Below are 120,183 nucleotides of genomic sequence, written 5' to 3'. Positions count from 1 at the left end.
AATAAAGAACATGACATCGTCAACCAAACATCTGTCAACATCAATCAATCTCCTAATAACATCAGTCAAACATCTTAATGATCAAGATCAAGGATAGCCACACAACCCAACCATGACTAAGGATCTAAGAGCAAAGGAGAAATATGCCCTAGTGTGGATATCTGATGCACAACAAAATGATGAATCCAATATCATCAATGGATTGTCTCCAACTCAAAAATCCAGCAAACATTGATATACCAAGCAGGAGAGAGAAACCAAATGCTTCTAAAAGTATCTCCCATAAGAGAAAGCATAGTAATGACTATACTTTAACCAATCTACAAAAGTCTATTCAAGTGAAGACTGTCAAAGATAACATTTGATCTCATGGTCTCAGGGTGATATTAAGACACGGGACATAACATAGGTGATTACTACTCAAAAAGTGTTATTTGATAGCTTGTAATTAACTCTTTTAAACACTTTTGAGTAGTAGTTATTGCCTTTTAACCCAATTAACATGTTAAGGACCCTTGCAATCAATTCTAATCAAATTGTGTTAAGTTTTGGTGTTTTGATAGCTTTTTGATCACCAAAGCAATCCAAGAATGAGGGAGAGCTGTATATAGTTCATGGAAAAGGAATGGAAAGCTCAAATTCATGAAGAACAAGCTTTGGAGCCTCATAGTCCTTTGCCTTAGTCGTTCAAAGTATGCAAGGAAAGAGCACTGGAGAGAGGAAAACAGAGTGAAGAAAACAGAGGACAGCAGCTGCAGTCTTCTTGCACACTTTTGGAGCACTTCCCGAAGTCCTTTTTGTACATGCTATATACCATTTTAAAGCTCAGGAAGTCAACAATCCAATGCTTCAAACCGTGTGCAATTTGGAGTTGAAACAAAGAAGTTACAGCCACTGCAAGTCAATCACTCTAAGCTGAAGAAAGCATTTTGCAAAAGTGTTGCGGAATCACCCTTTTGTTGCGAAATGATTTCGCAGCCTTTTTGTACAGTGTTGTGGATTCCCTCCCGAAGTTTCCCGATATATTCCGCAAGTTGGAAGCCGAACACCACAAGATGAAAGACCACTTCGCAGCAATGTGAAATCAGCCGTTTGCTGCGAAGTCATTTCGCAGCCCTTTTTGTGCATCTGCAAAATCTCGCAGACCTCGTTTTCACCTGCGAAATGGTCCTTAGTGCTTCTCGATATTTGTGCACCGAATCTTTTAGATCTTTTCTTCAGATATTTTTGTATAAATTTCCATTCTTCTCCTTGTAATCCACCAACCATAAGATTTCTTAGTTAGGAAGGTTGGAAAAACATCTCTATATATATTCCCTTGCATCCAATGTAATATCGATCAATAGATAGATATATCATATATAGAATCAACGAACAGAGCACTTGCTTTGTTTTTCATATATATTCTTGTTTTCTTGTTAGTTTTCTTGCTAGCCAAACAAACTCTGAGGATTTTTCCTCAGAGGATGAGAGGCTAAGCTTTTTGTCTCTTGGAGTAAGGAAAGCCGGGTAAGTTTCCACATACATAAATTGGAAGTTTTGTTGTTTTAGTTTTTAATGAAGAGAAAGTGTGACCCGTTAATGGTTTTTATCTTTTTAGTTAACTTAAAACGCCTTTAAATCACCTGGGCCAACACTTGGTAAGACAAGTGATCTCCGTCCATGGAGATTCACTAGTTTATCTCTTGCGAGCCTTTGGGAGGTGGTTTGAAGGTAGGATTTTCTAGAATAGCCAACACTTGGTAAGCTTTTGGACTCCAAGGAGACATCCATTAGTTATCTCTTGCGAGCTTTTGATGGGTAATCCAAGGTTAAAGATCACCTTGAATGGCAAGTGCTAGGTGAGAGGTATGAGCCATTGCAAGGTGCATCAGTGAGAGGGATTTAGTGTTTGAACCCATTAATGGGAAGCATCTGTACAACACCGGTTGGAGAAGGAACTATATGTTAATTCTATAATGCGAGGAAAAGAAACAAGTGACCGGAACTCCCTTTTTGTATGAGGAATCTGAGCCTAGTGATCTGAACTCCAAGAAACACTTTTCTTTGTAAGTAAAATCAGTTAGTATTTTTGGTTAGTTTAAATCTAAACCTTTTTCATTCAAACATCTTTATGTTTTATTTTAAAGCTAACCTTGAAATGAAAAGGCACCAATTCAACTTTGAATTAATATCATTTGTGAAGTGAAAACCCATCCCAGTGAACGATCCTAGAGCCACTATGCTATAATAGCTTTGTCTTTGCTACCCTAGTATATGGTGTAATAGGTTATAAATTTTGTTGATTACTCCCTCAATCAAGGAGCACCAGCTGGACACGAATCAGCTGAGACACCAATTAGGCATGAATCAAATGGCGCCGTTGCCGGGGCTCGAACCCCGAATCAAATGGTGCCATTGCCACTGCCGCTGCTAGGGACGAATCAAATGGCGCTGTTGCCGGGGATCGAACCCCGAATCAAATGGTGCCATTGCCACTACCGCTGCTAGGGACGAATCAAATGGCGCCGTTACCGGGGATGGTGCCACTTTATAGTGATATCACCTTTCTAGAGTACTTGTGATCTTCATCACAAGTTTGGTGACTTTTCTTTTCCTTTTACTAACTCTTTTTATTTGTTTATTTTTCTTTGTTCATGTTTTAGTATATCTTTTATTTAGTTTTTAGTTTACCTTAATTTTTTCCTTAGAATCATTTTTCTTTTGTTTTCTTTTGTGTTCTCTGTTTTTAATTCACAATTTGCTAGTTGTGCATGCCATATTGAATACCATAGCAGAGGAAGCCATGAACTTCATGAGTTATGTGGCTGAAGTTTCAAGAGGATGGGATGAACCAAATGCTAGAGATATGGAAAGAATGACGTCTCAACCTAATGCTAAGGGTGAGATGTATATTTTGAATGACGACATAGACATGAAGGCAAAGATTGCAGCTATGGAAAGGAGATTGGAAGAGCTTGATTCGACTCATGGTAGCTTAGCTTTAAAGGCGTATCAACAAAATTTATACCTTGAATACTATTACTAAAGTAGCCAAGCTACTATAGCATAGTGGTTCTAGGATCGTTCACTGGGAAGGGTTTTCACAAACACAAGTGATATTTAAATTAGGAAAATAGGTGATTTTCTTATGGATGTTAGCTTTAAAAGAAGATGTAAATATTTCAGAAAGATTTAAACTAATCTAAGCTAACATTAAAGACTAAAATGAAAGGGTGTAAAAACAAGTTTCTCAAAGATAGGATAGCTACGCTCTGGCTCTTATGCAAATTGGAAATCTCAGGATAGTCTCCTCGCGTTGGGGTTGCAACTATGGTGATGCTTGCTTCCCGAACCGGTATGGATTTAGCAAATCAAGTTTTAATCCTTTAAAATGACAAAACAGATGGTAGTGAATTTCATCAATGGTTATTCACCTTTGACTTCCTTTGAATGGCTCGTAAGAGATAACTAATGGTCTAAAGCCAAAAGCTTACCAAATATTGGCAACTCAAAGTCATTCCAAGTGATAAACTCACCTTTCAATGGCCATTTGAAATTGGTTCTAATGGATTAATGCAAAACTTGGAATTGAAAACCTCACCTTCCAATAGCTCGTAGGGGATAACTAATGGATAGAAATCCAAAAGCTTATCAAGTATTGGCCATTGGAAGTTGTCCAAAGAAAATAAAAACCAAACTTTGCCTTAATGAACCTTTAATGAAAAACGTCTACCTTACCTTCCGAGTGCAAGAAATTTCCATGGGATTGCATCCAAGCCATCACATAACATCCATACTTTGAGAAACTAAAAGTTTTAGCCAATCATCCTCTAAGGAAAAGCCCTTAGATGCTGTTTGGCTACTAAGAAAATAGAAACGGGAGAGCTGGAGAAGAGAGAAAAACAGAGCAAGGCTCCGTCTGTATATATGCATCTATATTCTATATCATCTCTATTCCAAGAGGTGATTTCCACCCCTTATATAGTCTTTACAAAAGCCAAAGCTTATGATTGGTTAGTTACAAGGATAATAAAGGAAATTACATCACAAAATACAAAGGAAAATATCTAAAGTGGAGTCGGCAAAGGGCAGAGCAAAATTCGCAACACGCATGGGTTATGCGAACCAAATGCGAACCAAATGCGAATTTCGCATATGCTCTTGTGGAATGCGAAATTTTCGCATATGCTGGAGCAGTTGGCTTCCGAAGGCCATATCTTCCTCATTTCAACTCCAAATCGTGCACGGTTTGAAGCGTTGGATTCTTGACTTCCAGAGCTTTGAAATGGTATATAGAATGTAAAAAATGGACTTCGGGAAGTGCTCCAAAAGTGCGAAAGAAGACTGCAGCTGCTGTCCTCTGTTTTCCTCTTCTCCATTGTTTGCTTTTCCACTTTGCTTCTCTTTGCTTGTGCTCGTGTTTCCACTTGAAATTCAAGCCTGTAAATGTCCAAAATCCTTGATTTAACTTGTCCAAGTAGCTCCTCCATCATTTGGCATGCTTGAATCGATTCATAAGCTGATAAAAACATGTAAACTTGCCACAAAAATGGTTAAAACCAATTACTAAGGACCTTAATGAATTAATTGGGTTAAATGAATATGATTACTACTTAAAGGTGCTTAAAACCATTATAATTAGGTCTACAAAATAGCACTTTTTGGTAGTAATCAGAGCTAGAAATGAACCAGATGCAAGAAGTGCAAGCCATCTCTCAAACACCATTGCAAGCTATGCCTTGTGCCATTTGTCGATCATATGAGCACTGGGTGGATGAGTAAAGAAGACACTGATTTGGAGACCTTAGTGAAAGGTTACTCAACTCTCATACCTATAAAGTGCAACAACTCTGATCCTGGAAACAAGGGATCTCACAAAACTCAAAAATAAAATAAAATAAAATAAAATATCTCACGAAAAACTCTCATCCCTCAAATTGCATAATGAAAGTGACTCAAGGAGTGAAAAATTCCTCATGGAAAACTCGCACAAAGCCTTAATGATAAATCCAGTAAACAACCCTTAAATAACAACACATGCTCGATGGAGTAGGATATTAAGTACAAACACATCATTGTGTTTTTTTTTTTTGTTTGTGCATATCCTGGTCATCAATAAATCATACTCCAATGAGAAACTAAAAGGAATGAATAAACTCTCTCAAATCACTGATGAACACACAAAACCTTATCCCATGAGGCAACCTCTCAAGCAAGAGTCTCCGAATCAATGCCAAATCATGGAATAAAGAGAGTGATATGACTACCCTATATGCATCAATATGTGAAGAATCAACATTCCTAGTGAAGAGAATATGAAGTGTAACGACCAATAATGAAGGCCAAGATAGAGATGAAAATGTGAAAATAGTGGAACGTAACAAACGGGGTGGTGAGGTGATAATAGAAAAAGGTGATAAAGATAAGCCTATAAATCCAAAACTCATGAGACTTTCCTTGCAAAGCATGACTATACATCAAAGAGCCCCAACTTGGGTGTAGAAATAATAAGCAAGGCTATAGAAAAGAAAAAGGCTATAACATACCACATGAGGCTCGATGGGCTAGCAACGGTCTAATTGTGGACCCTCACCCGATCTATCGACCAATGTGACTCGCTTTTAAAAGAGAAAAGAAAAGTTGGTTTTTCGAGTTTTGAAAATTCTGCCCCCGATGAGGAATGGTGTTGTTTGGAGTCGCCACTTACTTTTTATTTTTGTTTTTAGAATGGGGAAAATCAAGTAAGAGCAAAAACCCCTAATGACCCCAATATGGAAAAAACGGTCTACGAAAACTAGATTCTGGGTCCGGGGACCAAGTTACCCATTGGGAAGATACCTCATGCGAGGTAGCACCCCTCTAGGCCTGTAACTCGGTCTCTACTAATGAATTGAGTATGTGGGAGCATATGGGTTAAAGATCAAATGGAACCCTAGGCTAAATAGATATCATGAATCACACAATCCTAATTGATATTTGGCATGCATATGAATTCATCAACCAAAACCAATGATGCGTACCTGAGGTCCCTAGCCATGCGCTACAAAAGAGATTAGTCAAGCACACATAAACACATAACAAGCATTCAAGATTAAGCACCATGCATGCATATGAACTCAATAACCAAACATCAATGATGCGAACCTATGGTCCCTAGCCATGTACTACAGCAAAGGGTGAGTCAACCATGCAATTCAAAATCAAGCATTAAAGTTTGTGCCAAAGAGGAGGAAAGCTGGTTGAAATGAGGTAAGGGACCCCCAAATGTCATACAAATCAAACTAGACTTACCTAGACCACACCGCCCATAACTTCAAAATGGGCTCACACTAACTGAACCAAACATTGACTTAAACCTTCAAGATGGCCCACAAGTGCCCCATAGCAAATGGGTTTGAGCCCCAATGGATACGGGCTCGAAAAATGCCAAAATTGAGGGTTGCCCATAATTCTCTTGCAGAACAGGTTGAACCAATTCCCAACTGGTACAACCTGTTGAGAAAAATTCCCAAATTTTGTTAGAAAATTCCTAAATGAATAAGGAATCAAACAAAAGTAGTGGCGCTTAATTCTGAGCCCAGACAAGTGAGAACCAAACTAAGCAAGGTCAAGTGTTCCTCATAGCTGACAGAGTCAACGAGCCGTGGTGCTAAACCGGTTGAATCGGGTACCAACTGGTTCAGCCGGTTGAGAAAAATTCCCAAATTTTTTCAAAAAATTTCTAAATGAATAAGGAATCAAACAAAAGCAATGTTGCTCAATTCCAAGCCCGGATGGGTGAGAACCAAACAAAGCAAGGTCAGGTGTTCCTCATAGCTGACAGAGTCAGCGAGCCGTGGTGCTGAATCGATTGAACCGGTTCCCAACCGGTCTAGCCGGTTGAGTAAAATTCCCAAATTTTGTCAAAAAATTCCTAAATGAATAAGGAATCAAACAAAAGTAGTGGCACTCAATTCTAAGCTCGGACGAGTGAGAACCAAAGAAAGCAAGGTCAGTTATTCCTCATAGCTGATAGAGTCAGCAAGCCATGGTGCTGAACTGGTTGAGAAAAATTCCCAAATTTTGTCAGAAAATTTCTAAATGAATAAGGAATCAAACAAAAGCAACGGTACTCAATTCCAAGCCTAGACGGGTGAGAACCAAACAAACCAAGGTCAAGTGTTCCTCATAGCTGATAGAGTCAACGAGCTGTGGTGCTGAAAATTAAAGTTACTTATGCACTGCAATTTGAACTATAGTGTATGATGAAAGTGAACTAGTGTGTGTTCTTAAAGTAAACTAACAATCATTACAGGTTGCAATTAATCAAATTAGAATCAAAATAGAGAAACCAAATGGTGGTAAGCCTCATCTCATGTATGTATCGAAGGGTTTGAATCAAATGAGGCAAAATTGAAAACAAAAAGTGAATTAAACTTGAGCCTAAACGTGATTCTAACACATCAAGACAACAATCATCCTCAACTGTAATCCTCAACAATTCATAACTAATCAACAACAATCATGTGTGGCCTTTATTATCCACACCCAAACAAAACAATCTTCATATCAAAGGAAATAGAAGAGGAAGAGGAAGAAGAAAAAGCATATGAAGACGATGAAGATAACCTGTAGGTAAAAAAATTCAACTTACTTACCTCAAAATCTCCACCAAATATGATCTGTGTATGCCGATGATGACTTCCAAAAACCGAGATGTTGTAGCTCTCCTCTTAAAAAAACCATAGTGCTGAAGCTTTCTTCTTCAAATTGTGATGCTGATGGTGCTTCTGTTCTGCCTCAAGCCCTCTTTGCACTCAACTCACTATCTGTCTTTTTTTTCTTCTCTCTCTGTTCACTCTCCTTATTTATCCTTTCACATGAAGAACTCTCTGAGATGCATAGAATTTTCCCCCATGCTCTCAACTCAGAAGATGCTCCCCACCCTCTGTTTTTTTTCACCAGCAAAATATTCCCTCTCTCCAAAATGCCAAAAGGTTCCCTACTCTCCTTTTTTCTCACCTTTTATACTCCTAACCCCTCTCAGCATTTGAGCCTCCTGGGTTCCTTCCCCTTCAGCACCGAATTCCCCTCCATCAGCATGGGAACCACAACCCCCCATTATCTCTCTTGCACTCACAAGGCCAGTTCACTCTCTTCAGATTTCAACTTGCTTCACCACCAAGAATCCATATGGATTCGTGGTGGGCTACAAGGAACCCAAACCAAGGCCCAAAATGGACCCACAACATTGCCCAAAACCGATCTAGAGCTTATGGGCCCGAGCCATGTAGGATTGGGGCCCTAAAATTACCAAAATCAGTGTTCTACACCAGCTGACTCGGTGAACCAAATGCCAACCTATCGAACCGGTTGCAAAAAATTTTGAAAATTTGACAGAATGTTTCTGGAAGAATAAGGAATTCATGAAAAAAAATGATGCACAATTCCGAGTTCAGCTGAGGGAGATATGATCAAAACAAGCCCGAGTGCTCTGAACCTCAACATGCCCCTATAAACTCCAACTAAGCTAAAACATCGGGATGACCCCACTTCCTTCTTATAACGTGATGTGAACGACTAGGAAAATGGCCATGATGACCCTCTAAAATGAACTACATATGCACCATAATGGACCACAGACAAGCCCACACGAAGCTCGAACACCGACTAAGCCTAAAAGGGGCCCTAGTGGTGCTATATGAGAACGATGGGTGAATGTGACACCCAAAGGATAAATGCCAGTGTCGAGGGACAAAATTGAAGGTCTACAATAATATATAGATGGGGGTGATAAAGTGTAAGGCTAACCAAAATGATGGTCACCCATTCTATGACCATGGTCTCAAACGTAATAATTCTTCAACTGATCCACATTGGTAGGCTCCAAAAACTGGTTCCCATTTAATTCGGTCAACCATGCAGCCCCTTCTAGAGTCAACTCTCGAATAACATAAGACTCACTCCAACTAGGTTTGAACTTCCCTTTGGGATCTCTAAATAAGCCTTTGAGAATCCTCAAAACCAAATATCCTTTTTGTAATAGTCTAGGCTTAACCCATTTTCTGAAAGCACGAGCCATCTTTCTCTAATAGGCCTAAACATGATCTATAGCTCTCAATCTCTTCTCATCTAAAATGTTAAGCTGATCAAATCTAGTTTGAGCCCATTTTGTCTTATAAATCTACTGCTCGAGAGCTACTCTCAGTGAACCTTCTTTATCTCTATTGGCAAAATAGCCTCCATACCATATAGTAGAGAATAAGGTGTAGCTCCTATAGAGGTGCGAAAAGAGGTACGGTATGCCCACAATACAAAAGAGATTTTCTCTGACCAATCTCAAGAGGTTTCAACAATCTTCCTCAAAATCTTCTTAATGTTCTTATTTGCTGCCTCTACTACCCCATTAGTTTGTGGCCTATATGCAGAAGATCTATTATGTCGGATGCCATATTTTTGCAACAAAGTGTCAACCTCAGCTTGAAAGTGTACCCCTCTATTTAAAATCAACTCATGCGGCACCCTATAATGAAATGTGATGTGTGATATGATGAAATTGGTGACTCTAGCAGATGTCAACCTCGCATATGATGCAACTTCCACCCACTTGGTGAAATAATCTATGGCAACTAGGATAAACTCATGACCACTAGAAGATTTCGGTGAAATCTTCCCAATAATATCAATACCCTATACTGAAAACGACCATGGTGAGGTCAAAGCGTGTAACTCGGATGGTGGTGCATGAATGAGATCACCATGACTCTGGCACTTTGGACATCTCTGAACAAACTGACAACAATTTGTCTCCATAGTTAACCAAAAGTAACTTGTCTTGTTAATCTTATAGGCCAGCATGTGCCCTCCCATGTATGGACCACAAACTCTCGTATGAACCTCTCTCATCACTCGATCTGCAGAGGCTCGATCTAAACATAATAAAAGCATACCATCAATTGATCGCCTATATAGAGTCTCTCCACAAATCATAAATCTAGTGGCCAACTGCCTCAATGCTTGATCCTTAACTGTGACAGCCTCTGGGTATGTGCCAAATCTAAGAAGCTAATAAATGTCATGATACCAAGGTAGATCATCTTAGGCCTCTGTTTTTCCAATCAGACAATAGTAAGCGGTGCAAACCTCGACTCAATCAACAATGGACATATAACCACATTAGTTGGAATGTCTACAAAAGAAGCTAAGGTAGCTAAGGCATTAACGAATTGGTTTTGTGCTTGAGGTAGACGAGTGTATCTCAAGTCATCAAATTTCCCAACTAGTAACTCTAAATAAGCATGATATGGCCTAAAGCTTTACATCCCTAGTCTTCTAATCTCCCTGAATCTATTTGAGTACCAGATTAGAGTCACCAAATACCTCATACTCAATTATGTTGTTCGTGGCAGGATGTTGATCTGAAAACGCTAAGTGAACTAACCTCGGAATATGATCACCTTGGGGGGATATCAATAAAACACCTATCCCAAACCCTGAGTGGTTGGTTGCACCATCAAAGTACATGTGCCAACCTAATAAGCTAGTCATAGCAATGAACTACTCAACCGAAAAATCATCGTCAACTGGTTTACCCTTAGATATCGGTAATGAGGTTAAGTGATCGACGACAATACTTCCCTTAATAGACTTCTAAGAAACATATTGAATATCAAACTCTATCAAAAGTATGAGCCATCTCATCAATCTGCCAGTCAATGCGGGTTTGTCAAATAAATACCTCAACGGATCTAGCCGAGAAATCAAACGTATTGAACACTTAGTCATGTAATTCCTCAATCTCCTAGTAGCCCAAACTAATGCTAAGTAGAGGCACTCAATCATAGCATATCTCATCTCATACTCTAACATCCTCTTACTCAAATAGTAAATAACTCATTCTTTCCCTGAGTCATCAAGTTGAGCTAGCATACATCCCAAGGCCATGTTTGAAACTAAAAAAATATAGAAGTAGTGGGTGTCTCAGCATAGGAGGCACTAAAATAGGAGGAGAAAGCAAGTACTGCTTGATCTTCTCACATGCAAACTGACAATCATCATTCCAAACTGTCGATTGGTTCTTCCTCAAAAGACAAAAAAAGGGCTCTCACATGTTTGTCAATCTGGCTATGAAACGACTGATGTACCATAACCTGCCCAGAAAACCCCTGATGTATTTCTCATTCCTTAACATAGGCATGTCAAGTATGGCTTTGATTTTATCTGGGTCGACCTCTATGCCCTGCTCACTAACCATATGCCTTAATAATTTCCCAAAAGTCACTCCAAAGGTGCATTTCTTGGGGTTTAGCCTCAATCTAAATTTCTGAATCCTCTCAAAGAATCTCTCTAGAGCCGCTAGGTGATCTGCTCTACCTCGGGATTTCACAATCATATCACCCACATAAACTTCCACATCCCTATGCATCATGTCATGAAATAAAGTAGTAGCAACCCTCTAATAAGTAGCTCTTGCATTCTTCAACCCAAATGACATAACTCTATAACAGTAGGTACCCCACTCGGTAATGAAGGTTGTCTTCTCCATATCCTTTGGAGCCATCAAAATCTGATTATAAACCAAAAATCCATCCATGAAAGACAACATTGAATGGTCTGCAGTGCTATCGACCAGCAAATCAATATGTGGGAGAGAAAAATCATTCTTAGGGCTGACTTTATTTAGGTCTCTGAAATCGACACAAACTTTAACCTTGCCATCATTTTTGGGAATTGGGACAACATTAGCCAACCATTCTGGATACTAAACCACTTATATAAATCCAACACTGAGCTGTTTTTGAATCTCCTTTTTCACTTGTAGACTCCAACGTGGGTGTAATCGCCTCAACTTCTACTTAACTGGTTTGACATGTGGTAAGATAGGTAAATGGTGCTGGACTATAGAGGGATCGAGACCCGACATCTTCATAAGACCATACAAAGACATCTAAATATGATCTGAGTAAATGAATAAGTCTATCCCTTTCATCTATAGACAAGGGTGAGCCAATCTTCAGCTCTCTAGGTTGATTCTCTGTGCCAAAATCAATAGTCTTAACATCCCCTATAGTAGGTGAAACTCTCTCATCTATGGGGTTTGAGTCATGATCAAAAGAGTCTCTATCTGAATTAGGCTGTGCGATCTCATCATCTATATCAAATATCTGTAGAGTAGGTGAGTGGGGTGCAGATATACAAATATTATCATAAGAGACAGGCAAATACTCAAAAATACTCAAATCCATAGATACGGAATCATAAACATCGTCAGGATAGGAAATAAATCCCAGTAATAGAGCTAAAAGTGTCCTAAAACAAATCATCACCAACTACAACATCCTCCATAAGCTAGAGCAAGGATTGTTTGGATCTTCTTGGCAACCTCGATAGTAGACACCCCGAATAGGTTGAATGGTGAAACAGACTCAGGCTGAACCCTCTCAACGATATGATTCATACTCATCATATCCATCTCATCCCGATACTCATCACGAGGAACAACTCCATCAATCACCCCAATAGGCTCAACACTTACTCCACAATCAGTAGTCTTCTCTAGAAAGCACAAAGATAAGAAATTGGCTCGATCTAGTGATGAATGAGTAATCATTAATGAAACTAGTGTGCTAGAAGTCTCATCTCCTAACTATAAATGGAGAAACTAATGCTGAAGCTCATCCACTCCCTCTATATCAGTCACAACGCCAAAATCCCCCATATACGGATGAACCTCTAATCCTTTGATGAAGTAGTCTGCCAAACTCATCCTATAAGAACGAACAGGATAATCGAATGGTGTGCAAGCATTACAAGGAAAAAGGTATATGGTGACATTTATAACGAGTCACCATAAACATAGGGTGTCACTACAACATAACGTCACCTTCTCCACTGACACCATAGAGAGTACCAATTGGTGACGTATTTGGAAGTGACAATAAAGTAGATAAATAGTGACCTATTCGGAAGTGACACCATATACTTCTAGTGATGATAGGGTGCCACATTAAATACATCATCTTTGAGTTATGATGTCACATTAAATGCATCACCTTTGAGTTATGGTGTCACATCATTGTAAATTATTGTGGAAGATATGATTGGTTTTAGTTATTGATTTTTGTAATGCTTATGAATTGATAAGATTAACCTGTTTATAGTTTGTCCATAAATATAACAATCATATTATATTTAACTCATTTTTCTGTAATGTTTCTAGAATAACTCATAATACATTGATCATCTAATAATATTTGTATATCAAATGTTCACAAAAGGATAGTACGTCCAACATATCAAACCCATCAAAACTAAAAAAGAAGAGTGAATACATACCAAAACATGATTTAGAAATGTTAAAGATCCTAAGATTCATGTATACCTCTATTTAGCATAAAATCGGCTAACTATAAAATGACATAAGAGTTGCATTTAAAAGCCCAAAATCTTGTTGCCTTCTTCTTTCTTTTTATTCTCCATTTCACCCTCCCAAGAGTGTATACCTGCATTTCATAATTTAATGAGTTTTAGATATTTTTATTGAAGAAAATAAACATGGATCGATTTTATCATAAATGAACAAATCTAAGAACTATTTTTTTTTTCAAATAAAAACAATATTCTAAGAATAAGCAATACTATACAAGATCTATGGAAAAATTCATGTAGTAGCTAAGGGACTCACCATGCATGGTGATCATGATGCATCAACATGATTCATGATTAGTTGTAGCACAAAAGTAGCCCATTCTCCTCTAATTTCATCGAATTCTACTTGAGAATATGTTTTTTTATCACCAAACTAAAATCAAATAAGAAAATAACATTAAAATGCATAACATTTGGAAGCCTAAAACTATGTACAATTCATTAAATAAGTAATACCTTTGAAGCAATAATTGTAGGATAAAAAATTATCTCTTTAATGAATCTCATAACGAAGTAGCCACATTCGAACCCTCCTTCTTATCTTGGACACTAATCGATCAATTATAAAATAACATTAGTACTCACATATATAAATGGTGTAAATGCATAAGCTAATGTGTAAAGAAATTTTTTTGGATGTTACCTACACTAGTTGCCAAGATGGTTCCCTCTTAGATGTTTTCTTTGTAGATATTCGAAGAGCCCTATGTAAATAAGTTCAATGGGTACGTTTTTAAAAGAGGAAAATATTATATGTTTTAATATATATAAATAATAACAAAATGTGTTTGAGGTGAATGTATTTTTTATTTATTTAAAAATAATACTATGAAAAATAATAGGAAGAACTTACATGTTTACGATATCCTTTAAGTCTTCACATGGTTTGTGATGCATAAGGTCAAGATAGTGGACTATCATTTTCCTTGGCTCAAGCACTACCAAGACCCAATGAAAGCTAAAACATTAAAAACAAAAGTAGCATCTAATTAGAAATATAAATCAATAATAAAACCTCAAATTAAAGTATAATATTCGTCACTTACTCGGGATTGTAGGGTATGAAAACATATTTAGCATCTTGGCACTCTATTAAGCGTTTTGACAACAATTGTGCTTTTTTCCCTGTTTGAGGAGTACTAAAGCCTGCTCATGATATTGTAAAAGGATTAACAAATATAAATTGTGATTCCTTTTGATTCGTGCCCAATTGGTGTCTTAGCTGATTCATGTCTAGCTGGTGCTCCTTGATTGAGGGAGTAATCAACAAAATTTATAACCTATTACACCATGAACTAGGGTAGCAAAGACAAAGCTACTATAGCATAGTGGCTCTAGGATCATTCACTGGGATGAGTTTTCACTTCACAATTGATATCAATTCAAAGATGAATTGGTGCCTTTTCATTTCAAGGTTAGCTTGAAAAGAAAACATAAAGATGTTTGAAAAAGGATTGGTTTTAAGCTAACCAAAAATAGTAGTAACTGATTTTAATTACAAAGAAAAGTGTTTCTTGGAGTTTCAGATCACTAGGCTCAGGTTTCTCATACAAAAAGGAGAGTTCCGGTCACTTGTTTCTTTTCCTCGCATTGGGGATTTAACATATAGTTATTTCCCGAACTGGTGTGGTGCAGATGCTTCCCTTTAATGGGTTCAAACACTAAATCCCTCTCACTGATGCATCTTGCAATGGCTCGTGCCTCTCACCTAACATTTACCATTCAAGGTGATCTTTAACCTTGGATTACCCGTCAAAAGCTCGCAAGAGATAACTAATGGATGTCTCCTTAGAGTCCAAAAGCTTACCAAGTGTTGGCTATTCTAGAAAATCCTACCTTCAAACCACCTCCCAAAGGCTCGCAAGAGATAAACTAGTGCATCTCAATGGATGGAGATCACTTGCCTTATCAAGTGTTGGCCCAGGTGATTTAAAGGCGTTTTAAGTTAACTAAAAAGATAAAAACCATTAACGGGTCACACTTTCTCTTCATTAAAAACTAAAACAACAAAACTTCCAATTTATGCATTTGGAAACTTACCTGGCTTTCTTCACTCCAAGAGACGAAGAGTTTAATCTCTCAACCTCTGAGGAAAAATCCTCAGAGTTTGATTGGCTAGAAAGAAAAATAACGAGAGAACAAAAATATATATGAAAACCAGAGCAAGTGCTTTGTAGATATATTTCTTACTTATACAAAAGGTTGTCTCTGAGAACAAGCTCCCGAGATTTGATTATATCTTTCCTTCTATATCCCTTTGTAAAGGAAATTACAAACTATATATAAGAGGTTATTCACCATTTGTTCTTACTTAAAGACTAAGGAATCCTATGATAGGTGGGTTACAAAGAGAGTTTGGGAATTTAGACGTAAAATGTTTAAAGCAAAATATCTCAAAATGTCGGTCGCACATATCGGGAAGCTTCAAGAGAACACCGCGGCACTGTGCAAAATGGCTGCGAAATTCTCCGGGTAAACACTATCAGAGGATCCGGATATGTCTGACCGGGGAAGTTGAAATGCCTTCCTCTCCCATCCAACGTCAGGCGCCGGATGTGAAATATTCGGATAAGGTGCCGGATGTGAAATATCCGGATGGAATGTCGGCGGAGAAGAATTCCGGATGTGAGACATCCGGGTGGAATGTCGGTGGAGCAACTCCATCCGGATTCCCCAAGAGGACAAGTGGCGCGCTCCCCTATCCGGACTCCCTCAGGGAGAAGCACATGGCACTCGCGATCATCACACCCCGGACGATAGCATATCCTATCTGGACATGGATTCCAAAGAACTCTCCTCAATCTCTGATTGCTTTGGTGATAAAAAAGCTATCAAAACACCAAAACTTAACACAATTTGATTAGAATTGATTGCAAGAGTCCTTAATATGTTAATTGGGTTAAAATGTGATAACTACTACTCAAAAGTGTTTAAAAGAGTTAATTACAAGCTATAAAATAGCACTTTTTGAGTAGTAATCACTCTCCCCAACCGACATATTGCTAGTCCCTTAGCAATGAAGGAGAGAAAAATAAAAATAAACAGTACTATAATTTACAACATCATGCTGATCAAAAAACAATTTCCAAGTGGCATGATGATCTAACTCTCACATGGAACATTAAAGAAATAAAACTCAAACTTCAACAAGAGTTATCAAATAACTTGTCTAATCACACTTCTTAAATAGAAGGCATTATGCAAATTTTAAGCTTTAAAAGAGTTTCCACTCCCAAAGGGTCAAACTTTACTCTTCCACAAAAATCTAAGTGTTATTTATTAGTTTCCGAATATAGTATGTTGAACTAATCTCTCCCCCAAACCTAGTTCTTTTTCAAAGCTTAGCAAGTTGATCAACCTCCAATAGGCTAGGAACGTACCTCTTGGTTCACAATTTTTTTCTTGTAGGAGTACAAGGCTTAAAGGTATTTTTTTCTAAATTGTTCATGTAACGGGGATCCATCGATGACTCCCAACCAATCAAGGCTTAGGGCATCAAGCTTTAAGGATCTTTCAACCACTAGTTCCTCGGATTTTAGCCCGGACTTTTGAGAATGAATTTTTAATACCCAAGCACCTACAGTATGTTAAACTCCACCTATCCACCCTTTTAACAAGCATTGAGGTCGGTGACTCCCAACCAATGAAGGCTTAGGGCACCAGGTTTTAAATATTTTCACCATATACCCCTCAGACATTGCTCGGGTTTCAAGGCAAGCAAACATTTTTCTTTCTTTCTTCTTTTTTTCAAAGACTCATTGGCCTTTTATAAGGTGTCCTAACACTATTAAATGAGGTTAAAGGTACCAAGTCTAAAATTTTCCTAAGTCAAGAGGGAAATAGTTTTTCATCTTATAATCGGAACCTATTGTGCACAGTGTGTGAACAGCTTAAAGTGGAAGAACTGAGGTTGAATTCAATAGACGTTTCAACAATTCATCAACTTTAATAAGTATAATACAAAATCTAAGTCAAGTAAAAAGACAAAAATTCAATTTCTCTCTTTTCATTTTGAAATTTTTTCCTTAATAACCATGGAGAGTAGAATAAAAACTTTTAAAAATTTTAAAAATTAAGCAAAAAGCAACTAAATTACCAAAATAACTTAGCATTAATAACAAAACTTCCTTTCTCAACTCTCCCCCCAACCAAGCTGAACATTGTCCTCAATGTGACAAAAGCGATTGAAAAATAGAGAGGAAGTGGTACCTCCTGAGTGACATGGAGTTTGAGTCGTATAGGAGAAACCACATGTTTAAAAAAAAAACAAAAGAGTTGGTGAGTAGAGGAAATAGAAAAATGTCAAGTTTAAACAAAAATGATGTCTATATATGATGTATCATCAGTAACACATCCAATCCCAGAATATAAGACATCAAAATATGAAATTATTCATACTAATATGATATGTAAAGACAAAAAATGAAGAGATGATCAAGTAATGGTAGGGTCCTGTGGAGGTGATGCATCTGTGGTGGCCTTCTAAGTGGGTTGGATAAAGACTTTGACCTCTTCTATGGTAGTCTCCTTAGATGACATAGTCTCCTCTCCTCTTGATTTTGATCATCCAAAAATCTATGTTACATCAAAACAAATTAAAATTAAAGCATTGAAATCAAAATTAAAACAAGTAATAAAATAAAACAAAAAGATATGGACTAGCTAGTATTTTAGAAAGACTAAGTCCATCAAAAAATTTGATCTTGATTTAGCTTGCCCGGATCCCATATGAAGTTTGCATCCCTCACTTGAGATTTGCTTTGTATGATTTTGCCATTCAAAGCTTGGGGGAAAGGAGGATGCATGTGTTTCTTCATTTCTTCCTTGATGACTATCCTCTGTGGTTCTTTATCTACATAGTCATCTTTCTCTGTACCTTTCTCTTTTTTCTTTCCTTTGATTTCCTCCCTTTTTTCTTTCTCTGTTTCACTCTCTTCATCATGCTCTAGTTTGCATGTGGGCAGATCAACCTCTTTACCACTCCTCAAAGTGATAACCGTTTTAACTTCCTTCACTATTGAAGATTCTCCCTTTTGAGCCTCCACTTCATGGATACCCTTGGAATTTTGATAAGGTTGAGAAGGAAAGTTTTCTTTCTCTTGCATTGTGTTGAGGTTGGCAAACCTTGAGATTGAATATTGGAGATTATCTATCTTTTGAGATAGATTATGTTGCACTTCATCCATCTTTTTGTTCAATGAACTCTCTACATTGTCAATTCTTTGACTGAGATGAGCATTGATGGATTTTTGAGCTCCAACAAAGTCTCCCACGACCTTGCTAAGATTCACCATAGCTTGTTTAAGGTTTGAGGCTTGCGGAAGTGCTTGAACAAGTTACTGGTACTGAGGTGGTTGTGGTTTCCAAGAGAAATTTTGATGGTCCCTCCAATTGGAATTGTAGGTGTTGCAATCACCAAACATTTCTCTCACCGTTGGAATGGTAGGACACTCTTCCACCAAGTTCTCATAAGATAGACAAATGGAACAGGGCATAGGTTGCAATGGTGTTTGAGAGATGGCTTGCACTTCTTGTATCTTCTTCATTTCTAGCTCTTCCAATCTCCTTGCCATAGTTGCAATCTTTGCCTTCATGTCTATGCCGTCATTCAAAATATATGCCTTACCCTTAGCATCAGGTTGAGACTTCATTCTCCCCATATTTTGAGCATTTGGTTCATCCCATCCTCTTGAAACTTCAGCCACATAACTCATGAAGTTCATGGCTTCCTCTGCTATCTCGTATTCAATATGGCATGCACAACTAGCAATTTGTGAATTAAAAACAGAGAAACAAAAGAAAATAAAAGAAAATAAAATTCTAAAGAAAATTATTAAGATTAATTAAAAACTAAATAAAAGATATACTAAAATATGAACAAAGAAAAATAAAGAAATAAAAAGAGTTAGTAAAAGGAAAAGAAAAGTCACCAAACTTGTGATGAAGATCACAAGTACTCTAGAAAGGTGTTATCACTGAAAAATGGCACCATCCCCGGCAACGACGCCATTTGATTCATGCATATTCTGATCACAGTCCCCGGCAACGACGCCATTTGATTCATGCCCAATTGGTGTCTTAGCTGATTCATGTCTAGCTGGTGCTCCTTGATTGAGGCAGTAATCAACAAAATTTATAACCTATTACACCATGAACTAGGGTAGCAAAGACAAAGCTATTATAGCATAGTGGCTCTAGGATAGTTCACTGGGATGGGTTTTCACTTCACAATTGATATCAATTCAAAGATGAATTGGTGCCTTTTCATTTCAAGGTTAGCTTGAAAAGAAAACATAAAGATGTTTGAAAAAGGATTGGTTTTAAGCTAACCAAAAATAGTAGTAACTGATTTTAATTACAAAGAAAAGTGTTTCTTGGAGTTTCAGATCACTAGGCTCAGGTTCCTTATACAAAAAGGAGAGTTCCGGTCACTTGTTTCTTTTCCTCGCATTGGGGATTTAACATATAGTTATTTCCCGAACAGGTGTGGTGCAGATGCTTCCCTTTAATGGGTTCAAACACTAAATCCCTCTCACTGATGCATCTTGCAATGGCTCGTGCCTCTCACCTAGCATTTGCCATTCAAGGTGATCTTTAACCTTGGATTACCCGTCAAAAGCTCGTAAGAGATAACTAATGGATGTCTCCTTAGAGTCCAAAAGCTTACCAAGTGTTGGTTATTCTAGAAAATCCTACCTTCAAACCACCTCCCAAAGGCTCGCAAGAGATAAACTAGTGCATCTCAATGGATGGAGATCACTTGCCTTATCAAGTGTTGGCCCAGGTGATTTAAAGGTGTTTTAAGTTAACTAAAAAGATAAAAACCATTAACGGGTCACACTTTCTCTTCATTAAAAACTAAAACAACAAAACTTCCAATTTATGCATTTGGAAACTTACTTGGCTTTCTTCACTCCAAGAGACGAAGAGTCTAGCCTCTCATCCTCTGAGGAAAAATCCTCAGAGTTTGATTGGCTAGAAAGAAAAATAACGAGAGAACAAAAATATATATGAAAAGTAGAGCAAGTGCTCTGTAGATATGTTTCTTACTTATACAAAAGGTTGTCTCTGAGAACAAGCTCCCGAGATTTGATTATATCTTTCCTTCTATATCCCTCTGTAAAGGAAATTACAAACTATATATAAGAGGTTATTCACCCTTTGTTCTTACTTAAAGAGTAAGGAATCCTATGATAGGTGGGTTACAAGGAGAGTTTGGGAATTTAGACATAAAATATCTAAAGCAAAATATCTCAAAATGTCGGTCGCACATATCGGGAAGCTTCAGGACAACACCGCGGTACTATGCAAAATGGCTGCGAAATTCTCTGGGTAAGTGCTATCAGAGGATCCGGATAATTCTGACCGGGGAAGTTGAAACGCCTTCCTTTCCCATCTGGCGTCAGGCGCCGGATGTGAAATATTCGGATAAGGTGCCGGATGTGAAATATTCGGATGGAATGTCGGCGAAGAAGAATTTCGGATGTGAGACATCCGGGTGGAATGTCGGCGGAGCAACTCCATCAGGATTCCCTAAGAGGACACGTGACACGCTCCCCTATCCGGACTCCCTCAGGGAGAAGCACACGACACTCGCGATCATCACACCCCGGACGATAGCATATCCTATCTGGACATGGATTCCAAAGAACTCTCCTCAATCTTTGATTGCTTTGGTGATAAAAATGCTATCAAAATACCAAAACTTAACACAATTTGATTAGAATTGATTGCAAGGGTCCTTAATATGTTAATTGGGTTAAAAGGTGATAACTACTACTCAAAAGTGTTTAAAAGAGTTAATTACAAGCTATAAAATAGCACTTTTTGAGTAATAATCACCTTTTTGGCAATATGTAGTTGATCATGCATGTGTCTATTATTGTATCAAAACACCAAAAGAAAATTATCATTATTCATATCCAATCTCATTCAACATGGGCAACTCATATTAAAAAAATAAAAACAAATGAAAATAAAAGGTGCACACCATAAATAGAAGAAGATGCAGTTTGATGGCACCTTTGAAGATGAAATAATGTATTCACAATCCTCTCTAGATATATATGTTTGAAATTTGACACCAAATAGTGAAACAGAGAGTTGTATTGGGTATGTCTTGTCATTACCAAGACAACCATCCACAAATTTCTGAAAATTTTTAATGACTGAATGATTTTGAGGCTTAGATTTTCGAATAATTGGTGCCTTCACTATCTTCTTCTTTCCTTTATCCAACACCTATGAAAAGAGAAGGATTGTTAGTAATATATACTCCTAAATAATAAAATACCAAGTTACAATCAAATTTACTATAGACATAAAATGACATACCTGAGGATGTTTAGTTTCAAGTATGACAAGGCTTGTTGGCCAGTCAAGCTCAAAGCCAATAGCATCCCCAACATTGATAATCTCATATGGATTTGGAAATGGGAGTCTAGCATCTGGCTTGTGTGCAACATTTATTACAACCAACCTATTTGATCATTTTTCTTCTATTAGTGTACCAGTTGCAACAACATTTCCTTTTCTTTCCACTGCTAAGTTACATTTAATTACCTTCAATACAACAAATAATATCATTTACATAGACTTTATATCACTTATATTAATCTTGTATTATTAGTAAGTAAATGCATACCTTGTGTTTCAGTGGTGGTTGTGGTGGTTAGGGCTCTTCCATCATTTTAAACATTGGTTTTTCTGCTACAATTGGTTGTAAAACAAGTTGTTGTCTCATGTTATTACCACCCATATTAGAATGGGGTGTGGGAGGAGACATAACTTGTCTTGCTGCAACATCTTCCATATCTTTTCGTACCATTTCCCATATTTCTTCTTTGATTTTTTTCATGTCATCAGATGGTTGATGAAAGTATGAGCTGGGCCTAACCAAACGGTCTTAACCTACCACACGTCTTGGATGACCAGGCTTACCCAATGCTTGACATAATATGTCATTTGGACCAGGTGGAGATAGTCCAGTCTCCTTGGCCTTTTCTAGTAATTCATCCTACAACAAAACATATATTAGTAATAATTTGATGAAGATGATTTACATATCAATCAAAGACAACCAATTCAAGGTAGCTAGAAAATGAATTGTTTTAATATAAAGGATAATAGAAAGTTTGATGTATAACATAACTACCCATAAAAATGATAGCATTAAGCCTCTTGCCTATTAACACCTAACGATATCATCACAAACCATAGTCACATAGACATACTAACACTATAGGCTCTAAAAGGCATAAATATGGTAACTTACTATCATGTTAATCACTGGCTCTGTAATCTCATTAAACTTTCCTTTCTTCTCACGTGTTTTCTTCCATAAAACACTTCTATCAACCCTACCAATACCCCCTTCTGCTTGTAGTTATAAAAATTTTAACAATAAAACTCATTAGTTCAATATGATCAAGTTAATAAATGATATTTAAAAATTGGAATCATTTTCCTATAAACAAAATATATACTCCATTTTTTTACCGATATTGATAACTTACTATATCCTGCTCAAAACGTGCATATCCTTTTCTTCCAAGATAATGATTGTAAATGTGTTTATCTCTTCTCAATTTATAAACCTTGTGATATTCCTACAAAATATAGACACAAAATTAGTACATGGTGAAACTATGTAAATGTAAAAATTGAAGATGTATTAAAAATAATGCTTAACATTAAAATGTTCAGAAAGTCTATCTTTAACAAACTGTCTCCAATGATCCTCTTATATGAATAGGTAGATAGGAGGTGGATTTTTCAGCTTTTTTTGGGTCATTCTTGAAAGGCAATATATATTTTTTTGTCAACTTGTACTTAAAGGTTCGAAACCTGATGCCCATTAGTAGGAAACAATTCCGCTTGGATTTTTGATTCACATTAAAGCTTGTCTACAAAATAGCAGCCCATGTTAGCTCATGTTAATGAATGTATACAATAATTATATATGAAAGCTATAGATAGACTTACCGTGATCAAATCCCATAACTTCTCCTTAGTCTCTTTAGGGATTTTTCTCCAAATCTCAATAATTATTGGCACATGGGTTCTAGTTATTGTACCAAGATAACTACTTAGTTCAATTGAATTTTCTCCAATATGACTACCAAGGCTATTGTATTCAATCTTGAGCTTTATCCCTTTACTTTGATTTTTTGCAATCTCTGGTTTCAATGTACTACCTCTATGCTTTACTTTTGGCATTTCCTCTTCTTCTGGATTCATATTTGTGTGGAAGATATCAAGTAAATGTGCAAACTAGTACTTCACCAACAAACCTGTAAAATGACTAAAAAACAAGATTAGTATAGCCTTGCATATATTTTCTATAATTAAATTATTCATTAACAAATATATTTTTTGAAATTTTCTTTCAAAGTTTGTCTTGTTTTTTGATTTCTTATCAATAATGAAGAATTTATTTGTGAGGATAATAAAAAAATAAATTAGTGCATAGTTTCAATTATGATTTATAGTTTTAACGAATGAGAGTTTCAAGTTATGTGAGCATAAAATCAAAACATGATAATAAAAAATAATATAAGTCTAGTTCCATGGACAACAAAAAAGATAGTTAAATGAAGATTGAAGTGGTACCTTTGAATAACATATGTTTATGATGCATGAAAGAAATTTGGGATGATCAATATATATATATCATGAGCAATATATAGAAGCTAAGCTAATGTGCAACTCATGAAAGCTAATGAGTGAAATGCCTTATTATATCTCATGTCAAGGGTACAATATATTATTTAATTATTTTCAATCCATATGCCCTCACAGTCTTCTCTCATGTATATTGCCTCTGATTCATCCATAGTATCAAATGATTGAACTTCTGGCATTGAACTTATAAAGGGGTGATGTTCCATGCAATTATCGGTGAAGTCATCCAGTCCTTCCATGTTGTTGAAATCTTTTGGAGGAATTGAGAGAACATTGGACCATTTGGGATCAAGTTGGTCTTCAACATAGAAGACTTGCTTGGCTTGTGATGCTAAAATAAATGGAACCGATTTGTGACTTATTTTGGAGAAGTCAACTAATGTGAACCCTAGTTCATCAATTTTTATACCATTCTTGTTGTCAACCCAATCACACTTGAAAATTAGAATTCTGAACATGTTGTAATCAAGATCCCATATCTCATTAATGACCCTATAAAAGCAAAGTTCACCAAAAACTGGGTTCTTATCCTTAGAACTGGCAATTTGGATAGTCCCTGCTAAAATGCTAACACCACTATTTGGTTGACGCATGTCATGTCGCGTTCCTTAGTGTGGTAACAACACCCATTAAAGATATATCCAGGATATTTGACCCCCTGGTGAGTAGGGCCATGTGCTAACCACCTAAGCATGTTGGGAATATCTTGCCCATTATGGATAACCTCTTCAACCTGTGTGTAATCAAAACATAATTTGAAACTTATGGTGTTTTCAGGTTTTCAACATATTAAAATAATTTCTAAAAACTAAGAGATTACCTTTCCTTTAAGCCAATATGTAAAACAACGCATATGTTCTTCTTGCAACCAAATTTGTCTCTTAGATTGTCAAGGGTATTGAGACTTCAACCAATTCATGTGTTCCCTATAAAGTTATAGACAAGGAATGCAAACTTAGGATTTCATCATTATGTTATGAAATTATAAAAAAAATAAAGGTATATTTTTCTTACTCAATGTATGGCTGGACAATAATTGTATTCTCTAACACATAATGATATGCTTGTAACCACGATTTGTGATCAATGTTGGTAGAACGACCACCAGTTATAGGTCTACCAAATTTGTTGTCATAATTGTTACTTTTTGGAATTCCAATTGCATGAGTCCCTGATAAATATTCAGTACAAAATTCGACAACTTCCTCTGCTAAATAGCACTCAGCACTGCATCCCTTAAGCCGATTATGATTGCGAACATATCCTTTAAGAGCTTTCATATACCTCTCAAATGTACATCCACCTAAAGTAAACTAGACAACATAGTCGCACCTCCCTTATCAAATGCACTGTTAGATGAAGCATAATATCGAAAATGAAGGTGGAAAATACTTTTCAAGTAAGCACAACGTGACCACTAACTCATTCTATACTTCATTCAATTTTGGCACATCAACCACTTTTGTACATAATTTATTGAAGAAGATACACAATCTTGATATAGTATATCTCACATGCTTTGGAAAAATAGAACGTAATGCCATTGGCAACAGTTGTTGCATAAGTGCATGGTAGTCATGAGATTTTAGACCAAACAACTTCAATTCCTCTAAAGAGACAAGATTTCTAAAATTTGAGCAATACCCTTTAAGGACCTTCAAATTAGACAACCTTTGACAAACTAATTTTTTCTCATTTCTGGATAGTGAATAACATGCAAGGGGAAGGTAGGTCCGTTTCAAGTCAACTCTTGGGAAAAGTTCAGACCTTAAACCCATTTCAACTAGGTCCAGTCGAGCATTAAGTCCATCATTTGTTTTCCTTGGGATGTTAAACAAAGTAACAATAATACTCTCACAGACATTCTTTTCAATGTGCATAACATCCAAGTTGTGACGGACATGAAGATATTTCCAATATTCGAACTAAAAAAATATGGACTTTTTTTTCCAACAATTTGTGTTCACATCAGATTCAAGAGATTTTATCTTCATTTTTCCCCAATAAATAGGAATGAGATCAACTTTTTCAAGTATTTCTTCCCCACTCAAAATTTTAGGAGGAATCCTAAAATCTTGTTCACCATTGAATGCCTTATTTTGTCTCCGATAGGAATGGTTACGTGGAAGAAATCGTCGATGACCCATATACGAGTTTTTCCTACCATGCTTTAATCTTTTGGAACATGTTCCTTCTCCACATATTGGACATGCATAATATCCTTTCATAGTGCAACCAACTACGTTTCCATATGCAGGGAAATCATTGATTGTCCATAAAAGGATGGCCTTTAAAGTAAAAACCTCACACAAGTGTGCATCATAAGTCTCAACTCCTCTTTCCTACAAAGTTTTAAGGTCATCCACCAATTGACTCAAGTAAACATCTATATTTTTACCAGGTTGTTGTGGTCCTGAGATCAATAATGATAGCATCATAAACTTCCTTTTCATGCACAACCAAGGAGGAAGGTTGTATATGATCAATATAATAGGCCAACAACTATGTCTACTGCTCATAGACTTATGAGGATTTATACCGTCTGCTGAGAGTGCTAGTCTAAGGTTTTGCGGTTCAAAAGCAAAATTAGGCCACATATGGTCAACTAGTTTCCACGATGAGGAGTCTAATGGGTGGCGTAGTTTACCATCATATTATTTATCCTTGGCATGCCACATAAGATGTTTAACAGTTTATGAGGATTGGAACATCCTTTTGAATCTAGGGATTGGTGGGAAATACCACAAAACCTTTGCAGGAACCCCTGATTACTACTCAAAAAGTGCTATTTCATAGCTTGTAATTAACTCTTTTAAACACTTTTGAGTAGTAGTTATCACCTTTTAACCCAATTAACATATTAAGGACCCTTGCAATCAATTCTAATCAAATTGTGTTAAGTTTTGGTGTTTTGATAGCTTTTTGATAACCAAAGCAATCAGAGATTGAGGAGAGTTCTTTGGAATCCATGTCCGGATAGGATATGCTATTGTCCGGGGTGTGATGATCGCAAGTGCCCTGTGCTTCTCCCTGAGGGAGTCCGGATAGAGGAGCGCGCCACATGACCTCTTGGGGAATCCGGATGGAGTTGCTCTGCCGACATTCCACTCGGATATCTCACATCCGGAATTCTGCTTCGCCGACATTCCACCCGGATGTCTCACATCCGGAATTCTGCTCCGTCGACATTCCACCCGGATATCTCACATCCGGAATTATTCTCCGCTGACATTCCATCCGGATATTTCACATCCGACACCTCATCTGGATATTTTGCATCCGACGCCTGATGCCGGATGGGAGAGGAGGGCGTTTCAACTTCCCTGGTCAGACATATCCGGATCCTCTGAAAGCGCTTACCTGGAGAGTTTCGCAGCCACTTTGCACAGTGCCACGGTGTTCTCCTGAAGCTTCCCGATATGTGCGACCGACATTTTGAGATATTTTTCTTTATATATTTGATGTCTAAGTTCTCCTGAAGCTTCCCGATATTTGCGACCGACATTTTGAGATATTTTGCTTTAGATATTTTATGTCTAAATCCTCAAACTCTCCTTGTAACCCACCTATCATAGGATTCCTTAGTTATTAAGTTTGGAAAAAGGGGTGAATAACCTCTTATATATAGTTTGTAATTTCCTTTACACAGGATATCAAACATATATCGATCATAGATCGAACATATATCGATCATAGATCGAACATATATCGATCATAGATCGAACATATATCGATCATAGATCGAACATATATCGATCATATATCAATATGTAGTCTCTCGGGAGCTTGTTCTCAGAGACGCATCCTTTGTACAGTTTTGCAAAGAAGTAAAATACAGAGCACTTGCTTTGCTTTTCATATATATTTTTGTTTTCTCGTTCTTTTTATTTCTAGCAAATCAAACTCTGAGGATTCTTCCTCAAAGGATGAGAGGCTAGGCTCTTCGTTTCTTGGAGTAAAGAAAGACGGGTAAATTTCCACATGCATAAATTGGAAGTTTTGTTGTTTTAGTTTTTAATGAAGAGAAAGTGTGACCCGTTAATGGTTTTTATCTTTTTAGTTAACTTAAAACGCCTTTAAATCACCCGGGCCAACACTTGGTAAGGCAAGTGATCTCCATCCATTGAGATGCACTAGTTTATCTCTTGCGAGCCTTTGAGAGGTGGTTTGAAGGTAGGATTTTCTAGAATAGCCAACACTTGGTAAGCTTTTGGACTCTTAGGAGACATCCATTAGTTATCTTTTGCGAGCTTTTGACGGGTAATCCAAGGTTAAAGATCACCTTGAATGGCAAGTGCTAGGTGAGAGGTATGTGCCATTGCAAGATGCATCAGTGAGAGGGATTTAGTGTTTGAACCCATTAAAGGGAAGCATCTGTACCACACCGGTTCGGGAAATAACTATATGTTAAATCCCCAATGCGAGGAAAAGAAACAAGTGATCGGAACTCTCCTTTTTGTATGAGGAACCTGAGCCTAGTAATCTGAAATTCCAAGAAACACTTTTCTTTGTAAGTAAAATCAGTTATTATTTTTGGTTAGCTTAAAACCAACCTTTTCCACCAAAGATTATGTTTTCTTTTAAAGCTAACCTTGAAATGAAAAGGCTCCAATTCAGCTTTGAATTGATATCAATTGTGGAGTGAAAACCCATCCTAATGAACGATCCTAGAGCCACTATGCTATAGTAGCTTTGTCTTTGCTACCCTAGTTCATGGTGTAATAGGTTATAAATTTTGTTGATTACTTCCTCAATCAAGGAGCACCAGCTGGACATGAATCAGCTGATACACCAAGTGGGCACGAATCAACCCCCTTCTTAATCTTTCTCCCCTCATTGTTTATCTTCCACCTTGACTTTCCACAAGTTGGGCATGCAATAGCATCCTTATACTGGTTTCTATACAAAATACAATCATTAGGACATGCATGAATTTTTTGATATTCCATGCCAATAGCACTGAAAGTCTTTTTAGCTTTATACATGGATAACGACATCTCATTATTCAATGACAACACATCTCCAAGCAACTGGAGCAATTCTGAGAATCCTTTGTCAGACTAACCATAACGTGCTTTTAAGTTGTAAAGTTTTACCAATGCAGACAACTTTGTGTATTTCATGCATCCAAGATATAAAGGTTTTTTTTGCATCTTCAAGTAACCTTCCAAACACTTGGGGATCATTCATACAATTAACTTGTGTAACATTAACCATATCTATTATGTCAGCAACATCATTATACTCGCATTTGTCATAACGTTGTTGTGAGACATTTGAAAATCCTCCACTAGGACTCTTTTCTCTATGCCAATACCATACTCGATAACTGAGATCTATTCCATTAAAGAACAAATGCTCTCTAATGACTTGAGGAGTTTGACATAACAGATTTCCATAACGTAAGCATGGGCATTTTATAGAGGTATGGTTGGTTGAATGTGCTAATGCAAAATTGATAAAGTCTTCAACTCCTTCATCATACTTAATTGACCTTCTATCTTTTGACATCCAATCTCGATTTTCCATTTCAATTAAAATAATGTAATATATATCCTAGACAAGAGAACTGCAAAACTGTTAATATTAAGAACAAAAAAAGTTAAGTACATCTTTCTTCAACATAATATTGGATATATTTAAATAACTAAATGTAGCTTATATATACAAGAACAAAAATTAATATGCATTAGTACACAAAATAGTTGTAAAAAGTTTGTGAAAAAATATGCATAAAACTTTGCAACAAAATAAAACACATAAGTATACAAAACATTTGTGAAAAGTTTGTCAAATAACTAATATGTTTAATTTAACACGCTTCAAAAGCATAATATATAGAAAAAAAATTTAATATATATAAATATTTAATTACCTTTACAAGGTAATTTTATCTTCCTTACAATTGATACTATATAAGAGCAAGCAATAAATAAACGTACACTTACACTTTTGGTAACTTCTTTGATAATGAATTGCTTACTATTTGAACCTATTACAAAAATAATATATTATCAATATAAAATGTTACAGATTAAATTTTATTTTATTTTTTTACTAAAAATGACACATATCCGTAATCAACTATGAAGCAATAAATAAACGTACACTTACACTTTTGGTAACTTCTTTGATAATGAATTGCTTACTATTTGAACCTGTTACAAAAATAATATATTATCAATATAAAATGTTACAGATTAAATTTTATTTTATTTTTTTACTAAAAATGACACATATCCGTAATCAACTATGAAGTCATATTGTCAATAATACATTGTAACTTTTCAACTAAATATTCATCTCCATTAAGTTAAACTAATAATAAAAAAAATGCAATATTTCAAGTATGAACATGTGTATTTATATATATTACATGCTGAAAGTCATTCATATAATTTACAAATATTAAATTTAAGTACTAAAATTTTAATTTATAAATACTAAATGTCAACTAGCTACAACCATAAATTTGATAAATATTAAATTTATCAAAAGTACTAGTCTTTTTGTTTGCATTAATAGACCTATCCGTAGTTGAAGCCGCATGGGACCATAAATTCATAATTTAGTCCAAAATATTTATAAAAATTATTATATCAAACTATATATTGAATTGATAGCTTTTGAGTCATTTTTTTTTTACTGTGAAAACCACCATTCATGGGATTTGGGTAGTTGGGTTATGCACCTCATGGTGAGAGGAACGACCCCACTTTGAAATAAATATTTCTAGCTTGTCCTTTCCAAAGAGTTCATTAATAAGTATGTAATTGGCTGACATCATAATCATGTTAGGATAAAGTAAAAGGTTGATGAACACGATCATCTAAGACCTCTACTTGCCATGTTATTTGTGTTAGTATAAATACCCTTTCAGACACACAATTACAAGAGGGACAGACCTGTATGCAATATGATCTTCATATTAATCAACATTTCCACTTGAAAAGAAATCACTAAATCACCAAATCACCAAATCACAAAATCAAGAAATCAAGAAATCATGAAATCAAGATCCATTCAATTTTATACCCACTGATCCATTCCAATTTTCCCATCACATTTAGACCCATTTGGAACTTCTACCACCGGTGATCGAATTGCGGAGAGAAGGACCTTAAACACAGCGAGGTCGATCACGTCCTTGCCGCTGCTGGCTGATTTCCACACCGCCTCTATCATCCTCTTCCCATCAATCACGTTGTGGATCAGCCTCAGCGAATACAACTTCAACAACCACTCCAATGCCGGCTCCATGACCTTCACGGAGGCTGAATCAAGATCCAACAGAAGAGGCTACAGAACGAACCCACATTGGATGCTGATAATCCTAACATTGGCGAGTTCGAATTTGGATCCGACGAATCTAAGAGGGTTTCAATCTTTTCAAGCATAGATTTACAATCTCAACCAAACAACACCCACTCTCCGATAATGCATGCCCGGACGAGGATCTCCAGCCACGGGCAGAGACGGGAATCACCAAATAGATGATGGAATCAGTGAATGACCCAACATTCTTCAGGCTAGTGATATTGGACGAAAAGGTTCACATGGAGAAATACAATGGGGATTTCATATTTCAGATTTCATACAATGGGACGTGTTCACCATATGAGGCATTCTGTACCTATCATTCTCACACAATTACTTATTAAAAATCATTCATTTTTCTCTTGTTTTTCACTTTTTTTTTAAGGACTTGATCATGTGTTTGGTTTAGATTAGAAAATCAATTAATCTACAGTTTTTTCTTCTATGCTAGAAAATTAAACCTAAGTTTTTCTTCTCTACAACTCAAGAAAACGCAATTCACAAAAACCATAATACAAAGATGTTGAAACAATTAATATAATGACATTAATAAAAAAAAATGATAGATCTAAGAGATTTTGGGTTACCTGGGAGTCCACAAAGTGAAGAATGTTGGTTGTGAGCGTGTTGACTATGGGTGAGAGAAAAGGTAGAAGAAGATCATGATTTTATGTATAGGGTTTATATATTGAGATTTTTTGGATTGTGGGTGAGATATGGAAACAATGGGCTTTTTTTATATATTATCCATCATTATTAATTCTAAAAGTGGGCTCATTAAGTTATAATACTTAAAAGAATTTATTTTATATGATGTCACTTCCCAAAAAATGGCACTATAAATATAAAACTAATACCATCTAACTATCTCAATTGAAGATTTTTTATATGATGTGTCACCTTTATTAATTATAAACCCTATGGTGTCATTATTTTAAAAGTGACACCATAAATAGTGACACCATAAACTATTTTTGTAGCAGTGAAGTTAGACGGGCTCTCACTCTCTCTCTCGGTACAGACGCGCCATATACCTATAGTTAGCCTATGCAGGAACAAACTCAAGCCCAAATGGTGTATCATGATTGACAGTAGCCACAAACTCCATGAGTCCATGCTGACATCGTCTTAGTCCCAAATCAAACATAAAAGACATACCCCTCATCATGTCGAGTACCACCATACTGTTATGCTAATCAAATGACATAGCTATGAGATCTCTATAGAAGTCCCCAACCTCGAGAGTCTGCACCTCATCAAATGTAAACCCAATCAAAAATAGGTTGTCCTCACTATGACTGATCCGAAGCACTAGCTCGGAGGAGGCAAACATATCTCTAGGAGACTATATTGTGATGACCTGCCTGTCATGTATAAACTTCACCTTCTGATGAAGAGAAGATGGAATAACCCTGACCCTATGAACCCAAGGTCAGCTAAGAAGTAGGTTAAAGGATGTAGGAATCCTCAAAACCTAAAATAGGATGGGGAATGTAGTTGAACCAATCAACAACTTTATTATCAAAGTACCTATGACCTCCCTTTTAGTACTATCATATGCTTTGACCATCTATGTAAAGGGACTGAAGTCTGAAGGTGCATAACCAAGGGAAATAGCAGTAGCCAATGGACAGACGTTCAAGGCCGAGCCATTGTCCAATAGGACGGATGGAACTTTGTGGCCTGAACAACCAACTGTAATATATAGAGGACATGTATGGTTTGAACCCTTGGGTGGCAAGTCATCATCTGAAAACACAATACATGTGGCCTTGTCGGTTGTCATCATACAAACCAACCCCTCCGGAGCATTGGTGGTCTCCACACGGATCTGGCTCAAAGCCCAAATCAATGCATCTCTATGAGTACTAGAAGATGCTAGCAAACTCTAAATAGATATGCGGGCCTGTGTACTCTGTAACTGCCTCAGTATCTCATCATCCTCTCTCCTGACCTCCTCATGAGAGACTGCACCATCAAATGGCCTAGCTACTAGAGGTGGAGACTGAGCCACTCTCCCACTACGGGTCATAATCTGTACATTTCTCCTCTCTAAATCATCATCATTTGATCATAGGATAAATGGGACGGATGAGCCCTGACATGTCATAGCCGACGATGCAGTAGGAGTCAACTCAAATGGTATCCAATCTAAAATCAAACTAAACAGAGTAAAAGTCTGAGAACCTATTGTGTCAACCTCATAACCATCATCCAAAAAAATCGGCTCAAGCAATCCATCATCCCAACTCATCATGTGTATGTTGTCATCCTCTACAAAATCTATGTGATGGATATTGCTCGAGGGGTGGTGGCACTGCATGCGTAGAGTGAGCGGGTAAAGGATTTGTGGTTACACTTGGCTACCCCAAGTTAACCAAACCCTGATCTATCAAGTCCTATATAGCATGTCTCAAGGCGGCGCAATGATTCATGTCATGCCTTGGACCCTGATGGTAGGAATAATGTTGATCCATCCTTAAGCGTAGTGGCACAGGCTGGGGTACAACCCTAGGTGCCAACTGAGTCAAAAAACCACCCTCCATGAGCTTCTAGAAAGCTCAACTCAAAGGTATACCTAGATGGGAGAACTATCGTGTCGGCCTCTGTACAAAAGGAATAGTAGTCTATGGGGCTCGGGGCCGAGGGTATAAAGTAGGAGGCCTCTCTGAGACCTGTGTAGCAAAAATAGGCTCTGGGGTCTAGTGTAAGTATGTAAGAGCCATGAGATTGGGTGGTCTATATGGAACATAATGCTATGGGTAATAGGCTCCTGAAGTCTGCCCAAATGTCTGATAGCGCCTGAGATATCTCAATCCTGCTGAACGGATAGTACCCACATCTCCTGGTCTTTGTCCTCTTGAGGGCTTCTTCCCCTTTGTCCTCTAGCAATGCCCTCCTCTATACCATATAGAGCCTGTACCAAGGATCCAAAATCTGTATGAGGAAATCCCATCAAATGTTTGGCAAATTTGGGTTGTAAGCTCCTCAAAATCATACTAATCTGGTCCTTCTCCGAATGACGATCAACAATCTGGGCGATCTTCTCTCTCTATCAAGAGATAAATGAAGTCAATAACTCCTCTAGTCTCTATCTCAAGGTCTCTAACTCTCTCCTTGAGACATCAATGATAGTATTAAACGCGAATTGTTTCAAAAACTCTTAGGCCAAATCATCCTAAGTCCTACGACGTGAAACATCCAAAGAAGTAAACCAACATTGTGTTGTATAGCTCAAGGACATAGGAAAAAACATAATTAAGTGGGCCTCATCCAACCAATGGGCCCTCATCACACTACTAGATAGCCTCAAATGAATCTTAGGGCAACCTATGCCCATATACCTCTCAATCTCTGGCATTCTGAACTGGGCTGGTAAACTAGCCACCAGTGCTCCGTCAAAATCATCTTAACTGATAGCTCCATCTGAAACCCTCATATGTCTCATATTTTGCTTGAGTCTATCCATACAAGCATGTGCATCCTCTGAGGCCTGAATGGGTACTACGATAGGAAGTGGGGTAGCATCAGTCTAACTATGTAAAACATATGGTGTAGGGTGTGGAACCGATTGATTGAGTAGAGGGGGTGGTGGTGCCACAGAGTCATACTGTGCACTATCCTGAAGTGGGGCCTACTACCCATCTATCATCCGGTCGAGGTCAAATATAACCTCTTGAATCAAAGCCATGGCCACGGCAAACTGGTCAACAGTGACTACTTGAGAGTCCATATCTCTTTGATCTACTCTCTAGTCTGGCTTATCTAATGCTCTAGTCAACCTGTCCCTAACTCTAGTCCACGAAGGCGAATCCAGATTGGGCACAAAATACTCCTATAAACACGAAAACACTAGATGAGGTGTTGTACAGGGCTACCTCTGTAAGAACCAACTAAAAGGTAATCAAGCATACAACCCATGTATACTTAAACTAATACTCGTATCTGATCATACCAAAATGAGAATATGGAGAGGGTAACCAAACCCAACTGTAACCAAGGCAGCTCTAAAGGTCCACATATGTACCCACGTGTAGGAATGAAATCCTAATTGGGTCTAAGCTAACCTACAAGGTTGATGTGGCTCTATAAAATAAAATGGGTGGGTTAAAGGATCCCTAGCAGAAGCGATCGTACCCTCCGGTGGTACGCAACCCTCTGCATGTCTCCAAGGAGATGGGGTGTTTCCATGCAAGGTGGTCATCACCTCCACACATGCACTTCCTCGTATTCCTATGGGGTTTCTAAATGGCGAAGATTCTCTCATATCTCAACACTCAAGGATAATTTAAAGTGCACAGTGAAGGATGTGGGTGCATCCAAAAAATCCTAAATCTAAAGTGAGATAGTGAACAGAGACATGCAATCATACAATCATGCAAGAGATAGGGTTTTCATGCAACAAGCAATCATACCAAGCAAATAAGTATCATACAAACAAAGTCTTATCTATCATATATGAGAGTGAATCATGCCAAAGTGAACAAAGCAGTTAAGTGATCATTCAAGGCAATCAAACATGTTAAGATAGCAAACAAATAAAGTAAACAAGCCAAATCACCTTGCCTAACAAAAATTAAGGTACCCTCCAGTCGACCAATTAAACGCTACATTTTCCTCAATTAGTATTCAAGCTTAATTCTCGAGATCCCTAGTGGAGTCACCAATTTGTGGACCCGCATTTCTCACATGCGCCCCCACTCGATCGACAAGACTCACTTTTATTTGGTTAAAAATTAGTTTTGGAAAAGTCAAAGTCGCCACTTATTTTATTTTATTTTAAAGTGAAAATAAAATAAGAAATAAAACCCTAAAAAATGACTCCATAGTTTTTGGAAAAACGTGTCTTTGAAAAACCTAAGTCTAGGTCAGGGGATCAAGTTACTTATTGGGAATGTACCTCTAAGAGGTAGCACCCCTCTAAGCCCTATAAAGGTCTCTATTAACTAAATTGAGGGAAATGCGGTAATTAATTGGTTAATTATAGATACCTAAGCAGGCTAGGTGATTTAAAAAATAGCTCGCCTAACAAGAAAGCCAAGCACAATCATAAAGAAGATTTAGGGTGCATACTTGGACCGCATCTTAAGCGCTGTCACAAGACATCAGAGTTAGTTCAAATTATATATCTTCCAGCATGCGCTTTGTTAGAAATAATAGAACAATGAAAAATATATATATCAAGACACTCAAGCACTATCAAGTATAGATGCAGTTCATAATGACAAGCATATTTACGGAATTTAGAAGATGGGTGGTAGAGGACATACCAGGACAACATAAATAACTTATAATGTGTTTCTGTAGGACATGAGGGGTTAGATAATAATAAAATAAAGAAATCCTAGCATGCTTGTTATCTAATTAGCATAACAAAAATAATCAAAGTATACGAAATCATTAATTATCACACACATCTTATATATAATTACTAAAAAATAGATAGATATGATTTCAATAAATGGCAAGGGTGACAACAAATATGAGTTTTGAAAAGATGATTTTATGTAGGGGTTTCACCAATTCCCTAATTAATATACACAAATCTAGCCTGGAATTATCCCATTTATTTGGGACCACAAGCTTGGATTCGTGTCTTACTAAAAATCGTAGTTTTTATTGAAAACTAAGTAGGATGCGAACAGAAAAAAAAAATGGTTGTATATTATTTAAAAAAAATGAGATTTTGATTCTAAGGACTTTAAATGAATTATTTTTAACACAAAATTTTCAAAGGTATCTTTTGAGAAAAACATTTGATTTAAAAATAAAGGGAATTAATATGAAAACAACAAAACATAAGAAATAAAATACCGAGCAAAGCAGAGGAAAACGAATCCACAAAATGAAATTTTTGACAACCCGAGCAAACTAAAGTGGTGAGAATGGAGGCCAATTTTCACTATTTTTCGATGACCTCTAAAAATTAAAGATAAAGTTATTATAGCAACTAACCAGGGATTTTTAGATCATGTAAACTTTCATTTTGCCACCAAGAATTACAAGCTAACATTTTAAAAAATCTAACTTTCATTCTATTACTAAGAACTATGGAAAACAAGGGTCTAAAAAAATTCTATCTTTTAGATGATCATCAAGAATAAGAAAAAAAAAAAACAATTAAAGACTTCAAGAAAATCTTAAACTAGCATAGATAATCAAGAACTAATCATTGGAATTTTAAATGCATCTAAACTTAAGATAAATCAATCAAGCGCTTATAAATGAGTTTTAAAATGAAACTAATAATACGAGATTATCACAATTATCAACTTAGTTTCAAAGAAATAATAAATGTCATCAGGCATCAGGATCAACAAAACAACATCTAATAATTTAAAGAACAAGGCATAGATCATAAAAAAATCAGTAACTTATTGCTTAGAAACGAATATAAATTAACATGGGTTTTTAAAATTTACTACTAAGGATTCTGGTAAAAATAAAAGTCAACATGGATCAATATAGAAAAGAATTCATAAGTATGCACTAAGGTGATCAAATTATTAAATTGACTAAAAAAAGGTAGTTTGATTTCCACAATATGATACATTTTCGAAAGATTTCATGAGTGTTGATTTATAAAGAAAACAGTTAATTTCCAATTCGATAGTTTTAATGAATTTTATTTATAAAAGAAAGTTTGGATTTAGACAAAATGCTTTAACTTCATTTAAAGAAAATGCTTTTAAAAAATTTATTTACAAGAAAATAAATGTTATTACTTTTGTAAAAGAAATATTTCATGAGTATTAAAAAAATAGTTGATTTCCAATTCGATAGTTTTAATGAATTTTATTTAGAAAAGAAAGTTTTGATTTAAAAAATGCTTTCAAAAAAAATTATTTACAAAAAAAAAAAAAAAAAAAAAAAAAAAAACCATGATTCCCACGTGAAACAGTTTAGTGTTAAAACCTCATAAAAAAATAAACCATGAATGATTCTACTTCATTTACAAAGGAAGGAATTTCCTAGGAAGAAAATACAAAAAAAAAAAAAAAAAGTTAATAATAATAATAAATTTTATTAATAATAATAATAATAAAACCCCATATATAAAAAAACATATTCCACCATTTAAAAATATTTTATAAATGTAAAAATATCTTTTATAATTTTATTTGAATTTTTATTTAATAATTTTTTTAGACTTTATTTTATTTACAAAAGGATGATTTCCACAACTTTTTATTTAGAAAGCAAAGAAATTATTATTATTATTAAGAATAATCAATTTTATAAATAAGATAAACAATTATTTTATATTTTAATCCAAGAAAAAAAATGTTTAAAATAATTTAAATATTACGATTTTTTTTTATTTGAACAAAGCTATCATAAAAAATCATCCAAATATTACAAGAAATAGGATTTTTGGTGACGGTTCCCAACCGTCACCAAATCTTATATATCCGTGACCAAAACCTATTGTCACGGTCTTATGAAATCGTGACCAAGCGTCACAGTATGAGGCGTAGCTAAAAGTATTGGTCACGGTTTCCTAAGTGATCGTGACCATATGATTTCTTTTTTTGTGACGGCCATACAAAAACTGTGACCAAAAAAGTTAAGAATACTTTGCTACTTATTAAGTTGATTTAGTCACGGTCAGGTAATAAATCGTGACCAAATGTAATCTTATGGTCATGGTCAATGTCTCTGACCGTGACTAAATGTAAGCTTATGGTCACGGTCAATGCCCCTTACCGTGACTAAATGTAATCTTATGGTCACAGTCAATGCCCCTGACCGTGACTAAATGTAATCTTATGGTCACCCATGACCGTGACTAAATGTAAGCTTATGGTCACGGTCAATGCCCCTTACCGTGACTAAATGTAATCTTATGGTCACGGTCAATGCCCCTAACCGTGACTAATGTAATCTTATGGTCACGGGCAATGTCCCTGACCGTGACTAAATGTAATCTTATGGTCACAGTCAATGCCCCTGACCGTGACTAAATGTAATCTTATGGTCACGGTAATTAATTGACCGTGACTAATTGTTAGGTCTATTATGACAAAATATACACTTATGGTCACGACTACTAATGACCGTGACTGAAATTAATCATGGATGGCCGCCTTATCCCCAAATTTTGGTGACGGTTCATTACTGATCGTGACTAAAATACGCTTATAGTCACAAATTTTTAGTGGCCGTGACTAAAATTTGTTATATTTGGAAATTGGTTTTTTATAAATTCAAATTTCCCAAACCTGTTATAAACCCAAACAAACCCATTTTAGACCTGTATATGCAATTAAAACAATTTCAATATATTACAATCAATTATCCCAAGCTAGTTAAAAACTTATATATCAATATAAGTCATTAAATAAATAAAAACATAATATAACAAAAAAGAAAAAACCAAACAAACAAATAATAAAGAGATTCAAATTTAGTTTCATATTCTAACATAATATAACAAATCAACCAACCAAACATCACACAATAGTCATAGAAAGCAAAAAAAGTTAGGAGAATCTATCATATAAATAAGTAGCATAATCTTCAAAAAAGTTAAGAGAATCTATCATATAAAGATGTAGCAAAATCTTCAAATTTCTACTTCTTTTGCTGAAATTGTTGCATCATTTGCATCATCTGTTCTTGAATTTGTGCTTGCATTTTTCTTTGCATTTCCATCATTTTTTCTTCAAACTCTTCTTTCACTTCTTCTCGTGTCTTCCTTTGAACTTCTATCAACCTCTCTTCAAATGTTTCTTTCACATGTGAGAGTTCCTCTTTCACATTTGAGAGTTCTTTAGTTGCAGTTGTAAACTTTTGTTCTGCAGCTATTAGCATCTCTTGGGCATTTTCAATTTGTGTTGAAAGAATAACTCCTGATCGCCTTCTACTAGTAGAACCAAAGATTGAGCTAAGAGTAGGACCAAATCCATACCCTCGAACACGACCATGTCTCTCTGGACCCATGACTTGAGTATATATCTCATCTACATATGTAGATGCTACAGATGTAGATCCTACAGATGTAGATGATACAGATGTAGATGCTCCAGATGATGCAAAAGTATAAGAAGATGTCCCCTCAGGTTGGGATAGTAATTGCTGAAATTGATCCTGGAATTATAAAAAAAATAAAAAATTGTTAAACTTTTAAAATAATTTAGTATGTGGCTATGATTGAAATACAAGTATATAAAATTTATTTACTTCATTACCATAATCTCCTTAGAATGATCATCAACAGGCGTCCCATCTTTTCTTGTGTGTGTCAGGGCAAACATCTCAATTCTATTGGGCTCACTTCGATCCTCTTTCTTTTGTGCCTATTCTTACAAGTAAAACAATTGAGTTATTTATGATAAATTATTTATGTACAAACAAATCATATTAATAATAAATTTTCAACCTGTTCATATCGAATTTGAGCATAACTTTTTGATCCCGATGTATGCTTTATCACTTGCTTTGCCCTATTTGCCTTGTTTTTTTCTAAGATATCCTACATCAATTAAAAAATAGCAAGTCACCTATATAGGTAATAGAAACATAATAAAAGTTATATACATGAAGTATTAGGTTAGATATAACTAATAAATATAATTTTATGTGAATATGAGTATCATAAGATACATTATCAAGAAAATATCATTATCTTTACCTTGGCTTCAAGTGTACCCCAAAAGTGGATGAGCCACCTCCAATCATCATCTGATAAGTGTGGAGGTCGATGACACAATCTCTCCTCATCTGTATTATAAGGGTTATAATACTTGGCCTTCATTTTATTTCTATAGCTTCTAAAAAAATTTCCACAACATTGAAGAATGTAGCTCTTACATGTTTCTTCTAGTTCATATTTTTCCTGTATTGCATTAAAATGTCATGTATAAATAAGAGGTATCATTTTTAAACAATAACATTACAATTTAGATTGAATAGTAACTAGCATATACCAATACTAAGGCCCAAATCTTTTCCTTCACATCTTCACTAACATGATTCCAATCTTGAACTTGGATGGGCACATTGTGTTGAGATCGCACCAATGTTCCCATATAGCTTGACAATCTTTCCCCTTTTCCATCATAAACAACTTGCCCTCTGGTATTGAATCTTGTAGGTTTTTTTCCCCGGGTTTCATACTAAGTAAATCTAAGTTACGTGTTGGGCCACGTGTCCTCTTTTTGCTAGAGGATGAACCTATTAAGAGTAATAATGAAATTAAAAGAGACATAATTTACTTATCTTATATAAAATTAAACATTAACAACCTATCATTCAAGAAATTAAACATATGTAAACTTATCATATGTAAAGTTAAACATAATTTTCTTAATCATACCAACAACTGAAGGATCTGAAGAATCGGAAGGATTAGAACTACTAGGAGTAGTAGTTGCAGCAGGTTGTATGTCTAAGAGTTGTAGATTGTCCAACTCATCTTCTGGAGACACTATTTGTACTCTTCCTCTTCGATGTGACATTTCCTACATAATAAAGTAAATTAGAAAAAGTAATACAAAATAAGTTACAGAAATAATATGAAATAAATTACAATTTGTATATTTTGTAAGTATATATTTATGTACTTACCAATATTATTAGCTACACATCATCCTGAATAAATTCATTATGTCTTTCAACAATGTTTTCTTGTCGTGATAGTAGAACATCTGTTTGGATAGTTTCTCCTGCAATATCATTTCTATCCCAATTGATTAAATCATTCTCGGCCAACTCATGCACATCACATTGACTATGAGGTGTTATAAACTGTTGATATGGCTCTGGATCATTAGTAGATACTTTCTTATTCATATCATAAACCCCTCGAGTTTGTATCTCTACAACGGTGTGCCAATTTTCCTCATTTGAATTTTGAACATAGAAGACTTGTTTTGCTTGAGATGCAAGCACAAATGGCTCATCTATGCATATGGTACGTTCAAAATTCAAACACGTGAACCCATATTCATCCTTTTTTATTCCCCTTCCACTATTGATTACATCCCACCAGTCACACTTGAATAAAATAACTCTATTTCCACCAAGGTAATGTAACTCAATTACATCAGTTAGCACACCATAGTAAGAAACATGACCAGGAATTGGGTTCTTATCTCTTGCACTTGCAAAGCTTGATACCTCTACGGTCACAACAACTCCACTATTTTGAGTTTTTTTTCCTCTTTTCTCGTTCTCTTGTGTGAAATCTGAACCCATTAATGATGTATCCTTTATAACATGTAACTAATGTACTTGGTCCACAAGACAATGATAGTATGTGTTCAGAAATTGAACCTTCATGTCGCATTTGTATAATCTATAGATTCAAATATAAGATGTTAATACATACATGTGTATTAGATAATAGAACAATTTATGTAGTGAATGAACTTACACGTTCTTCAAACCAACTAATGAATTCTCTTGTGTGAATCAAATCTACATCTCGTGCACCAATACGAGGCTTAACCCTTATAGATTGCTTATGCTCTCTGATAAAAAAGAAAAAATTAATTATAATGCTCACAAAGACCAAAATTAAATTTTTGTATGAGAATTAGTATAAAGTTTTATTCAAATAAGTGTCTTACTCAATAAATGACGTCACTTCCTCACAATTAGTCAACACATATAAATGTGCTTGGGACCATTCTTCTGTGCTAAGAACACGAGATGTTGACTTCCCTATTGTACGTCCCATGCATTTGAAAATGGTTAACCCTCCACCATTTGTTATGTTATTTTCAATGACATAATTTCTTTCTTCACGGTCATGCTTTGTTTCAACATCATGCAAATATCTTGAGCAAAAGGTTGTACATTCTTCTGCTATGTACCCCTCTGCAATAGAACCTTCTAGACGACTCTTATTACGGACATAAGACTTTAATGTACGTAAATACCTATCATTTCACAACATGATAGATTTGTTTCATGAACTATATGAAACCTAATATCCATAAGATTAATTGAATGAGAACATACCGCTCGATAGGATACATCCATCGATATTGCACTGGTCCAACAACCTTTGCCTCACTTGCAAGATGAATAGGTAAATGCACCATAACATCAAAGAATGATGGAGGAAATATTCTTTCTAATTTGCAAAGTGTGACTATTATGTCATTCTCAAGGTGCTCCAATTGATCAGTCTTTAACACTTTAGAACACAACTGTTTGAAGAAACTACATAGTTCAACTATAACAGCACAAACATTCTTATGTAGAACTCCTTGAATTGCAAGTGGAAGGAGTTGTTGCATGAGAACATGACAATCATGAGACTTCAATCCAAATATCTTTCTTTCATTCACTTGTACACACCGAGAGATGTTAGAAGCATAACCATCTGGAACCTTTGCTTCTTTCAAAAATTTACAGAATTCCTTTTTTTCATTTGAAGTTAGTGAATAGCATGCAGCAGGCAATATAACCCTATTCCCTCTTTGTATGGGGTGAAGTTGATCTCTGATACCCATAGCTTGCAAGTCAAGACGACTATTGAAGTTATCTTTCGATTTACCATCAATACTCAACAAAGTGCCAACTATACTATCACATATATTCTTTTCAATATGCATTGTTCCAAATTGTGATGTAAAATGAGGGTTTTCCAATATGGCAATTAGAAAAATATGCTTTTTTTTTCCAATTATGCTCAAGTTCAACATGTTCTTTTTTTCTTTTTGCTGACATCTTATTTTTTGATGTTTTCCCTAAAGTAATATGTTCCATTCCATCTAATTGATGTAGGACATCTTCCCCATACAATTGTTTAGGTGCTGCTCTATGCTCTTCATTTCCATCAAAGGACTTTTTATCACGTCGAAATCTATGATCAATTGGCAAAAATCGACGATGACCCATGTAACACCATTTCCGTCCGTTTTGTAATCGAAATGAAGAACAATCCTTATTACAAATAGGACAAGCAAATTTCCCTTTAGTACTCCAACCTGAAAGATTTGCATATGCAGGAAAATCATTGATGGTCCATAATATAGCTACACGCATACAAAAATTTTGTTTTGTTGAAGCATCATATGTTTCAACTCCAACGTCCCATAAGTCATTCAACTCATCTATCAATGGTTGTAAGTATATGTCAATGTCATTCCCAGGTGCAGTTGGACTAGGAATAAGTAGTGACAACATGAAGAATGTTTGTTTCATACACATCCAAGGTGGTAAGTTATATGGAATAAGAACTACAGGCCACATGCTGTATGAAATTGACATATTCCCAAAAGGATTGAACCCATCACTTGCTAAACTGAGCCTAACATTTCGAGGTTCTAGTGCAAATGAAGGGTGTACGTTATCGAAGTTTTTCCAAGCCAAAGAGTCCACTGGATGCCTCATCATCTCACCTTCCATGCGACCATCAACATGCCATTTCATGTGAGAAGCTGTCTTAGATGACATATATAACCTTTGAAGTCTTGGTTTTAAAGGAAAATAACGCAAGACCTTAGCAGGAATTTTCTTTTTCTTTGCTGAATTAGTGAACTCATCTGTAGAATGCTCATCACTTGATTTCCATCTAGAGACACCACAAACGACACACTCATTTGCATTTGCATACTCTTTTGAATACAACATGCAATCTGAGGGGCATGCATCAATCTTGATATAATGAAGGCCAAGGTCACAAAGTATTTTTTTTGCTTCATAATAGTTGCTTGGCAATGTCTCACCCTCAGGAAATGCATCCTTCATCAATTCAAGCAACATTGTAAAGGACTTATTGCTCCATCCATTAAGACACTTCATATGAAATAATCTTATGATAAAAGACAACTTTGTGAATTTTTTACACCCTGGATATAGTTCTTGCTCTGCTTAACAAATTATAAAATTTGTTTGCATCCTCATTTGGTTTTTCAAACTCCTCATACACATGTCGACTTCTTTCAGATTCCTCATTTGGCATTGGCATTCCAAATGCATCATTTAACATTTCTTGCATCTCATCATGCATATCAGACTCATTAGTGCTAGTATTTGTAGGTTCGCAAAACTCATATTCCCCATGCATCAACCATCGCACATAATTTCTAGCTATCCCATTGTCCAACAAATGGTCATACATGATTTCTCGCTTCTGCATAAAACAATTATTGCAACGAATGCAAGGACATGGGAGCATTTCTTTTCCAAGTGCATTGCTAAAGGCAAAGTCTAAGAACTCCAAAACTCCTTTATAGTATTCACTACTTACTCTTGACTTCTGCATCCAACTCTTATCTATTGGCATTTTTCTCGTACTTCCGCAAATTAAACCCTTCAATCACATAACAATGAATCTTCATATCAACTTATAATGAATGTGATGTTTTTTATCATCTCAAATTCCTATATTTGGTAGTGGTTCCTATCCCATTTAGAAATACATAATCCCTATGAATCAATCACTAACATGCTTAGTTTCAGATAAAATTTCGGCAACATTTCCCCATAGTTCTCCAAGTACACGAATTAGCTAAGGTATAAACATACCTTCTCCAAATATGCACCCAGAGAACAAAGGGAATCACTGTCAAAACTTATCAATATGCTAAAGCATAGGCGTGTGATTTCATAGATATTATGTATTTCCAAACTGTCCAAACGGACAATTCAAGCATCATTTGCAGACAATTCTACCAATCATATACAAAACACATAGGTTGAAAACTTGAATATGACCACAATAAATAATCATATCCAAAATTCTACAACTTATCTGTTTTTAGTATATGATAAAAGAGACATTTGTCAAGCAAGGATACTTGAACGGGATTTCTAGGGTTTTCTAAAATGAAAATGAGTAAATGATAAAATTAATGACAAATAATATTAGAAAAGAAATAGATAAAAACACACAATGAGACTAACACATTCGATAATTTATAGAAATGAATAACTAATATTTCTATTGCATAAAATCAACAATAGATGCAACTTTATACAAGTGCCAAGGATTAAAGATTGAGTGATAGGGTGGAAGATTATAAGGTTTATGAGATTCTTACATCAATTGGAATAAGATCTAGGAGATGTTTTTACTTTCATTATTGATAGATTTAGTATTCTTGGGATCTAGAGAACATGCACCCTTGATCCTATTCCTAATACCATGGACAAGGTGTGAACAAGTTAAGGAAGAGTTTGAATTAGAAAAATATCAATCTAAGAAGATTAGGGTTGGCGTGTGTTGAAAGTACGAGCAACTTGTTGAAACTTGAACTTGTATATTATTATTATTATTATTATTTTATTTAAAATGTAAAAAATATGAACAGGATAATAAAGGAATTTTAACCTTTTCTTTTTATAATTGTACTATGCTAATAAATTTATCATTCTTTATAATTATTAAAATATTTTAGAATATTTAAACTTGAGGTTAGAGTTGTCATTTATATTAAACTAGTAACGAATAATATAATTGATAGTTTTGAGACATTTAACTTTAAAATTTTTATTCTATAATATGACTTATATTTTATTAATTTGAAATAAATATTTTATTCATCAAAAGTTCTATTATATACATTTTGTTTGATAACCCTTGAAAACTAACAAGTACTTATTGGAGCCCCTATTGCCCATTAGCTTAACACGGGTTGAAACTTCTCGATTCAACTTCATATTAGGTTTAGAATAGATTGGACCTTTTCGATTCGACCTTATATTAGGTTTAGAATAGGTTGGACATATGAATCAATAGATTTGACACGGATTAACCTTCAGACCCATTCAACCCATCCGAGTTATAACCATAGCTAAAAAAAAAAAGAAAGAAAGAAAAAAAAAAAGAGGAATTGATTTGAGTGGCCTATTTTTCGAAAGCTTTTATTTTTTGTTGATGGGCATGGGCCCACCAAGATTTTCTAAACAAAAAGTTTATTTGCAACGTTCCACTTTAAGTTAATAAGTTAACATTGAAATTAAGATATATAATTTCTTCTCATATAGATGTAGTTACATTTAATATAATTTTATATATATCCAATTTTTCATTTCTTAAGAAAAATAATAGGACTATTTTGGAATATTTTTTAAAACAATTCTAAAAAAAAAATTAGAATAATTTAAAAAAAATATATATTTTAAATAAAAATTTATTTTTTATATTTATTAAAAATAACTTTTATCTATAATATTTTATCTTCAATAATAATTTTTAAAAATAAATTCAAATATATTATTAGAAACAAAGTTTTAAAAAATTTGTTTTTCTTAATTAAAAAAAGCGATTTAAGATACTTTTTCGATAAATCTAATGACATAAAAGATAATTTGTACGTACCCCAAAAGCACTTCCCCGAGCTTAGGAGAAGATAAGGATAAGAAAAGAGGAGTAAGCATGTTATTATTGAAAGTGTTTTTTTAAAATAAATTTTTAGTATTATCTAAGAGTAAAACTAATGGTGATTAGAAAATAAAAATAAAAAATAAAAAAGAAAGAAAGAAAGAATCATAACAATGGATGCAATCAATTGAGAATCTAAGACAATTCATAATTCATACTTTTTACGGCTGTACTTAGGAGAAGAATCACAAGATTAACTATTGCAATATTATAACTCTAATATCAAGTTGCACTCCAAGAGAGAATTTAATATCAAGGCTTCTCATTTATAATTTCCCACAACATAACAAAATTCCCCTATTTTTACTGGAAGATAAATAAGGATTTCACATAATTCGACATTATCTCTAAATAAATAAAAATAATGGCTAAAACAACGTAAATGATTAATTAAATCACAATATATGCAATATTATATTTGAAAAAGGAGATTAAGATTTTTTTAAAAAAAATTATAGGCTTTATTTTAAATAATTGTCTTTTACAAAATTAAGATAAATAGTAATAATAATAAGAGATATTGATAAGTTTTTAAAAAAATTAACAAATAAGGATTAAAAAATAAAGAACTTGTTATAGTACAAACCTATCACATTTTAAGATACATATTGGAAATATAAATTATATTATATAATTATTATTTTCAATATGAAAAATATCTTAGTTACTATGATTTATCATAATAGGAAAGTGAAATATTATTGAAGGTAAAGATACCCGAAAAATCCTATCTCATTATCAACCCTATTCCCAATATTCTCCATCTATTCATTGTATTTTTAATTATTTCTTAAAATACCATAAAAAAATATTTTAGACACTTTAAATTTATTTTTAAAATTTTATTTTGTTTTAGATATATATATATATATATATATATATATATTATAATATGTTGATTCTTGGGATAAAAAAACACTAGTTTCAGCACAAAATTCTTCCAATGTGATTTTAAAAATTGAAGAACTTTTTTTCTTTTTGAAGAATAAAAACTGTTTTTAACCCCCTTCCAAAATGAAAGCTTATGGTAGGCAATTGCAATAATCACACAAGTTCACAACGTTCCTTAATTGATGCCCATAAATTGCACTTTCAGATGAAAATTGGATTAGATTTTTAACCTCAATTCTGTTCTGGAAAAACAATTCCTCAACAAGAAACCCTAGTTGAAGAAAAAAAAAAGCTCAATTTACCAACCATTTAACCGAACCCTCAAAGATAACGACAGAGCAGGAATTCCTCGAGAGGTAAGTGAAATACCTGGAGTTTCCTAACAGCAACGTCCTCGGAATTTCGCTATTTGAGTGTGTTTGGGGAAGTATCTGGGACCTTCTAATATAATTTGAGAATTTAAAAGAAAAAACAAACAAATAATTTGAGAGAACCCTTGAAACAGGAAACAACCTTTTCATGAATTGAAAATAGAAAAGATTAATAAAGTATAAATTTCATGGGAAGATGGCTCCAGTTCACGCTAAAACTGAACAGACACAAGTAATTTCTAGATCTAAAAAACTCAGAGACATAAAATAAGGAAATATCGAGATCTTACCCAAAAATCAAATCAAGCAAATAATCGATCCCCAAACTTCTGTCGTTAACAGATCAGTAGCTTCAGTGAGTGATACTTAGTCGTAGAACCCTACCGGAGAAAGAAAAAAGGCGTGGTTGGGACTGTGCCAGAGATTCTGTGACGGTGAAATGGCGATTAGATGGTGAGAAAAACACGTGATATTTTTACTGGAGTGTTTCTATTCAAAATCTTTTTACTGGAGGTGCTTTTCGAGTAAAAGCATTTTTTTTTAAAAAAACATTATAAGTGATTTTTTAATATTATATTTTAAAATTTTTTAATATTATATTTTAATTTAATTAGAGCACGTTCCGGAGTGTTTCTATTCAAAATCTTTTTATTGGAGGTGTTTTTCGAGTAAAAGCATTTAAAAAAAAAATATTACAAGTGATTTTTTAATATTATATTTTAAAATTTTTTAAAATTTTATCAAATACTTTTTAAATTAAAAATGCTTTTTAAAACCATTGTAAAATAAATTTTTAGTCTTATTTTATTTTTTAAAAGATATTAAATCATTATCATATAAGTGAAATGAGTTTAAAAAAAAGTGTAAAATAATTTATCAAATTAAAAAAAAATTTATTCACTTTTTTTTTTCTCTATGTTCTTTTTTCTCATTTTTCTTCCAATTTTTCTAAATCAAACATAGTACTAATATTTTATAAAAAATATTTTTTAAATTAAAAATGTTCCATAAAATCACCATGAAACAAAATCTTCTTCTAACAAGAGAATTGAGCTTAAAGAGGGTAATTGATGGATTTTTTATAAGAGTACGACAGTTTTTAATAAATACGTTATATATTCTCTGGATTGTTGTAAATCTTCCTCAAGTGAATTCTTTTAATAAAGCTATTGTTTTTCTACCTTTTGAATGAATGATTACTTTTGTAGGGGCAAGATGTGATTTTCTATGGCTTTTAAATCCCAAGCTTCTGTGGCTTATCAACGTGATTTCCCACAGAGTTTAGAAATACCTTTTGAGATATGATTCATTGGAGATAAATTTAGATGGCTGCTTGAAAGTGCAAATGATGATTTATAAATGATGTGATTAATTAGGGGAGTGGTATCCTTGAGGCAGTTGCTCTGCACTTGTACATCTTGTCTATTGAAATAATGTTTCAATTTTATGGCCTATGGTTTTTTGTTTGGCCTATAAGTTGGTTGATGTAATTTGTTATTTAGCAAAAAAACTTTGTATCGGGGATTATTATCCGATTATCCAATTTGGATATGTATATAAATATGTTTTATATATTTTTGGAATATATAGTTTGAATATATGTATTATTAGAGATTAAAATTTTGTTGCTTCAAATAAAGTTTTATATATAATAGAAAATATATGCTAGAAAATTCAGCAACATCTCTTCATGCAATGAGAATTTTAATTAAAATATTAAAATAAAATAAAATAAAATAAAACTCAAGACCTTAATTGTGGCCAAGCAATGTCCACTCATAGATTAAGTAGTAGCCAAGGAAAAGTGGCATCAAAAGGAATTAAAAAAATTTCTCAAGATCTTAAATTGTGGCCAAGCCCACATCATAGATTAAAAACGTCTTTTAATAAAGCTATATATATATATATATATATATATATATATATATATATATATATATATATATATATATATATATATATATAGTTTTTAATAATACAATTATTAAAAATATATATTATAAAATTAATTAATTTTATTTATTAAATTTAATTTGTAAATAATATACTAAATTTAATATAAGATAAACATTATTTTTTAAATAACACTAGAAAATATAGATATCAAGAAAGGTAAATTTTATACAATAATTCGATTATTATAAATATATATTATGAAATTAATTAATTTTATTTACTAAATTTAATTTATAAATAATATACTAAATTTAATATAAGATAAATAATATTTATATATTATTTTTTTTCTTTCACTTTGGAATTAAAAAAAAAACTATTATCAATTTTATATGAAAATTGAGTTTAAATTTTAAAGTTAAAAATATAAAAATAAAACATTAACTTTTGGCTAAATAACACTAGAAAATATAGATATCAAGAAAGAGTTGGAAATACAATAAAAGTCAATATTTTATTTTTTAAAGTTTTTTGTCTTATTTATATTTAATTTTTTTTAATTGTATTTAACTTTTAAAATTTCTCATTTTATTGTTGATGTTTTTATTCAATTTTATTAAAGGAAAGATGAATGTATTTATATAAAACACTATATAAAATCATTATTAATTAAAAAAATTTTAAATTAGTATTTATGACTTGAGCATCTTAATGATTTTTTTTCAAAATGATTTATATATAATATTATATAAGGAAAAATTTGTAATATATTGATTTATAAAATACTTTTATCAAATTAAAATAATAAATTAATTTTTTGATAATTTTATTTAATATTATCAAGTAAAATGATATTTTAAAAAAATGTATATATTTTAAAATATTTTTAAATAGATAAGGATAAAACTGATTTATAAGATTTTTTATTTTTTATTTTTTCAAATTAGTGAATCAAAATCCCCTTGTTTTTTTCGGATATAAATCATATTTAAAAAAGAATCACGTTCTTCAAAGTAATTAATGGGCACTGGAACCTAATCGCCAACATAATTAGAATTTGGCTTTCCACTGCCTCGTCATTCCCAAGATTCGCTTTCACATGATGGGAAAAAAAAATCATTAAATCTATTTATTACAAAAATAATGTGAGTTGGGCGGCCACATGACATTGAAAAATGCGACAAAAAAGAAAGTTGACCAACGTATCATATGGAAAAAACAAAGAAATATATATAGATATATATTTTTAACTTTAAAAAAAAATTTAAACTCAATTTTCATATAAAATTGATAATAGTTTTTTTTTTTAATTCCAAAGTGAAAGAAAAAAATAATATATAAATATTATTTATCTTATATTAAATTTAGTATATTATTTATAAATTAAATTTAGTAAATAAAATTAATTAATTTTATAATATATATTTATAATAATCGAATTATTGTATAAATAGAATAAAGAATGAAAAAAAAAATTTTAAGGTTTGTTTTTTTTTTTTAAGTGAGAATTTCTCACTTTTTTTTTTGTTGTAAAAATCGTCTGTTGAAGAGACGATTTCTCACTTACAAATTTATTCTCTCTCCTCGTTGGACAAAACTACATAGATTTGGAATTATTTTTTTTACCACGATAATTTAGGCATTATTTTTAAAAACTGTCATACTCTTATAAAAAATCTGGTAATTGATGAAGGGTCGGAGTTAAGGGCTATGCTACAATTTGCTTGAAGGGATTAAAGTTAGAGGGTAGGTGAGGTGGCCGAAGTTTACCTAGATTGGAAAATGAACCAAATAATAATAATAATAATAATAATAATAATAATAATAATAATAATAATAATAATAATAATAATAATAATATTTATTTTGGCATTGGGTCGTTCGGTTCACCAAAACATGGCAATTTTATTTAATGGGAAAGAAATGGGCCACGGGGGGATTCACTCAATAAACAATATTATCCTCTACATTTCCAATCAAAAAGTTAGGTCAAATGCAGCTAAGTAGAGATTAGGCCCCTCCTCCTCCCCCACCTTCTCAGACTAAGTTAATATTTTGGCTTTGGTTTTTTAAAGCTAAACTCATAGACTTGTGGAGTAAATGTCACTTGCATTTAAATTTTTTACCAAATAATATCAAATTGAACCATCATATTTTTAAACTAATATATTAAACTTTATTTTACTTCTCATTAAAGCATTAATCATAACAAGGAAATTAAATAATTTTAACTAAGGAAAAATTAATAAGAACTATTATTATTACTATTAATAATAATTTTTATGATATATCTATATATCTATATATCTATATATATATATATATATATATATATATATATATATATATATATATTATCTAAAAAATTATAATAGGTAACCCAAAAATGGTTTAAAATAAATAATAGACTTTGGTCACGATTGTGTGAACCCCGTGACCATAGGTTCAAAATATTTCTTTATGTATTTGGTCACGGTCAATGTGAAATTTGTGACTATAAGTTCCCATACAGTCACGGTCAATCAATAGCGTGACTAAAATTCACAAAAATATATATATAGTGACGGTTTCACAAAAAAACGTGACTAAAACATCATTTGTTACACTTTTGGTCAAGAATGATAAAATTACCGTGACTAAAAGTATTGACGCCAAAATTTCCCTCCCTAAATTTACAAATAGTCACGGATTCAAATAAATCTGTCACTAAAATACCCTCTCATCAATCCTTTTGGTGACGGTTCATAAAATCTCCGTGACTAAACATGTTTTTTTTTTCACCATCCTTGATTAACACATATAGTCACAATTTTACTCTGGCCGTGACAAAATAATATCTTTGGTCACGAAATTTGTGGCCGTGACTAAAGATTCGTCACAAAATAATAACTTTTCATTAATATCCAAATTATTGAAAACTAAAAACTTACAAAATATTCTAACTTTTCATTAACATCACAAAATTATCCAAAACGAATAAAACATCTAATTTTTAAACTATCATCCTAAATTATCCAAGACAAATTCTTACAAAAATTAACATGAGATTAGCAATAATAATAATGATAACTAAGATAAAAAAAATAAAAAATATATATTCAAAAACTAACAACTAAAAATCCTAACTTGATTTATATTTTATTCAAACAATCATTAACATATCTCATATAAATCCATTAGATATTTTTTTTTTACAAAACAAACAACATGCCACTCACATATGCTACACACATTCATTGGATTTTTTTCTTTTTTAACAATCTCATGCTACTAACATATTCTATAACTAGCTACATTCTCAAATGGAATTTTCAAATCAACCTTTCAATTTCTTATTATTGTTTCCTTCAAAGGCAACACGTCACCAACATACCTTCATGGATTCAATTTTTTTTTTATTCACAAATCGACATCCCACAAACATCCTGCAATCTGCCACATTTCACACCTTTTAAAATTCATACCATTAGTTCTTAGAGTTAAAAAATATATCCATTAACATCCATCTATGTTAGACACATTCATTTTGTTCATACATAAATAAATAAACAAATCAATTAAAGCCATTACCTTGTATTTTACAAATATGTTGATCGTGTATTTATTCCACTCATTTAGTTTTTTGAATTGCAGACAAACATCACCCATTGATGTCTCTCACTGCCAACCATATTGTTTTAAATTCATTTGATTATATTTTTTTTTAGTTCAAGAAAAGCCATTAACTCCATCATACCCTACCATAATCTCATTCTACACTCACTTGATCTTTAAAGTTCAACAAACAAAAATATCAAGATTACTAACCTGTGAGTTGTGAAAAATTGATGACTTGACTTGGAGCATGTTCAAAAGCCACAATTGATGGTGCGTGGATGTATCATTTTTCCTTTTCTCTACGGTGCAATTGCACCTCTCTACTTGTCAGAATTGTGTGGTTGTTCCAGAAATTTTCCAATAGTGCTCTCTCACTCTCGAAATTGTGTGGCTGCTCCAAAAATTTTCCAATGGTGCTCTCTCATTCTCGGAATCATGTGGTTGCTCCAAAAATTTTTCAATGGTGCTCTCTCACTTCCGGAATCGTGTGGCTACTCAGAAAATTTTCCAATGGTGCTCTCTCACTCCCAGAATTGTGTGGCTGCTCCCGTGTTCCAAACTGTTCCTCTTTTCCCTCGGTGCAATTGCCCCTACTTTCTTTCTCTTTCTAATGGTGCCTTATTTGTTTTAGATGAATAGGGTGCTTCTTCTAATAGCAAAAAATGTCCAACAGAGAGGATCACTCGCTCTTTCTCTAGAACGGTGTAGCCAACTTTCTCCCTAAGACGTGGTTGAATCTATCTTCAAGGTCTCGCTAAAAAAAAAATTAAAAAATCCTCCACCAACTTGCTCAGAATCGTCTTGCTCCTCCCCTCCTGGAATGGTAAGTCTTCTTTTCATGTAACGCTCACTATTTCTTTCAACCATACGCGTGATGTTCTCCCAACTGTCCTTTGTATTTTTCCATAAAACCGACTTCATTCATTCACCAGAACGTTGGAGATCCATCTTGCACATACTACTAAATCACCCTTTAGCCCCATGGTGAATATGTGTTGTCCATTTTTAAGTCCCCCGCATTACTTTCTAATGGTGGTTGTGTGTGGACATTCCTTGCAGATTTCCCCTAGCTATTCTAAATCCATAGATGGCTTTAAAAGACACTCTTCTTCCCATCCTGATTTTTCATTCCAAAAAATACATAGCCCATTGACCTTTTTTTTTCCTTAAAAAAAATCTGACCTTGATTCCCCATTCCCAAATAAGTAATCATTTCCTCATGCAAAACAAAACAAAATAAACTTTAAAAAGTAAAAAAAAAAAAAAAAAAAAAAAAAACTAATGAAAATCGTGAGATTGATAAATAAAATAAAAAAAGACTAAATTATGTGATTCTATGATTTAATAATGCAACCACATGCATATTTAAAGTCAAAGCAATTCAAGCAATTTTCTATTAAATAAGCAAATAAATAAATAAAAAGTAAACAGAATAAATATAATTATTAAATGCATGCAATAATAAACAAAAGATTAAAAAATAATAATAATAAAAAAAAATAAAAAAATAAAGCACGTGTTAGTCATACAAGCCATGCAACCCTACTTGCCATGTAAACCATGCATCAATGCAAATAAAAAAATAAAAAAATGATCTAAATTGGCTTAAGGTGCCTAAGTGGACCTAGAGTAGTGCCAAATGGGCTTAGGGTGCCTAAATGGGCCTAGGGTGCCTAAGTGGGCCTAGGGTTCCTAAGTGGGCCTAGGGTGCCTAAATGTGCCTAGGGTGCCTAAGTGGGCCTAGGGTGCCTAAGTGGGCCTAGGGTGCCTAAGTGGACCTAGGGTGCCTAAGTGGGCCTAGGGTTCCTAAGTGGGCCTAGGGTGCCTAAATGTGCCTAGGGTGCCTAAGTGGGCCTAGGGTGCCTAAGTGGGCATAGGGTGCTTAATTGGGCCTAGGGTGCCTAAATGGGCCTAAGGTGCCTAAGTGAGTCTGAGGTGCCTAAGTGAGCCTGAGGTGCCTAAGTGATCCTAAGTCTAAATAGGGATGCCAAGAGTCATAATGGGGTTAGGTAAATCCCTCAACCAAAATTTCCAAGGTGGCTTAGAAAATATAGGTTACACGAGTAGCAATGAGCCACCAAGAAATTGCTGTAAAGTATCGAAAAAATACCTAATAGGACAAGTGCTAGGAAAACAAAATAGAGGGTCTATAGAAGGATCATTGGTCAAGGCAACATTGGTAATGACACATCCTCTCTTATTGAAAGTGTTTTATTAGTAGATGGTTTAAAACATAACCTTTTAAGCATTAGTCAACTTTGTGACAAAGGTTTTAAAGTAATTTTTGAAGCATCTCATTGCATCATCAAGGATATTCAAAATGATAAAACCATTTTCATGGGCCATATATGTGATAATGTTTAAGCTATAAATATTTCAAAATATGATGACAATGATAGATGCTTTTCAAGCATGCATGATCAAAGTTGGTTGTGGCATAAGAGGTTGGGACGTGCTAACATGGACCTCATTTCCCAACTCAACAAAGATGAACTTGTTAGAGGCCTTCCCAAAATAAATTTTCAAATGATAAAGTTTATGAAGCTTGTCAAGTAGGAAAGCAAATCAAAAACTCTTTCAAAAACAAAAACTTCATTTCCATATTTAGGCCACTTAAGTTGTTGCATATGGATTTATTTGGTCCCTCTATGATACCAAGTTTTGGAGGAAAGTCTTTTACATATGTTATGGTGGATGACTTCTCTAGATACACATGGGTCTTGTTTTTAAGTCAAAAGAATGAAGTCTTTTATGAATTTCAAAGTTTTGTAATAAGGTTCAAAAATGAAAAACGTGTTTTAATTACTTGTATAAGAAGTGATCATGGGAGAGAATTTGAAAATATTGATTTTGAAGAGTATTGCAATGAACATGGAATTAACCACAATTTTTTGGCTCCTAGAACTCCTCAACAAAATGGGGTAGTTGAAAGGAAAAATAGAACTCTTCAAAAAATGGCTAGAACCATATGAAATGAAAACAATTTACGAAAATATTTTGGGCCAAAGCGGTTAACACTTCTTGTTATATTTTAAATAGAATATTGTTAAGGCCCATTCTTAAGAAAACTCCCTATGAGCTTTGGAAAAACAAGAAATCCAACATTAGTTATTTCAAAGTCTTTGGGTGCAAATGTTTTATATTAAACACCAAAGACAATCTTGAAAAATTTAATGCAAAATCGGATGTTAGAATTTTCCTTGGTTACTCAACTTCAAGTAAAGCTTTTAGAGGTTTTAACAAAAGAACCATGGTTGTAGATGAGTCAATCCATGTTATTTTTTATGAATCTAACAATTCTCTCCAAGAAAGAGAGAGTTTTGATGATGATTTAGGTTTAGAGACCTTTATGGGAAGATTGAAAATTCACGATAGAAGGCAACATGAAGTAAGTGGAGAGGATCCCAAGAAAGAAGAATCACTATTAGCACTACCCCCTTCTCAATAAGTGCAAGGTGAATCAAGCTAAGACCTTCCTAAAGATTGGAAGTTTGTCATCAATCACCCACAAGGTCAAATTATAGGTAATCCATTTAGTGGGGTAAGAACTAGATCATTTCTTAGAAACATTTGCAATAATCTAGATTTTATCTCTCAAATTGAGCCTAAAAATATAAATGATGCTTCAGATGATGAAAATCGGATGATTGCTATGCAAGAAGAGTTAAATCAATTTGAAAGAAGTGAATTATGGGAATTAGTACCAAGACCTTCAAATCAAAGTGTTATTGGAACTAGATGGGCCTTTAGAAATAAAATGGATGAAAATGGCATAATTGTTAGAAATAAAGCAAGATTGGTAGCTCAAGGTTTTAATCAAGAAGAAAGGATAGATTATGAAGAAACCTTTGCCCTTGTAGCTAGGTCGGAAGCCATTAGGATACTACTTGCCTTTGCATGTTTTAAAAACTTTGTTTTATATCAAATGGATGTGAAAAGTGCTTTATAAATGAAGAAGTATATGTTGAACAACCACTCAGTTTTCAAAGTTTTAACTTTTCTAACCATGTTTTTAAACTTAATAAGGCACTTTATGGTTTGAAACAAACACCTAGAGCATGGTATGAAAGATTGAGTAAATTTCTTTGGAAAAAGGGTTTTAAAATGGGAAAAATTGACACAACTCTTTTCATAAAAACCAAAGAAAATGATATGCTCTTAGTTCAAATATATGTTGATGATATTATTTTTTGTGCTACTAATGTCTCTCTTTGTGAAGAATTTTCTAAGTGCATGCATAGTGAGTTTGAAATGAGCATGATAAGAGAACTCAACTTCTTCCTTGGACTTCAAATCAAGCAACAAAAGGAAGGAACCTTCATCAATCAAGCAAAGTATATAAGAGATCTTTTCAAAAGGTTCAACATGGAAGAAGCCAAAACAATGAAGACTCCAATGAGCTCATCCATCAAGCTTGATAAGGATGAGAAAGGTAAATCCATTGACTCTACTATGTATAGAGGCATGATAGGTTCTTTGCTATATTTGACTGCTAGTAGACCCAACATTATGTATAGTGTATGCTTGTGTGCTAGATTTCAATCTTGTCCTAAAGTCTCACTTAAGTGTCGTAAAAAAAATTCTCAGATATTTGAAAAGGACAATGGACATAGGCTTATGGTATCCTAAGAGTGATAACTTTGAATTAATTGGTTTTTCAGATGCCGATTTTTCCTATTGTAGGGTTGAAAGAAAAAACACTAGTGGCACTTGTCATTTCCTAGAAAACTCACTTGTTTCATGTAAGAAGCAAAATTTGGTAGCTTTGTTAACGGTGGAAGCCGAATACATGGCAGCAGGTTTATGTTGTGCACAAATTCTTTGGATGAAATAAACACTTACTGATTTTGATTTATCTTTTGAGCATGTTCCTATTAAATGTGATAATACTAGTGCCATAAGTATATCAAAAAAATCCCGTGCAACACTCTAGGACTAAGCATATAGAGATTAGACATCATTTTCTTCGACACCATGCACAAAAGGGTGACATAACACTTGAATTTGTAAGCACAAAAGATCAACTTGCCGATATCTTTAAAAAATCCTCTAAGTGAAGAACAATTTGTTGATATTAGAAGACAACTAGGGGTGATTTCCTTATGATCAAATGATTTCTTGGTAAATTCTTGATAAATATGCCTTCTGATTGCATGGATTTCATGTCATATGCATCATATAGACATATACTTAGATAATGGTCAATTTTCGACCAAAAATCAAAATTCCCTTGGCAATGGGCATAAAAATTTGGGGATTTCAACTGAAAAGGGTAGGATGACAAGAAAATGAGAAAATGCTCAAAAGGTGAAAAGTCAAATCGTTGACCACATTGACCAAGCAGTCGACCGGACCAGGACCGGTCGACCAGTTCGTCGGGATTAGGGTTTTAAATAGCCTCTCGTGCTTCATTTTCTCCACTATTCTCCTCAATTCTTCAAGGCTTTTCATATTTCGGCTTCCAAATACTAGTTTGAGCAAGGCTTGGACTGATTAAAGGCTTTGGATTAGATTTTTGGGAGGATTGGAAGCTAGGGTTTTGGTTTTGGACTACATTTTCTTTCTCCCGTGCATCATAGCCAGGTTCTTCTTATTTTTCGCGCGCCTAGGGTTTTGGTTTTGCTCGTTTCTCTCTCTACCAGTCCCTTCTCTAGTGTTTCACTTTTTCTCATGGCTCCTACGAGAGAGTCAATTGCCTCTAGGGCATAGGGCAAGTGTCCAGTTGAGCCATCTTAGCCTTATTAGCCAAAGGCTCGCTGCAAGGCGAGGTTTGACACCGTCTTATTCAGCTCCGTGGAGGATTATTAGCAGTACAAGCAAAAATTTGCTTAGAGAAAGGTAGTTTCAGGGAGAAATATCAATTTCTCTTAACTCCAACATTTCAGGTTTGAGGGGCTTTTCAGTAGGATAGGTTGGCTGCCCGTGGTGATGGTTTCAGAGCTGATTTTCCCGACTCTAGTGCGAGTATTTTATTCGAGGGCTACTTATGGCATTGGTGACCCAATTATTTCCACCGTTAGAGGAGTTCAGATCCGTCTGGACCCTGAGACCATCTGTCACATTTTTGATATTGTTCCAGTTGGACTCAGGGTGTACCAGTCTAAGATTAGGCCCACTGTGCCGGGATTCGAGCCTATAGAGGCCATTCAAAGGATTTGCGAACTTGCAGATGCCCAGGGGATGGGCAAACCATCGGCCCACAACTTGACCATGATCAGTAGAGTACTACATTACATGATTTGCTCTATCATACTACCATAGGGTGGACATTGAGACGAGGTCTCCTATTATGAGGCATTCCTGATGGACTCTATTTTGATGGGGAGACGAATCCATTTAGGGTACTTGATGGTGATGCACATGATCTCATGTTGCGAGAACACGACCCACATACTCTCTTATGGCTGTTTCCTCACCAGAGTGTTCAAGGATGCCAAGGTTGATTTGAGCAGAGAGACAAATTTTGAGGCCTCCAACATTTATGACGCATATGATGATTAGTCGATGGGGTGGATGAAATTTGAGAAGACTCCCAATGGTTCTTGGGTTAAGCGAGCAGAGAGACCACCAGCACAGGCTCGGAAACAGGGACAAACACATCCCAGAGTAGAAGAGGAGACCAAGATACGAGAGATGAATGATGGAGTAGACCCTTAGAGTGGATATCAGCATAGAGAGCCCGGGCTTGACATTCCTCCACTCCAGTCAGAGGGTGTTCAGTTTAAGGCCACATTTTCTGAGCTAATGATTTCTGAGCCGACTTATACAATGGGACCATCTTCTTAGCCATCATTCACTGAGCCTCCTCACATAAAGATACCACATCATTAGGCACCCCACACTCCTGATCATGCACCTTGGATGGATCTATCTGCTCAGATTGGCTCTCTAGGCACTCACATGGAGGAGCTTGATGTAGTCAATGATACTCAGTTCTACTCCATGAAGGATCACATGGATCAGTATTAGGTTGACTTTACCTCTTGATTTGAGCGTATTGAGGATTGCATGGATCAAAAGTAGGCTGGCTTCACCCCTCAGTTTTAGTATATGCAATAGAGGATTGAGCACATTGAGGATCTCCTGGAGAGTCAGCATCAGGAGATGATGGCTTACCTACGCTCCGTGTTTCAACCTCCACCTCTTCAGCCTTGATTTCATAAAGACCCCCTTTATTCCTTTTTGATGTTGCCAAAATGGGGAGATATTTAGGATCTAGGAGACTTATACATTCATATCATTGTCATATCATTTGTTTGGATTATATATATGATAGGCTTATATGTTTCATGTACATTTGACTTATATATGATATGTCTATATGTTTCATGACTTGCACTATTTCTTATTGAAAATTCATTCTCTCTAGCATGTCTTGATTATCTTGGTTTTAACTTCATAAATTTTGATTGATTGATCCATGATTAGTTTAAGGGGGAGATTTTTCTTCTCCTTGATAACCAAGGTTTGTCATCATAAAAAAGGGGGAGATTGTTAGCCCATGGTGTAGACCCTCAATTTTGTCCCTTTAGCACATGACTTTAAGTTCGTTTTCAGTGCTTCAAAATAGTTCCTTGGTGGCCCATTACTACTCATACTACTTACCTTTTTTTTGAGCCACCTCGGAGACTTTGGTTGAGGGATTATCTGACCCCTTATTGTGACCCTTGGCAGCCCTAATTTAGACTTAGGCTTTTCATTCATTTTTAGGATAGCTTTTAGATACACTTGACCCATTAGGCACCAACCTTGACCCGCTTAGATTCACCGAGACACCTTTTAACTTACACGCATGTCACTTAGGTCAAACGATGAGAATGTTAAATAATTTCCACTTATAAACTTATATTCATTTATGAGCCAAAAATCATTTTCAAGACATTCTTCCTACCTAGAGAAATTCAAGATAATGTTCCAAGAAGTCAATTTGCACCCGTCTTGGCCGGATTTCTGTTTAACATGGCTTAATCACATCTCTTTAACAAAATTCATACACTATTTGCTTTTTCACATTTAGCATTGAAAGGAATACAAAGATATAGGCTTACCCTTAAGATCAATTTTTGACCTGAGGATCTTTAAGAATGCCTTTACAACATAACAACATAAGGGATGTCCTACTCTTAACATGAAGGCTTTTTAACTCTTGAAACAATGCCAAAGAGTCATAACCATTTTAGGAAAATTCATATTTTTCTTTCTTTTTCATTTTAAAAAAATTTAATTTCAAAGAAAGAGCAAACAATCAAGGACGAATCATTTCAACCTCTCAAGGATATTCCGGATGCCTTTACTCGCTCTTTAAAGCTCATTAAATGGGTATAAGTTTACATTTAGACTTAAAAGAACATCATTCACCATTTATGCAAACACAAGGTCCAACAATGAGCTTTTACTCACTTAATAGAAGTGAAACTAATCTTTTGAAGTTTATCTAACCAAATCAAAATAGCAAGGATTCAATATCATGTTTATCAATCAAGCCATGGAGATAAAGACATTTTGAAGCTTTTAAGATCATTATGAGTCAATCTAACTTTAAAAGAAAAATGAATAAGCATGTCACTCTCATGAACTCAGCAATTGTTCAAAATTTATGAAAAATGGAGAAAAGATTGAACCAAAACAAAAAGAACATCAACTTGATTACATTTAGGAACTTAGGAAGACAACTATGACTCAAGCATATGCAAAAGAATGTCCTAGACAACTTCTAGAGAAAGTCAACTGAGTGTGCATAAACTTATGGATCTTCTAAGTGATTCAAACCTAGATACATCCAAAGGTTTAGTAAGAATATCGACAATTTGACCCTCTATTAGAACATATTCCAAGGACACAACTTTGTCTTCAACTAAGTCATGAATGCAGTGATGCCTCATGCCAATGTGTTTTGTCCTATAGTGAAGAATAGGATTTTTATAGATGTTGATAGCACTGGTGTTGTCACAAAATACAACCATGGTTCCTTGATCAATTCCATAGTCTTTCAACATTTTCTTGATCCATAGAAGTTGAGAACAATAACTACCTACAACAATGTATTTCACTTCAACTGTGGAGAGTAAAACAAAATTTGTTTCATACTCATCCAAGCAACCAAGCAATTTCCAATATAGAAACAACCACTTGAAGAGTTTTTCCTATCATCCATATTTCCAGCCCAATCAACATTAGTGTAGCAAGCTACATCAGAATGAGTGTCAAAAAGATACCCAAGGCCTAGCTCTAAAGTACCAACAATGTACCTAATGATTCACTTAAGAGCTATAAGATGAGATTCCTTAGGACATGCTTGACACCTAACACACACTCCAACACTAAAAGTTTTGCCCGACCTACTAGCAGTGAGGTACAAGAGGCTACCAATCATGCTCTTATACAATGTTTCCTCTACCCCTATTTTGGATTCATCCTTGCTTAGCTTTAGGTTGGTAAGCATTGGTGTCCTAAAATGTTTAGTTGACTCAAGCCCAAACTTTTTGACAAGTTCCCTTGCATACTTGGATTGGGATAAAAAAATCCCATCCTTGAGTTGTTTCACTTGGAAACCAAGAAAGTAGGTCAATTCCCCTACCATGCTCATTTCAAACTCACTTTTCATCTCTTTGGCAAAATCTAAAGCACACTCACTAGATGTAGAGCCAAACACTATGTCATCTACATAGTTTTGTGCTACCAAGAACACTTCATCATTTTTTCTAATGAACAATATTCAATATGCTTCCCTCTCATGAATCCTTTCTTAAGAAGATAGGATGTGAGTCTTTCATGTCAAGCTCTAGGAGCTTGCTTTAAGCCATAAAAAGTTTTTATAAGTCTGTAGATATGATTAGGATACCTAGGGTCATGAGAACCTTTGGGTTGCTCCACATACACTTCTTCATTAAGGATCCCATTAAGGAAGACACTCTTGACATCTATTTGAAACAATTTAAATTTCCATAGACAAGCTACAACTAAGAGTATTTAAATTGATTCAAGTCTTGCAACTAGAGCAAAGGTTTCATCAAAATCAATTCCCTCAATTTGCTTAAACCCTTGAGCAACCAACCTAGTTTTATTTCTCACAATCACTCCATTTTCATCCATCTTATTTTTGAAAATCCATTTTGTTCCAATGGCATTCACATCTTTTGGTCTAGGAACTAAAAACCAAACTTCACTTCTAGAAAATTGATTTAGCTTTTCATGAAGAGCCTTTAACCAAGCTTCATCATTCAAGGCTTCTTTAACATTTTTTGGTTCAATTTGGGAGATATAACAAGCATAACTAATCTCATTTAGCTGGGTTTGTCTCTTTGTTACCATGTTATTCTCATAGTTCCCAATCACATTGCTCAATGGATGGCTCTTAGGTACCCTTGACTTATTTTTCTTTGATGGCCCAATTCTCCCCCAATCACTTTTCTTTCCTTGCTCTTCTTTCTTTTCTTCCTATTTACTTAACTTTTCATCTTCATATTTTTCATCAATCAATTAAATATCTTTTGACATATCAGTTCTACCCTCATCACACTCTCTTGACCTTGATCCTAGATCATCCACAATCACACTGATTGATTCCACCATACATTTTGAACTCAAATTGTACACTCTATATGCCCAAATTTTGGTGGAATATCCTAAGAATATCCCTTCCTCACTCTTAGACTCAAATTTACCAGGATTTTCATGATATTTCAAGACATAGCATCTACTTCCAAACACCATAAAGCACTTCACACTAGGTTTCTTTCATTTCCATAGCTCAGAACAAGTCTTCCTAGTGTGAGGACGTAAGTGAATTATATTGGAAGTATAACAAGCTGTGTTGATGACTTCAGCCCAAAAATGTGTAGGAAGTTCATGTTGATTTAGCATTGTTTAGGCAATTTCTTGAAGGACATGATTCTTTCTCTTAACTACCCCATTTTGTTGAGGTGTTCTAGGAGCGGAAAACTCATGTGTGATTCCTAGAGAATGAAAAAATTCTAGAAAATCATAATTATCAAGTTTTCTCCCCCTACCACTCTTAATTCTTTCATTGGGTTACCATTTTTCATTTTGAATTTTCAAACCAATGTCTTTAAAATTTATGAATGCCTCATTTTTATCTCTTAGGAATGCAACCCATGCATACCTAGAATAGTCATCAACCATCACCAAAATGTATTTCTTGCCTCCTAAACTCTTAGTTCTCATTGGTCACATGAGGTCCATGTGTAAGAGTCCTAAAGGTTTAGAGGTCAAAATTTCATCAACTCTCCTATGTGTACTCCTAGTTTGTTTTCCCTTTTGACAAGTACCACAAATAGGATTAAAGGGTTTTCCAAGCTTAGGAATCCCTTTGATGACTTCATTATTAGCAACCTTCATCAAGTCACGATAGTTTAAATGACCCAACCTATGGTGCCACAAATCAATTGATTTAACTTTTAAACTACCACACACAAGGGAGAAGATGAAAAGTTAGAAGGATTTTGACAAACAACATAGCAATTATTTGAAGTTCTCAATCCAATCATCACATAATTTCCATTCAAATCAAACACTTTACATAAATTTTGTGAGAATTGAACATTGAACTTCTTGTTACATATTTGACTAATTCTAATCAAGTTAGCTTTCAATCCTTCCACATACAAGACTTCTTCAAGAATAGGGATGCTGGGAGCACAAAATTGTGCCTTTTTCTTTCACACTAGCAACATTACCATCACCAAAAGTCACATTTCCTCCATCAAATTCAATTAAATTAGTGAAGAATGATCTATTACCTGTCATATGATGTAAACAACCACTATCAAAGTACCATGAGTGTGACTCACTAGCCCTAAGCATAGTGTGAACAACAAGGAAATTAAGTTCATTCTTTTTAACCCACATTTGTTTGACACTTGTGACTTTGGTCATTCCATTGGAAGTGCTTCCTTGGAAACCACTATGATGAGGGGCATTTGAATCCCTCTTGAACATTTTCTTGCCTCCTTGTAACAACTTATTTCTCAAAGTGAATGATTCATTCATTAGGTTGGTCAACTTTCTTTGGAAACTCTCAAACATCCATGCATAATATCCATCAATGGCATATCCCATTTTAGTGCAATGAGTGCAATGAAGTTTCAGTATAGGAGGAATTTTCTTAGGGACCACTCTTTCACAAGGCTTGACAAACATTTTTTACCACTACTTAGAGTGGTAGTTTCATCAACAAAACCTAAGCCTCTTTTATCAAATGATTTCCTCCCTGAATTGATCAAATCACTAAGTTTTTTAGAGCTAGGATGTAACTCTTATTTCCTAAAACTCAACTCATTCTTAAACACTTGATTTTTCACTCTTCAATTCATCACATATTTTCTTCATTTCAAAGTGTTCACTCTCAAGAAAGGCGACATTATCTAGCAAGGACTTCTTTTCTCCCTTTAGAGTTTTAACCTCATTGATTAAACTCCGTTTAGAAGCCTTCCACTCAACTTGTTCCTATTTGAGACTTAAGCACTCTTTGTACAAAGTCTCATATACAGAGTTAAAACTCATCTCATCACCATCGGAGTCACTTAACTCACAAGACTCACTAAGAACCTCTTTCTTAGGTGGTTTGTCAATGACACTTGTCATAAAGGCTATGAAATTAGTGCATTCATCACTTACATTGGATTCTTTTTCACTTGATTGACATGATTCCATGTCACTCCAAGTGACTTGCATGGTTTTTTTTTTCCTTTTTTCTTTGAGACACATTCAGTGGCATAGTGCCCCTTTCCCCCACACTTGAAGCACTCAACCTCAAGGTCCTTTTTGACACTCTTGTCTTTCTTTTTGTCTTTTAAATTTGATTTTCCCATTGAATTGTTCCATTTTTTAGCATCTTCCTCGGACTTCTTCTTATATTTCCTAAACTTCATGTATTTTTTGAATTTTCTAGCAAATCTAGCAACTTCTCTATCTGACATTTTCTCATCACCCTTGCTTTCAAAACCTAAGGACTCCTTTTTACTGGCATTCAAGGCAATGCCCTTTGATTTCCTAGGTGATCCAAGAGTCATTTCAAAGGTTTGGAGTGAACCTAAGAGTTCATCTACTTTCAAGGAATCCACATCCTTGGACTCTTCAATGGCGGTGACTTTTGCTATAGATCTCTCTGGAAGAGATCTTAGAATTTTTCTAACCACTTTGGAGTTAGGGATGGGTTCACCTAGATTAAAGCTAGAATTCACAATGTTCATAAGTTTTGCATGAAACTCTCCAAATTTCTCATGATTTTCCATCCTAATTGTCTCAAACCTAGAGGTTAACATTTGAAGTTTGGACACTTTCACAACATTAGTTCCTTCATGAGTCACTTAGAGGATTTCCCAAGCCTCCTTAGTCAAAGTACATGTAGTTGTCCTATAGAATTCATCTGTGCTAATGGCATTAAAGATGGAATACATGGCTTTAGCATTGTTCTCACTAGCTTCATTGTCACCTCTATCCCATTACAACTTAAGCTTGATAACATTTATTGGTCTACCTTCTCTATCCAACACCTTAGGTGGAGACTAACCAAATTCAATGACATTCCAAAAATTTTCACTTTGCATTTTGAGAAAATATTGCATTCTCACTTTCCAATAAAAATAATTTTCACCAGTTAAGAATGGTGGTCTCCCAATGGAAGCTCTCTCTTGATGAGGTTCCATAATTGAGATTCAAGGATCGAAAATGATTTTTGCTTTAAAAAAACCCACTTTGATACTGATTAAAAGGTGAATCTCAATAATGGACTACACTTAGAGGGTGGGGGATGGCGTGAATAGATATTGTTGAACTATAAAAAAAATTTCCCAACAAAGATTACCTAACCTTAGAATTTCTCAATGTCAGTAAACTTCTTTTCCAAAAATTTTTCAACAAAGTATAACATCCACAAGCAAGTATGTATGCACCAACACTCTCCTAACAATTTATAAATGCAATTCACATGCAAATGCTTCAACACTCCTCAAAATTTATTCAATTTTCTACAAGAAATCATAACCAAAATGAACAAAAAAAGATAATTGAAGATATTTCCATGGATATTCACACTTATTTCAGCTCATATATATTCCATTCAACATATATGCCCATGTATCTAATGATATCAAAAACTGAAAATAAATCCAAGAGGTGAGTGAAGAAAAGAGACAATTGACACTGGATTTTTAATGTGGAAAAACTCTGAAGAGATAAAAACCCATGGGCTTACTACCGATTGAAAACATTCACTATGAATAATAAAAACTGAATACAAGGTTTTACCTAGTTTAAGACAACCAATCCTTCTTGAACCACTTGACTAGTACTTTCACTGTCAACTTCTCACCTTCTTCTTCCAGAGCACACTTGGAGTTCGCATCAAGCTTGATCTCGACCTCTTCTTGGATTCACACAAGAAGAAAATAGGTTTTTGCACAAATCCAAGAGAATGAGATATGAATGTTTCAAAAATCAACCCAAGTTCATTTTCAGAAAATCCATTAAAAAAAATTTATTAGAAAACTTGGATAGGATTTTCTAGGTAGGCAAACACCCTCAAAATGGTGAGGAAATAAAAACTCTTTCTCGGGCTGCTGCAATCACCACACCTAGAAATGAGAGAAAATTGATCTTAAAAACAGGTTAGTTGGATCGATCTACCCCTACAAGTAGATCAATCCAAAAATAGGAGAACAAAAGCCTTTCAGTATAAATATTTCTCCAGCTTAACTCTTTTAAAGATGAAAAACATGGTTGACTCACATTCAATCACCACACAATCAACTACATACCTCGGCCTCTTAGCAAAGTCTTAATCTTTAAAGGTCAAATAGTCTAAAGAGGAATTAGAAAATCGAGTTAGGGGACACTTAGGAATTTTGTCTGAAATTGTCAACCTAACTAAACACTCACAATGAGCTAGTTGTAGGAGTAGTTATTGGGCACACCTTGACCACAAGGAAACATGAATGGTTTGTGAAAACGTTTGGCAAGAGGTAGAAAAAGGGGAATAGGAGAGGACATTGAAAGTAGATGTAATAGTGTATTGTCGTGGTTTCCTTTTTGTCTTTATCAAGTGTGGGGTAAGCAATGACGCAGAATTAATACATGGTATGTAGAGAGCTTTGATGATTTGCTTATAAGCAGTAAATGTGAGTTGCTTGTCTTTGTTATGTAATAATTTGTGTGTTTCTTCTTCAACTCTTTGCTTTAGAACAATTCAGGATTTGGTTGTATGCAGCAGTCAATACAAAACTATTTGCTTCATTTGGGTAGAAAGCAAATTCTAAAACACATCTCACTTCTAGTCTCTGTTCTTCTACACAGGTAAAACAATTTCAGAGGGAGACAATTATAGTAATTACTGGAAGAATAGTCTGATTATGTATATTGAGCTGCATAGGTAAAAAGTAATAAAATAATTTCACAAAACAATGCCTTCTAAGTTTTAGTTCAATGACAATTTTTTAATAGATGTTAAATTTAAATTATTGCCAAACCATTTTAGCATAGGATAAAACCTCAAAAATAAGGGATCAAGTTTTAAATAGATGTTAAAAAGAAACTCAGGAGCAAGTACAAATCAATTTTATGATCAAGAATATATCATATTTTCAAGTTATCAAAAGACTAATCTTCCATTTGTCCAAAATATTCCACAAGAACAACTATTAATTCTGTTTTCACTCTTTGCTGATCTTTGCTAATTAATCTTTCATTTGAATTAATCTAACACATGCGATTTATTTTTTGTCAGTGAAGTATTAATACTTCTTTTCGATTTATATGATCTTTTCTTTTATACTATTCACAAAGAAATTATTGTTTTCAATCCAATTATAAGATAATTTTCATGCAGTTATCTTTTATCAAAGATATTATAAGGAATGGAAGTAAAAAAAAAAAAAAAAAACATTTGTGACAAGTGTATGGGTTGCATTTCTTTCTATAATAGCATAGATCCCTCTCCATATGTGAACATAGTTGCGCCACCCTTCTGCAAAAGTCATTTGTGTTTGTCTTGGCATTTGGCACTAAGGTTAATTTATAATGAGGTCTAGTGTTTGAAAGGGGATTTTTCTTAGCTCACTACTTGAAAAAAAGTACTACTTCAATTGTATATATGAAGCCTGCTAGATGATTTGGTATATCACTTCATTCATCTTTTCTTTTTTGTGATCCATTATCAAATCTGTTCCTCACAGTTTCCTATGGTGTGTGTTTGGTACATATCTGAAAGGAAGTAGAATCCTCATGGTACGCAGTTGAATGTCTTGTATTTGAAGATCATAATTATGCTTGAGAGCACCCACAGCGTATAATGGATTAACAGTTGAATAAATGACTCCAAACAAGATTTTCTCTTTCTCCAGTAGAACTTCAAGCACGGTTCTCCTGTCCATTCCAACAAGTCTTTGGCCAGTCTCCTCATGTTTGCCACCGTAGCTAGGAAAAACGTGAGCTTGACTGAAATGAAGACAGGTTCTATTGGGAGTTTTTCATACCGGACCACAAGTTTGGAGGGCGCTGGGGGACATTCTAAAATGAGTTTTGGACCCATTACGTGAAGTGTTGGTTTTCAGCTTGTAGAGACTACATGAAATGTTGGTGACTTGATAAGGGGCCTATTATGGAACCATGTAAAATTATGGCATTCTAAATATAACTTGCTTCTCTCTGTTATGTAATATTGTTTCTGATCTCCCCAATTCAAGAATAAATGAGCATTATGGACTGACTCTATGGGCATGCAGAAACTCCATACAGGGAAATATCCCTTTCTATGTTAGACCTGCAATAGAATATGAACTCTGATGCGACTCATGGTAGCTTAGCTTTAAAGGCGTATCAACAAAATTTATACCTTGAATACTATTACTAAAGTAGCCAAGCTACTATAGCATAGTGGTTCTAGGATCGTTCACTGGGAAGGGTTTTCGCAAACACTAGTGACATTCGAATTAGGAAAATAGGTGATTTTCTTATGGATGTTAGCTTTAAAAGAAAATGCAAATGTTTTAGAAAGATTTAAACTAATCTAAGCTAACATTAAAGACTAAAATGAAAGGGTGTAAAAACAAGTTTCTCAAAATAGGATAGCTATGCTCTGGCTCTTATGCAAATTGGAAATCTCAGGATAGGCTCCTCGCGTTGGGGTTGCAACTATGGTGATGCTTGCTTCCTGAACCGGTATGGATTTAGCAAATCAAGTTTTAATCCTTTAAAATGGCAAAACAGATGGTAGTGAATTTCATCAATGGTTAGTCACCTTAGACTTCCTTTGAATGGCTCGTAAGAGATAACTAATGGTCTAAAGCCAAAAGCTTACCAAATATTAGCAACTCAAAGTCATTCCAAGTGATAAACTCACCTTTCAATGGCCATTGAAATTGGTTCTAACGGATTAATGCAAAACTTGGAATTGAAAACCTCACCTTCCAATAGCTCGTAGGAGATAACTAATGGATAGAAATCCAAAAGCTTATCAAGTATTGGCCGTTGGAAGTTGTCCAAAGGAAATAAAAACCAAACTTTGCATTAATGAACCATTAATGAAAAACGACTACCTTACCTTCCGGGTGCGAGAAATTTCCATGGGATTGCATCCAAGCCATCACATAACATCCATACTTTGAGAAACTAAAAGTTTTAGCCAATCATCCTCTGAGGAAAAGCCCTCAGAGGCTGTTTGGCTTCCAAGAAAATAGAAATGGGGAAGAGAAAAGAGAAATGAGAGAGCTCCGTGTAAAACGTAACATCTATTCTATATTCTATATATTCCAAGAGGTGATTTCCACCCCTTATATAGTCTTTACAAAAGCAAAAGCTTGTGATTGGTTAGTTACAAGGATAAGAAAGGAAATTACATCACAAAATACAAAGGAAAATATCTAAAGTGGAGTCGGCAAAGGCAGAGGAAAATTCGCAACACGCATGGGTTATGCGAATTTTGAAGGTGTTATGCGAATTTCGCATAACACCTTGTGGAATGCGAAATTTTCGCATAACCTGGAGCAGTTGGCTTACGAAGGCCATATCTTCCTCATTTCAGCTCCAAATCGTGCACGGTTGGAAGCGTTGGATTCTTGACTTCCATAGCTTTGAAATGGTATATAGTATGTAAAAAGTAGACTTCGGGAAGTGCTCCAAAAGTGCGAAATAAGACTGCAGCTGCTGTCCTCTGTTTTCCTCTTCTCCATTGTTCTTTCCTTGCATACTTTGAACGACTTTGGCAAAGGGCTATGAAGCTCCAAAGCTTGGTTCTTCATGAATTTGAGCTTCCAAAAGCTTTGCCATAACTTGTCCAAGTAGCTCCTCCATCATTTGGCATGCTTGAATTGATTCATAAGCTGATAAAAACATGTAAACTTGCCACAAAATGGTTAAAACCAATTACTAAGGACCTTAATGAATTAATTGGGTTAAATGAATATGATTACTACTCAAAGGTGCTTAAAACCATTATAATTAGGTCTACAAAATAGCACTATTTGGTAGTAATCAAACTCGTTTACTTTGCTCATCTGCTGTTGTTTTTGCCACTACTACAAAAATAGTTTATGGTGTCATTATTTACGGTGTCACTTTTAAAATAATGACACCATAGGGTTTATAATTAATAAAGGTGACACATTATATAAAAAATCTTCAATTGAGGTAGTTAGATGATATTAATTTTATATTTATAGTGTCATTTTTTGGGAAGTGACATCATATAAAATAATTTTTTTTAAGTATTATAACTTAATGAGCCCACTTTTAGAATTAATAATGATGGATACTATATAAAAATCCCATTGTTTCCATATCTCACTCACAATCCAAAAAATCTCAATATATAAATCCTATATATAAAATCATGATCTTCTTCAACCTTTTCTGTCACCCATCCATAGTCAACACGCTCAAAACCGACATTCTTCACTTTGTGGACTCCCAGGTAACCCAAAATCTCTTGGATCTATCATTTTTTTTTTCTTTTATTAATGTCATTATATTAATTGTTTCAACATCTTTGTATTATGGTTTTTGTGAATTGTGTTTTCATGAGTTGTACGGAAGAAAAATTTAGGTTTAATCTTCTAGCATGGAAGAAAAAACTATAGATTAATTGATTTTTTTAATCTAAACCAAACACATGATCAAGTCCTTTAAAAAAAGTGAAAAACAGGAAAAAATGAATGATTTTTAATATGTATTTGTGTGAGAATGACAGGTATAGAATTTTTTTAAGATATACTATCACATAATCTTCATCCTTTCTAAAAAACGAGAGGAAAAAAAAAAAGAATGGTTTTTCTGTTTGTATCTAAGTGGGAATGAGATATAGAATTTCGTTGAGAGTATCCAACCCCAAAAGGACCAATTCGAGAAGGCATGTGTGGTATTGACGGGAGATGATAAGATGAAATCATAACCATAGTCATGTTCTCTTTGTGTCTTTCTATCCTCTTCAATTAATTCATGGGCATAGATATTTTATTTAGTTTTTATATTTAGTTTATTTATAGTTTATTTAGTTTCTAAAATCCAATTAGTTAGATATTTTATTTGATTTTGTTTTTATATTTAAGTATTTGAGTTTTGGAAAGTTTTTATATTTTGTTAATAGAAATAGAAATTTTTATATTTTTTATTATTAGGAATTTCTATTTTGTTAAATTGTAAGTATCTATCTCAATAAGAGATTATTAATATTCAAATGAAAGTGATGAAAGAGAGTAAATATTTTAATGCTCAATTATATTTTAATGTTATTTTTTTTTTTTTTTTTACATAAGGGTTTATTTATGTTTTCAATTTTGAAGTTCCCTTTCCAAGTCCAACAACAAAAGTAGTGTCCAACCTTAAAATGGGCATGTGTGGTATTGACGGGAGATGATAAGATGGAAATCATAACCATAGCCATGTTCTCTCTATGTCTTTCTATCATTTTCAATTAATTCATGGGCATAGATATTTTATTTAGTTTTTATATTTAGTTTATTTATAGTTTATTTAGTTTCTAAAATCGAATTAGCTAGATAGTTTATTTGATTTTATTTTTATATTTAAGTAGTTGAGTTTTGGAAAGTTTTTATATTTTGTTAATAGAAATAGAAATAGAAATTTTATATTTTTTATTATTAGGAATTTCTATTTTGTTAAATTGTAAGTATCTATCTCAATAAGAGATTATTAATATTCAAATGAAAGTGATGAAAGAGAGTAAATATTTTAATGCTCAATTATATTTTAATGTTATTTTTTTTTTTTACATAAGGGTTTATTTATGTTTTCAATTTTGAAGTTCCCTTTCCAAGTCCAACAACAAAAGTAGTGTCCAACCTTAAAATGGGCATGTGTGGTATTGACGGGAGATGATAAGATGGAAATCATAACCATAGCCATGTTCTCTCTATGTCTTTCTATCATTTTCAATTAATTCATGGGCATAGATATTTTATTTAGTTTTTATATTTAGTTTATTTATAGTTTATTTAGTTTCTAAAATCGAATTAGCTAGATATTTTATTTGATTTTATTTTTATATTTAAGTAGTTGAGTTTTGGAAAGCTTTTATATTTTGTTAATAGAAATAGAAATAGAAATTTTATATTTTTTATTATTAGGAATTTCTATTTTGTTAAATTGTAAGTATCTATCTCAATAAGAGATTATTAATATTCAAATGAAAGTGATGAAAGAGAGTAAATATTTTAATGCTCAATTATATTTTAATGTTATTTTTTTTTTTTTTTTTTACATAAGGGTTTATTTATGTTTTCAATTTTGAAGTTCCCTTTCCAAGTCCAACAACAAAAGTAGTGTCCAACCTTAAAATGGGCATGTGTGGTATTGACGGGAGATGATAAGATGGAAATCATAACCATAGCCATGTTCTCTCTATGTCTTTCTATCATTTTCAATTAATTCATGGGCATAGATATTTTATTTAGTTTTTATATTTAGTTTATTTATAGTTTATTTAGTTTCTAAAATCGAATTAGCTAGATAGTTTATTTGATTTTATTTTTATATTTAAGTAGTTGAGTTTTGGAAAGTTTTTATATTTTGTTAATAGAAATAGAAATAGAAATTTTATATTTTTTATTATTAGGAATTTCTATTTTGTTAAATTGTAAGTATCTATCTCAATAAGAGATTATTAATATTCAAATGAAAGTGATGAAAGAGAGTAAATATTTTAATACTCAATTATATTTTAATGTTATTTTTTTTTTTTACATAAGGGTTTATTTATGTTTTCAATTTTGAAGTTCCCTTTCCAAGTCCAACAACAAAAGTAGTGTCCAACCTTAAAATGGGCATGTGTGGTATTGACGGGAGATGATAAGATGGAAATCATAACCATAGCCATGTTCTCTCTATGTCTTTCTATCATTTTCAATTAATTCATGGGCATAGATATTTTATTTAGTTTTTATATTTAGTTTATTTATAGTTTATTTAGTTTCTAAAATCGAATTAGCTAGATATTTTATTTGATTTTATTTTTATATTTAAGTAGTTGAGTTTTGGAAAGTTTTTATATTTTGTTAATAGAAATAGAAATAGAAATTTTATATTTTTTATTATTAGGAATTTCTATTTTGTTAAATTGTAAGTATCTATCTCAATAAGAGATTATTAATATTCAAATGAAAGTGATGAAAGTGAGTAAATATTTTAATGCTCAATTATATTTTAATGTTATTATTTTTTTTTTTTTTACATAAGGGTTTATTTATGTTTTCAATTTTGAAGTTCCCTTTCCAAGTCCAACAACAAAAGTAGTGTCCAACCTTAAAATGGGCATGTGTGGTATTGACGGGAGATGATAAGATGGAAATCATAACCATAGCCATGTTCTCTCTATGTCTTTCTATCATTTTCAATTAATTCATGGGCATAGATATTTTATTTAGTTTTTATATTTAGTTTATTTATAGTTTATTTAGTTTCTAAAATCGAATTAGCTAGATAGTTTATTTGATTTTATTTTTATATTTAAGTAGTTGAGTTTTGGAAAGTTTTTATATTTTGTTAATAGAAATAGAAATAGAAATTTTATATTTTTTATTATTAGGAATTTCTATTTTGTTAAATTGTAAGTATCTATCTCAATAAGAGATTATTAATATTCAAATGAAAGTGATGAAAGAGAGTAAATATTTTAATGCTCAATTATATTTTAATGTTATTTTTTTTTTTTACATAAGGGTTTATTTATGTTTTCAATTTTGAAGTTCCCTTTCCAAGTCCAACAACAAAAGTAGTGTCCAACCTTAAAATGGGCATGTGTGGTATTGACGGGAGATGATAAGATGGAAATCATAACCATAGCCATGTTCTCTCTATGTCTTTCTATCATTTTCAATTAATTCATGGGCATAGATATTTTATTTAGTTTTTATATTTAGTTTATTTATAGTTTATTTAGTTTCTAAAATCGAATTAGCTAGATATTTTATTTGATTTTATTTTTATATTTAAGTAGTTGAGTTTTGGAAAGTTTTTATATTTTGTTAATAGAAATAGAAATAGAAATTTTATATTTTTTATTATTAGGAATTTCTATTTTGTTAAATTGTAAGTATCTATCTCAATAAGAGATTATTAATATTCAAATGAAAGTGATGAAAGAGAGTAAATATTTTAATGCTCAATTATATTTTAATGTTATTTTTTTTTTTACATAAGGGTTTATTTATGTTTTCAATTTTGAAGTTCCCTTTCCAAGTCCAACAACAAAAGTAGTGTCCAACCTTAAAATGGGCATGTGTGGTATTGACGGGAGATGATAAGATGGAAATCATAACCATAGCCATGTTCTCTCTATGTCTTTCTATCATTTTCAATTAATTCATGGGCATAGATATTTTATTTAGTTTTTATATTTAGTTTATTTATAGTTTATTTAGTTTCTAAAATCGAATTAGCTAGATATTTTATTTGATTTTATTTTTATATTTAAGTAGTTGAGTTTTGGAAAGTTTTTATATTTTGTTAATAGAAATAGAAATAGAAATTTTATATTTTTTATTATTAGGAATTTCTATTTTGTTAAATTGTAAGTATCTATCTCAATAAGAGATTATTAATATTCAAATGAAAGTGATGAAAGAGAGTAAATATTTTAATGCTCAATTATATTTTAATGTTATTTTTTTTTACATAAGGGTTTATTTATGTTTTCAATTTTGAAGTTCCCTTTCCAAGTCCAGCAACAAAAGTATTGTCCAACCTTAAAATGAGCATGTGTGGTATTGACAAGAAATGATAAGATGGAAATCATAACCATAGCCATGTTCTCTCTGTGTCTTTTTATCCTCTTCAATTAATTCATGGGCATAGATATTTTATTTAGTTTTTATATTTAGTTTATTTATAGTTTATTTAGTTTCTAAAATCCAATTAGCTAGATATTTTATTTGATTTTATTTTTATATTTAAGTAGTTGAGTTTTGGAAAATTTTTATATTTTGTTAATAGAAATAGTTATGAGGACTTAAAGGGTTTATATTTAGGTAGTGCTTGAGCCAAGGAAAATGATAGTCCACTATCTTGGCCCTATGCATTACAAACCATGTGAGGACTTAAAGGATATCGTAAACATGTAAGTTCTTCCTATTATTTTTCATAGTATTATTTTTAAATAAAAAAAAATACATTCACCTCAAACACATTTTTTTTATTATTTATATATATTAAAACATATAACATTTACCTATTTTAAAAATGTACCCATTGAACTTATTTACATAGGGCTCTTCGAATATCTGCAAAGAAAACATCTAAGAGGAAGCCATCTTAGCAACTAGTGCAAGTGACATCCAAAAATTTTTCTTTACACATTAGCTTATGCATTTGCACCATTTATATATGTGAGTACTAATGTTATTTTATAATTGATCGATTAGTGTCCAAGACAAGAAGGAGGGTTCGAATGTGGCTACTTTGTTATGAGATTCATTAAAAAGATAATTTTTTATCCTACAATTATTGCTTCAAAGGTATTACTTTATTTAATGAATTGTACATAGTTTTAGGCTTCCAAATGTTATGCATTTTAATGTTATTTTCTTATTTGATTTCAGTTTGGTAATAAAAAAAACATATTCTCAAGTAGATTTCGATGAAATTAGAGGAGAATGAGCTACTTTTGTGCTACAACTAATCATGAATCATGTTGATGCATCATGATCACCATGCATGGTGAGTCCCTTAGCTACTACATGAATTTTTCCATAGGTATTGTATAGTAATGCTTATTCTTTGAATAATGTTTCTATTTGAAAAAAAAAAATTAATTCTTAGATTTGTTCATTTATGATAACATAGATCCATGTTTATTTTCTTCAATAAAAATCTCTAAAACTCATTAAATTTTGAAATGCAGGTATACACTCTTGGGAAAGTGAAATGGAGAATAAAAAGAAAGAAGAAGGCAACAAGATTTTGGGTTTTTAAATGCAACTCTTATGTTATACGTTGTAGGACATAAACGTTACTTTAATTGCAAATGAGAAATTTAGATTTTTAGATGGGACTTCTATGTCATTTTATGGTTAGCCGGTTTTATGCTTATGAAATGGAGGTATACATGAATCTTGGGATCTTTAACATTTCTAAATCATGTTTTGGTATGTATTCACTCTTCTTTTTTAGTTTTGATGGGTTTGATATGTTGGACGTACTATCCTTTTGTGAACATTTGATATACAAATATTATTAGATGATCAATGTATTATGAGTTATTCCAGAAACATTACAGAAAAATGAGTTAAATATAATATGATTGTTATATTTATGGACAAAATATAAACAGGTTAATCTTATTAATTCATAAGCATTACAAAAATCAACAACTAAAACCAATCATATATTCCACAATAATTTACAATGATGTGATACCATAACTCAAAGGTGATGCATTTAATGTGACATCATAACTCAAAGATGATGTATTTAATGTGACACCCTATCATCACTAGAAATATATGGTGTCACTTTTGAATGGGTCACCATTTATCTACTTTGGTGTCACTTCCAAATACGTCACCAATTGGTACCCTCTATGGTGTCAGTGGACAAGGTGACGCTATGTTGTAGTGACACCTTATGTTTATGGTGACTCGTTATAAATGTCGTCATATACCTTTTTCCTTGTAGTGTGCTCTCTGGGTGGAAATCAATTGCAAATAGACATATTCACATCTCTTCTTGCACCACTAAAGACTTTGAGATGTGTAAATGGTAATCGACTGCAATAGTTTGCTTTAAGACTTTGAAATTTTCCTTCCAGCTCCACTAAAGACTTTGAGATGTGCACATGGAAATCAACTGCAATAAATTGCTTTAAGACCTTGAAATTTTCCTTCCAGCTCCTCTAACGACTTGAGGGACAGGTCTATTATTGCATAACAAGGCCGCCTTAATCACTTCCAGAGACCTCACGTTATTAAAAATTTTAAAATTTGCTATAATAAAGTTTTTTTTTTTTAATATCTTAAATTTTTAAGCACTTTTAAAAGCCATTATCCCTTTAAGCCTCAAAGAATTGTGAAGTTAGTATAATTTTTTATTTTTTTTAAATAAAAAATAAAAAGTGTATCAAACAATATCTTGATTGCAAACAATTTTTAAAGACAAAAATAATTTCTTTTATTCTGTAAAAAGATTTGTAACTTCAATTTTATATTAATATTAAATTAAATACCATTTAAATTTTGTGAAAAAATTTACAAATAATAATTAGTAAAATATGAATGGTATTTTTTGTGTTAAGAAAATGATGATAAATATGGATATTAATATTTCAATAAGGTATGAATTATATTTTTATTGAAAATGAACTTGGTTAAAATATTTTATTTAAAATGAATTAAATTAATAAGGACAATTGAATATTTAAATAATCTGAGCTTTTTATTTTATTAAAACTATGTTTGGTTTCATAAAGTACTAAAAAAAGAAAAAAAAAAACGTTAATAAAAATGATATTTTTTTTATGTTTGACTTTTTCAATGAAAGTATGAAAGAAAATAAAATATAAATAAAATTAGTTAGAAATTCATACATTTTTATATGTGAATAATTTATTGATTTTAAGTCTTTTTTTTTTTTTTTTTTTTTGCTTTTTCTTTCCTAAAACTTTTTCTCATTATTTTTTTTTCATTACATTTTCCCTTAATTTTTCCAGAGAATTAAACATAACCTAAATTTCATTTTTAAAAGTGGAAGCCTAGAAAATTCACCTCTTATCCTTGTGTCATAATTCTTTGTGAGTATATAGATCTAATAACCTTATCCCATAAAGTGATGAAAACAAACAAATTTATATTATTAGAATAAAGACCCTAAAAAATTTTCCCTTATATCTTTCCATGAATAAGATGTATGTTTCTATAAGGGAGTTGGCCGATGGAAAATTCTTTCTTTTAGTCACTCGGAAAGAGAGAAAATTGATAGGGTGAGTTTTTTCTCATAATTAATGGCCTACTTAAGTCACATGTTTAAATTTATTACAAAATTACAAAATTTTAAAATCAAGTGCTTAAAAATAAGAATTGGATGCATGTGTTAGAGACATGTCCTAGACTTGTTGAGCAATTGTTTTTAAAACCAGATTGATATTCTTCAGAAGGAAAAAAAAAAATTAAAAAGTTTGACCATAAAAAAATAGAAAACAAGTTTTTGTTCTTAAAAATAGAAACAAGAGAATTTTAAAAACAAAAAACACTTTTTACTTGTTTTCAATTGTTTTATGATGATTATTTTTAAAAAATAGTTATACAAATATAGATAATAATTAAAAATAAAAAATTATAAATAAAATTTATTTTTAAAATGTATTTAAAAATACAAAAAATATATTAAGAATATTTTTCCAAGTCTTAGAGAGACTTTTGTTATAGAGAACAACAATTTTCATAAACCGTTCTTTAAAATTGTTTTCAAAAACGCTTTTTGCATAAAGCCTAACTTGAAGAATTGTAGAATTGTTTTCATTCTCTATATCAATATCTCATAATTTTAATTTACATCGATATCTCATCATGTTAATCTTATCTTCCAACTTTTCATTTCTTTGATAATCTAGTTAATGTTCTTGATTCATTGTGAAATGATCTATTCTATGCAGCTGCCCATCAATTTCTTCAAATTATCCTAAATATAATAGGAAAAAGAGATGAAATTGTTAAGAAAAATACTATGAAAAGTAAAGAGTTGCTTTGCTTTCAATAGTATAATAGACCAGATATAGACAATAGACTAAGACATGGAACCAAAAACTCCAAACAAGTATACCTTCATTTCAATGTTAGAATTCCAAAGGGATGTGTGGCCATTAGATTGGTCTTTTGCATGTGTCTTGACCTTTGGCCCTCCCTTAGAGCTTGACAATGGCATGGTGTGGAAAAATGGATACATTATTACATCTCTCATTAAAGACAAAAAAAAAAGAGACAATTTCACTCAAAAGGGAAAAAAAATGTATGAGCATACACATGAAATATCATGGATTAACAGTTGGATCAATTACTCTATACATAATTATTTCTTTGTCCCTTAAACCTTCAAACAAGGTGCTTCTGTTGTCTCTTCATATTTTCTACTTGAGCTTGGAAAAATAGTGACCATGACTCCAAATGAAGACAGGTTCATTTTTTTGGACCCAACATTCTAAAACAATGTGGTGTGAAGTGTTGCTTAAAGTTCCTCTCCTTACGAAGACTACTTGGACATGTTAGTCGGATTTTTACTGGTGACCAAGACTAGGTAAGGGGTTTTTTCTAGATAGCTCTCACTATCACTGCAACTTCTGGGTGCCTTTTCACTCTTCTGAATTAACTTTACCTGATCTCATCACTATGGGGGCCTTATCCCATGTGTCCGCCCACGAGTACATCCACACGTCTATCCACGTGCCATTATCCCAATTGGGCCATGTGACAGTTCTTCATCACTACTCACACAACCTTCAAGGCACCCGAATGAACATTCTATCTAGACCATTAGAGCCACTGAGCGGCTCACATCCCCCTGATAGCCTCAAATATTCTCTGACATGCAAGGCCCTAGTTAGCTGACACTTGATTAACTGATGGAACCCTTCCCATCCTCACGTCTACTTTAGTAGATAGGCATGTCAAGTCTCAGGTCACCAGCAAAATTGAAAGGATGACAAGCTATGTCATGATGCGCTGTCTGACACAACCCCTAGCCGTCCTATAAATATGATGATTGCCTTGTCACTATTGCACAATCATCACTACAATGGTCAACTTAGCACTATTGAGCCCCTCTCCACCTTCGAACATTATAAAAACCCTATTGTAATAGAACAAGGACGAGGACACAGTGAGTTCCATGATCGTTCTCTCTTTCTAAGGGTTTCCATTCTTCCTAATGTCTGACTTGAGCTTTGGAGGGTGTGTTCGGACAACCTGTTTGGACATCTTTGTGTAGGGAAGCTGAAAACCTAGACTCCGGTACCGGAGCGGGAGCTTTCACTACCACGCCTAAGGGAGGAATTCATCCTCAATTGACCAGGTTTCAACATTGGCGCCATTTGTGGGAACGAAATACAAATGTCAACACCTTCCAAAAGTCAATCGTCGACTATGGGTAGCAAGGACTACTTCAATTGGCACAAGAGTATGAAGAGACGTTAGTGTAAGAGCGAGAGATAGATGTAAGCCCTGCTCCACTCAGGGAAGAGAACGAAGTGTTACGTATCCAAGTGTCCTCATCGGGCCCTCCTCGTGGTCGACAACATAGAAGTCAATGCACGAACTCCAAGCAAAATGAGGAGGCTACATACCCTAGGAATGCAGAAATCCCCTGTAATGAATAGGAAATGCAACCCGAACTAAGATCCTCATCAGCCTGCCACGCACAGCAGGATGAGAGCTCATACTCCACTCGGGTTTCAGCAAAAAAAAAGACGCGATAGGAAATCCTAGCTATCGGACGTAATGGGCGCAAGGTTGGGGCCTCAAATGCCTAGCATGAGGGGGAAACCGCATGTAGTGATGGCCCAAGAGGCATGTCCTATTTCCTTAGCTGCACCAGCCATAATCGACTAGCTCCCTCATCCACCAATACAACAACCACTGGGGGATCTAATCAGTAGGGGTCCCCCCGGCTTTGTCAGTAGGCAATTGGATGACATGCTCTCCATGCCTTTCAACCCTCATATCATCAACTACGAACCTCAAAGAGGGTTCATGTGCGGACCTGTATTTTTCACATGCACCCCTACTCAATCGGCAAGACTCACTTTTATATAATGAAAAATTATTTTTGGAAAAGTCAAATTCGCCACTTATTTAATTTATTTTTTTAAGAGAAAACGAAATAAGAAAGAAAACCTTAAAGAAGTGAGTCCATAGTTTTTGTAAAAGTGTGTCTTTGAAAAACCTGAGTCTAGGTCCGGGAATCAGGTTACCTATTGGGAAGGTACCTCTAAGAGGTAGCACCCCTCTAAGCCCTAAAGAGGTCTCTACTGACTAAGTTGAGGGGAATGTGACAATTAATTGCTTGATTGAGGATACCTAAGTAGGCTAGGTGATTTCAAAAATTGCATGCCAAACAAGAAAAACCAATCATAATCATAAAGAAGATTTAGGGGGTGTACGTGAGTAGTTTCTCAAGTGTTATCATAAAACATCAAAGTTAGTATAGAAATATAGCACACAACATTTGTTTTAATAAGGGCAAATCAAACGATCGAACATATATTAAGGCAATCCAGCATACATCTAAGCACCTAAGGATCACATCAAGCATAAATAAGGCTCATAACAACATGCATGTTCATGGAATTCTGAAAAGTTAGTGATAGAGAGCGTACGTGGATTGCATGCATAATTTATAAGATTCCTCAAAAAAGGCTAGAGTGGTTAGGACAAGTATATATTATATAACATCTTTATTATGTCTAATATACAGTACCAAAGCCAAAATTGAGCTAAGATAAATCAAATGACTCTAAAGATAATGACAATTTCAAGTAAAGTATAAAACCATCAGCATGAAGTTAGAAAAGGAAGCTTCACAAAACAATTCCTAAAAAATGGCTTAGAGTGGAATTTAATTATGAAAAATTTCAGGAAACAACTCCTACACATCTAGATCAACATACCGAAAGCCAAACACTAATTCAAAGGACAGATTGCAGCAAAGACACCTAAAGGTTCCAAAAGGTTCAAGTTAAGTAAAAAGAAATGGTGACATGCATAAACGAATTTTTTTAAAAAATAATAAGACATCACATAAATTCATACAAAAAAATTACATACATCGTTAAAGGTGTCTATATCACAAGAAAAATAAATTCAGGGTTGGGTATTACACAAAAATTTTTTTTAAATGCTCTAAATTATCAGATGTTCAGATTCCATCATGCATAGTAGGTATGAATTTGAAAAATCATATCTCCCTCAAAAAGGCACATTTTTTAATATATTATGTGTCTAATTTCAATTTCAAGAAGCCTAGAATTGAGAAAAAAAATATTGAATCAAATTTAAAAAGTCGTCTGGTATTTTATTTTTTCAAAAATATCTCGGATGTCCAGAATTGGGTGAAAATGGAGTCTCCCTAAAGACTCGTTTATATCTTCTATTTCATAATTGCTTTCTAACTCAAAAAGAAATCTTAAATTCAAGTTCAAGAAGTGAGGAAAATCATACAAGTTTTGGAATTTCTTTTTTTTTTTTAAATATTCTAAAGTAGTAAAATGGAATTTTAAAACTAAAGGGTCAGTGGTTGAGTGAAAACTGGCAGCAAGGAAGAGTTTTGAAAAAATTTCTTATGTAGGGGTTCCATCAAGTCCCCATTCAATTTCCATAAGTTTTACCTGTATATCTCCATTAGTTTGAGAGCACAAGTCCAAACCTTTGTGAATAAAAACCAAATTTTTAAAAAACCAACAAAGGAGAAATGCAACTTAAGTGAAATGAGTTGCATAATTTTAATAGAAAGTGTGTTCTTTGCCTAAAGCTAGAATGAACGTTTTCTAAAACCTTTTATTGGTGATTTAAATGCTTTTGAAAATGACTTTAAGGGGAGTGAAAAAAAAGGGACCCAATGATTTGTTAAATCCCAATAATTAGACACAACATAGAGATTTTTTTTTTTCTAACTTAAGAGAGTTTTGAAAATAAGAGAAAAGCTAAATTGGATCCCCTTTTTGGCTACCTTTTATTTGGGATCAAGGAACCAAACTTATGATGGAAAAAATCATTTTTGAAAAAAAAGGAAAGTTTGACTCAACTCAAAATATCAAATTAACAAAAAAACTTTTTCTAAAAAAAAGTTCAAACTCAAGAATTCCATAAGGTGTCTATAAAATAAGTATCAAAGATAAAGAGAACTAACAATTCAGTCACATATAACATCCCATATAACGCTCAATGAATTTTTCAAGAGGTATCTACCGTGTGAATTTAAACAAATGGATATTCAATAAATTTTTAAAAGGCATCAAACATGCAAACCTAAAGAAACTAATACTCAATGAAAATTTTAAAACTCAAACTCAAACTAACCTCATTATCTATCAAAAACTAAAATCCAAATTACCATCAACAGTTATTTGAAGACCAAAGTCCATTATTCATCAAAACCAATACAACAAGCTATATTCGTACTTATCAAAACTAAAATCCAATCGTCAGAGCTGATATAGTGAATATATCCATACTAATCAAAACTAAAATCCAAACTAATTAAAATGGATGAAAATGGGTTTTTTAAATAAAAAAAAATATAGGACAGAAGCAATTTTACCAATGGATTGAAATAACAAGAAATAAAAAATCTAAACCAAATGGATAAATTTAAACTAAAATAAAACAAGTTTAAGAATGTGAACTTACCTTTCATATCAATGCATGAGGGTTGTTTCAAAGTCCAAATCTGCAGGTTGTTTTCTTTTATGTGGGTTGTGCGTGTTCCTTAAAGAGAATCCAAAGTGGTGCAGCCCTGTGTGCCTTTATGCTCCCAAAGTGGCCATCGATCCCATGTGTGGTGAAGAAAGAAGATCTCACAACTGTGTGTCTTGCCATGGCAGCCTGCTGCGACTTCCAAATACGCAGTTGTGTGCTCTCCAAAATTGCAGCCCACAAAGTCTTAAAAAAAATATGGTGGCTCCTAAGTGATCAGCTTTGATGCCTCATCAATTGATGCCTCTCATGATGCATGGTGGATCCTCAAAGTGGCAGCATGTTCCTCTTAATGGGAGTGCGTCTTGTAGAGTTTTTTTAGTGGCCCCTTTTCTAATGGCCATTCCTCTTTATATGGTAGTCCACCATATTATAACTTGCTGCCTGAAAGTGGTTTTTTTTTTTTTTTAGTTGGGGTCTTCTTGGCCAAGTTGGATAAAAAGGATAGAGAAAAAAAAAATTGCTCTTCCAACCAAAACCAAACCTATTAGTATCAAACTCACAACAACTGATGTTCCAGGAGTATTGGTCATAAATCTCCATTTCTCAATGTCCAAGACATCCATACCAACATAAAGGAAGATGAAAATCTCAGCTATAATTCACAAGGTAGTAAAAGCATGCTTGGTAGTGACTCTTGAATTCTCTGTAACATTGTGCCAAGTGTAATGGGACATTACAATCCCACCGAAAAATACCGTGAGATTGGCACTCAAAAAGAATAGTTCAGCAAGTATGTAGGAAAGGTATTTCATAAGCATCATAAGGGCAACCTCTCAATCAGTAGAGTGCCTGATGTTATTATGCCACAATATATTAGTGTTCCAATCGCACCAAACAGCATGATAGTGATAAAGTTCTGAAAAAATTTGTTTTTTTTTCACCTGAAACCCAACATTAAATATAATGAGCGGAAATTTGTTATGATTACATAAGCTACTGATGGAGTAACCAATAAGAACATAACAATGCCATGTTACATTCTGTAATGCAATGAACTAATTAGGTCTTAAGTCACAGAAGAGCAACATTTCTGGAATATGCATTAAGGTAGTACCTGAGGTACATTAAGGTAGTACCTCAGGGACATTTAGGTAGTACCTGAGGTGCATTAAGGTAGTACCTTAAATTTGTGATGATTACATAAGCTACCGAATGAGTAAACGATAAGAACAGAACAATGCCATGCTCCAATCTATAATGCAATTAAATAATTGTGTTTTCAGTGACATAAGAGCAACATTACTCGAAGCTGCATTAAAGTAGTACCTGAGGTGCATTAAGGTAGTACCTCAGGTTCATTAAGGTAGTACTTAAGGTACATTAAGGTAGTACCTTCATCCTATTATGATTACATAAGCTACACATTGAGTAACCAATAACAACAGAATAAGGTCATGCTCCAATCTATAATGCAATGAAAGAATTGTGTCTTCAGTGACGAAAGATGTACACTTAAAATCCAACAAACATTACAAATTCACAAACACTACCAACAATTTCTACTAACCAACACATAATTTATGCATTTTAATTCTTATTCTTATTATTATTTTTATTCTCAACAAATATGATTGAATTATCAAGTTTTTCGCCAAAAGATGATCTTACCTAATTATAGTCATCAATAATTACCATCAGTCTAAAAATGACAAAAAATACACAAGTATTCCACCTAATTTCTATATATCTCCACAACATTCTTTTCACAATAAAAAATAAATCACCACTTTCATTTTTTCATTTTATGAGTCTCCAATCCACAAAAAGGCTGAGATTGAAGTCCGATCATGTGCTCCAAAATCCATATGCATCTCAAGATATGGCCTCACCAATGCACAAAAAATTTGGAATACAACAACCACTAGAAAATCGCTCTAGTGATCCATTTAAAAAAAAAATAGAACGACCCTAAATAAAAATCAATTACCTTCAAATTTTATGTGGGGGTTAGAGCAAAATGCCATCCAATGAGATGAAGAGGAGATTTTTTTCTTCATGAAGCCAATATATCACAATTGTCGTTTCCATTCAGGTTCACTCTCTTAAACTAGAATTTCAATCAAAACGTACCCTCCTCAAGTCGTCTTCTTAACTGGACATTGTTTCAATGCAGTGCTCCATTTGGTTCTTCACAATTTGCACAAGCAACAAAAATTTAGATTGAGGTTTTCGATTAAAGGTTTACAATTTCAAATGTGTGAAATTTTGCAAATTTTGACTTCTTTTGTCCGAAGGGGTGAGGAAATTGGGACAATCAAGTTCAAATGGTTAGGACTTTGAGAGGAGAAGGGATTGAAGATAGAAAACTATAGATTGGAGTTTGGGATTAAAGGCTTTTGAAATGAAATGAGACAAATTGTTGAAAAATATATAGGGTTCTTTGCTTCCCCTCGATGACGGAGTGAATAATAATGAAAGAAACGGGTATCAAATGAGAGACAAGGAAAGTCCTAGATGTAGGACATTACAAGTGTTGTTATGTTTTTCATCGGTTCAATTTCGACCCTGCTGACATGGTCTGCGAATGCTTGTATTCTTGAAGTTTAAAGAAGTGAAAAATTTGGAGGGTGTGAAGAATACGAGGAATCCTTGTATTCTTTATACCCTCCCCAATTTATTAATCTTTTAAGTTTTCAATTATTTTTTGGACATAATTTCCATCAATTCTAAGTGTAATTAGTCTTTTTAAACTATATCATAACCTTTTGAAATGGAAAAAAAATTCTTAAAATTCTAAGTGAAATTTTTGAAGGGCACGAAGAATATGAGGAATCCTTACATTCTTCGTACCCTCCCCAATTTTTTTGTATTTTAAGTTTTCATTTTTTTTGGACATAATTTTCATCAATTCTAAGTGTAATTAATATTTTTAAACAATATCATAGCTATTTAAAGTGTTTTTTTTTTTTAATTCAGAGAAGCGAAAATTTCGGAAGATACGAATAATGTGAGGAATCTGCACATTCTTCATAACCTCTCCAATTTTTAGTATTTAAAGTTTTCAATTTTTTTCATCAATTTTAAGAGTAATTAGTTTTTTAAAACAATATTTTAGTTATTTGAAGTGGAAAAAAATTCTTAAACTTCAAAGAAGTAAAAATTTTTGGAGGTTTGTGCCCTTCCCAAATTTTTAGTATTTTAGATTTAAAATTTTTTTTGCATATAATTCTCATCAATTCTAAGTATAATTAGTATTTTTAACCAATATCATAACCATTTCAAGTGGATAAAAAAAAAATCTTAAAATTAAAATAAATGTAAATTTGAAGGGTACGAAGAATATGAAGATGAAACCCTCACATTTTTCAGATCCTTCATACATTTTTCATAACCTCCAAATTTCTAATTTGTTTTAGTTTTAAGAATTTCTTTTCTCCACTTCAAATAAAAGTAATAGTGTTTATTCATACTTTAAAATTTATGGAAATTATGAACTAAAATTTTTTTTAAAGTAATAACTTCAAAATTAGAGAGATTATGAAGAATATGAGGAATGGTACGAAAAATGTGAAATATTTTTGTACATGTATTTTTTTAGGTTTCTAAATATACTTTTGTTCAACAAAACATCAATTTCAAATTTGTTCTTCAAAAATATTTTTGAAAATACTTCCTACACAAAGTTTAACTTGAAGAATTGAATAACTATTATCATTCTTTATCTCCATGTCTCATAACTTTAATTTTATATTGTAACTTTTTATTTCTTTAATAATCTCGTTACTATTTTTAATTCATGTCAAATAATATATATTCCACCCGATGTCCTATCAATGGAAAAAAAAAAGATGAAATTATTAAGAGACAGGATTGCCTTGCTTTCTACGCTAGAATAGACCGATATATAATGGGTTGGCGTGAAAAATGGATACATTATTACCTCACTGATTAAAGTACTCTTACCTCATCATTTTATAAATCTTTTCTCCAGAAACTTTAGAATAAGGATATGACACACACAAACCTTTTGGATATCGGGTAAATGGGAATTTTTATTTGAGTTAATAATAATAATAATAATAAAACAAAAAAATTGAGAGAATGCTGAAGTCCTTTGTCATAGAACACAGATGAGCACATCCTTGACATATCATGGATTAACAGTAGAATCATTTACTCGAAACCGAATTTTCTCCTTCTCTCTCCCAAATAGACTTTCATACACAGTCCTACTTCTGTCCATTTGCTGAAGTCTTTTGCCGTTCTCTTCATGTTTAGTTTGTGCTTGAACTTGGAAAAAGAGTGAGCATGACTCCAAATGGAGACAGCTTCATTTGGATTTTTTCATATAAGGCCCAGCATTCTTAAATGAATTTTGGCCACTAATTGATCAACTCCAAAGAGATCAAGGACGACCACCATTTTTGTGGTTAACTGGCTTTCTGCTGTCTCATCGCGTGGAATTTGGGCTCCGCGAGAGCTTCTATCAAGTCACCAATCGAAGACAGAGGCGGTTCATCAGCTTAAGCCAATGCAGGTTATTTAATGAATAGAGATTTTTATTAGTAACAAGGAGTCATGGAGGGGTAAATTTTTAAAATTTGATGTAATAAAGTTCTTTTTAATATCTCTTTAAGCGTCAAAAGAATTGTTATATTTTATATAGAAGTTAGTATCATTTTTAAAATAAAAAATAAAAAATTGATTGCAAACATTTTTTAAAGACAAAAAAAGTAAAATAAGTATGTCATTTATGAAAGTAATTTCTTTTAGTTTGTAAAAAGATTTATAATTTCAATTTTATATTAATATTAAATTAAATTCCATTTAAATTTTGTGAAAAATGAAGAAAACAATTTTATAAATAATATTTAGTAAAATATGAATGGTGTTTTTTGTGTTAAGGAATAATGATAAAATATGGATATTAATATTTCAATAAAGTATAAATTATATTTTTATTGAAAATCAATTTGGTTAAAATATTTTATTTAAAATGAATTAAAAAAACAAGGACAATTCACTCTTTTTAACAAATGTAAATAAATTAAATTTTTTATTTTATGTACACAAGTACTCTCTTAATTGCTAATACATATTACTTGTCCAAAAATATAATTGTATTTTCCCTTGAACTCTTCATGACCCAAATAGAGTATAAACTCTAAGCATTTTCCAAGCTCGTATTGATGTTTAACATTGCTTTATGAAGAATCTATGTTCATTTCAATTAAGTTTTACCAATGTTTTAAAAACCGGACCGGTCATTGAATCGGAAAAGTTACCGATTCACGGTTCACTGGTCGGACCGTCGGTTGAACCGCTATCGAACCGGTGACGTCATAAATATATATTTTATTATTTTATATAATATAAAAAATTAACAAATTAATAAATTCTATGTAAATTTTGACAGCATCTACTTTGTTTATTGAGTAACTTGAGTTTTGTCACAAAATTTTTTACCTGTAGAAGTCATCAATTATCATATATGATATTTATAACACAATATAAGATGTTATACATTCATAATGTCAATAAACTCAATATTCATCAAATAATAAAACCATTACTATCCTATAATAACCAAATTATCAAAGAGTTGTTAACTTAACACATTGTCCATAACAAATAATACAAATGTCAACCATAGGTCCACAACACTTAAATAATTACTCAAAATAAAAACATAACATGTCAATGTTTGAATATTCATGAAGATTTTTGCATACTAATAAATATAAAGTTCATGTCTTCATTCATTTGGGAAATTGGAATATGGAGATTGAAAATGAGCATTTGGAAAACCAAAATTCTCCACATCAAGCCCTTCCCTAGCCATGTCACCACCATCCTCATCATCTACAAAAATATTGAATATATATCAACAAGAAATCATTTTTGAAGAAAAAATATAATTATTGAACTTTTATAAGTTTAAATATTTTACTAACCAATGTGAGAACTTGAACCTTCCACTTCATTTATTGGAATTGACCCTTCTTCATATAGAAGATTTTCCAATTCTTCAACATCTAGCTCTGCTGGCTAATCGTCATCAACTACCCAAAAATCGGTCTCATCAATGCATGCATAGTCAATGGGATCATAGATTCTTTTCTTGTTATAAAACCTAAAAAAGAAAAGCATATAATTATTCATAATTGTGAATAGAAGAATTTGAATTCAAAACAACTAAGAAAGCATTTATACTGATTTTTTAGCCGCAAATTGTAATGAACGTATACAAGATCATTAAGCCTTTGATGTTCCAATCTATTCCTTCTTTTGGTATGTATACGTTCAAAGACACTCCAATTCCTCTCACATCTAGAAGACGATGCGGTTTGGCTCAATATTTGAATGGCCAATTTTTGTAAATGTGGTGCACTGTATCCATGTAGCCTCCACCATTCATCTAGTTACCATTTCACATTAAAAATAAGAAAAAAATCAAACACATTAGCAAGTTTAAAATATTAAATAGTAAGTAGGTAACTAATAAAAAAGAACAAACACACTAATAAATGAAAATAATATTTCACCAGGTTGAAGTACTTCACATGAAGAATAAGCAAGGTCTCTTCCAAAACTTCCCAATCGATCACGAAATAACCTCATTTCATTCATTGTTTCAATCTTGCCTTTCAGAACTTTTTGATCAATAACATCCATAACACCTCCAATAACATTTGGCTTATTACAAAAGTTTTCCTGATCATATTGGAAACATGGATTCAACCAATAAGCTGCTGAATGAATGCTTTTCTTTAGTTGTTGATCCCAACGTTGCTTTATGATCTCTGTATAAGGCTCGTATAGTCTTTCGTTGTAGTTAAACAATTTCTTGATGCCCAAACGAACCCTATACATGCCTTCATACACATATTCCATCGAAGGCCTCTCATCACAATCAACAATACGCAATAAACGCATTAGTGGAGACATAAGATTCACAACAATCAAACAATCATTCCAAAATCTATTATCCAAGATGATGGAAACTGCAACTTGGCTTTTATAATCCTTTGAATATCTAGAGTCCACAAAGAACTTACTAGTCACCAAAGCTTGCAAGTCATGTTTATGATCATGAAGACTCTTGAGTGCAATGAAAGTAGTAGCAAAGCGAGTTGCACTAGGTCGCAGAATCTCTGTCCATCCTTCCCTTTTTCTCAACCAACTTAACAAAGCAACATGATTATACACAAAAATTGTCACCTTTGATGCACGTCTTACAAGTTCAGCAACATGGTCTATCTTACCAATATCCTTAAAGATCAAATTAAGACAATGAGCTGCACAAGGTGACCAATTAATGTGTTTATGCTTCTGAGAAATCAATCTCCCCGCGGCCACATAATTTGCTGTATTATCAGTCACTACATGAACTACATTGAGTGGACCCACCCATTCAATCACCTCATCAAATAACTGAAACAAATTAGTTGCATCCTAGACAATGTCCAAAGCATCAACAGATTTCACAAACGATATTCCTTCAGGACAATACACAAGGAAGTTGATGAGTGTTCTTTGTTTGTTATATGTCCAACCATCACCCATTATTGTACACCCAACTTTTGCCCAAATTGCACGATAAGAGTCCACAAGTAACTGAACTTCCTTCTTAGCATCCTTTAAAAGATTAATCCGCAACTGATAGTAATTTGGACCCTTATATCCAGGACCAATTGCAGATATAGCATCAACATTGGCTTGAAGTAGAAGGAATTCATAGCATTAGTAGGAATGCATGCATCATAAAAGAATCTCCCAACCGCCATATCCGCTCTCCAAGTAGCTTCTTTCCCAGCTAGCACACTCCTCATGGAAGGTTGAGCTCCTTGTGTATTTCTTGGTGCAAAATACTTATCCACTGTTGATTTTTTCCTTTTTCCACTACTAGCTGCCATAGGACTTTGCATTTCTTGAACCTCTTCTTCACCTTCTGCCATATCCCCTTCAAATTGTGACACATTAGGACCATAAGGATTTCTATATTCATCTGCTTCTTTGGTTGCTTTCTTAGCATTCACAAACTCTTGCAAAGAATTTTCCATGCGAAATCTGACATTAGGTGGAACCGATTTACATGGACCAATATCTCCTTTCACTCCAGCAAGATGTAGTTTCATTCTATGAATACCTCCACCTTTTGTAATCTTTTTACAATACAAACAAATAAGAGCTCTCCTTCCATTTCCATATCTTTCTTCAGAAACATGCTCCCGTGCAGGATCGGTCTTACTTCTACTTGATTGAGAATGGGTAGTTGAATCTTGACCAGAGGATGGAGTCAAGTTTGATGCCATTTTTTATTTCCCTATCAAATTAAAAACAAAAATCCCATATCAATCTAGAGAATGAAGGTCATCAACAATTTAATGATTTATAATCAAGTCATCAACAATTTACAATCACATATCACATATTAATCATAGTAAAAAATACACTTTTTCACCTATGATTCCTTAGATAATCAAACATCAAATCATTATCATATTTTAGGCACATGAATCTATGGTTGAGTTGCAATCTAATATCATAATGCACAAATTGTTGTATAATGGAAACAAACCGAGAATTCTTGAACTACATGTGCATGTGTGTATTTTTTATTTTTTTATTAATTGGGGAAAGAATTCAAAGCTGGTGGGCTTGTGGTGATTTTGAATCTTGATAGATGCATTTTTTTAACTTGTGTGTTTTTATTAGTATCATTTTTTGTAAAATAAAAATAAAATTTTGATAAATAAAAAATGAATATTTAGATATAAATTAGAAAAATATTTTTGATAATACTAAATAATAAAAAATTCTTTTAGAAGAAATTGTCAAAATTCATTAACAGCATGTCAAAATTCATAAGGTGGTCTAGAAATTGTTTAATTTTAATATCCATCATTCCATCAATATAATTAATAATTTGAATTTCTCAAAGTTCTCTAACTAAATAATAAAAAATTCCTCAAAGTCCTCTGATTATCAGAAAATAGAAATCAATCCAAAGATTCCAAACCATTATAAAATATTAAAAATTTAAAATCCCTTAAAGTTGTATAATGGAAAGTGGACTGTTGGAACTTGGAAACAAACCGAGAATGACGAGGAGCAGGCGGGCTGCCGGCGGGCTGCTGTGGGCGTCGCGAGCTGCCGGCGGTGCTGCTGTGGGTATCGCGAGGCTCCGGCGGTGTTGCTGTGGCCCTGTGGGCGTCGTGAGCTGCAGCGGGGCTGCTATGGGGGTCGCGGCTGCCGTCGTGGTTGCCGTGGGTGTTGCGGCTACCGGGGAACCTATTGTCTTGTGGGGGTCGCAGCTGACAGCGGCCCGAGGAGGAAGGGTTGGAGGCTGCTGGGTTTAATTTTGCTTATATAAGCAACAAAAAATGACGTCGTTTGATGCTTTAAAAAAAAAAAATTAAATTCATTTAACCGACTGGTTCCCTCATAACCGGGCGATTCGTCCGGTTCACTGGTTGGACCGCCGGTTCAAGCGATCTAATCCCGGTTTGGTCTCCATCCGGTCTAGTGACTAGACCGAACCGGAACCATGACCGACCGGCTGTCCAACCGGTCGAACCGACCGGTCCGATCCGGTTTTTAAAACCACGAGTTTTACACTTCAATGAAGTTTATGTTATACATGTGGGTATTAATTAAATAGATATTTCAAAGTGCTGATTTTTTTCTTTATTAAAACCATATTTGATTCTCGAAAAGTACTAAAAAATGAAAAAAAAAATATTAATGAAATTTTTTTTTTTTATGTTTGATTTTTTTAATTGAAAATATAAAAGAAAATAAAATATAATTAAAATTAGTTAAAAATTTATACATTTAAAAATTTTTTTAATCTTTATATAAAATAAATAAATAAAATGATATATAAAAATAATTTATTGATTTTAAATCTATATTTTTTTTTCTTTCACTTTTTTTTTTTTTGTTATTTTCTTTTCTTCCTATTTTCCCTCAATTTTTTTGGAAAACCAAACATAACCTAAATTTTTCTAAAAATGTGGAAGCCTAGAAAATTTACCTCTTATCCCAATATCACAATTCTTTGTGAATCTACATAATAACCTTAACCCATAAAGTGATGAAGCACACAAATTTATATAATTAGACTAAAGACAATTTTTATTTTTATTTTTTTACATTATATCTTTCTCATGAATAAAAATGTATACTCCTATAAGGGAGTTGGTTGATGGACAATTCTATCTTTCTATCACTAGGAGAGAGATCAAAATGACAATGAGAGTTATTTCTATAATTAATAGCCCACTTAAGTCACCCAACATGATTAAATTTATTTCACAATCACAAAATTTTGAAATCAAGTGCTTAAAAACAAGGATTGGGTCATGTGCTAGAGATATGTCTTAGACTTGTTTACTAAGTATTTTTTTAAAACAGTTTAACGTTGAGGAAAAAAAAATTATTTGACCACAAAAAAATGGTAAATGGTTTTCTATTCTTAAAAATAGAAATAGAGTATTTTTAGAAAACATCTTTTACTTACTTTCCGTTGTACTTTTTTTATGATTGTTTTAAAAATAATTATACTAATATAGAGAATAATGGAAATAAAAAATTACAAATAAAGTTATTTTTACAATATATTTAAAAATATAAAAAATATATTAAAAACATTTTTTCAAGTCCTAGACATACTTTTGTTCTAGAGAACAACAATTTTCACAAATCGTTTTTTAAAATTGTTTTCAGAAACACTTTTCACATGGAACCTAACTTGAATTATAGAACAATGTGGTGTGAAGTGTTGCTTGAAGATCCCAGCTTACGGAGACTACTTGGACATGTTAGTGGGAGTTTTTTGGTGGTGACCAAGACATGGCAAGGGGCTCTTTGTGGAACCATATATCCATGTAGAATTATGCCCATATTGGGTAGCTGTCAGTATCACTGCAGCTTGTAGGTGCCTTTTCACTCTTCCAAATAAACTTGGAAAAATTGTGTTTTGGGCCCAGCTGGGCCCAAAAATTAACATTTGGTCCTCCAACCACCCATATTTAACCTCAAGATCCAAACAAAGTATGAAAATTAAGATGAAGGATATTGTCTTTCATTAATTCCTAAAATACCCTTATCCCTTATATGCCTACAAGCGAGTATGAATTGTAATTTTTTTTGTGTTTTTTTTCTTTTTCTATTCCCTATTAAATATTACTCAATTCTAACTTTTTTTTTCCTTTTTATTCCAATATATATTTCTATTTTATGTCAAATAAAAAACAATAATATTTTTTTATTTTTCATTTTTAAAGATATTAAATCTTTTTGCTCTTATTAAAAGCAATGATAAAAATTTTGGGATTTTTCATCCAAATATTTTTTATCTTTTTGTATTTATCTTTTAGTTTAATTTTCATTTTTTATTTTAAATTTATATTACCCTTTCATCTACATTTTTCTCTTATTTTTAATTATTTTTTATATTTTCTACATTAACCATATTTTAAAAAATTTTAAAATTAACTATCACTTCACTTTATCTTTTATATATATATATATATATATATATATATATATATATATATATATATATATATATATATATATCTTTTTAGCTTTTTAATTTTTAATGTTTTTATTTTAAAATTTTTAAAAAGATAAATTTGTTGAAAAAAAATAATTAAGATATGAAGTTCTAATATTATATTAATAATTTTTCTTATCTAGATAGACTAATGCAAAGTATTTTGACCCACAATAAGAAAATTGTCAATACAATTTTTTAGTTAAACTTTAAAAATTAAGTTTCAAATAAAATATATTATATAAAATTTTATCTAAAAATTATTGAAAGTGGTATTTAATTTTTTTATTTATTGACTTTGAAACTTATCTAATTTTTTACTTGAAAGGTAATAGAACATGTTTACAAAAAAAAAAATTAGTTTTTCATTTTTTAAATAAATGAGTATAAATATATTAAAAGAATTAAAGATAATCTTAGTAAAAATTTTGATAAATATGATTATAATTTTAAATATAGATTCATTTGGATAAAATTTCACAAAAAAATATATATATAGTGAAAAGAAATAACATTGCTAAAACTACAAAAACAAAATATGCAATTACAAATTTTTTATGATGAAATTTAAAAATAAAATTCGAAACAATTCTTGAGTGAGAGAATTTGGGTGGGGGGAAAATCTTTGAGTGAAAAAAAATAGGAAAATTTTTCAAAATCACTTGAAATCCTTAAAAAAAAAAAGTAGTCTTGTACACCCTTGTACAATTAGTAAATTTGTTTTGTACAGTTAGTGTAATACCTTGTACAATAACTCAAATAACTCAAAATTTTATTTCTTATGTGTTAATTTTTGTAGGGAAAGTCTTAATGAAATAGTTTGATAAAAAAAAGAAAAAAAAATTATCACTAATCGTCTTAATATCAAATTCAAGTTGCTATTAGGAGCCTTGTACACCCTTGTACACTTAGCACATTTCCCTTGTACAATTAGTATAATACCCTTGTACAATGACATAAATTTCATATTTGTCATAACTTAAACGTATTTTCAAAAAGAGGCAATATAGAAAATAAAAATAAAAACTAGAAAAATATTTTAAAACCAAACTCAAATATAATCTATATAATTTTTAGTTACTTGTTTTCATCTAAAACAAGTAAATATACCTTTCAACCCTTTTATATATATAAAAAAATCAATCTCTACTATGTATTGATATAATTCACTTCTAAAATTAGGTCATATAAAAACATTTTAATTGAGTACTTAAAATAAAAACTCTCCATCCATCCTCATTTTAATCGAGTACTTAAAATAAAAACTCTCAATCCATCCCCTTTCTTTATTTTTCTTTTTCTTATTTTAATAAATTTTTAATTAATTCAAATCATTAAAAAAAATCCTTAATAAACAAATTTGTAGCATTTCATATAACTTATTACTAAAAGTCATGTTCAAAAAGTTGTTAAAATAAGGAAGGAAGAAGATTAAAAAAAAAAATTGAACTTTTTATTTTATAATAGTAAAAAAAAACTTTAAAATACTTTTTAGTATAAAAAAAATAAAATAGTGAATATATTTATTTTAAATGGTATTTTAATCATTAAATTATTTACTTCTAAAATGTAAACGATAAAAATAAATATAAAAGATAATTTTCATTTATTTAAATTAATATTTTTTTTAAAGTATTTTCTAAAATAGTCTTTGAATCATTAATATAATTTTTTTATTTATATTTAAAAATAAAAAATAATGCAATTTTTCAATTATTTATAAAAGAGTTTTAAAAAAATGAAAAATCTAAAAATGGTTAAATAAGAAAGAAGAGTGGCAAGTAGTAGAATAAAGACAAAAATGAGTCAAGTGGATATTTTTGTCAATTACTATCTCATATCATTGGACTTAAATATGGGTGGTTGGAGGACCAAATGTTAATTTTTGGGCCCAGGGCCCAAAACACAATTCTCCCAATAAACTTTACCCGGTCTCATCACTAATGGAAATTTGGGCTCCACCAAAGCTTCTATCAAGTCACCAATTGAAGAGAGAGGCTATTCATCAGCTTAAGTCAATGCAAGTCATTTAATAAATAGAGATTTTGCATAATGCCACCCCTAAGCCTACGGAGACAACTTGACTTGTGAGTGTGATTTTTAATATTAGTAATAGGGATTCATTGAGGGGCAAATTCTGAAACTGTTTAAAATTTATGGGCAGACTAGTCTGCTGGGTTGCAGTCAATGCACAGTACTCATTACTATATAAGACTATGGATCCTGGCTGTGAACCCTCATCATTCCCATTTGCTTTCTTATTATCCATAGAAAATATGGGCTCAACTTTGTGTCTCTTCATGTTCATGCCCTGTCTCCTTTTACTCTCATCTTTTTATCTAATGGTGGCTAACTCTTCCTCTTCCATGCAGCAGCCACATGATAGTAAGAGCTCCGCCTTGCTTTAGTTCACGCAAAGCTTTTCGATTGATGAGCATGTTTCTTATGATCCTTCTGCTTATCCAAAAGTGGCATTGTGGAAATCCCATAAAGAAGGAGAAGGAAGTGACTGTTGCTCATGGGATGGTGTTGAGTGTGACAGGGAGACTGGTCATGTGATCGGCCTTCACCTTGCCAGCAGTTGCCTATCTGATTCTATCAACTCCAGTAGCAACCTCTTCCGTCTTGTTCATCTTCAAAGTCTTGACCTCTCTGACAATTATTTTCATCATTCTGAGATCCCATTTGGAATTGAACAGCTTTCGAGGCTGAGAAGTCTCAACCTCTCTTTTTCTGGATTCTTGATTCGTCCCTAGCAGTGGCAGTGGCAATGGCACCATCTGATTCGGGGTTCGGTCCCCGACAACAGCGCCATTTGATTCGTGCCCAATTGGTGTCTCAGCTGATTCGTGTCCAGCTGGTGCTCCTTGATTGAGGGAGTAATCAACAAAATTTATAACCTATTACACCATATACTAGGGTAGCAAAGACAAAGCTACAATAGCATAGTGGCTCTAGGATCGTTCACTGGGATGGGTTTTCACTTCACAAATGATGTTAATTCAAAGTTGAATTGGTGCCTTTTCATTTCAAGGTTAGCTTTAAAAGAAAACATAAAGATGTTTGAATGAAAAAGGATTGGTTTTAAGCTAACCAAAAATAGTAACTGATTTTACTTACAAAGAAAGATGTTTCTTGGAGTTCAGATCACTAGGCTCAGATTCCTCATACAAAAAGGGAGTTCCGGTCACTTGTTTCTTTTCCTCGCATTAGAGAATTAACATATAGTTAATTCTCTAACCGGTGTTGTACAGATGCTTCCCATTAATGGGTTCAAACACTAAATCCCTCTCACTGATGCACCTTGCAATGGCTCATACCTCTCACCTAGCACTTGCCATTCAAGATGATCTTTAACCTTGGACTTCCCTTCAAAAGCTCGCAAGAGATAACTAATGGATGTCTCCTTGGAGTCGAAAAGCTTACCAAGTGTTGGCTATTCTAGAAAATCCTACCTTCAAGTCACCTCCCAAAGGCTCGCAAGAGATAAACTAGTGAATCTCCATGGACGGAGATCACTTGCCTTACCAAGTGTTGGCCCAGGTGACTCTAAGGTGTTTTAAGTTAACTAAAAACATAGAAATCACTAACGGGTTACACTTTCTCTTCATTAAAAACTAAAACAACAAAACTTCCAATTTATGCATGTGGAAACTTACCCGGCTTTCCTCACTCCAAGAGACAAAAAACTTAGCCTCTCATCCTCTAAGGAAAAATCCTCAAAGTTTGGTTGGCTAGAAATAAAAAGAAATGAAAAATGAAAGAGAAGGAAAAACAGAGCAAGGCTCTGTATATTCTATATATTGATCGATATTACATATATGATTACATGATTTTCTTACAGTGGATGCAAGGGAGTTTATATAGGAAGGTAATTTACCCTTCCTTAGATACTTCCTAGCTAAGGAATTACATGAGTGGTTGAATACAAGGAGAAAATGGAAATTTAGACACAAAAATCTGAAGAAAAATATCTCAATGTGTCGGTCACAAATATCGGGAAGCTCCAGGAACATTTCGCAGGTGAAAAATGGTGTCTGCGAGATTTCGCAGACACTCAAGAGGGCTGCGAAATATTTTCGCAACAACATGCTATCCTCCCAGGGCTGCGAAGTTGGCTTCCACCTTGGTGTTCTCAGCTTCCAGCTTGCGGCATATATCGGGTAACTTCAGGAGGAATTTCAAAACACTGTACAAAAAGGCTGCGAAATTCTCGCAACAAAAGGCTGATTCCGCAACACTTTGCAAAATGCTTCCTTCAGCTTGGAGTGATCGGCTTGAAATGGCTGTAACTCCTTCATTTCAACTCCGAATTGCGCACCGTTTGAAGCATTGGATTCTTGACTTCCTGGGCTTTGAAATGGTATATAGCATGTAGAAAATGGACTTCGGGAAGTACTCCAAAAGTGCGCAAGAAGACTGCATCTGATGTCCTCTGTTTTCTTCACTCTATTTTTCCTCTTCTCCATTGTTCTTTTCTTGCATAATTTGAACGACTTTGGCAAAGGGCTATGGAGCTCCAAAGCTTGGTTCTTCATGAATTTGAGCTTCCAAAAGCTTTGCCATAACTTGTCCAAGTAGCTCCTCCATCATTTGGCATGCTTGAATTGATTCATAAGTTGATAAAAACATGTAAACTTGCCACAAAATGGTTAAAACCAATTACTAAGGACCTTAATGAATTAATTGGGTTAAATGAATATGATTACTACTCAAAGGTTCTTAAAACCATTATAATTAGGTCTACAAAATAGCACTTTTTGGTAGTAATCAATTCTCTGGCCAAATCCCATCAGAACTCTTAGCACTGTCCAAATTGGTTTTCCTTGATCTCTCGGAAACCCAATGTTGCAGCTTGAAAAGCCTGGCTTGGGAAATCTGGTTCAGAACTTAACCCACTTAAAGGAACTTCGTCTATCTCAGGTGAACATTTGTTCAACGATACCTCATGAGTTGGCAAGTTTATCTTCACTGACATCTCTCTTTCTCAGAGAATGTGGATTGCACGGTGAATTCCCAATGGAAAATTTTCAGTTACCATGCATATAGTATCTTAGTGTGAGGTACAATACGGATCTGATTGGTTATTTGCCTGAATTTCAGGAAACCAGTCCCCTTCAAAATGTTGTATCTTTCTGGTACAAGTTTTTTCTGGTGAGTTACCAACTTCAATTGGGAGGTTTGCTTCTTTGATTGAATTGGATATCAGCTCGTGCAATTTCACAGGGTTGGTCCCATCTTCACTTGGTCACCTTCCCCAGCTATCCTATTTGGACCTTTCAAGGAACTCTTTTAGTGGCCAAATTTCTTCTTTCTTGGGCAACCTTACCCAGCTATCCTATTTGGGCATTTCAAATAACCATTTTAGTGGCCACATTCCTTCTTTCTTGGCAAATCTTACCCAACTCACTTATTTAGACCTTTCTTCGAATGATTTCAGTGTCAGAACCCTTGCTTGGCTTGGTGAGCAAACAAAACTCACTTATTTATATCTCGAGCAAATAAATTTAATTGGAGAAATCTCATTCTCTCTTGTAAATATGAGTCAACTAACTCTTTTGGCTCTTGCAAATAATCAATTGAGTGGTCAGATCCCATCTTGGCTCATGAACCTCACCCAATTAACTGCATTAGATCTTGGGGGAAACAATTTAGAGGGTGGGATCCCAAGTTCATTATTTGAACTTGTAAATCTTCAAGCTCTTTCTGTATAAGGAAATAACTTGACTGGAACAGTGGAACTCCACATGTTATCTAAGCTCAAAAATCCCACTGGACTCCTATTATCAGGCAACAGGTTATCATTGCTCAGTTACACCAGAACCAATGCCACTCCCCCTACATTCAAGCTTTTAGGATTGGGGTCATGCAACTTAACTGAGTTTCCTGATTTCCTGCAGAACCAAGATGAATTGGAGGTGCTTTCCCTTTCTGATAATAAAATTCATGGACCAATTCCAAAGTGGGTGTGGAACATAAGCAAAGAAACGCTAGAGACTCTGGACCTTTTTGGAAACTTTTTAACAGGCTTTGACCAACGTCCAATTGTGCTTCCATGGCCCAGGTTATACAGTTTACAACTTGATTTTAACATGCTGCAAGGACCACTTCCAATTCCACCACCATCAACCATATTATATTCAGTCTCTTGAAATAAACTGACCGGAGAAATTTTGCCACTTATTTGCAACATGAGTTCTCTTATGTTACTTGATTTGTCTAGTAACAATTTGAGTGGCAGGATTGACCGAACTTCTTTGTTTTACCAAAATACTTAGCCTTTTTACGTAGCAACTCTAGTCAAGAAAAACTAGAGAAAGAGTCACTACGGCTTTTGTAATATTCCGGGTATCGTCCTCAAGACTGACTTATGGAAATTGTCAATACTAGAATAAATGAATTGCTTTTGTTTAAATCCGAAAGTGAAAATCAATATGTGAATAATGTGAAACTAAGTAAAAGAAATTAAATTAATAAAAAAAATGAATATTGATTTTAAATTCAATTGATTCAAGTTTGGGGTTTTCCACAATCCAACCTAGGGTATAGAAATTAAAGAAAACAAGGGTCTTTTAAGTAATATGATCTTAGGGTTTTGGGATCCTTGGCCGCTCGCGATCAAGTTAAGTTCTATAACTCAAAATTGCATCTGAAACCTAATTTTTCCTTTTTAAAACAGATTCCTAAAACCATCAAATGAATGAGATTGATTACCAATTTAAGATTTGGCTTTTTAACCCTTCCTACCCTTTATAGCTTTGTTTAAGGGCAAATAACAGTAGTGTAGATGAGGATAACTAATGATCAAGAATTACCAAGAATCACTAGTATCAAGTAATAACCTGTCATATCATTCCCTAAACGAACTCACAAGGATAGGATAAAAAATGATAAATTGTCACCCAATCAATAATTAATCTCATTGTTATAATAATTTACCCATTGTCCCTATAGGTTTCCTAGCCCTTAGGTTTTCATGCTTCAAGCCCCAAGTTGGCCTTTAGCCTCTCATGGGGGTGATGTCACATTCACAATTCATAATAGGGTAAAAATCCATAATTTGAATCAAAAGAAACTAAAAACAATATATTTAATAAAGAAGAAAAAGAAAAAAAACCAAAGTTCTCATCTTCTTCCACCTTTAATGTCAAACTCTCAGGAAAAAGATCTAAGATCCCTAAAACCTAGAATTGAGAGAGTTTATATAATATCATCAATTACCTAACATGTGGCATACTCTCATTGGCCACTTATTACAAAATAATTTCCTAAAAATGATTAAAAAATAATAAAATGGTGATTTCTAGTTGTGTGGGGTTCACTTAGGGTGGATGGAGTGCCCTAGATGAAATTCCCGAGGTAGAGGAGGTGAAACATCAAAGTAGCAATGGGTGAATTCAAAATTGGTGTCATTTTGAAGTGGATTTCGAATTCATAAGTTGAATAGATGCAATTCCCGAGGTAGAGGAGGCGGAACATCAAAGTGGCAGTGGGTGAATTCGAAATTGGTGTCATTTCAAAGTGGATTTCGAATTCCTAAGTTGAATTTCGAAATCATTTTGAAATGACCCTCCAGCTTAGTGCAGTTGTTTTCAAATGGTCATAACTTCTTCATTTTAGCTTTGATTTACACACCGTTTGAAGCGTTGGACTCCTGACTTCTTGATCTTCGAAACAATATATAGTATGTATAAAATGGACTCTAGGAAGTGCTCTAAATTTGTCCTCAAAGTCAGAGTATATAATACCATTAGATTTTTGAGTTCTAAATTTTCATGCAGCTGAATCTTGCTTTATGCCTCATTGCCCATGTTTTCTTGCCTTCTTTCTTACTCCATAATGGTTATTTCTCATCTTAAAAACTCATGATATCCTCATCTTGCCTTTCCTTATGGTTCATGAGTCTTCACTCATTTAGCCCTTTCTTGATCTTTCAAACTCTAAAGTGATTCAACTTGCACCATTTTCTTCCCTTGAACATGAGATAAGTCTCCAAAGTAAAAAATTAAACTCATGGCTAAGGCCTTAGCATTGATTTAGGTCAAGTTGGGTGATTTGAATGTCTTTTGGTGCACAAATTATATAGAATATGTGCCATTAAAGCACATATTTTGGCTTCAATCAAGGATTCCTCAATGTTTGGCCAACTAGAGCTAATCTCTGTACTAGATCTGAGAAACAACAACCTTGATGGCCCCATTCCTCAAACATGCACAGTGCCAAATAATTTGAGGGTGATTGCTTTAGGTGAAAATCAATTCCAAAGCCAAATACCTAGATTATTTGCCAATTGCATGATGTTAGAGTACCTTGTTCTCGGAAACAATCAAATCGATGATATTTTCCCTTTTTGGCTTGGAGCTCTCCCACAACTGCAAGTTCTTATTTTGAGATCCAATAGATTCCATGGTGCAATAGGGAATTGGCACGCCAATTTAAGGTTTCCCAAGTTGTGCATCATCGACCTCTCTGACAATGAGTTCATAGGTGATTTGCCATCAGTGTATTTCCAAAATTGGGATGCCATGAAACTTTCAAATGCAAACCACCTCAAGTACATGTAGGCCAATCAAGATTTTTAAAGCCCAGGGTATACGTACACTTTTGGTTACATGTACTTGATGACAATGACAAACAAAGGCATGCAGAGGTATTATGAGGAGATCCCTAATATTTTCATAGCAATTGATTTCTCAGGTAACAATTTCAAAGGACAAATTCCAACCTCCATTGGGAACCTTAAGGGGTTTCATTTGCTCAAACTTGGCGGCAACAATCTTATTGGCCATATCCCATCCTCCCTAGGGAACCTAACATAGCAGGAGTCATTGGATTTTTCCTAGAACAAGGTCTCAGGTGAGATCCCTTTGCAACTAACAAAGATGACATTACTTGAGTTCTTCAATGTTTCCCACAATCATCTCATAGGACATATACCACAAGGAAATCAATTTACAACATTTCCAAATGCTTCCTTTGATGGGAACCCGGGATTGTGTGGAAGTCCTTTGTCAAGGGCATGTGAAAGTTCTCAAGCATCACCACCAACACTTTCATCCTCTAAACAAGGTTCAACTAGAGAATTTGATTGGAAATTTGTATTAATGGGATATGGAAGTGGGCTAGTAATTGGAGTTTTAATTGCGTATTGCTTGACCTCATGGAAACATGAGTGGTTCGTGAAAACCTTTGGTAAGCAGCAAAGAAAATGGACAAGGAAAGAAAGAAAGGAGCAGAGAGGTTGAATTTGTCCAACCAAAATTTCCTTGAAAGATTTCTTAATCTATGTATACTGCTTGCATTGTTAGACTTCTTTCCTCATCTCTTTTTCCATTTTAGTCATGTTGTTACTTCAACTTGTGTTTGTGTTGGCCAATGAATGTAAAAACTGCTTAGGTTTTTTTTTATTACATGTAATGTAGCAATGCAACTTGATTATGGCTTGTACTGAACTGCAAACTAAATGTGTTAGTCTCATCACTTCTTTTATCATTCTTTCTTCCTTTTATTGAGTTGGGCGCTTACATATTAGAAGTACTATCACTAGCTTGCATGTATTAGATTCTTTTACATATTTTGTATCCAAAAAGGAAAAGGCAAAATGAAAGTTGCCTTGCATTAGAGTTGATCTATTTTATGGGAAGTTAAGCATCAGTACTGGTCCCTTGAGTTTGTTTTACTTGCAAAGCTTCTTGCAGTTGGCCTAGTGAAACCATGTTTTTGGCTCATCTACATCAATCTTATAACTTGTATGTTTGGGTCTACTATGGTATTGCAAGTCTTTCATTTGAAATAAAGGCAAAAACTTCAATATGTGAGCACCTAACCACAAAACAGAAAATTCAAGAGAGATATGGAATATTTTTAAGTTAATCAAATGAGAAGCCTTCTATTTATCCATGAAATTCCATAGGAAAAGTTTTTTTGTTTTTCCAACTTTCAAGGCTAGCTAATCTTGATGTGTTACCAACTTACCACCACCATTTTCAACCTCTGATCGTAGTGTATTTGGTTGGAAAATCATATTGATGGATTATGAAAACTTTTGGACCGCAGTAACCAAAATGGAGAATGAGGGAAAAACAGAGACACAAAGGCTAAGACTATGTTCGAGAGCTATTGTCGAAAACATTTCTGAAACATTATTATCGAGAAAAAAATTTTAAAACTGTTATTTGATGTTTCCTATAACAAAAATTGGTTTAGAAACATGAAATTTTTTTAACCTATTTTCTATGTTTTTAAATATATTTTAAAAATCATTTATTTCTAGTGCATTATTTTTAATATTTATATAATTATTTTTTAAAACAATCTTTAAGAAAAAAGTGAAAATAACTAAAAGATATTGTCTACAATTACCCTTTTTTATTTTTAATATTAAAAAACTTTTTTTTTCTTATGAAAAGTGTTTTCCTTTTTCTTTTTCTTTTTTGTCTTTCCCTTGAGAGATTTAAATCTATGTCTCTTGTACTGCTCTATTTTGTTCCCATTCTTTTTTCTTTTTATTCTACCGCTGTTTGATTTTTCTCTCTGTTTTTTTTAGAAACTTCGTTCAATAATGAACTGCAACTCTAGTCCAATGGGGTACAACAACTAGAAGTCTAGAAAAATTATATACTAGAAGTAATGTGACTTAAGTGAGAATCAATCAATTCCAAGGCCTTAATGGCCTTGATGACCCCATCCCTCAAACATGCATAGTGCCAAATAATTTGAGGACAATTGACTTAAGTGAGAATCAATTCCAAGGCCAAATACCAAGATCATTGGTCAATTGCTAAATGCTCGAGTACCTTGCTCTTGGAAACAATCAAATTGATGATATTTTCCATTTTTGGTTAGGAGCTCTCCCACAGTTACAGGTTCTTATTTTGAATCCAATAGATTCCATGGTGCAATAGGGAGTTGGCACTCCAATTTCAAGTTTCCCAAGTTGCGCATCATTGACATCTCTGACAATAAGTTTATAGGTGATTAGCCATCAAAGTATTTCCAAAATTGGGATGCCATGAAACTTACAGATATTGCAAAGGACCTTAGGTACATAGAGGTACAACCAAAGATTCAAATTCCAGGGTTTAGTTGGAGTTTCGGTTACATGTACTCACTGACAATCACAAACAAAGGCATGCAGAGGTTGTATGAGGAGATCCCTGATATTTTCATACCAATTGATTTCTCAGACAACAATTTCAAAGGACACATTCCAACCTCCATTGGGAGCCTCAAGGGGCTTCATTTGTTCAACATTGGCGGCAACAATCTTACTGGTCATATCCCATCCTCCCTGGGAACCTAACACAACTGGAGTGTCACGCCCCAAGACCCACTCTAAGGGCGTGATGGTCATTTCACACTTCAAACCCGAAGGCTTACAGTGTAACCTGACCCAAACACTTATCTTGTAATCGGAAGTTACCAATTACCAAGTACCTGTTCAGAGTAGCAGAACAAATCTAAAATCCTCAAAATTCAATTTCAAAACTAAAACATCCACTATCCAAAATCCATGGTCCAAATATTTGCAAACTTAAATAATTCAAGTACTAGAACAAATTTCAAAATCTCCAAAACTCAACTTTGATCTAACATAAAATTTGAAGGATCAATATCCAAATAACTTCCAAATATCAAAAGATCCAAATGAACACAACTAACAGTTAAACAAAATCCAATATAAAATCCTAAGTCAAATTCTAATGATGACCATTCCTCAGCCTAGCCATCACTCCTCACCCGAACTAAGGGTACCTGAAAAGTAGTCAACAAATAGGAATGAGCTCACAGCCAAATAAGGAACATTAATGCAGTCCATGGATCAAACATTTCAAACTTACTTGCAAAATAGGAGATATTGTAATCAATCATTTTCATAAAGTTGTGAGTAGATTTTTTTTTTTTTTTTTTGCCAATACATTCAAAATTTCTAACTGTATGCATTTATTTCTGATTCAAACAATTTCAAATCAAATTTAATCAAAACATTCCAATAAGTTATTTACTCTGGTCATCAAACATCAAAGGGTGCCCAATTAGGTGGGACTTTTCAAATGGGTGGCTAGCCTCAAATTGTTCCTTTAAGGTGGACGGAACCAAACACTACTAGTACTAGTAACCTCTAACCGAAACCCCTAAAGGCTGGGGTTCAAATCAATTACATTCCCCACCAAGAAATGTAAAGGTCAACTATTATATCCCACTAACAAGGGCCAAAAGTCAACTATTATATCCCGTTGACAAGGGCCAAACAAACCAGAGTCAAATATTTATTTCATTTATTCAAATTTACAACATATAATATCTCCACATTTATTTGTCAAAAATATAATATAAAATTCTAACATACTTTTCATGCAAAACAGGTTTGATCCATGCATAAAACGGAATATAACCTCAAACGTTTTCAAATAATGTATATATATATATATATATATAAAATTGTTTCAAAAAAAGAATTTAACAAATGCATTAATTTCCCTTACCTCAAAAGAAGTCCTCAAAAACTTTGGAGAAAAATAATCCTGAAAATCTACTCTTCACCTAACAAAACATAAGAGGAACAATTATTACTATTTATCTAAAATTATAGGTTTGACAATTCTAAAATTTTAGGTATTCAAATTATTATTATTATTTTTACATATTTATGAAAGGTAATTTAATCTATTCATATTTTAAAAATGAATAAATTTCTAATTCATATAAAATTGAATTTATTTATTTATTTATTTTAAAATTTATTTCTTGGGACACAACTTAATTAAACTATAATTTATTTCAATAATTAATTTCTATGTTATTTATTAACTTACGCTCATAATTATAATATCAAAAAAAAACTTTACTTCCTTTTTATTTAAAACTTCTATTCTCTCATTTTTATTTTTATTTTTAAACATAAATTTTATTCCCAACAATACTCCATTATTGCCAACAAACAATAGACATATATATATATATATATATATATATTAACTAACAACACTCTTCATCCATCCGTACACACACCCACACCCCATATATATATTATATTATTTTTTTCATTCTCCAATTCCACAGTGTGCACACGCGTCTTCTAGGTTTTTTTTTTCCTAAAAACTTAAGAATTTCCGATTTCCAACAATAAATCGAAACCTTAAATTTTCACTATTTGATATTAAAACGAATTAAAAATAATAATAAAATAACCCTAATCTAAATCGAAATCTTCATAGGAATTTTTTTTTTTCTAAAAAAAAAAAAACTTAAGATCTCCCCAATTCCAATAATAAATCAAAATCTTAAATTTTCACTATTTGGTATTAAGACGAATTAAAAAATAAATAAACTAACTCTAATCTAGATTTGGGGTTTTCCAAAAAAAAAAAATATCTAATGTGCTTGAAATTAACTAATGAATCTAAAATAATAATCTAGGGTTAGAATCTTACCTATAGAGGTTTGTTCTTCAAACCTTGAAATCTAACCTCAACTTCACGTTTTTTGGAAACTCTCTGCGAACAGGAATACGATTAAAAAAAAGAACAAGAAAAAGAGAATTTTCTATTTATACCTAGGGTATTATTCGTAAAATTACCTTTTCACCCCTCTTCCATTTTATTAAATTAATTAATTAATTAATTAATTTAATATCATTATTAAGAATTTCCTAAATTACCCTTTAAAAAGAAAACTTGGGCGTTACATGGAGTCATTGGATCTGTCCTAGAACAAGCATCAGGAGAGATCCCCTAGCAACTAACAAGGATGACATTCATTGAGTTCTTCAACGTTTCCCACAATCATCTCACAGGACCTATACCACAAGGCAAACAATTTGATACATTTCAAAATGAGTCATACAAGGGAAACCCAGGATTGTGAGGAGGTCCCTTTGTCAAAGAAGTGCAGGATCTTTAAGTCATTACCGCTGCCGCTTTCAACCTCCAGACAAGTTGAAGACTCCAAGTTGGGAATCAGAGTTGAGTTGATGATGGTATTGATGGGATATGGAAGTGGGCTGGTGGTGGGAGTAGTTATTGGGCACACCTTGACCACAAGGAAACATGAATGGTTTGTGAATACTTTTGGCAAGAGGCAAGAGGCAGAGAAGGAAACATGAATGGTTTGTAAATAAGACGTAATGTTGTATTGTTGTGGTTTCCTTTTTAATTTCTTTATCGAGTGTGGGGTAAGTATATGGTATGCAGAGAGCTCTGATGATTTGCTTATAAGTAGTAAATGTGACTCGCTTGTCTTTGTTATTTAATAATTTGTGACAAATTTGTGTGTCTCTACTTCATCTCTTTTCTTCAAATTTGACTTGCTCTAAAACACATCTCACTTCCTGTCTCTATTTTGGATCCTCCATTTCCATCTTCTCACCTAAAAATCTTGTGACAAAGAGGCAATTGATTTCCAATAACAAACAACAACATCAACACCAGCCACTGCAATAAAAGGAAATGAGACTAAATTTCCTACAGACGAACTGTGTTTCTTATGATCAAACCCATTGGAGCTCCAAAAACCTAACCTCACAAACCTTGAAACTCTTATTCTACTTTCAAATGACTTGAATGGCGCATTGGAGCTGGGCATATGTTTCTTAAGCTCAAAAAACTGACTTAGGCTTATCTGATAAAAATTTAGATTGCGTGAAAGTTTCTGTTGATGTCAACAAGCTGGCATACATACAAGCAAGCACAGATCTTTCAATACACAGCAAATCAGGTTATCTGACAATTACACATACTCGATGACAATGATAAACAAGGGCATGGAGAGGGTGTTCGATAAGATCCCTGTTATCTTCAGAGCAATTGATCTTTCAAGCAACAAATTCAAAGGAGAGATTCTAATACCCATTTGGTACGTAGTGGAATGTCTTGTATTTGAAGATAATAACGGTTGAATAAATGACTGCAAACAGGATTTTCTCTTTCCCCATTAGATCTTCAAACACGGTTCTTCTGTCCATACGAAGAATTCTTTGGCCAGTCTCTTCATGTCTGCCACCTGAGCTTGGAAAAAAAGTGAGTTTGACTCCCCCAGTTTGCAGAGAGTACTTTAAATGTTACTATGCCCCCTTCTGCAAATGAATTATTTATTTATTTATTTAGACTTTGAAATTTGCCTTCAAGCTCCACTAATGACTTGAGGGACACGCCTATTATTCATCACTTCCGGAAACCATTACACAGGACTTTACTCCTATCTATAAAAGCTCATTGTCAGATTCCTACTTTAATCAAGAGTACGGTAAAGTGACTGATTTGAATTATGGGGTCAATTTTGTATCTCTTCATCTTGATGCGCTTTCTCCTTTTATTCTCATCTTTTTATCTTATTGTGACTAACTCTTCCTCATCTATATATGCAGCAGCCACTGTGTTAGTGAGAGCTCAGCCTTGCTTCAGTTCAAGCAAAGCTTTTTGATTGATGAGCATGCTTTTTATGATCCTTCTGCTTATCCAAAAGTTTCCATGTGGAAATTCTGAGGCTTCACCACCAGCTCCATCTGTGAGAACTGCGAAAACAAAGAAAAGGAATAAGAAGAAAGCTAGGCTAGGTCTCGCTAACAAAAGACTTAAAAAAGATATTACATAAAAAGCTTTATATAGGTCAACAAGAAAAGCTAAAAAGACTATTATTGATATTAAAAAATAATTAAACTAAAATAATATATAACACCATCATCCCCTAAACAAGGTCCACCAAGTGAATTTGATTGGAAAGTTGTATTAATGGGATATGGAAGCGGGCTAGTGATTGGAATTTCTATTGGGTATTGCTTCACCAAATGGAAACATGAATGGTTTGTGAAAACTTTTGGAAGGCAGCAACTAAAACGGAGAAGACTGAATTTATCTTACCATAGTTTCCTTGAAAGGTGTCTTGATCCATGTATATTGCTTCCATTGTTGGGTTTCATGTTTCTTCTTTTCTCTTTTTTTTCTTACTTTGTTGGTGATGTTTTGAACTTTTGTTTTCGTTGGTGAGTGGACTGAGGTTAGCATTGATCTTATAGGATGTAAAAATTACTTGGGTTTTTTATATGTAGCAATGCAACTGAAAGTGTTGGTCTTATTACTTCTTTTATTATCCCTTCTTTCTTTTATCAAGTTGGGTGCAATGGTTGCTTTTATATATACTCTTTAAACATTATTTTTCTTAAACTATTTTTTGAGTACAAATATGCATCCAATTTAAGAAAGCAGACAAACCGGCCAACAACAAGGTCGATATGGCCAGTAGCACTAAATGAAATTATATGTTGGAGGTACTATGGTATTGGAAGTCTTTCATTTAAAATAAGGAAACTTTAAACTCTTGAGCATCTAAGATAAAGCTAAAAGCTTATAAGCAAGTAATAAATTAATCAATTCTTCTTCTTTTTTTTTTCATTCTCTGCCAATCTCTACTAATGCTTCCATTTGGATAATATCACATGTGCGATTTATAGTATTAACTGCACTTTTTTTTTTTTTTATCCGATCTTTTCTTTTATACTCTTCACGAAGCATGTATCATTTTTAATCCAATTATAAGATAGGTTTCATGCAATATGGCCTTTCAGAGATATTATGAGAAATGGAAGTAAATAAATAAGGAGCATTTATGATAAGCATCGAGGTTGTAGTTCTTTCTAGATCTATAGCAGCATAGATCCCTCTTCATATCTGAACATGGTTGTGCAACCCTTGACCACAAGTCATTTGATATCTTATATTGGATGGGAGAAGTTTCCAACACTATAGATGTATGTGCTTTCTTAACCTTATAAACACATTTTAAAGTTGTGGGGTTCCCTTTGGACTTAGAGTGGATAATATTTACACGGTTGGGAACGACTATTATAAATGGCACTCCAATCCTGATGTGGGAATTTGTTTGGCCTATAAGAAGTGTTTGTCTATTTGACTCTACAATTCTATGACACATAATGAGGATACTATGTGTTGTGTCTGCATGGGGAAGTGATTATGATATCTCACATCAGATAGGATACAAAGTACTTAGCAATATATATATATTTGGACTCCTCTTAACCTATGAAGGTTCATTTGGGCTTAAAGCGGATAATATCTACACAATTGAGAGTTGGTTATTACAAATGGTATTAGAGTCGATCTTCAATTTTAATGTGAGAGTCTATTTGTTCGACCTTACAACGAGTGTCTATCTGTTTAACCTCACAATCCTGTGGGATACAATAAGAACATTATATCTACACGAGAGTAATTATGATATCTCATATCAAATAGGAGAAAAAATTTTGAATGTTATATATGTACGCGCTTCTTTTAACCTTGTAGATATGTTTTGAAGTTGTGATATCTCCTTTAAACGTAGGGTGGATAATATTTACACGGTTGGGAAAGATCTTAACCTTGTAGATATGTTTTGAAGTTGTAATATCTCCTTTAAACTTAGAGCAGATAATATTTACACAGTTGGAAACGGATGATTACAAGTCATTTATGTCTGTCTTGGCATTATGTACTTAAGGTTTATAAGTTGGCCTATTGTAGGAAAGGGGATTTACCTTAGCTCACTATATGAACAAAAAATGCTTCTTTAATTCTACCGAGCATGCTAGATGATTTGGTGTATTGATTTTGTCTTCCTTTCTTGACTAGCTAGCTCAATTTGTTGGGAAAGTGAGGGACACAAATTGACTCATAAGTCATTTAAGAGTGTAGCTTCATCTATTGGAACTTTACATAGACATCAGCGATCCTTGGACATGAGTGGAGTCCTTGATAATGCTACATGTTTTTTCTCTGTTCATTTCATTAAAAAAAAAAAATGGTCTTTGGCCTTGCCTGCTCTTCCTGGTGCTAGTGTCCAACATTTGAATCTAAGGCCTAATATGCTACACGATCAGTTACAATCCCACCCTCATCCATCCTCAGTTATCTTGTTGAGACAATCAATTGACAGGGATTTGACTTGAAAATCATATTAATGGTAACTGGAGTTTCTATTGGCTACTGCTTGACCAGGTGGAAACATAAATGGTTTGTACATGAAAACTTTTGGAAACATGGAGAAGGAAGGAAACAGGGAGACACAGAGACCGAATCATCTAACCACAGTTTCCTTGAAAGATTTCAATCAATGTGTTTCTTGCTTCATACCCTACCCCCGACCCAATATTTTAAATATATGGTGTTGCTTTGCTTTCGCAGCCTAGTTAAACTCCAAAAAATGAAAATGTTTGGTTGTCAATTATTCTCAAAATAGGGTTTTAATAATTGCTTTAAAAACATGGTATTTTCTAATAGTATATTTTAACTGTTTTGGTTGCTTTCACTTGCCTCTCATAATGATTTTAAAAAGTAATTATATAAATATGGAGAATGATTAATAATAAACCACCATAGGTCAATTAAAGCTATTTTTAAAAAACATTTAGAAATACAGAAAATATGTTGAGAATATTTCAAGTCTTGAACAAACTTTTATTCTAAAAATATGATCAGAGAATTATTTTTGAAAAATATTGTTTGTAGAAACTGTTTTTAAAAATTGTTTTCAAAAACCATTTTTTGAAAACTACATTTAACAAGAACTTTTTTTGAAAGTTGTTTAAAAAAATATTCTTACACTTTTATGTTATAATTCCGATGGAATGTGTAGGCAGTTAGTTTGGCCTATACCTATAAAATGTTTTTACCTTTGGCACTAGACCTTGACAAGGGCTTTTAGTGTGGAAAAATGGATAATTATTACATCCATTTTAAAAACTAGTTTTTTATGAATGTCCTTTTAACTTCTTTAAATGATTTTATTAAGTAAATAGATTCAAAATCAAACAAATTTTGACATATAGGATTTACTCATTTTTAAAAATAATTTGAAACCTTAAAATTAATTTAATTAAATCCACAAAACTTAAAACTATTAAAAAAATCATTAACCAAAACTTATCCTAAATGACTTGCTAGTTTCTTAAAAAACAATTTATCACTGCAAACATAGCTTAAATTTTGCTAAAATAATGGAAGCCTAGAAAATTTACCTCTAGCCATAATCATGAGATTTTGTGTTATCTAAGTATCACAATTCTTTACGAGTGTATATAATAACTTTATCCCATAAAGTGATGAAAACACACAAATTTATAAAAGATCCTAAAATTTGTTTAACTTATATCTTTTCCATGAATAAGATGAATATTTCTATAAGGGAGTTGGTTGATGGACAACTCTATCTTTTAGTCACTAAGAGAGAGATAAAACTGACAAAGTGGGAGATATCTCTGATGATTAATAGGCCACTTAAATCACCTATCATGTGTAAATTTATTTCAAAATTACAAAATTCTGAAATTAAGTGTTTAAAAATAAGAATTTGGTGCATATGTTAGGGTTGTGCTGGTCTTAGACCCTATTTAGCAACTGTTATTGAAAACAATTTTATGTTCTTTAGAATTAAAGAAAAAAGGAGAACATGTTTGACAAAAAAAAAAATGAAAACTTGGCATTTTCAAAGAGTATCATTTAGTTATTTTCTCATGGCTATTGTAAAAAATAATTATACAAATATAGAGAATAAGTACAAATAAAGTATTATAAATAAAAGTTATTTTTAAAACATATTAAAAACATAGAAAATAGATTAATAACATATTTTTTTTTCAAGTTTTTAAACAAACTTTTGTTTTATAAAACATCAGTTTTTAAAAAATGTTCTTCAAAAATGGTTTTGAAAATGCTCCCCACACAAAGCTTAACTTGAAGAATTGCAGAACTATTATCATTCTCTATCTTTATATCTCGGAACCTTAATTTTATCTTGTAACTTTTTATTTATTTAATAATCTAGTTACTATTCTAGATTTAGCTATAAAATTATTAAGAGAACTCCTATGAAAAGTACAGGGTTGCCTTGCTTTCTATACTAGAATGGACCAAATATACAGCATGGACTAGGACATGGAACCAAAAACTCCAAACAGGTATACCTCCATTGCTGCCTTGGAATTCCAATGGGATGTCATGGATTAACAGTTGAATCATTTACTCCAAACAGAATTTTCTCTTTCCCAAATAGACTTTCATACATATACTACTGTCCATTTGCTGAAGTCTTTTGCCATTCTCTTCACGTTTGCCGCTTGAACTTGGAAAAAGAGTGAGCGTGACTCCAAATGGAGTCAGCTTCTTTTGGAGTTTTTCATATAAGGCCCAGCATTCTTAAATGAATTTTGGCCATTAATTCAACAACTGTAAAGAGGTCAAGGACGTACACTATTTTTGTGGTTGACTAGCTTTCTCCCGGTCTCATCGCTTGTGGAATTTGGGCTCCACCAGAGCTTCTATCAAGTCATCAATCTAAGAGAGAGGCGGTTCATCAGCTTAAGCCAATGCAGGTCATATAATAAATGGAGATTTTGCTTAAAGGAGCCCCTAAGCCTAAGGATAGCTTAAAAAAACATATCAATCAATCTATATGCAAGCAGATATGGAGTTTGAAATCCCAAGATATTCGTGGAATGATATTTGTTGGTTCTCAATGACAAGGATGAGCAAATCAACAAATTCCAAAGAGCGACTCCAGGATTCCAAGGGGCTTTACTGGCTCAATCTTTCTAACAATGCTCCGGCCCTATGCCCATATGATAACCATGCATTCTTAACTTTTAAAAACATTTAATAATACCCTTGTTGTCATTCTCAATAATTTTAGATATTAATTAACAAATTTAAAAACATAAATAAAATAAAAAACCATGGGTAAATAATAAGAAATTAAGTTTAAAATTTTATAAAAGAATTAATACAATAGTAAGAAATCTCACTAGACACTTTATAAATAGTATTTAGTAATATATGAATGATATTTTTTTTGTTAAGAAATAATGATAAAATATAGATATTAATATTTTAATAAAGGTATAAATTATATTTTTTATTGAAAATGAAATTGGTTAAAATATTTTATTTCTAATGAATTAGAGAAGTAAGTATAATTCACTTTTTTTAAACATATGTCAATGAACTAAATTTTTTATTTTATGTACACAATTACTCTCTTAATGGCCAATAGATACTCTTTGTCCAAAAATTTAATTGTATTTTCCTTCAAACTTTACATGACCCAAATAGAGTATAAACTCTAAGCATCTTCCTTTGCGGTGATGTTTAACATTGATCTATGAAGAATATATGTTTATTTCAATTAAATTTAGCTCTTTAATTTCTTTATTTAATAGAAAAAATAAGCAATAGTCTTGTTAAATCTAATTACCTTCAAAGATCCTTAAAGCGTAATTGGTTGCAGAAGTAACCATTTAGGTTATGCTTCAAAAGAATTTATGTTGCACATTATTTTATATGTGGGTGTAAGTTATATGGGAAATTCAAAGCTCTGTTATTTTTTATTAAGGCTATGTTTGGTTTTAAAAACGCATTAAAAGAAAAGAAAAAATTCCGAGGAAAATAATTTTCTTATATTTGGTTTTATCATCAAAAATAGAAATAAATTCATATATGATTAAAATTAGTTAAAAATGTATAAAAAAAAAATAGAAGAGTAAACATAAATTAAATGAGTTTGAAATAGTATATAAAAATAATTTATTACTTTGAAATCAATTTTTTTAATAAAAAAAAATCATTTCTTAATTATTTTCTTTCCTTTACATTTTCCTTTAAAGTTTTCAGGAATCAAACATAGCCAAATTTTTCTAAAATAGTGGAAGCCTAGAAAACCTTATCCCATAAAGTGACGAAAACACACAAATTTATAAAAGGCCCTAAATTATTTATTTATTTATTTTTACGTTATATATGTCCCATCCCATGAATATTTCTATATGGGAGTTGGTTGATGGACAACTCTTATATTTTAGTCACTAAGAGAGAGACAAAACTAACAGAGTTAGAGTTATTTTTCATAATTAATAGTCCACTTAAATCACCTATCATGGGTAAGTTTATTTCAAAATTACAAAATTTTAAAATGAAGTGCTTAAAAAATAAGAATTGAGTGCGTATGGTAGGGATCTACATGCCTTAGACCTTGTTAAGCAATTGTTGTTGAAAACAATTTCATGTTCTTCAGAATATATAAATTTAAAAAAAATAGAAAAATATGTCAATACAACAAAAAATAGAAAATATGATATTTTCATAAAATATTTTTTAGTTATTTTTAAAAATTAATTATATAAATATAGAGAATGTTTAACAAATAAAGCACTATAAATAAAAGTTATTTTTAAAATATATTTAAAAACATAGAAAACAAATTAAAACAATTTCTTTAAGTTTCTAA

The 120,183-nt window shown here is 33.2% G+C and overlaps 1 protein-coding gene, 3 long non-coding RNA genes and 1 pseudogene across 4 annotated transcripts; 1 reads left to right on the top strand and 4 right to left on the bottom strand.

The window, feature by feature from the left end:
- Positions 1 to 13,400: 13,400 nt before the first annotated feature.
- LOC132254820 (uncharacterized) lies at positions 13,401 to 13,905 on the bottom strand. The gene is made up of 3 exons (XR_009467199.1): positions 13,846 to 13,905; positions 13,646 to 13,762; positions 13,401 to 13,463 (listed from the first exon to the last, which is right to left on the bottom strand). It is a non-coding gene; the product is annotated as an uncharacterized LOC132254820 (long non-coding RNA).
- A 26,528-nt stretch (positions 13,906 to 40,433) lies between these two features.
- LOC104880925 (uncharacterized) lies at positions 40,434 to 40,957 on the bottom strand. Its single transcript, XR_787020.3, has 3 exons — positions 40,772 to 40,957; positions 40,581 to 40,688; positions 40,434 to 40,479 (listed from the first exon to the last, which is right to left on the bottom strand). It is a non-coding gene; the product is annotated as an uncharacterized LOC104880925 (long non-coding RNA).
- An 83-nt stretch (positions 40,958 to 41,040) lies between these two features.
- LOC109123459 (uncharacterized) lies at positions 41,041 to 41,873 on the bottom strand. Its single transcript, XR_002031201.2, has 3 exons — positions 41,708 to 41,873; positions 41,319 to 41,565; positions 41,041 to 41,227 (listed from the first exon to the last, which is right to left on the bottom strand). It is a non-coding gene; the product is annotated as an uncharacterized LOC109123459 (long non-coding RNA).
- Positions 41,874 to 45,187: 3,314 nt separating this feature from the next.
- Positions 45,188 to 94,666, bottom strand: LOC100242519 (uncharacterized). Its single transcript, XM_059740924.1, has 3 exons — positions 94,043 to 94,666; positions 92,910 to 93,806; positions 45,188 to 45,478 (listed from the first exon to the last, which is right to left on the bottom strand). The coding sequence occupies exons 1-3, from the start codon at positions 94,664 to 94,666 to the stop codon at positions 45,188 to 45,190; spliced, it is 1,812 nt and encodes a 603-aa protein (XP_059596907.1).
- Positions 94,667 to 100,190: 5,524 nt separating this feature from the next.
- On the top strand, positions 100,191 to 103,107 carry LOC100264806 (receptor-like protein 7; annotated as a pseudogene).
- Positions 103,108 to 120,183: the final 17,076 nt, after the last annotated feature.

Source organism: Vitis vinifera, chromosome 12 (assembly GCF_030704535.1).
Source record: "Vitis vinifera cultivar Pinot Noir 40024 chromosome 12, ASM3070453v1".
NCBI lineage: Eukaryota > Viridiplantae > Streptophyta > Magnoliopsida > Vitales > Vitaceae > Vitis > Vitis vinifera.
Note: the sequence above shows the minus strand (reverse complement) of the source record. Positions and strands in the feature narration are given on the sequence as shown.

Bases quoted from the DNA above. Each gene is read 5' to 3' on its own strand.
- LOC100242519 (XM_059740924.1), bottom strand. From the start codon at position 94,666: ATGGCATCAAACTTGACTCCATCCTCTGGTCAAGATTCAACTACCCAT. The intron at 93,807-94,042 runs GTCCTGGATATA...GACATTGTCTAG, and splicing joins TGATGCTATATCTGCAATTG to GATGCAACTAATTTGTTTCA. The intron at 45,479-92,909 runs GTACTTCAACCT...TGTTTTATGCAG, and splicing joins TTGCTTATTCTTCATGTGAA to AAGCGAGAAATCATGTATGA.